General features: G+C 33.1%; 4 protein-coding genes and 1 long non-coding RNA gene across 8 annotated transcripts; 3 read left to right on the top strand and 2 right to left on the bottom strand.

The window, feature by feature from the left end:
- Positions 1 to 414: 414 nt before the first annotated feature.
- LOC128223974 (uncharacterized) lies at positions 415 to 2784 on the top strand. Its single transcript, XR_008259410.1, has 4 exons — positions 415 to 504; positions 763 to 981; positions 1196 to 1330; positions 1554 to 2784. It is a non-coding gene; the product is annotated as an uncharacterized LOC128223974 (long non-coding RNA).
- Positions 2785 to 8472: 5688 nt separating this feature from the next.
- On the top strand, positions 8473 to 14860 carry LOC128223972 (fatty acid-binding protein type 2-like). The gene is made up of 4 exons (XM_052933521.1): positions 8473 to 8852; positions 12580 to 12758; positions 13233 to 13343; positions 14575 to 14860. Exons 1-4 carry the CDS (start codon positions 8774 to 8776, stop codon positions 14623 to 14625), a joined length of 420 nt encoding a protein of 139 aa, XP_052789481.1. The 5' UTR covers positions 8473 to 8773; the 3' UTR covers positions 14626 to 14860.
- Positions 14861 to 35582: 20722 nt separating this feature from the next.
- On the bottom strand, positions 35583 to 42135 carry LOC128223971 (fatty acid-binding protein, brain-like). The gene is made up of 4 exons (XM_052933520.1): positions 41749 to 42135; positions 37245 to 37423; positions 36675 to 36785; positions 35583 to 36015 (listed from the first exon to the last, which is right to left on the bottom strand). Exons 1-4 carry the CDS (start codon positions 41825 to 41827, stop codon positions 35965 to 35967), a joined length of 420 nt encoding a protein of 139 aa, XP_052789480.1. The 5' UTR covers positions 41828 to 42135; the 3' UTR covers positions 35583 to 35964.
- A 30223-nt stretch (positions 42136 to 72358) lies between these two features.
- LOC128223970 (fatty acid-binding protein, brain-like) lies at positions 72359 to 76086 on the bottom strand. Its single transcript, XM_052933519.1, has 4 exons — positions 75695 to 76086; positions 73748 to 73926; positions 73174 to 73284; positions 72359 to 72744 (listed from the first exon to the last, which is right to left on the bottom strand). The coding sequence occupies exons 1-4, from the start codon at positions 75771 to 75773 to the stop codon at positions 72694 to 72696; spliced, it is 420 nt and encodes a 139-aa protein (XP_052789479.1). The 5' UTR covers positions 75774 to 76086; the 3' UTR covers positions 72359 to 72693.
- Positions 76087 to 85652: 9566 nt separating this feature from the next.
- LOC128223969 (fatty acid-binding protein 10-A, liver basic-like) lies at positions 85653 to 143471 on the top strand. Of its 4 annotated transcripts, XM_052933517.1 has the most exons (5): positions 85653 to 85741; positions 103921 to 104050; positions 108067 to 108245; positions 109750 to 109860; positions 111933 to 112321. In XM_052933517.1, the coding sequence occupies exons 2-5, from the start codon at positions 103972 to 103974 to the stop codon at positions 111981 to 111983; spliced, it is 420 nt and encodes a 139-aa protein (XP_052789477.1). In that variant the 5' UTR covers positions 85653 to 85741; positions 103921 to 103971; the 3' UTR covers positions 111984 to 112321. The 4 variants fall into 4 exon arrangements, with proteins under 4 accessions (XP_052789477.1, XP_052789478.1, XP_052789476.1 ...); XM_052933518.1 differs by lacking the exons at positions 85653 to 85741; positions 108067 to 108245; positions 109750 to 109860; positions 111933 to 112321 and adding exons at positions 139214 to 139392; positions 140781 to 140891; positions 143113 to 143471 and having other exon boundaries at positions 103552 to 104050; XM_052933516.1 differs by lacking the exon at positions 85653 to 85741 and having other exon boundaries at positions 103569 to 104050.
- The last annotated feature ends 708 nt before the right edge of the window (positions 143472 to 144179 follow it).

Genomic DNA, 144179 nt, shown 5'->3' with positions numbered 1-144179 from the left:
TAATGTTAAAAATTACTCCTCAGAACGAATTTGTTCGTAGGATTCTTGATGGAACGAGTAATTGGTGACCTTTTGTGAAGAGCCAAGACAAAGAAAAGCCACCAGACCATTTGTAAGAGGCGACAATCTTAACCAGTTGACCAGTCTTATATACAAATGTCTGTTTAAGAGCAACAAGTAACTTTATGAACCATGGCAAGCAATACTGAAAGAAAGGCCCTACTTGTGGCCGCCTTCGACTTCGGCACCACATACAGCGGTTATGCTTTTTCCTTTCGAGACGACCCCATCAAAATCCAGACAAATCAGAATTGGTACGCAGGAGGTGGGGGTTCCAGATTAGTGTCACTGAAAACGCCTACATCCGTCCTCCTCAATTCAGAGGAAGGGTTTGACCAGTTTGGGTTCGAGGCCGAGGACAAGTATGCAAGCCTAGCTGAAGATGATGAGCACCATGGCTGGAGGCTTTTTCGGAGGTTTAAGATGGTTCTGCATAGCAATAAGGTATGTAATTAATAAAAGACATGTTGCTTACATATTAAATATATTCCGAACTAGCAATTGTGTTTGTCAACTCTTATTAAGAGTCGCAAGGTTCCATTCCTAGCAAACAGTCATGAGAGACACACAACGCCACAAAAAACAGAAATTTCAGCGTAATCAATGATAATGTGAGTAAAATTGAAGCCAGCATTATCTTGAAGACAAATCATTATAAAGTAAAACTATTTTTATAATTTTAAAATTGCATGTCGTCTTCAGCACTTGAAAGAAGACGTTACGGTAGAGGACTTTTGTGGAAAACGGATGACGGCTTTTCCATTGTTTGTCATGTCGATTCAATACCTGAGAGAACACCTTCTAAAGGCAGTTACCATGCAAAAGATAGGAATTGAAGAGACGGACGTTTTGTACGTGTTGACCGTCCCGGCAATATGGGATGACAATGCCAAGAAGTTTATAAGGGATGCAGCAGTTGCAGTATGTCATTGATATTGTTTCAGTAGTCTTTCTTTGGTTTGGTGCAAGTGTTATGTAGACCATATTTATTATAGTCATATATTATCTATAGTATAAAAGCTTTGAGTTGGTATTTCAATATAAGACAGTTTTCAAAAATTAAATCCTTAATTATTTTATACTCAAAACTTCTATCACTTATTTTAACCGGTTCAATTTATGCACTTTTGCGAAGGCTGATATCGCCCTGTACGACTCAAGCTGGCCTTGGAGCCGGAATGTGCCTCGGTCTGGTGCGAAACATTAGGTACGGACGTGAAGGGCGCTGTTGCTATTGCAGGATCACAGTACATGGTTGTCGATCTTGGAGGTTAGAGTTGTATATTAATCTGTGAAATTGAATGCACTATTTAAAGTGAAATCAACTTGAAGTACTTTAAATTAGATAATTGTCTAAACATAGAACCACTGGCTACAATTAATAGGTATGATACTCTATATCGAGGTTATAGGCGCTCAACTCAAAAATCAGGTTTTAGTCTAATATATCGTGTTCTTTTAAAACCTTAGCACGTTTTAATGATTTCCTCCAGGAGGAACAGCAGACATATCCGTTCACGAATGAAAATCGGACGGAAACTTGAAGGAAATACACAAAACAAGCGTTGGTCCTTGGGGAGGCATCTTTGTGGATGAAAATTATATGCAAATGTTGGGTCGGTTGTATGGGGAAGAAGCTCTCATTGACCTGCGAAACACAGAAATGAACGATTATTTTGATATCACTCGTGAGTCTGAGCACAAGAAAAGATCTTTTGATACAGAAAATACAAAGCATATTATCGTTCGTTTGTCCGTCTCATTGCGTACCTTGCTGATAAACATTCGAAACAATGTTTAGAGGACAGAATGGCCGCTTTAGGAATTCAGGAAAATGCCATAACACCAAAGGGTAGGGACTAGCTAAGGATTGATGGGACAATTATCAAAGAATTGTTTAAAAATCCAATCGATCTGCTGATTCAGCATATAAAGTCACTTTTAGCAGAACCAAACATGAAACGTGTGCAAACCATTATTCTGGTCGGCGGTTTCGGTGAAAGGTCTTAAGTTCAGGAGAGAATAAGAAATGAAATATCTGGCGTGATCCTGATCGTCCCTGCGGATGCGGGCCTCGCAGTGCTGAAAGGTGCCGTGAGATTTGGACACAATCCCGCCATTATTTCCTCAAGGATTATGAAATTCACTTATGGGACTAGAGCTTATGACGAAGAGAAAAAAAATAGGAGGAATGGAAAGTGTTTGGTGCCTAATTGTTTCAAGGTGTTCGTACGGATGAACGAGGAGGTACGGGAAGACCATCAGGTGATCAGGTATGGTTCTGCTAATGATAGAATATCCCTCACACCGGTCTACAGGATGACTCAGGAGAATCCAATGTATACAACAGACCCCGAATGTGAACTGCTCGGGACTATTGAATTTGAATGTAGAAAGGATATTCCAGTTAAAGAGCAAATGTTCGAAAATACTTTCGCGTTCGGGGATACGGAAATGGTGGTGAAGACAAAAAGCATGGCCACTGGAAAAGAAGTGCTTATGGCATTTGAGTGTTTCAAATAAGTAATTTGTCATTTGCATTAAATTGCTTACGCCTGTAAAATACCTTTGTTCTTATACGGCTCACAAACTATTCGACTCTTTTTGAAGTATATGCATGTACAAACCTCATTTAGGTTCTAATTATTATTCTAATAATTTTTGAAGCAAATTTATACAAAATAGCAACTTATGTTTAGCTTTTTGATGCGTTATCAAAATATAACGTTTGATTTAATCCTGGTTAGCTTACCCATTTAAAACAGGATGTTATTTGAAATTTAATTACGAGTGCTCGAGATAAAAATCGAGGAAGAAATTCTCGGTATGTCGTCATGGTGCTAATTTTCGCGCGAGTTTTTAATTAAATATCGATAAGCTATTTTAGTATTACCATGACAGTGATACAACGTAGACGTACTAACGTGTCGATTTTAAATTACGTAGCAGTGCAGTTTTGTGGGTGCTCAAAACATGTTTTTCTTACATTTCATAATTATTACTTAATATATAGAGTTTGAATTTACTTGTGCTTATCCGTTAAAATGAGAGGAATAATGCAGACGATTCAAGTCGGATGTCGTTTTAGTGATTGAAGGAATATCTTGAGACAAAATAAAGAAACAGTGTATAAAACAAAGGAAAATTATATTTCGAGCGCTATTGCGGATTACAGTGCCCTCTGAACGATTACAATACGTCAAGTAGTGAAAACCTTTCACGACCAAAACAAGGGAGGTAACTCCTGGTTAAACGTTAAGATGATCTGCAGGAGTTGCTAAAAAGTCAACGCTACTTAGACCCCGCGAGCCGATGGTGGTTGTCAAAAACGCCAAAATAGCCGCAAAGTTTCTTCAAGGAGCTTGACGATAGAATGTTTGACCTGCCTAGGGAAACCTCCATAAAGAACCTTCTGAAATTCTGCCACGTTTTCTATACCAGAGTCAATGATCATCGTAAGCGACTTGCAACTAGAACAAAACAACTGCCAAACGATAAAAACGTGAATCGCTTTAACTGAAGCCATCAGAGAAGAGGTAAAACATGCGCAAATGACTGTTCTACTATCCAGGCTTTTATAAATAGTGAACGGACGCGGGACATAGTGGAAGAGTTTTCATCAGTGTCTACCCCCAAATGAAACTGCGGTCATTGTCGATGGTCGGTCCAATGAAATATCTCCGGCCAGAGGTACATATGATTCTTTCGCAACTACAGCCTGGCAGTAAGGAGGTAGTAATCAAGTGACTCCAGCAGTTACAGACTGATATAAACAATATGAGTGTTACCAGAAGATTTAATGGAACGTCTATTAGTACTAAGTTTAAACATATTTTATTTCTTTAGCGTATACACACATATTATAAAGAAAAACAGAAAACACATGTACAATCTAGAAAAGGATTAGAACGAAAGAAAAATATATCTTTAAAAGTTCTTCTCTTAATATTAGTACTTAAGCCGGCCTCATAGGCAAAATACTGATCTACAAACAATACAAGACTGATCGGGCCTCGAATCGAGCATACATGCTATCAACAGGCGTTTTTTGGAACAAAATGTTAAACTGGTAGAACCCGGGTACAGTGCGAGACGATCTACTGAAACCCCCACAAAGATATATAACGAGGTTCTAAGATCCCCGCACAAACACACCAATGTCAATGAAAGCAATGCGGGGTACCATTTAAAAAGACTTACGCAAAAAGGCGGTATTATTACGGATTAAGAGGCGTATAACAGGCAGTCATGCGAACCAGAATCTTAGAATTCAAACCACATGCACTCTGAGCGATTCACCGACGTGAGAAAAAAAATACCATCATATTGGGAATATCCATTCTAGCGTTGTCAAAGACGATATAGTAGACAACCTCACCAACGGTTGCGTACATGCCAAGCAAGTAAGACCTTTTGGTGGAAAGTATGATTCCTCTGCCAAAATAAACATTTATTCAGAGAACATTGTCTTTGACGAAGCGATCACTTCTAGCCGAAATAAGTAGTCTTTCGAAAATGGGTCCGCAAGGCAGAGCCTAAGCAGGAGAGAAAAAAGAAGCAACGTAAGACGGACGTGACCATTTATGAAAACACAAGGGACGACGATGATTACCACCGTTACCATGGCAGCAGTTGTGGTCAGTCTTCAGAAGGCCTTTTCGGCGTTTGATATGACCGTGACTACGACCGTGACGAAAGGTCCCAGTCAGGAACGTGCATTAGGCCAAAAGTGTTCTATAACTGACCGCATAAAGTCCGTTTATTACCTTATTCATGCCATGATCAATGTGAACAAATTTTTATTTACAACTATGATTTTAAAAATTGCATGAAGGAACTGTAAAGGCATTATGTCGTCTCCTTATCCTTTAAGCACTATTCGTATAACGTATAACGTGGAAATATCTCTTTAAAAGGAACACAAACTGCTTTACAAATCCTCTATGATTCTACCAAGTATGTCATTAGTCGTGAATATTGACGATTCTTAACATCACTTTAGTATGATACTCTATATCGAGGTTATAGGCGCTCATCTCAAAAATCAGGTTTTAGGTTTTTTAAAACTGAGCACGTTTTAATGATTTGCGGAAAAGCCTGTACCACGATTATGATAGATAATCACCTGTGCAAATATTTTGCAAAACTAGACAATATTAAGCTTTTACAGTTTTAAGTTATAACCAAATTGACTCCACTAATCGAAGATAAATACATTTGCTAGGCAGATAACAACTTTTATGGCAATTAATGAGAAAAGGCCACTTTATAACAAAATTATCTTTTGGACATGCCAAAACAACTGCTATGGCAATTAATGAGAAAAAAGCCATTTTATAACAAAATTATCTTTTGGACATGCCCAGATTTTATTGTAGTAATCAGTTTTGTTCTGAATAATTCTTTATAAAATTTAGTATATTAATATAGATAATAGTGCATGGTCTATGTAATGATCGAAATATATATTTCGGGGCGTTTTATTTTGGTGTCAGAGTTTCTGTCGTATTAAGGTTTGATTCCATTTCGATACACTTTGATAAATAAGTTTGCAAAGTAAATGGTAGAAGTTCACTAAGTAGTCGTAAGTACAATGAGTTCATAGCATTTGAATGTTTATCGATAGCAAGACATATATTTTACAAAACGAAATATTGTATTTGATGTAATTCTTTTTACACATCTTATTCAAATGTAACTAAAAGGCCGCACATTTTGTTCCGTAGTAAAATCAACTCCTAAGTTCTAAAAACGAAATAAAATATAAATATATATATTTTCGAAAATTCTCGCAGCAAAACGGAATTGAATTTTAACATCCGAGGAACCCATCCAATAATTGAAGTGACACACGACGAGAGGTATTGTGCGGTAACATTGCTTAGGTGATCTATAATTCATTTCTTCAACTATTTCAAATTATTTGTTTGAACCACTTTTACGTGAATCTTTTGAAAGCTGTATTTGTTTTGAATAAAATAATAGGTTTACGTGCATTTGTAAGAACATTTTATTTGTGAAGCTGTGGGAAATATATCGAAACTGGAGTTTTACACATCCAGCCAGCGTGTATTAATTTCAGTGGTGTCTTCAATGACTTTGCTGAACACTTAAATATATCCTTTGAGTGATTTGGTTTTGTGAACGTACTTTATCAAAGTTAACCTATCACTTCAACCTTTATCATACGATATCATATAGTATTCAACTTAAATAGACATAAAAAAGTAATGACGCAGAATTTTATCAAATGCCATATACACGTGCTTGTTGTTGTCTTTTAGCCCGTAACTGTTGGTATATAAATACAATGATTAAATAATTTGCACTTGTTTAGTACTTTGTTTATAGTTCAAGTACAATAACATTATTTACGTTTGATTCTGAACGTCTTTGCCTTTAGAATTAGCAACTCATTGTTGGAATTAGTAAGAGATGAAGTCGCTCCATATATGAACCGGCTAAACCCCATGTGTTGTTTTACGCCGTTGCACTAACGTTTGAATTGTACTTATCGAATCACGTTGTTTCTTTTTAATTTTGTTGGTGTTTTTTTGTGGTTGTGGTTATTTTTTTAGGATGATATTTGGATTGTTATTTGAGGTATGTGCATTCTTTGTGCTGTTCCATCGTGTACTTTTGGCACCCTATGGATTTTGTGCCTTTGCCTCTCATCAACATGATAAACTACCATGTTCTATGTTTAAATTGATTGAAATTGTCAGATGATTTTGGACTATAAGCAATGCAATATAGATAAGTCTACATGAGTGTACTTGGGTACACATGAAGCTCTTAAACAGTGAGATAAGCATTATAACACTTTGTGGAATGTTTCAAGGGCGCACTTGTCTGCATTGTTTCAGCTGTCTAGGTAACACATTTTACCTGCAATGTTCTCTTAATTTACAGACATGTATAACCGAGAGTTTTGTTATTTTAATGGTTACAATAATTTGACACTTGTCATCTTTCACTTACAAGTACACTTATCATAATGGGATGTGTGTCTGTTTGTTTGTTTGTTTGGTATGAGCAGGACAATACACGATACTTTTTTAACGATATGAAAGGAACAAACACATTTTCTGTTTTTGTTTTCGAACAATAAGCCTAGATTCATGCATGAGTACGAGTATCTGCTTTGCATCGCGTAATTGTTTCAAACGCGAACTTCCATAAAATCCTTGCAACATTCGTAATTACATATTGACTAATTTTATGCATGATGGAAAAAAAAGGTACAATCAAACTTGTTGCATGCTTTTTTATTAATTGTAACAGTGTATTATAACTGGCTAAACTCAATATTTCAATCAATAGTTTTTTACGTTGATTGTTTCTGAATGTCCATAACTCAATTATACTTGTGATTTATATTCCTACTGTCCCTGTTGTTTATATTGCGAATTGGTCTGAAGTGGCCTTCTATGATTGGCCTTGTAGTTTCCTACTTCGGAACCTTTGTGTACCCTTTAACATGTAATCCTACTGCTAGGCTGGTCCCATTTTGTGTATTTTTGTGTCTTACTTGTTTACCATTTTCATTTAGATATGATTTTATTTGCGAGAAAAATATTGAAGAAAACCAAGTCGCTTTTTTACGATATGATGCTTTTCACATGTCTCATAATATTAAATCATGAAACGTTAGATATTCATCGGTTTATCATCTTATATAATACTTACTTAATCACCTGTGTCGTGTAAATACTTCGATATTGTTTTTGTAAGTCAAATATTGAGATATGATTTAAAAGTAAAGCATACTAGGTGTGGTCATTAAACTGCAAAACAATTAAATATGCTTTAACGCCACTTTTGTTAATTAAATATCTTTGGGATGGTTGTCAGAGTGTTTACAACTTTTCACCATCGTTGTTACAATAACACAGTTTTCTAATATAATACTCATTTACTTCTGAATGCTAAATTTTTAAGTATATATATGAGGGGTCCATTTTTTAAAAATATATAATTCTATATTATATACATGTTTTATTTATTACAAAACCACATCATTTATCTATACTGTGTAACATTTTGATTATTTCATTAGTGTCATATAACGATAACTGAACCAAGAATGTGAATTCTAAAAGTTATATTCATGTAAATGTTAATTCGTTTTACTGTGTACTTGGTCAAACTGTTGCAATGTATTATCACGAGTGCTTTAAATGTTGGTGTTGTTGTTGGTGCTGTTCTTTTAAACATGTGAAAAACTTTAGTTAATTTATGTATGAATGGCAGCTTGCAAAATAATGCAGTAGGAGACTGTACTGGATGACATAACTTAAAAAATAATAGCGCGTGTTTATTGTCGTCTGCTGTGGTAAATATTTCTTGCTCGCGATCCGCGAAATATCTGATATTACGATTCTCTTGCGTTATAAAAGCAAACCAGCCATTGCTTTGCTTTCCATATGATATTGTAGATGCATCATTGTGTAAGATGAGGTAGCATTAGTCATCTGTGCATATATAATGTATACGGAACTGTCGTGCCTTTAGTTGAACAGATGCGGTTGTGCCTGAGGATATATTTTAGAACTGTAACAGAATATTAATTGAAACAGAATATTAACGCACATATATATACGACGTATTTTATTGTTCGCGAACTGTCGGTGACAGATCTTTAATAATATTTTCAATTTCTACTGAAAATTATTACTTGACGGAAAAAATACCTTAAGGCATCACGAATAAAATGACTGGAGTGGAAGCTTTCATTGGTAGCTGGCGGGAAGAGCAGAAGGAAGGATATGAGGAAATGGCTACGGCCCTAGGTAGGTGCAGGATTAGTTTCACAAATTTTCAATCTATTAAGAATTGTTTACAAGTCTTTTGAATTCTAAGTAATAGGCTTACACCTTTCTGCTTACCAACCAGAGTATATATGTTTTGGATATTCATTAAATGACAAAATTAAATGTCCATACGTCTTAATCAAGGTGGTTCATGACCTTGTTGTAAAACTGTATGCAAATTAAAAAGAAAACAAAAAACGGTACTTTATACTAAAATAGAATTTCATTGATAGGCTTTGCAATTTTAGTCTTAGGTAAAAGTTGGCAAAATAAAACAATGAGACCCCTTTTAAATCCAGCAAATTTGATATTTAAAAATAAAGGGTCAGAACATTGTTTTGATTTTAATTGTATTCATTTCGTTTTTAAATTAATTGTTTTCGAAATAGCATATGGTCAGGACCATATGGCAATCCGAGTCCAATTACATAGAGGCTAGTACATGTGTTGTCAAGCCAGCGTTAAATCGTGCACGTCAATTAAAGAAAGGCGTATATTCTGTATAATCAATGTTTAGGGCATTTTTGTTGATACCAAACCAGTTTCAGTTTTGGTTTCAAAGGTTTCAGCAGTTACGAAACCGGTTTTGATAGTTTAGCTTGAAGTTACAAATGCATGGTTTTGTGTACATTTTCAACAATATGGCTGAGCTACTGTAGCTACTGAGCTACACAATTACTAATGCAACCCGTTTCATTTAGCTCATTTGCCCATTGTAAGGCAATGTTATAACAAAGATTGAGTTTCAACAAAAGTTGATCACTATCCGCCATGTTGTTTTCGAAGTAAACTAGTTTTGGGATGGAACGAACCGATGAAACCGCCTCCGGTAGGGGTTTCGATAGTTTCAAAAACCGGTTTCGGTTTTCGTTAGAAAACGATTGAAACTGATTTTAGTTTTATTTGAAACTGTTACAACAAATACACAGTTCGTGAAACCGATATAAAACGGAAACCAGTTTATAACCAACAAAAACGCCCTAAATGTCAGGTAGTTTTGTTTTGTAATTCATTCATTTAAAATATGCAATTTAATCATTTAAACACAGCGATAAAACACACATACTCTGTAAAGTTGATATATAGAAAACCATTACTCTTTACTCTAAAAACGAGTGTCACAGGTCAGGAATAGCATAGAGAGGGGCAGTCCTAATTGTTATGAAGAAATTGACAAATGACAATACAAGTTTTAACAAATATATTATTTACATAAATTACAATAAATAAAGAGAGATCTTCTGATGTAATAATGGTTGAATGTCACTACTGCCACACTGTTACGCTGTTACCAGTCTACCACTCCACTATCTCAATCTCCCGCTAACGTAAACGTCACACAGACGTCACCCGGATGTCGACAACGGCGTCACACAGACAACACATAGACGCATCGACGTCACACAGACGCCGACCACAGGAAATACAGGCGTCACTTAGACGTCAACACAGACGTCACTCAGATGCCAATCCCAATACACGTCCCGCCTCTCGACGTCCACGATAGGATATATCAACGCCCACCTAGGCGTATCCGTCCTCAGCATCAGCCTGCGTTACCGGTACAAACACGAGGTCCACTGACATTCCGCCCTGTTAGCGTCCGGAAGCCCAACTACGTTGAAAACGTCCTCTGACGTCATGAGCCCCAAAACGTCAATGTAACCGTAACGTGGCAACCATAGCAAACGATGGTCTGCTGTTTACGTATAACCTAACATTCAAAATTACGACATAAGTCATACTATTTACTATATCATTGCTTACCTAAATTATATTTAACAAGCATGATTATACACTTTTACTCTCAACAATTATGCAAAGCAAAACAATAAAATGTCGGTTCATTCCCCGTCAAGGCGAAACTGTGAGAATCTAAAAACCTTACAATTGCAAAGTACATGTACAAGAGACAATATTTAATTGTATTTACAAACCTAAATTGTAATGCAAGAATGTCTATAAAACAATTATAATGTAATGGCACTTACCCTGGTATCAGGTGTTAATAATACTTAGTATTAATGCACATTCATTCCCCAACAGCTTTTCGGCTGCATAACTGCAGACGTGGCAGTTCCGTCCGTCCACCCAGAGAATGTTACCCGTCTGTCTTGGTCAAAAACCTGTGCCCACTAACTAGAGAATTACACACCCAAAACATGTACAAATTATGATGACGTAAAAATGGTCAGAGCAGTGAAAATTGGTCAAGTGTTACCGTATCGTGTCGATACAATACTACCTAATGATTGATTTTAAATCAATGTTTAAACTAGTACAAGCAAATTGTATTAAATAATAATACCATAATATAAATGTAAAATGAGATTTGTGACAACGAGATTTAGGAAAAATGCAGAAAAATATTACAAAATACATAAAATTGGTGTACCACGACTGTGCAGATTTACATTTGATTTGTTTAAATGTAGAGAACGTATATGTTTACGCTTTTCTTTCCAATACCTGTATTGCACAGACATATCCGCACAAAACGGTTTTCATCTTCTATTCAAACCTTATCATATGAAATGTAATGGCAGTAATATCGTAGCACTTTTTTCCTGTTTTTGATAAGTGTTCTGGGCGTCAAATGTTCGCAATCTACAGATCTGAATTTCCCGAAGGTTCTTAAAAGTAAGAAAATTGTATATCGTTAATACAATAACGATTATTTTACCTTTATAGACCAAAACTCTTAAGAATGTAAACACCACAGAAATAAAGCCTGAACAAAAGGTGGGCTAAACTCATCCTGTTATAATGAACAAAACATGTTTCAAATAATTGGAGCCAAAGTAATATTGAAACTTTCTATAAACGCTAGCAAATTTAAATATTGTTCATATTTCTAGTAGATTATAAGTATCTTCTATGGCTTAGAGTGTAAGATAGGTTCATCCCGATCCGAGCGTAGGGTGTTTTGCGGAAACGAGGTTTACCGAGTTTCCGCAAAACACCCTGCACGAGGGTCGGGATGAACCTATCTTACACGAGCGGCTATGGTAGATTCTTATTCTCCCACCTCAGTTAAACAAAGTTAAATAAAAATGATTTTTTTTGCTGGAACTCTTTTGTGCTTAGTGAAAATAATTGGCCAAGTTAAAAAATCATCCAATCATGTTTTGTCACTTACAAAAAAACGCTGGACAGAATATTTACATATGCACATTTTGGGATCTATGACACCGACTCAGATCCAAAATGTTGATTTGTATGAATAGCTGAACATAACTTCTGACTTGTCTTTTAAATAAACTAGTCAAGCAAATACCACAATTTCTACACGGATTTCTACAGAATCATTTAATGCTTTTGTACCGGAAATAAATTTATGTGTTTTACACCAATCAGCAGTATCAGCAAATATCTTCTAAGATGGTGAGGATAATGTGAAATCCGATGCATGTAGCATTAGACTGGCCTTTGATTTTCTGAAGTTAAACAACTAGAGAGCATTCAAAATATAACGGACATTAAGCATTTACAAATGAGAAAATAGATTTTCTTTTAACAAAATATCTTCCAGAAAATGACTATACAAAACAGTCACCATATGCTGTCATGAAACAGACCACGCAAAATGTGATATTTTCTATATAAAATAACAATAAGGCCAATTGAAACTTTGAAAAATGACTTTAAATTAGCTTGTGATATAGCATAACATAGCATTAAACTGTTTTTAAACTTTTCCTTGCAGGTTTACCAGCTGAGAAGAAAGATTTCTTTAAGAACGCGCGGACGGAAATAACATATCGCCGTGCCGGCGACTTCTGGGAGATTGACGTCGGTATGCAGGGCGTCCCGCAAAAGCGAACCTTCAAATTTAAGCCCGGAGAACAGTACGAATCGGCCTCATTGGATGGCTCACCTATGAAGGTTCAGTACTACTATTGTATAAAAATACCATGTTCATTTATGAGTCTGCATTACCAGAGTACTCGCCCCTGATGGTTAGGTTATACTAGTGTATTTAAATAACGGGTGATATATGCTCAATTTAGTCAAAATGAAGCGTTTTTTTTTAACTTAGTTCGGTTTATATTGACAAATGATATATAACAGTATCAAACAATACATACATTTCCACAACTTGAATTGTATTATCTTTTTTTATTTTCAAATTGCCGTGAGCACGAATTTGTTTTTAAAGCGATTTGAATATAAAGAGGTGAAACAGGGAAGTATGTTTTGAATGATGCTTCTGGCAGAAAGTGCTTTTTTATTGTTAATTTTTAAACTGTTAAAACAAACAATTCTTGAAGGAATGTTGATATGAGTATCTAAGATGATACATAAATAATATCTTTAAATATCAATATATTTTAATCTAGAACGTTATATATATTATAGAGTGTTGTAACAGTCGATGGAAATAAACTTATCGAGAAACACATAGACGATAACTTAAATGGGATGGATATGAACATTACCAGATATATAGATGGAGGCAAAATGACAGTGGTAGGAGGTAAGAAACTTAAGGCATTGAGAATGTAGTAGACACTGTCCATTCGATTAGGTGAACCAACCTATTCGAGTCATGCAGAGGTGAAAGCGGATGTTCATTTTAATAAAATATTGTGTATGGTAATATCCAAGTTCTTGTTTCAATTTGGTTTTTGGTAATTTGACTACGCAGGACCAACTTCTGCAGACGACGTCTTATATAATAGTGGACACAGCATGATAATGTGATTAGTAAGTAATGCGGAAAAACAGCGATTGGTAAACAATACTTGACGAAATGAGTGGAGGCAACTGACCATTCAAAGACAGCGCCGAAATGACAGTAATGGGTGCATATAATCCATTGACACCTCAAAGATAACAGTGGTGGGTAGTTAGCATTAATGAACAGCACCAATATGACAGTGTCAGGTAGTGCCATTTCTTGTTCTGTTCTGTTGTTTAGGCCCTTACCTTACCTTGTGCCTCAAAACAGGGTTTATGTTTGATTACTGGGCATGCGCTTCTAGATTTCTATACAGGAGGGCGAAATATGAGCGGCTTATACTTGTTCATGGTCGTTGTAGGAAATTAAATGATTAGATGAGGCATGCTAATTGTAACAGGTTCTTAGCATGGACAAGGTGAGGTTTAGGTCTAAACAGGGGTAATTAAAAAAATGAAAGTAACTCGTAAATGCCAAATATGCACTGCCGATTTTAAATTGATAATGGCAGATACTAAACGAATATCTATCAAAGGGGAAAAAACGATAGGTATGTGCTTTTTATACTCAGGTTATTCCTAGACTAACGGGAAAAGAATAATATAGGTATGTTTTACATTTTCAGTTGAGAGACAGTTGCTGCGCATAACAATATCATGTTATTTATTATTATATAATATTTAATACGACCACAGAATATGCCTGTGGGTGTTGTCAACTGAAGGAAAAACTCATAAAGCTCAATCGATATCACAAACCCGAAGCAAATACACAACGAACTACACTGACATAAGTATTAGTTACATGATTATGTTCACAATTATCTGTAGAAATACACCATATTTAATGGATGTCACGAAAACCTCATAACTGTACATACACTATTATCTTAATCCATGCAACTCTAGCCTCATTGTCGCTGTTTCGCATCGCTAAAATTATAACTAAACGTCAAGTTCAAACACAAAAACATTTAGTTCCAGCTGAAAATAATTTATATGTATTTGTTTTATTTTTCAGGAAACACAAGTGGGCGATTTTCAAATGCGGTCAAAGTACAGGCGAATATAAACATTTTCTTAGTATATTATTCAAACATAGAGATTACAAACGTCTCTATGAGCGGATATATATTTCATGTTTTTTTTAATATAGCATTGTGTCCCTACAGTGTAATTCATTCGACAGCGTAATGGTGATGTATGTTGTCTGATACCAAACAGCATATGATCTACCTTTGGATTTTATCGTTTATTTTTTGCAAAATGTTTTGGCAATTTTAATCGGAATAAAGTGTTCAGATCTATATTTGTTTTCTTCTTCCTAAAACGTTTCTCTCTTCTCTGGATCTTTTTTAACATGAGAGCATTTGAACCACAACTTGTGGCACAAGTAGTTCTAAATTCTTAACAAGGATCAAGCCCAATTGACATGATACTCGAGAACTAAAATAAGATATAAATTACTTGTTTGCTCGAATGCCATAGTTTGCTTAGAGTCACCTTCGTTTCCACTGTTACAACACTGTAGCAAATCAAGAACCAAAGCAGCTCACTTAAAAGTTGATGCTTACTAAGACATGCAACGGACAGTGCAAGGAATAAAAATATGTTCGGAAACTATTGCAAATACCGACATGTACTCTGTATTGGTGAACAAATCACTACAGGTTATCAGTGTTGTACGCAGAAACAATGCGTTAATATCAGTCAATATGATTAGTATATGGCAGTAGTAGCCATCCAAAATGTAACCAAAGTCCAGTCCAAAAGCATGTTGATCGCAGCCATTACAAACACTAAACGAGAGACATACAGAACGCAACAAATCAGATAGTTTTGCATCACTTATTCAACAAGGCATATCAAAATGTATACGTTCCTTATCTTGAGATTTAGTGAAACCGCATATTTCACATACATAAAATTTAACAACCAAATGCGTTATACCGTTGGCATTCTATTTTAGTATTTAATCATGATTTTCAATCATCTGATATTGACGACAATCTTTTTCTAAAAAAAAACTGCGCAATGAAAAACGAATTATTTCATTTCATTATTTTACTCCTTCAATCTTTCAGTAAGTGAAACAGTAAAGTAAAGCATTGTGATGCAATCAAAAATTAATATATTGAATCTTAACATGTATTCTTTAAGTATGTGAATATGAGTTTATCAAAATGGAAATATTTACATTGTTATGAATGTACAGAAGGCTGAGAAGGGAAACACCCTTACATCGGTATTACATTCCTTGTTGGAAGGCGAAGATCGATACAGCATAATGTCTCTAGTGAATAGAGTTCATATATGAGATATTTGATTAAAATAATATGAATCTTAGTTACACTCACCGTTACACAATAAATCGACTTGTAGTGTTGTCTTGTTTCTGTAGATTTTTTTATATAGATATCCATCAAGGTCTTTGTAGCGTGAAATATGGATACAAACACTTATATCTTAGTTCATAAATATTTTGCTTTAGCTTTATTTTGTGAACTTTTCAGAAGCAATACAAGTTTAAATGGCAAAAAAAGTTTATGCCTCATACTGTATTGCACAGTAATGAATCATACTTCTCGATCAAATATAGAGGAACTAATTTCAATGCATAAGCAAAGAAATTTATTAAACCGATCTGAGAATACGACCGGTATTTCCGTATTGATTTTGATTGATTTATATATGGAGGTCCGACACCCCAAGAACATGTACAATTGCTTACTGGCATGTACACGCCTAATGTCTATGAACATTTTACGAATACTTGCATTTTCTGAATGTCATAGTTTATGACTCTCATTTTAAGCAACACTATATAGTTTGTCATCTTCGCCAACTTCGCCGGAAATCCATGCATAACCGAATCTATGTTCGAGCAAACAACAGTTGTTGTGGCTTTGTTTCTTTTCCTGCATCGTCTCCATTCCGCAGGTTTAAAGAAATGATGGTTAGTGTACTTTTGGTTAGGCATGCTAGTCAGTTTTGCAAAATGCAATGGATCATACAAAACGTGCTAAATTCCACACACCCTTAATGTTATACAATTTTGAACATTTTTAGTCAAACATGCTATACATTTACAAAGACTTATATGAACACTCATTATTTTAATTACGACAATTACCCCATATTTCTATATAATAACACATTGAAGAAAACAGTTAAAAACTTTCTTCAAATGGAAATATTTTTCTGCAAAGTAAATTTTATCAGGCGCTGCCTTCGAAGACCCTCATCACCGCCTAGCCCTAAGTGGTAAAAGTCAGCAGCAAAATAAAATTAATCAGATTAAGATGCCCATGAACACATACTTCTTAAATGGAAGCAAAATGCACTTTAAATCAACAAAATTGTTATAGGGATTGACACGAAAATAGCACCAAATTGTTCAATAGGCTCAAAGGCCGCCCTATTAACTCGATTAAAGTGCTGTGTGACGTGATATGGTAAGACAAAACCAAACAGATCACTTAATTAGCAATTCGTTATTCACCATAATATTGGCCTAAATACAAAGAAAAGAGAAAAGTAGAAGTGAGTTAAATTAAAGAACAAAAAATAAATCAAAAGTAAGGTCTCAAAAAAAGAGAAACCAGGTACATTTCAAAATCAAAATGTGGGAAATACTTTAAATACAGTAATGAAGTATTATGGGAGGCTATTCACAAATGGGAGAGCTGTGTTTCGGATAAGAAAAAAAGATATGAAATCAATGTTTTTAACCTATCGGTGGAGGCAGGATGAGCGTATAAGGGTGGTCGTCCTTAGTCTATTTCCGGAATATGCGTAACAAAATCCCTGTCCAAAGTCCCCTATGTACACTTGTTATTATTGTTTTGATATCGTTTTCAGACCTTCTCATTTGATATCGAAACACTATATTAAATAAACACTTTGACGATTTAGAGGCTGACATGAACATGAAATTATTATAATTTCAGCCGTGCTGCTGTGGATGAAGATCACTCGACATCGGCATTGGAAAAGATTATAAAATGTTCGTATTTAGTTGTGAACCTGTTGCCATAGTTTCCGAGATATAACTTTATAAAATGATTAAAATCGCACAACCCTCAAGGAAATTACATAACAAATTGCGGCCTCAGATATACCAGATCATGAATACATATTTAACAAAAGAAGATAAAATATTTTCACTTGAGAGCATTATTAAGACGTTTTGAACACTATATTCAAAATACTTGGGCGATCACATAAAGGTTTGATAATGATAAATCTAACGGATAGCATTATCGCTCTAGTGTACGAAAATGATATATACAAGGCTATAAAATATAACCGGTTTCTGATGTAAGCCGAGATCACTAGCGGATCCAGTCATTGGTTTGTGGCAGTTATTCGTTGACAGCTATATAATCAACGGGATACACCGAGTACTAATCATATGGGTTTTTGTTAGCAGTGCACCTTAAGCGTCTTTGTAAATATTAACAATATATTTTATGGTTAATTATGATTAATGTCAATATTGAAATACATGTATCGAGCAATTCTCATTTTGCTGTCAGATGTTCTGCTATAAAAGGTTCGATTCCATAAAGATACCTTGTGATTGATTTGTTTTCAGACCAAAAGGCAATGCTCGTCAATTAATCATTAATACAAGTTTATCATAGGACATGACATTGTGAAAGTTCATCGATGGATAAACATCTTTTCGTATGCCAATCCTTCAATTTCCAAATGGAAACGGAATATGACAAAAATTGACATGTATTTTTTAACCTACGTTTTTGTTTTATACAACGTAATATATTTAATAACATAATTTAGAACAACCAAATATTTTTCAAACCCTTTCATTGGATGTCATGCGACAGTTTGGATCGATGTTGTTGGGGAAATGAAGTACCGGATGAAATGCACTTGTTGCATTACGTACACCTTAACAGGTTATATATTAAACCTGGGACGCCTAAATGATATGGATATGTGCTTTCAAGGTCACGTCTACGTGCTAACTCAATTAAATTGTTCAATAATTATTGAAACAGTATCATTCGATATCTTAAATATGTTCACTCTATTCCAAGTACATTCTTCCATAACTTGTGTTGATATAACGTTTTGATCAATATTTAAAGGATTATATTTTTAGAATTGTTCTAAGGTAATTACTCAATAGTGAGGAAAACAACATTTCTTTGCTATCAAAAAGTGATTAAGGCAAAAAAAATTCAGAACTGAAAATTGAAGGAACTAATTACATGACTTTAATTTAGTTTAATAATTTAACTTTCTTCAATATGTATCCACCAGATGTATTTCATCCGAATGATATCCCGAAGATATTGTTTAATACTTGAGGTATCCTGTTAGTTGACATAATTTGGTTTCCTTACTTCCTTGATTCCTCACAGTAAATATTGATTGATCTTTTGATTTGTCTCAAACAAATAGTAAAATAGTAAAGTTTTATATTGTTTTATTGTGTGTGATGACTTTTGACGTTTCATATTTTTCTTTTTGTATTGGTTAGTCCTTGACACCGGTGCTTCTAAACAGGATTATGGCTTGTCCCTACAAATTACAAGTGTTTAAAAGCCTCAAGAGCAACATAAATGTTTGTTACTTAAAACATATTTAAGAATTCCGAATCACAACTAAGCTAGTTTGCTGATAGTTCTTTAAACAATAATATTAAATGCTGATGCAAGGTGAGCCCTTAATATTTTTGTATGAATTGAAATACTGATGCATCCTGATAAGTAATATGTTAAATAAATGACCACAATAAATTACGAAATACGTTTTTAAGAGTATATATTTGAATTTTTGACTGAAATTGGACGAAAAGTTATAATTACAGTCTGTGAAGGCCCATAAAAATAATATTACGTGTTATTACATTTATTAAATATTTAAGTATCTTTGTGAAATCATTGATTAGTGTCGCAGCCCATCCTTGTATATCAAGTTGATATAATATCACTGTATAAACATGATGCCTTTATATATCGGTTGATCGATTTATTACTATGTAATTTAAGAATTGATATATTTGTTTCGTAGGTTACATGAGCGCAGGACAGCACACAAGCAAATACAAATAGACACACAACAAAAGCCATTTCCATTTTAAAACATAATTCATCATGATTTAAACCCAGGGTTTACGTCTTCAACTGATCATGCCTTGCAAATGGGGATACGTTTCACTTAATGAGACGTCCTTGCAACAGATAAAAGGCAATGGTGCACTTGCTGGCACTTGATTCCAGACTAGTTTATACTATGCAATGTATTTCAAGAATCAAACCGCGAGCTTATCTTTGTAATGGCTACACATTTTTGTACACTTGTCGTCTATCAGGAACAAGCACTCATCATGATGGGCTGTAGATTCCATTTGTTTGGTTTGATAAGAGAAGAAAACGGTATGTTTGCTATAGTTTGGATCAACATCATTACATTTATTGCAGACGGTTTTATTCGCATGCATAATTATGCCAGTTTTCAGTAATATGAGTCAAAGCACTTTGTTGCAGACAGTATTTTACTAATAATTTTTACTAGACGCGTCGTTATTGGCAAAATAGCGATCGATAGCGGTCTGAAGGAACCTTATATTCTACTATTATCTGAGGCAACACATCTATATAGTTCAAGGCAAGATGAAATAATGAGTGCAATAAATGCTGTTTTAAAATTAATAAAGCGTTCCAATGCATTGAAGATGTTTACACTCCGCCCCAATCCACCAAGTAAATGCCAAAATACAAATGCTGACGTCTTTCGACTGTTTGTTGATCTCGCACATCAAAGTCACCGACTGTATCACCGTCAGCGATTGTTGTATACGCGTACGTATCACATGGTACCGATTACTCAATAGGCTGGAGTACACACCCGCAAAGTATCAATTTATGCGCAGTTGGCATATGTCGCTTCAACCAGCGAAAAACATCGTATATTAAAAAACAGCTTGTTTGGAAGTCGCATTTGCACGTTGAACCGGAATGTTAAAAATGATGAAGATATAGAAAAAAATGAGAATAATTTCAATATATTAAGTTATTTACAAAACAATGATTTCAGAGTCATCATTCTTATAAAAGTCTCAGTCTTATAAAATAAGGTTAAATAAATAGTATCTATTTAGCAAAATTTGAATTAGGATTGAATTTGTATTTTTCTTAGGTATGCAAAGAGTGAGGATGTTTCAACCTCATATATGATACAAATGTTATGCGAATGGCAACTGTCGTTCATGATAAACATTTTTTTTGTTTTCGTTTTAGCATTTTGATTTGTTTACTACTTGGATTAATATGATGGCCGCCTTTAGTTGCCAAGGGACTTAAGCAGGGCCGATGTATATTTATAAATAATTTAGTTAAAGGGGCGGCTGCGTATACATGAACTTTGTTGCTTCAGATGTTTATATCCAAGTTTAATTTATAGACGCTATCTAAGGACGAAAATAAGCGTCATAAATCTTAGGAAAAAAGTGTATTTGGCATGTGAACTTGCATGTTAACCATTTGACAATTTATTGAATTTTCAATGTTTACACCTCAACTTCCATTCCTTAAATGAACTGCATTTCGGCAATTGCGTTTATCAATCGATGAACGTAACACCTTCGGATACGTTTGGATCGCAATTCATCGCATAACAATATACATGAAATGTAAAGATCTTGTTATTGTTTGTATTGTTTCAGCAAGTCCCGTGGAATATAAATCAACATTTTACAAAGTGTTATTTTATTATATTTTAAATGTATTGTTGTCATAAGTGTTTCAATTTTACGTTTAAAGTGATTTCAAGTTGTTGATCTTTTTCCGCGTTATTGTGACGTCATTTGATAAAATGTTTCCAGTTTCAGTCGGGTGGTTCTATTTACAGAATGGGTAAGAAAGGATTACTGAAAAAATTCTTAAATGAAATGAAGTATTCTTTTTACAATTCTTGAATGAAATAGTTAACTTTTGGTATAAATATAAGTAATGAATTGCGGTATTGATGTCATTATCGGGGATATGAACGCAATTGGGCTAGTCAAAGTACGCGGACTCCACACGCTTTGACCAGCCCAATTGCGTTCATACCCCGATAATGACATCAACCACCCCGCAATTCATTCCTTATTTAAGCAAACAATTGATATTGCGCACCGATGGTTAAATTCATAGCATGCTTCTCGGTACATTCAGAAACGAGCCAAACATTTTTGTAGTTTTTGTGTTGACAAAAAATAACCAATAATGAATTATTATTTAATTGATGTCTGACGGGCAGCTGGTGGCGAACAGGAGGCTGTACAAGATAATATCACTTTAGGGATGAAAATAGTGACTCCTGTCATCTGCTGCGGGAAATATTACACGTGTGCATTCCAAAAAAAACATCTGATATTACGATTCTCTTTTATAAATATAACGTCAACAATTGGTTTGTGTTCCATCTGATATGAAGGTATCTAGCTCGCATAGAGTGAAATTCTACCAATAGCAAAAGCATTTTAACACAAACAATATCTTTGGTGTCAATCTATGTTGCTTCTTGCTTATTTACCAATTTAAATACGAAATTGATGTACATACTTACAAAAGTATCATTTTCTTTCGGCAAAAAGTTTCATTTTTTAGATTCGTCTTAAAATATCTATAGAATCTAATACTGTCCTTTTATATTCCGCACTAACGAATCGTGGCTAAACGAATAATGATTTCTATATTTGAATACTTATATGAATGTCTTAACAATAATATTGACAACATTGTCGAAGGGATAGCAATATGCAACCCTGAACGAACATCGTAAATAACTATTAAAGAAATCCCTTATTCGACGAGTTTCGAGAGAGATGTTTTGAACAAATATTTTAACCAATTCTACAACAAATACAACAACAATAAAACACTTAAAAACATTTACTTAACACACTAGTGTCGTGTTTAAATACCATTGATCAGATTTTAATAAACGCAACATTTGTCAACGCGAATACATTAAGTCAGTTATATCTCATGCTATGGTGGTCAAAACAACATTGATTTTGCTGGATATTTGCATGAATAAATATTTTCAATGTGCTAAACTCTGTGCTAATCATGCATTCATGTTCTTCCATATCATTTTAACGGCCTTTTTTGTATCAGTTTTGCCCTCTGATTGGATTAGTGCGAAATTATTATTATTAACCAATGATAAACGATGTAACAAGTATCGGTTATTCTTATATATACACATGTGAATTTTCGGTAACATTTCTGTATCAATAAATAATTATTTTTTAATGAATTTTCTTCATTTGAATCATAATGAATAATAAAGATTTTATCGCATTTGGTTCGTGTGTTAATGTATTTGACTACGTACAGTTAGTACAGCTTGTACACACAAAAAATACGATCCTTAATCAATCCTGTGACAATAGTCATAATTGGTTGCTTAAACAAGGATGTAAAGAAATCAATCCATTATTACATAAACTCACAGGATATTCCAAAGTACTCAAACAGATGCGGACATCATTGGTTAGTACTCTGGGTGGAGCAGCCGCTTGTTTTATCTTCTCTCGAGTGATTCATTGGTGGTAAAAAAATAGTTAGTTATAGTCAACAGTAATCTAGATTTCAACGTGAACGAAATTAAACTTGTTGAAGATCTAATTGTTTGAATTATTAATTTGTACTTATTGCAGGTCAATTCAAACTCCTTAATTAAAAATAAGTCAAATATTGATTAGTCTAATATTGTCGTAAATTGAAGTTATGTAAGTGTCCTATTCTTCCTATTATACTGCATTTTTGTATTTATTCAATATAGACATTTTTAAAGAAAAAAACACAAAGTTGAGGAACAACAGACTTATGTTTGGTTTCATTTGTGTCGTTTGAACAAACTAAAGAGTGTTGAAGTTAAATCCATTATTGAAAAGGTTTTCTGGCCTTTTCTCCCCAAAAAAGTAATAACACAATTGAATACAATATTTAATTCATGCACACAATGTAAACTAAGGAAAGCAATACTATTCTTCTATCTTTATAGCTGAATAAAGTTTGCCTTTATCACTATTTAAGAACAAGAAGTGTTGCTTTTTAAGTACATTTCTTGATCTAAAAATTTAGCTTAAATATTGACATTATATCAACATATGTTATGGTGGAATGTACTTGAAATAGACTGAACACATTCACGATATATAACAATGCAAGAATGTAACGATGCCTAAAAATTAAAGTGAGCTATCGGCCCGAAACACATTTCCGTATCAACAACAAAAACAACAAACAGAGTATTTGTTAAAAGGCCACCAGGCCATGCACACATCACACAATACGTACATTTGAAAACTACTAGTGCAAATTGGTGAACATGGATCAAATAATATTATTTGTCAAAACGTATTGTAATAAGAGTAAAATTTAAAAGAGTGCTCCCCCTGATGGGATTATGTGTGTTTACATCGTGTCAACCTTTTAAGTGTTTTAAAGTAACAAACTAGAGTAAAATGCGAATTTAGTTATAAAAAATGGACAGTGAAACCACAGGTAATCTCAAAAAAGTATATTTACGTCGAGAAAACTCCAGAAAAATGACTTTATAAACGTTTTATATAAACCATTAGATCGTGTAGTCTATGCGGACATGTTATAAACAAGTACTATCGATACAGTATTGAGGTAGATAATACAGTATGGTAACAAACTAGCTGCCTAATACACAGCATGAAAATTTTAAAATCTATACTGCTGAAAAAAAGTATGCAACAACATGAACAAAAAAAAGAACTAGGGAAAGTGATAGTAGTATTAGTGAACTTGATAGTAGTACATCCAGTACAAGTAAACATCGGTCAGAAAAACAACAACGGAAAAAGAAAGGAAAGAAGGAAATGACACAGGCAAAAAGTAAATCGGAAATGCTAGAAGAAAAAGACGAAACAGAAGAGAACGTAGGGAAAGCTATCAGCGGGATACGAAGCGAGCTCAAAGGGCTTAACGAAAAGCTAAACAAAGTAGTTCTTAAAAATGACCAAGCACTGAAAGAAATAATAAAAGAAATAGTTGATCAAGTGAAAGAAGAAATTAGTAAAACGTTTGAAGAAAAAATTGACAAATTGGAGTCACGAGTATTTGATGCAGAAACAGAAAACGACAAACTTAAACAGCAAATTACAGAGCAAAGTAAAAGAAATGAAAAGGATATAGATGACAGAAATCAAGAAGTAAGAGATCTAGAAGAGACGGTACTAATACAAGGGGGAAAAATGAATGAAATGGAACAATACTCCAGGCGAAACAACTTAGTGATAACTGGCATAAACGAATCATCCCCGCAGAAAAATGAAACCCCGACGGATACATTAAAGCTCATTATCCACACATTAAATAACAAAATCGAAGGGCTAAATATATCCGAGAGCAATATTGACATATGTCATCGATTAGGAAAACCGCTTGGAAGGTCAAGACCCATTATAGTGAAATATGTATCGCGGATGAAACGAAATGAACTACTAAAGCGTAGAAAAGAACTGAAAGGTACCCAGATATATATTAATGAAGACCTTACAAAAATGAACAAGATTGTTTTCGGTATCATTAGAAAGGGTCTACAGGAGCCAGACAAATCATCAGAGCGAGTTTGGGTATGGGAAGGAAAGATTTTCCACAAAGGGGACGACCAGAAAATTCGCCAAATACACCAAAGAGACTATAGATACTGGACAGGATTACAGCAGTGGCATACGATTGTGCGACGATCAATGACCGAGTAACGCTTTAATCGGAGTGCAGTATACCAAAACTCGTTTTTCACCTCGTGGACACTATACTATTAAACAATAGGACACTATCCTAAAGCATGTACTTAAACCTTCAGGATTAAATACGGGCAAATATATGTGAACTGAATTTACAAGTAATTTATAAAACTGTATAATTGAAAATACCGTCAAATATTCTTAATTCAAATTTATAAGAAATAAGTGTAATTCAAATACTATTTCGTATCTTAAACATTTTTCATTTGAAGAAAGAAATAACTTGATTTATAAGAGCATACATCTATTATATAAGAAGTAAAAGATATCAAGGTTTAAATTTTTACACTAGTGATATATAAGTTGTTAACTTAAGTATCATCTCATATACTTATCCACACATTTGCATAGTATTTGTAATATTAGTTACGCACTTGTATAATTATGATACGTTATATGACGGTTAAGAGACCATATTTTTACATGCATTATGTCCACATTAAAAAACTTATATATTTTTTATTTTATTTTTTTCATCAATTCAAAATTTGATAATACTCTATTAATCTGTATCAACAAGATAACTTGAAGTATATGTTACATCTGTATATCTTTAATTTTTTTAGAAGTATACTAGTTATTATTGTATTGGCTTCTTTACTTTTAGAACATATTCATTGCTTACATGTCTGCTACTATGCACAAGAGGTAGCAGCATAAAACTTTGTTATATAGGCATCTCATACCTTTTCAACGAGATATCTTTGATTATGAATAAGACATACATAAAACTCTCTAAACTTTGAAAAGGTATGTTTTTATTTTTGTTTTGTTTTTATATTATTATTTTTGTATTTGACTGTGCCTTTTTCCTATTAATGTGACTGCTACTCTAGCTCATGCACAAACAGTAGCCTAGCATTATTTTGTTGTACACTTTTGGAATATGCTTTTGTAACAGTTCCCTTTTATATTCATTGTATTTTATGTTATGATTTACATACTCACTTTATCCCAGTCTCAATACACCAGTGTAACATATCTTGCCTAAAGTGACTATTCTTATGGTTACAAGACCGGTACTACAACGATATATATAACATAAATACTGCACAATCCAAGAACCTTTATAAAATATAATTATACACGTATATTAAAAGAATCACCAATTAATATCCGTTTTAGTCAGTGCATAATATAAATAGTAAATACAACAACTTATCATCACTCCAGAAGAAGTATAATAAATTATTAAATAACATAACCTGAAAACTAACTAAATTTTTAATAATTACGCGATCTAATGGTTTAATCATAATATACACCTATGCTACTCACTAGTATAAATCAAGACCCACCACATATGGTTAATGCGTGCTACGTTATCGTGATTAAACACTTACTATGGAAACCCAAATAGCAACACTTAATGTTCGAGGTCTAGGCAATACTTTGAAACGAAAACAAATATTTGAATGGTTAAATCTGAATAACAACGATATCTATATGCTCCAAGAAGTACACTGCACAAAAAATATATACCAAAGATGGAAATCAGAATGGGGCGGTGAATGTATATTTAGTGGAAATAAGTCTAATTGTGAAGGCGTCGCAATACTGTTCAACACAAAACATAAATTGGAAATTATAAGCCAAACCGAAGTAATAGAAGGAAGAATTTTGGCGATTGAAATAATTTTTAACGATTTTGAAATAACACTAGTAAACGTATACGGCCCAAATAAAGATGACATAGATTTCTTTACAAAACTAGGTGACTATATTTCAAAAAACGATGATAAAACATTAATTATTGGTGGAGATTTCAATACAGTTATAAATGAATGCATTGATAAGAAAAATGGGGCGACAGGTAAACACAAACGCAACAGAGAAATTATTACTAATACTATGACAGCTGTAAACCTTACCGACGCGTGGCGTCTGAAACACCCCGATAAATTACAATATACATGACATTCAAATAGTAAACCCCGCATCCATTGCAGACTAGACTATTTTTTAATTTCCGAAAATCTAATAAACATTTTAATAAAAGCCCAAATAAAAGCAAGCTTTAAAACAGATCATTCACTGGTCATTATAACCTTAAATATGATAAAAACTAAAAAAGGTCCTGGATACTTCAAACTTAACAATTCAATTTTAACCGATGAAAACTATCAGAATAGTATTAAAAGATGTATTGAAGAAACTGTTCAATACAACAAAGAATGCAACCCAGACATACTCTGGGAATTAATCAAAGGCTCTATTAGAAATGAAACTATTAAATATACAACACACCTTAAAAAAAGCAAAAATAAAGAAAAATCTAAACTACAAAACGAAATAGAACAGTTAGAAAAAAACCTAGATACTAACGATAAATATGAAATAGATAAAATAACAGAAGAAATTATTAACAAAAAACAAAACTTAGACGAGATCGTAATGACTGAAATCAACGGAAACATACTAAGAGCAAAAGCATTTCATGTAGAAAATAATGAAAAAAATACAAAATATTTTGCAAACCTTGAAAGAAAACGAGCGGAAAAAAAGTCCATCAATAAACTCTCAGTTAATAATAAAACCATAATTGGAACAGAGAATATTCTAAACGAAGAAGTTAACTTTTTTAAGAAACTTTACTCTAATAATAAACAAATCAATATAGAAGACATGAGAATATTTTTAGAAAACCCTTATAGAAAATTAACAGAAGAAGAAAAAGGTGCAACAGAAGGATTGTTAACCAGTTATGAATGCGAGACAGCTCTAAAAGACATGAAAAATAATAAAAGCCCTGGATCCGACGGACTAACGGCAGATTTTTATAAACTGTTTTGGAACACCATACACCTTTATTTAGTAAATTCACTAAACTATTCTTTTATAAATGGTCAATTAACACAGCTACAAAAACAAGGAATAATAACTCTTATCCCAAAACCAAATAAAAATCTAGAGGAATTAACAAACTGGAGACCAATTACCTTATTGAACGTAGATTACAAAATTGCAACAAAAGCAATTAACAACCGAATTAAAAAACTATTACCTAACATAATAAGCAATGTTCAATCTGGCTTCGTCAAAGGAAGGTATATTGGGGGAAAATGTTAGACTGATACTTGATGTTATAGAATATTTAGAAGAAAATAACAAACCCGGCCTCTTATTCTTTGCAGACTTTGCCAAGGCCTTTGATAGCTTAAACCATAGTTATATCATTGAATGTCTTAAATCACTTAATTTCGGGCCCGATATTATAAACTGGACAAAATTATTTTATAACGATATTCAGAGTCTAATAATAAATAATGGTAACATATCACAACCATTTAGATTAGAAAAAGGCGTTCGACAGGGTTGCCCCTTGTCTGCGACATTGTTTATTATCTGTCTACAGCCTCTCTCCAACCATATAACAAACAATACTCAAATCGAGGGGATTACAATTAATGGGAAAACTATAAAACAGACATTTTTTGCAGATGATTCAACCTTCTTCAATAATGATAGTAAGCAATCGTTTGAAACGCTTGTTATGACACTTGATTTGTTTTTCTGACTGTTCAGGCCTAAGCCTCAACATTAATAAATCTGTAATTCTTAGAGTGGGATCATTGAAAAATACAAAGACACATTTTTGTAACACCAAAAACTTTATATGGACATCTGAAAGTGCAACCACATTGGGAATGACTTTTACAAATAATAAGCAGTTAAACTTACAGAAAAATATAGAAAGCAAAATTAAAGAATTCAAAATCGTCTTAAAACAATGGCAACACAGAAAACTCACCCTTATGGGGAAAGTTACAGTTGTTAAAACGTTTGCTCTTCCAAAACTTATATACCCTTTTGTTGTCCTCCCAAACCCAAGTAAACAAACAATTGATGATATTAAAAAATCGATGTATGAATTTGTATGGGACAATAAACCTGAAAAAATCAAAAGAAAAGTATTACATCAAAACCATGAATACGGTGGTCTGAAACTAACAGATATAGAAAACTTTATTCGCTCACTAAAAACACTATGGATAAAACGATATCTGGACCCATCTAATACAGGGGATTGGAAGATTTTTTTGCACGAAAAACTAAAAAACTATGGAAATAACCTTATTTTTGAATGTGACATAGACCAACGATTCATCAATCGAATCGCTAGTGAGAAAACTTTTCTTAACGATGTTTTAGCGTCATGGTTAAACATAAAAAATAAACATGATGAAAATCTTGACACACCTTTGAGTAAATCAGTCATATGGAATAATAAATCATTAAAACAAAATGAGCATACATTATTTTATAAAGGATGGTTCCAGAAAGGTATAAAATTGTTTGAACATATATATGATTACAGAACTCACTCTTGTTACAAATTCGATGAAATTAGATTTTTATATGATATTCATGAACAGGATTTCTTAAAGTACCTAACACTTGTTAACTCTATACCAGCAGCCTTTAAACTGAAACTTAAAGGTGAAACTATCAACCAGTTAACAACAGCAAAATTAACTGATAAAATACAAGCATCAAAACAAACAAATAAACTTCTTTATTCAATACAGCAAAAACATATTTTCAAACCACCATCTGAAATTAAATGGCAACGCGTTTTTCCAAACTTAAATGACAATATACCATGGGAAACTATTTACAGACAAACTTTTACAACGTCAATAGACTCGTCCCTACGAAGTTTTCAGTATAGGTTTCTGTTAAGAATAATACCAACAAATAAATATCTGTATATGTGTAAATTAAAAGAAACCAATCTATGTGACTTATGTAACATGGAGATAGAAACTGTAGAACACCTATTCTGGGAATGTCTGAAGATACAACCATTATGGAACGAACTAAATAATTTCATTACATCTAAATCAATGAATATTTGCATTACCAAACAGGAGGCGTTTTTAGGAATTCTTGTAAAAGGAAAAAACACCCTTATTTGTAATTTCCTTATTCTGTTAATGAAATTTTTCATATTCTCAGTAAAATATAAAAAAGCAGTACCAACATTTCAAGCGTATAAACAATACTTAATACTGAGAGAACAAATTGAATCGCAAATTGCATTATCAAACAACAAATATGAAACCCACATAAGGAAATGGCAGTGTTTAAAAATCAAATAGTAAAATAAATATCACAGCAATAATAGCACAAACCGTAAGAAGCTGTTTTTTTTCTACTATTTATGATATAATAATACTCATACAAATCCATAGGGGAGAGCAAGAATGTATGCGTGTGTGTGTGTGTGTGTGTGTGTGTGTGTGTGTGTGAGTGTGTGTGTGTGTGTGTGTGTGTGTATGTGTGTGTGTGTGTGAGTGCGCGTGTGTGCACGTGTGCGTATGCGCATATAGAAAATGCATAGAATTTTGTTTTTTGTATGAATCTTGTTCTTGATCTGTTTGTTAAAATGAATGCTATGCAAAAAATAAAAGAGAAAAAAAAGAGTAAAATTTAAATACACTCACATTAATATACTATATATATACAATACAATTCACTTATAGTCATCAATTCGTCACCAGAGCGATGATGCTATCCAAACAACACTGGTTCAATCGCCCCGATTCTGAGTGCAAACAACAAATATTTCAGTCAATAAGAGAAATTTTGCCATTTTCTTTTTACAGAGTTAGTCGGCAAAGCGTGGCGATTACAATTTTGAAATATGTACGTCTTATGTTTATGTTTAAGATGAATATTACGTTTCGCAGCTTTGTTTAATTCTTGATTTGTTCGCATTTGCACTATTACTTCTTTAAGATATTTGTACATTATGAAATAAAGTCCCTGAATGCATTGTTTGTTAATGGGCAATCGCTGCAAAATGATATTTGCTAAAAACATTACTTCATATTAATATCAGAACAGAGTGCCTAAATTTACAAAATTAATTAAAAGTTAATTAGCGGAAAAACAGCGTATCGATGGTCAGTGTTTTGTTAAGTATGTTAAATGTAACAAGCGTTTTGATTGATCGACGATAATATCAAGAAAATGATATATTTATAGTTATGCACTCGATTTTGCAGCGATTTAAACAGAGGTTAGATTTATCATCATCAAACCTCTGATGAATGACAACTGGTATAAATAAAAAGCATTTAAACGCTAAAATCTATACGTGGTTTTAATAAGGTGTTCCTAACTTCTTAACAATACTCTTAAGTGAACATTTTGATCTACTTTCAACAAATATAGTTCATAATTTTCTGCAATATCATTGAGGATTGTGCTATTAAATTCATAATAAAAAGCCATATCTCGGAAACTATGGCAACAACATGTAGTTACGAACATTTTAGAATCTTGTCAAATGCTATCCGTTGTCTTTGTTTTCGTTACATGCGAATCAATCAAGATAGGCCACACCAAATTAATGTATCATTCTTCGGATTTTTTCCCAAAAAACAAATGAGCGAGCGAGCGAAACAAAACGGTGGGGGCAGTGGTTACAATTGACTGGTGTATTATAATCCCGGATAATGCTTCAAAAGAAAACAAAATTTGAAAGGTGATTAACTTAGGCTTACCTATGTTTATCCAACACAGTTTTTATATCGCTATTTGTGAAACAAATATTTGTTGAAAACAGTTGTTTTGTCACAATTTGGTCAAAAATGAGCTTGATACATCGATTTTGACCAAACAATGACTCACGTTCCTGTTAAATTGAGCTGTCATCTTCAGCATCGTCGTAATAAGGTAAAACTTTGGTCACTTGTATAATGACTTGAGTCAAATAATACTAAGTTGATCATTCCGATTTTCATCCAAAACGAGTCACGATCAACTGTATATATTATAGCTACCAGTCTCAGATACACATGCTTTATTGCAATTATAATTGCTTTAATTAATGTTCCTTAAGTGCATAAGACGATGAACAATGACTTCAAGCATGCTCAAAACATATTCATTGTCAAAAATAAGTTTTTATTTCCAAAATTCCAGCCACATTGTTTAAACCAGAAGCCGCCATTTTGATTTAATTTATTGAAACCCATGCTAAACCGATAGATATACAATATAAAAATTTCACGCATCGGTAACTTCCCTTTACAAAATTACGTAAACTAACGTAGAAAAATTATAATTGATTATTTTTCAGCCTTTTGAAAAATGATTACCTGAACAAATCTGGTTGGCGATCAAAATGTAGGTGCGGGTGCACAAAAAAAGAGTATTTTTTAAACATTTTCAAAAAATAGGAGCGGTAAATCCGTGGAACGAAACATCAATTTGGTGTGACCTTATCACCATCTTGAGCTAGGGTAGACTTAAAGAAATTCATGCTAATTTTAGTCCCTGAAGCGGATATAGTGTTCCGGAGACAAATGAGGATTGTATGTATTTATTATTTGGGTAAATCTGTTAAATATTTGTTCGTCGTTAATTGCCAACATTTTCAATTCTCTGATTTGTTTTAACCGGTCCCGCGACAGTAGTTATTGTAGCAAAATGGACACGATTGTCAAATCTAAGATTGATGGCAATTATGCGGGATATATAGGGGACTTTGGAAAGTGATAGGGATTTTGTTAGGCCTGTTCAGACAGCTGTTTAGAAAAAAAGACTTTTCTGTATTTAGCACACTCAACCACCTTCGATTCAGGGTTAAATTACATGCCCAAGGTGTTGGGATTTCGACAATAAAAGTTTAATCCTCTTTGTATGAAGGACAACCTCCCTTATACCGTCATGCTTACCTCCGCCGATAGAAAACATTGATATCATATCTTATTGTTGTCCTTATCCCAAACGCAGCTTTCCCTAAAGTACCTATGGGTTTCTATCATGTTCAATCACGATGTACTAATTAAGTGATGTGTTTGGTTTTGTCTTACCAAATCACGCCATACAGCCCTTTGGTCGAATTACTAAGGAGACCTTTGAGCTTATTTAACAATGTGGTGATATTTTCGCACGTCATATGGGGGGAGGTAAGCTTATTCACCCTCACCATCGGGTTATACCCATTCGGCGAGCAAAATATTACGTCATTATAAGCGTCATATTGCCCTATATGCCCTATAATTGTTAAGGAGACCTTTGAGCATATTTAACAATTCGGTACTATTCAATCATGGGCATCTTACTAATATAATCTGATTTCTATGCAAATGCTGCTGGCTTCCCCAAAGCTAAGAGGTGGTGAGGGTCTTTAAAGGCGGCGTTTTTTATTTTCAGAAAAAAAACGTTTGTTTCTTTTTTGAAGAAGTTCTTTTTACTGTTTAATTTCATTGTGAAGTATCAGATATGTGGAGAAATTGTCATTATTCAAATGATCAGAGTGTTCATATGAGCTTTTGTAATAACAAGATTATAGTTTGTTTGAATAAAAATGTTCAAAATTGTTTCACATTAAGGTTATGCGGGAGCTAAAAACTGTGCCATTCAGAAAATGCAAGGACTGGTAAATTCTTCATCGAAGGCGTCGCCTAAATTATGCATGAATTACTTTTCGTAACTTTTTTGTCATTCTCTGGTAATTGTTTATTGGGCCAGAGTACTATATTTATCATTAGGGACAAAGCTAGCTTTTAGCAAAGCTGACTCAAGACATCTAGGGTCGACATGAAAGGCATTACCTTCTTCCTTTACCTTAATGATGGGTACCTTTCAGGGGGGAACCATTCAACATGAAAACGGGAACAAACAAAGCTTGTCATTCTTTGCTAATATAAGGCGCGTGCATGTCGGTAAGCAAATTGTTCATGTTTTTGGCGGGGTCGGACCTAAACCGATCAACAGCAATACGGAAATACCCAAGGTACATTTTCATTCTTAGATGGTCAAGATTCATAAACATATTACTTTGGTTATGCATTGAAATTAGTTCTTCTATATTTGGTCGGGAAATGTGTTTCATTACTGTACAATACAATATGAGGCCTGAACTTGTTTTTTTATTGAAACTAATTGCTACTGAAAAGTTCACAATATAACGCTGAAACAAAATAGTTATTCACATTTCACTCTACAAAAAGTCGAAGACAAAACTACAAGTCTGTGTATTTCTTGTAACGGTGATTTTAACTGAGATTCATTAATTTATTTCCAATTAATTTTTCCAATTATTATTTTAAATTTGAACCCTTCTTATTAGCGACTTAATGCTGTATCGATCTTCGTCTTACAACTGGGAATATGATAGCGTTGTACGGGGTTTCCCCTTCTCAAGCTTCTGTACATTCATAACAATGTAAATATTTGCATTTGATAAATTCATATTTTTATACTTAAAGAAAACACAATACGATTCAATAATTTGAGTTTTGATTGCATCCGTTAGAATTGTTTAATAATCATTTATAACGTTTGTTTGGAATAATAAGCCGTTAAAATGTTTACTTGATCAGTTGATGCGATGCCGATTTAAATATTATACGATATGCATTATGACTTATAACACACAAAAAACATTACAATTCTTAATCTTTACTCTCTTAATATGAATGTGATTCACAATGATGTACTGTACTGTTTCATTTACTGAAGGATTGAAGGATTACGTGAATGAAATAATATAACTCGATTTTCATTGCGCAGTTGTTTAGATACAGTCTGTTGAGATTGAAATTCATGTTTAAAGACTTGAATAGAATGTCAATTGTCGAACGTATTTAGTCATTAAATTCTATGCAGACGAAATATATGGTTTAACTAACTCTCAAGATGCGGAACGTATACATTTTATTATTTATTTAGACTATGTCTTGTTGAATAAATCATACAAAACTGTCTGTTTTGTTCCATATGTCTCTCATTTCGTATTTGTAATGACTGTGATCCTTATGCTTTTTAACTGGATTTTGGTTACATGTTGGATGGCTACTTCTGCTATCAAATATACTAATCACGTTGACTGATTTGAACGGATTATTTCTGCGTGTAGCACTGAAAACCTTTAAGTGATTTGTTCACCAACACAGAGTACAAGTCGGTATTTGCAATGGATTCTTAATATATTTTTTATTCCTTGCACTGTCCGTTGCATGTCTTAGTTAGAACCAAATAATAAGTCTGTAACTGTTTTGGTTTTTAATTTGCTTAATACAGTGGAAAGAAGTGTAACCCTTAGTAAACAATGGCGTTCATACAAACGGGTTATTTATATCTTATTTCATGTCATCTGGGCTGGATCTTTGTTAAGAATTAAAACTACTCGTAATTCAAATACACTCATGTTTTAAAAGATCCAGAGAAAAGAGAAACGATTTTGCAAAAAGAGAAGTATAAAGAAGATTTGAATACTTTATTCTGATTAATATGGCCGAGCATAAAAAACGACATAAGCAAAAGCTTTATCATATGCTGTTTGGTGTCAGACAACTGAATAATACTTTGTAAGATCGAAGAATACCACTGCAATATTTATGCAAAAAGTTACAGAAACAAGTTCAGTAGCAAAAAGTTTAAACATAAACCCGGTTTAGTGGCACAAAATGAATAAGCTTTTCTAAACAGCATTCCTCAAAAGGTTGGACATCCCAATATATATATATATCACCAATACGCTGTCGATTTACTGACACTGTCGGCACACAAAGTCATATGCTAAGCAATATGAAATATATATCCGTTTGTAACCTTTATGCTCTGAGTAATACGCTAGAGAAATTTCTATATACGCCCGTACTTTGACCGCATTCGAAAATCGCCCACTTGTGTTTCCTGAAAAAGAAGACAAATACATTATTATCAGCTGCTACTAAATGTGTTTAATTAACCTAACTAGACGTGATTTTTGTAACGTTCATTATGTAACTTACTTTTGATTCACAATATCATTTGTTCCCATCGATAGAAACATGGTAATCAATTTGAAATTGGCAGTTTATGCTAAGGAACCTTTACAATTCGTATGCCAAATCTAAACATTTTCATTTCCTTTAACAACTATGAGCATGTTTAGTATGAGCCGCTTTCATCCCCCTATAGAAAATACAATAAAAACTAGAAGCACATGCTCAGTATTCAAAAATAAACCCTTTTTAGAGCACAAGGTAAGGTATGGGCCTAAAACAGTTAACAATAAAGGCCACCACCTACCACTTTCATATTCATGTTGTTCATTAATTCTAACTACCCACCACTGTCATCTTGGCGCTGTTAATGGATGAAATGTACCCACTTATGTGATTTCGGCGCTGTCAATGAATGGTTAGTTGCCTCAACGAACTTGAAATAACTTAGGATTTGAATAATATATTTCAAATCAAACTAGAAATTATTGCCGCTTGTGAGACACAGGACTCGTTATTTAGAAGTATGTATACCCTATATAAATGTACAGGGGACATTTTCAATGCCTTTAACTTCTTAGTACCTACCACTATCATTTTGCCTCCTTCTATATTTCTGGTAATGTTCATATCCATCCCATTTAAGTTATCGTCTGTGTGTTTCTCGACAAGTTTATCTCCATCGACTGTTACAACACTCTGAAGTGTAGAAAAAGAACTTAATCAAAATATGTTGATATCTAATAGTTTTATGTATGAATGATCTAAGATTATCATATCCTTTATGAATTGTTTACAGTTTAATATTAAACAATAAACAAAAAGACTTTATGTCAAGTGCTTCAAACAAAACATACTTCCATGTTGTCTATTTGTATTCAAGTTGCTTCAAAAATCATGCTCAAGGAAATTTGAAAGAATAAAAATAAATTTAAGATTATACAACTTAAGCTGTGGATATATATTTATTTTTTTGAAACTGTTATATGTGAATGGTCAATAACAACCGAATTAAGTTAAGGAACGCTTCATTTAACTAAATTGAAAATATATTACCTGTTATTTAAATACACTAGTATAACCTAACCATCAGGGGCGAGTACTCTGGTAATGCAGACTCATAAATGAACATGTTAATATACAATAGTAGTACTGAACCTTCATAGGTGAGCCATCCAATGAGGCCGATTCGTACTGTTCTCCGGGCTTAAATTTGAAGGTCCGCTTTTGCGGGACGCCCTGCATACCGACGTCAATCTCCCAGAAGTCGCCGGCGCCGCGATACGTTATCTCCGTCCGTGCGTTCTTAAAGAAATCTTTCTTCTCAGCTGGTAAACCTGCCAGGAAAAGTTTAAAAACAGTTTAATGCTATGTTATGCTATATCACAAGCTCATTTAAAAACTGCCATTCTATTACAAATGTTAATTTAAAGTAATTTCTAAACGTTTCAATTGACCTTATTGGAAATGTCACATGAATGCGAGGACAGTTACGGGACAGCATATGGTGACTGTTTTGAAAAGTCATTTTTCCGAAGACATTTTTCTGAAAGTAAATGTATTTTCTCATTTGAAAATGCTTAGAGTGTCCGTTACATTTTGAATCGTCCCTGCTTTGTTTAACTTCGGAAACTTAAATGTCAGTACACTACTACATGCAAAGGATTTTACATTCTCCTCAGCGTCAGATATTTGCTGATACTGCTGATGTTGTAAAACATATAATTCGATTTCCGGTATAAAAGCATTAAATGATTCTGTTGGCCAGTCTGGTTTATTTAAAAAACAGGTCAGAAGTTATGTTCGGCCATTCATACAAACCAACGTTTTCAAATTGAGTTGCTGTGACAGATCTAATAAAAGACCCCAAAATGTGCATTTGTAAATATTCTGTCAGGCGATTTCTTTTATGTGACACAAACATGGTAAGATCAGTTTGTACCTTGACCTGGTATGTATGACTCTCTTGAATGATATTGAGATACATAAAAAAAACCTTTATCATTTTCCGTTACAACTACAATATAAATGTTTTTTTTTATTAAAGCATCCACATTCAATAATGAAGTGCATGTAACTCTGATGAAGGTAGAATACATTTAGTAACACCTTTCTCGTTAATTTGCCTACATAGAAAACATAGCCTATATCCGCCCATTTTTAGTTAAACAAACATTTACTGAAATTAGATTTTTTTCATAATTTAATCATCTACTTTCAATATTAATGTGAATATAAGTGTAATAAGGGTCGAATACATTTAGTTTATTTATTTTTTCGCGTTAATTTGCCACCGAAGAATACGCCAATATTTGATGAAATTTATCATGCTGATTTATTGTTTCTTTATATCATGCTCCAAGTCGAAATCAACCGAATAAAATGTTTTAGCCTTATCTAATTGCAGCGTTAAATCTCGTCTAATCCATGTTTGTTAAACAGAAAATGTAGTCAAAGTTTCTCGAAATCGATATCAATACATGTCAATAAAACAAAAAAACTAGTCTATTAGCTCTAATGTTCCATATTGATCAGAATAGTTCATGTTTTAATTTATTTGAAATTAAAATGCCAGCTGATGACCGTACATAAACGTATCTACTAGAACAATATTTCCTATTGCTAGCATTAAAAGGAAGTATCAATATAACTTTGGGCTCCAATTCATCATCAGACAATTACACGAGATGAGTTTGGACATATAATTTTGTTTAGGCATAATTTCTGTATTGTTTACATTCTTACGAGGTTTGGTCTATAAAGGTAAGAAAATCGTTATGGTATTCACGATATACTATTTTGTATTTGGTGAAATCAAAATATAGTTAGAAATTTGGCTTAATGAAATCTGCTTACGCTTAAGAACCTTCGAGGAATTGAGATCTGTAGATTGCGAACAATTGACGCCCAGAACATTGATTTAAAACAGGAAAAAAGTACTTATAACTGTCAATACATTTCATGTGATAAGGTTGGAATAGAAAATGGTAACTATTTTGTGCGGATACGTCTGTGCAATACAGGTATTAGAAAGAAACACGTAAACATGTTGTTCATATAAAATTGTTCGTCTTCTACATTTAAGCACAATCAAATTAAAATGTGAACAGGCGATGTACATTAATTTTATGTCTTTGTAATATTTTATTATTGCATTTTTCCTAAATGTAATAATTGGAATAAAACAAAGGCGTCCTATATGTGAATTAAAAAGAGTATGCGTAGGGAATTGCTTGAAGGATATAAGTGATTATTTTGCATATTATTTTAATGAATAAATAATCAAACAAAAGTGCTCTATCATTTAATATCAATTATAGGGAGCATGTGTTTTTTACCATGCATGAACAAATGAAAATAAATGATTTCCCAGATGTTGCCATACGTTTTGCTTAATAGTCTAAGATATGCTCTACATTATCAAGCTTAATGCTATTGTAAGCGTAAAATTTGTCATGCTATCAAATACTTTGCGTCTAATCCATGTAAGTTAAAGCTGCACTCTTACTCCGAGAAAAGATTTATCACAATTAATAATATTGTTTTAGTATTCCAAAAAAGATAAATAACTGTCGAAAACAATGGTTGTTATGAAGTATACCGAGTTTAATTAGAAATAAATGAGCAGAAAACATGGTATTTCCACCATTTGAAACTAAAGAAGACCAAAGTAAATCTTTTAGCTTTCACCAATCATTTAATATGTTTGCGTTTTCTGCTATTAAATTCACTGTTAACATCGTGTTAAACAAAATCAATGGTAAATGTGAACAGGCGTGGTACACTTATTTTATGTATTTTGTAATATTTTACTGCATATTCCCTAAATATCGTAATTGGAGTAAAACAAAGGTTTTCAATATATCAATTATACTATGTATGCGTGTTATTTCGCTGGCCTTAGTAGAAAACCGCTTAAAGGATACAAATGGTTTTATTGCATGTTTTATGAATGAATTACTCGTATAATACAAAATTAACCTGTCATTAAATATCAATTATACCGAGTATAAGTGTTTCATTTATCGACGTGAATGATTTTACGCTGGCTTTGGCATACTGATTGATAATGTAGTATTAGCTTAAAAGGTTAAGCAAAACGTATGGCAGCATCTGGGAGGACAATGTGATTTCAAATAACAATTGATATGAATAATATTAGGTAAACTATTCCTGTCAACATCAACACCTTAACAATTCTAAGATTCGTTACTGTTAGAATAAAAGTTTATGTTAATATCATTGGCATGATAAAACATAACATATACAATGTATGAGATATGACACACACACAAAATAAAGCTATTTCGTACCCAGTTTGGGTGTTCACTTTATTGTTGCGTTAGATAACCATGCCTTACCTAATCTACGACCGTATCTTGCTAAAGCGCAAATCGCCATTAAAGGTCACTTAAACTGTGTCTCAAGACAGGAAAAAGTAGTTTATAATTGATATCGGGTTTGTGTACCTTATATTATTTAAAGTGTCGCCAGTATGAATTAACGTCATAAAATATTGTTCATATATTCTATACCAATTGAACTTATGTCTATATATTCTCTATTAAACCAACACATGGAAACCGAAAACAGAGAGTAATACTTATTGTTTTCAGAGACCTATCACACAGTTACCTAGAACGCATGGGCGAATTCATTCCAGCAATTCTACGAGATAGAAATAGGGCGTGTTTTGTCGAAACAATTGTTTTTAAAGCAAGCTATCATTATTTTTCTTTTGAAAATATATTAAAGGTATAAAATACGCAAACAACTGGAATGGATACAACTCTTTTAATCTACCGACCATCATTATATTCCCTATCTTTCACCAGCGTTATAATTTTTTATTTATAAATAACATCAAAAAAATGTTCGACTCTAAAGCGACTTTCATGTTTTTATTTCCCTTCATATTTAAATTTGTAAAAAGAATAAAACACTTGTGGTCATTTGATATAAACTGATTACACATATTTACTGAAATTTATCTTATTTATATATATATATTTTATCTTTATTATAAAAAAATGGTTAAATACATTCCGTTTGAATAGCCTCTATGTAATAGGGCTCGGACAATATTATTATTATGACCATATGTACTTTTAAATGACCACACATTTAATAGCCCTTAAGTGATAGGACTCGAACTCTCATATTATCCTGATCAATGTACTATCATCTTAAAATGACCATATGCAGTTTCGAGAACAATATTTATGACTGTAAAAACGCAATGAATACAATTAAATTCAAAATGATGTTCTGAATTGTTTTTGGAGATCAAGTTTGCAGGATTTATAAAAAAAATCGATAAAACAAATTAACTGAAATTAAAAAGGGTTTTCATTGTTTGCTTTACTAACTTTAACCTAAGGCTATAGTTTCAACGCCCTTTAATGATATTATGTTTTAGTCTAAAGAACCTTTTTATGTGATTGTTTTTAATTTGCATAACGTTTTACTAACAGCTCATGAGCCACATAGATTTAGACGTATGCAAAACTTATTATGGATATCCAAATTTTATTTGCTTTGGTTGGTCAAAGGCACGTTCCCATAATGCATGCCTAATATTTGAAATATCCTTATAATTTAAAACTCTTTTAAACAAGACTTGTAAACACTTAAAAAGTTGTAAAATCAATCCTGCACCTACCTAAGGCCGTGGCCATTTCCTCATATCCTTCCTTCTCCTCTTCCCGCCAGCTACCAATGAAAGCTTCCATTCCGGACATTTTATTCGTGATGCCTTAAGCTTCTGAGTTAACACTCTTCAGTAGAAAATATTAGTTCAGATGTAACGCGAACAATAAAATACGTCGTATTTATATGTGTGTTTTAATTAAGTTCCGATGAATTTTATACAATTCTTAAATATATCCTCAGGCACAACTGCATATGTTCAACTAAAGGCACGACAGTTCCGTATACATTATATATCCACAGATGACTAATGCTACCTCATCTTACACAATGATGCATCTACAATATCAGATGGAAAGCAAAGCAATTGTTGGTATGCTGTTTTAATGCAAGAGAATCGTAATATCAGATATTTCCCGGATCGCGCGCAAGAAATATTTACCGCAGCAGACGACGAAAGGCACGCGATTATATTCATTATGTGATGTCACCCAGTACAGTTTCCTTTTGCAATTGCCGCCTGTTACAGGCCAATATTAAATTAGATTATATGATATTTTAGTTTAATTTTCGTGAAACCTAAATGTTAGCTTTCATTAGCTTATTTTGTTATTTACTAAGCAAGTTGCAATTCCAGAGCTCAATTTTCAGGGCTTACTGGGATACAAGTGAACTCATTATTTTAGGACAAATTGTCATTAAGTTTTTCAAATGCTTAAAAAATAACATCATCAACAATGACAGGCACTGGCAATAATACATTGCAACATCACGACAGAGTACGCAGAAAAAGTATTAATATTCACATGAATACACTCTTCAACTAGAGTAACTAGTAAAGTTCTCATAGTATGACACCAATGTAATAATCAAATTATTACACAGTGTACTAGATAAATGGAGTGGTTTTGTTATGATCAACACATATAGATAATAACATAGGTTCAACGCACTAATGGAACGATCATAAATATACTGGTTATTTGGACCTCCAAAAGGTAAAAGTAGTACATAAGAAAGCTGTGTTATTTTGAGTGCGATGCTGAAAAGTCCCAGAAGATGCTTAAATAAATGCTTAAATAAAGTGGCGTTTAAGAAAAATAACTGTAAAAAACTGTCATGTTGTTCAAGTACCACAACTAGTTTCACTTACTATTTGATAATATTCAAATAATTAACAAACCATTTCGAATAATTCACACGAACACTGTTTTCAGTAAGCATTATTTTAGATAATGAACAGATTAATAATTAACTTATTAAGATTCAATAATGTGAGACGTGTGTATAACATTAAAGAGTACAAACAGTTAAAGACTTGGTTTTCGTACATTTTTTCTCGTAAATATGTAAAAATCTGAATCAGATAAAAAACATGTAAGACATGCCCAGTATTAAAACAATATGCAAAACGAGACAAGCCAACAAGGAAAGCACACAACGGTTCCGAAGTTTATAGACAATCGATGCATGAAATTGAAATATTGAGTTTAGCAAGTTTAATTATACATTTGTTTTCCAGCATGCATTAAATGAGTCAATATGTAAAAACGAATGTTGCAAGGAATTTGTGAAGTTTTGCCCACTTATTAATGTAGCAAAACGCAATTTTACACATATAAGCGATGCAAAGCAGACAATCTCACCTATTTAAAAATGTCTGAATCTTATTGTTCGAAAACAAACAATACTCAAGTTATACTGTAATACAATAGTTTGTTCCTGTCATACCATTAAACAATTATCGTGTGTTGCCATGCTTATACCAAACAAACAAACATACGATCATGATAAGTGAACTTGTTATTGATGGATGACAAGTGTCAAATTATTAATAACAAAACTCTCGAGGGTAATTGTTGTCTAGAAATTGAGACAACATTGCAGGTAAAGCGTGTTACCTAGACAGCTGAAACACTGCAGACAAGTGCGCCCTTGAAACATTCCACAAAGTGTTATAATGCTTATCTCACTGTGTAAGAGCTTCATCTGTACCCATTCATGTAGACTAGAATGATCTATATTGCATTGCTCAAAGTCCAAAATTATCTGATAATTTCAATCAATTTAAAAATACAACATGGTAGTTTATCATGTTGATGGGAGGCAATGATATATTTGTTTACGACAGTACAATGAAAATGGTTTGGACAAGCCCAGATGACAAACACTTAACGTTGATGATATTTAGAGGCGCCGAAAGTACACGGTGGAGCAGCACAAAGAATGCACATACATCAATTAACAATCCATATATCCTCCTAAATAATAACCACAACCACAAAAATAAACACCAAAAGAAATAAAAAGAAACAATGCGGTTCGTTAAGTGCAATAAAGACCACAGTGCAACGACGTAAAACAACAAATGGGGTTAAGCCGGTTCATATATGGAGGTACTTCATCTCTTAATAATCCCACCAAAATCCTTCTTTGATACAGACTAAATTGACCTATCATTGTTATGCATGGATATAAAGCAGTCCGCAATAATTTAATTAGTCCCATCCAAACTATAGCAAACTCATTGTTTTCTCCTTACCAAACCCGGCAATCGAATCAACAGCCATTGCACTTGTTACTGAACCATGACAAGTGAACAAACGTTTTGTAGCCATTAACATATTAAATATTAAAACTCGCTAGGGAAGTATGCGTCTGGATTCTGGATTCTGGAAGAACATTACACAAATGATTACCTAGTCAGGAATGGAGTGCAATCATTTGCGCAATAGCCTTTTATCTGTTGCAAAAAAGCAACAACTTTAAAATTTGTGAATGTTTGTTAACATTAAAGCTTTCTACTCAAGCGGAAAACCACATTAATAAAATCCACCCAAACTACAGTAGAAAGTTAATATAAGTTCTCACGAAAACATAACATTATAATGATCAGTTATACAATCGACAGAATCGGTAACATTTCTATAGCAAGACATGATCCGCACGAGGTATATGTTATCAATTTTTAAATAATATTATTGCTCTTTCATGCTTTCACTTTCACTTTTCTATATCTGATTTATTGATTTGATAGTATCCAATACACACATATGTGCACTTTGGTTGCCTATGCTGGTAGTATTTGAAATGGTGTTATGTGAGGTAAACAAATATACAAAAACTAATGCCTATAATAATATAACACAACAGTTATTTTGGCCTTTTAAAGCTGCGAATATGCACACTGCAAAATATAAATTATTAAGAATTTGTTAGTGGAGGATTGTGCTGTTATTCCATGTTTCTTTTTGTGATTGTTTTCATTTTGTGTTCTATGTTTTTGGTGTTTATCTTGTGCCATTAAATGGGTTTTTTGTTTAAACCTTTGGCTACTGAGCTTGTTCCTGTAGTTTTGCACACAAATATTGTGGTGTGTTTTGTTTGCTTATTTATTAGTACTTATCAGGATGCATCTGCCTTTAATTGATACTAAAACTTGAAAGGCTCACCAAGCATTATAAAACTAGCCTAGGTTTGTTTCGGATATCGGACCAATGCAATAACACAATCATGTAAGCCAAATGTATATGTTAAGATATACACATGAAGAAAGGCAAACAGAAATTTTGAATTAAATGAACAACATTTATTTCAGTGTTTCGCAAATTAGAAGTGGCAATGATTTATACAGAGTCAAGCTATTAACCAACGAGTGCGATGTATCAATTAAGAACCTGTTAATGGGTATAAATGCAAATCCTTTTAGACAAAATGCAAACATGCAAAATGCGTATATGAATCAAAAGCAACTTTAAAAATAATAATAATTACATGATTTCGTGTTTGCGACATCATACATGTGATAATGCAACAATTAGAGATGAGAATCAAGTAACCGTAAGACAGTTTTGTCATCTTTTAATGGCGATTTGCTTCAGTTAGATACTGGTGTAGATAAAATGAAAGAATGAAAATAACATTGGTACGGAACATAATCATTTTTGTTTGACATATTGCATGCATACTATTTATCACGTTTTCAGCAACGGTATTTACATAAATTTGTATTCTAACAAATTATGAATCATAAACATGTTAAGCTGATGATGTTGAAAATAATGGCATACTTATAGAATTTATATTAAGAGTTCACGTATTTTATTACCATATATTCTTGCCAGATGTTGCCATTAATGCCAAGGCAAGCGTAAATCGTGCACGCTAGGTAAAAACACATAGTTGCATACTCTGTATAATTGATATAAAATGATAGGGATCCTTTGTTTTATATTCATTACTGTTTTGATCTTTATAAATTATGCAATATAATAATAAATATCCTATTAACACCTCCCTGCTAAAGCCAGCGAAATAAACATGCACATTCTGTATAATTGATATATGAAAGTGAACCTTAGTTTTTAATACAGTTATGATATTTATGAAACATTCAATATTATATAACAAAAGACATATAGATAACGCACATTACCTGTTCACAATAATAAATATCATTTCGTTTCTTGAAATTATATTGAAATGGAAGGTGGGTACTATTTTATGTAGCAATGTCTATGCTATATAGGTTCTGGACAGAAACGCGTAATCATATCATGTATTGTTCGCCCTCTGTATTTCAATACTTATGTAAACAACTAAAATCCATTAAAAGTTAAATGTGACTCCAACATAAATGACGCAACGCCATTTTCCATATTGGGTCATCAGATTTATATCGTCCCATAATGGCGTCTATTTTCCGATTCCGATGAATATATGAAACACTTACACATGTAAACAAGTTGTCGACGTGATTTATGCGTTGCGGGGCTAGTAGGACACCCGATATGGGATATACTGGACGCAGGAAACCATATTGAGGTTTGAGCTTCTCTCTCACCCGATATGGTTTCGTTTGCCACGTATATCCCATACCGGATCACCTACTAAGCTCGTTACTTAAAATAACAAATGATCTGAGTGTCAAAGAATCGTAATCTGCAAGTCCCAATACCTAGAAACGTATAAGGCATGACAAGCTGAAGTAGCTTCTACAAAATAAGCCAAAATTTGTTTGTATTCTTGATTTGACTAAATACAAATACATAAATAAATACATTTGTATGTAGCGCAAAAAAATATTGTTGAGTATTCGATCGGCCTCAAACAGTCTATGAGCTATTTACAGCAGAACTCTTCAATCTGAAAATATTCTGAACAAATATGATTCTAGTTTCTTTTTGAAAGTAATTTCACTTTTTATATAGTTTATGTCTTTAGGAAAAGCATTTCATCATTTTGGCCAAACCACAGCTATTGATCTGTCAGCAAATCTATCTCTGGTTCTCTGAACAAAACACTTTATATCATCAGACGTTCTTAGTCTTTTTTTCGTCAACAAAAACCTCAAATAGGATGGAGCTGTTTCCTGAACAATTCGAAATACAGTGACTTATGATCAGATAAGAAATGATATCCGTGAATAATCCATTGCAAAGTTTTTATGAGAATAAATAAGCCCTAGTATCTTTATCTCTGTTGATTGTTGTAAAAGATATCATGAATGTCTTCCGGATTTTTAAGCCGAGCATTCTCAATCTGACATTCATTTTTGATATGCATATCACAATATAGAGAACATTTTAAATATTTATCCAGATCTCTCAAACGATCAAGTCAATTAACAACAGCTCCACTTACACTCACGCTTGAGATTAAAAGTTTTGCTAGCTGATATTTGTGCCATAACAAATAACTTTAGTTTTTGAGCTGTTCATTATAACTTTAAATTTGTCATCGACAAGATAACATTATTGAGACAATTATTTAGCTATTGAAGAACATTCGTCTAATTTTGTGCTTGGATTCTGAAATCAATTGTATGATCTGCAGCATACCCATAACTTAAGGTGGGTATTTCTGTATAACTCTATAATATATGGTAAAATAACTGGACCTGTTTTTTTCAAAATTGACTATCGTTGTAATTTCAGTAAAATTGAATTTTATCCAGTTCACAGTCGTCATAAGAAATGCGTAGTACAATTGGAATATCTACCTATCATGAGCTGCACTGATGCCAATCATAACAATGATAGTAACTTTATTCTAATCACAAGTATCTAATGAATCACTGTACATTTTAATCATTGCTTTGTCTTCAACATTGCATATTTTGAATGCGCTTTGATACGATGTAAGAACTACAGGCAATTTTGTTTCAATATGTTGAGTTATTTCTTCTAAGACAGAATTTTCAATCTTTGATAAAAACAACAAGTTTGACAAAGACCAATAATGACCAAACGGCAATTGGTCTTCACCTTTGGTGTCGGAATAACATCTAGTTCCAAAGATGGCGGCCAATTTTTTAATGAGTTCTTAAACATCATTACAAGAAAGTGATTTACCCTCGTTGACTTAAGGCTCATTTTAACAAATAAAAATCAGTTTATCGGGATTATCATGTAGGTAATTTTCACCACCTCTTAATAATGTAAACATGACACACCTAAATGAAAAGGTGGTTTTAGCTTAATCCTGTTATAATGAAGATGTTTTAAGAGAATAGAGTCCGAAGTTACTTTCTAGTAATGCTAACAAAATAAGACAAAACATATTATTAAATACATTTATAATATATAATGCATGTTCATTGTGAATTTCAGAATAAATTGAAGCTGATGTTTTCTGATTAAAATGATACAATAAAGCTATAAGACCGTTCTTTCTTACTTACATGCTGGAATATTATCGATTTCAACAGCCGTTGGGTACGTTAAATAGTTTACAGACCTGGGCGATTTCACACTTCAGTTATATCTTACCACACCATTTCATTGGTCTGCCGTGGACTTTGAACAAGCTATAATATATCATAAATTTTCATGATGAATTTCATAATTTATTGCTTTACTTCGAAGGGAAATTAATGAGAAAAGATTCGACCCATCAAATATACTCACTACAATATTGAATGTTGATGCTTATATTCAAATTAAAACTTGGTAGATATATATAGGTCGGATTCCTCAATATTATATTGTACTTAAACAACAATTACGAAATACACGAAAGCTGGTGAAATCATCTCACTAATAAATCTTGTGTTGCAAACCTATGTAGTAAACACCTTTTTCGATTTAACGACCGTTCAAGATTTAATATAAATGAGCATGTGGTGTAGCTATAAACTTTCTTGGAACGTTTTCCTTGCACGGTTACCAACGGGGAAGAAAGAGGTTTTTTTAAGAACGCTCGAACGGAGATAACTTACCGCCGTGACGGCGACTTTTGGAAGATTGACGTCGGTATGCAGGGCGTTCCGAAAATGCGGACGTTCAGATTTAAGCCCGGAGAACAATACGATTCGGCCTCATTGGATGGCTCACCAATGAAGGTAAGTTTATAATGTAATTATATAACACGCAATATATTACATGGCCATGTATAAAGCCGGTCATGCTGGATGGTACACCAGTGAATGTTATTATTTCATAATTAGATAACATGGCCACGAATTAGTAGGACTCGCTTGATAACACTCCAGTGAATGTTATTATAAGTCGTCGATCAGAAGGCGGCGTCTCTACTTGTATTCACTTTTCATTTTTTGCTGGAAGGAGGCATTCAAGCGTTTACAATAATCTTCTTTTAATTGTCTCGATAATAAACGGTTGTCTTTGTTTTAAAAATATGTTTTGATGCTACATATTGTAATGTTATAATTATATCGGGTAATGCTATGGTGTCTGTCATATTGGTTATTTTTGATAGTTTATGTTGTCTCAAGTCAGAATTTTACAAATGTAATTTCGATGTTAATTAAAGACCTATATATTGTAACACATGCATAGTTTCGGCGACATTGATTTCCATGCATCAACTTTTTCCAGGTGCTCACTGGACAATCTATGCATGAAGATTAGGTTATACTATCAATGACGCATTCACGTTCAGTCCCTCGTTGATATGTTATCGTTTACCAGTGAATCCATCTTCAATCTTTAAAAGTATTAATCAGTTGCCTGATGCCAAACAGAATTTGATCTAGCATTGTACTGTATCGTTAAGGATGAAACATTCAGTTCTTTATATTTCTCTTCATGCTTAAATATTTCCGTGTTTGCTCTTTTTCTTTGAGTACATTTGAATCATAAAAAGTTCTGATTTTCTAACCATCAGCCAACAAAGCTGACTAGGTGGTAAAGTTGAAAATAACATAAATGACATGTAAACACGAAAGTCGTAGTTTTCATAAATACAATTGTTTCCAATACCTTAAGTAAATAAACAACCAGAATAGCTCGTTAATTAGCTTATGCTAACTAAAACATGCAGCAGACAGTGCATGCAATACAACTATATTTTAGAACTCAATCCAAATACCGACAATTAGTCTGCTTGGCTGAGCAAACCACTGCAATTAACCAGCGTTGCATGCAGAAACAATGATTGACATTTATTTAGTCACCGTGATTATCGTATTGGAAAATTGCCTTTGTTAAGTTCTCGCAGAACAAACATTTGGCTACTATGTTAGGAGTGATATCAGATATGAACAATTCGATGATTCATCGGCCGGACGGTGCAAACATAATAAGAACTGTACGGGGGTTTGATCAGTTGTCTCAACATTTATCAGCAAGTGGTAATACAAAAAAATCATAAAGGCACAAATCATGAAGTATGTAACCAGAAACTCTTTAAACAAAATGTAATGAAAATAATACAACCTCTTTTGGAAACAAAAACAGAACAGAACAGACATTCTGTTATGACTTTTACAATAGTACAAAGACTAAATACATTTTCAAAGGTATACGAAGAATGGAAATTATATTTAAGGCGTAAGGTCGTATATTTGGCGTTTATAAAATGCTGTTTTGAATTTTTAAATTTCATTTAGCGATTTGCTTAAAATTGCTATATCATTTGCAAATATAAAATAATACAATATGATCAATAACGCAACTTGAGCTGCTGAAAATTGTATTCTTACTATACTTCGAACAAGAAAAAAAAATATTATGGACACTCACTCCCAGTACAAGTTATATGATTAAAGATTGATTAATTCACGCTATGCACGAAATAATATTAACTTGTAAAATAACCTCAAAGGATTCCGAAATAATTCGAAGAGATGAGAAGTTCGATGTGATTTGGTAAGACCAATAACAAAGCCTTCTCTTAATGAACATACCTTTATTGACAAGAATGATAACACAAATAGACACTACAAAGACAGCTGCGCTAAGGAAACAGTAAAATATAAAATCATGGGCTTATGGCTGGACAATACCCGTGCATAAATAGAAGACAGATCATGCACAAATCATTTTTGTACCGCCACGGGGAAATGTGGGGAGGGCGTCATTTAGATAAGCTTCATTTCCTATTCCTGGGAAATCTGACATATTTGTACATGTTCATGGCAGCGAAAATCCGAAAACATAATCTTAGTATGTCGGTTTCATAAATGGCAGTCTCATCAGCCTGGCAAATCAAAATCGCTGTCTTAAGTTTTTTATATACCCGTCGAAATATGTATGTATGCGACAAATGACGGGACGATCGGCTTGGAACATCAGTGAAACTCGAGTGCACTGGAACACGAGTCGACTTTTGAATTAATCTAGTTTATATGACCGTGTGTAGAGGGTGATGGTGGTCTTATGCTATAGATGTCCACCTCTCACCACACAGCTTATGGATTCGATCCCAGTAACCCCTTCTGACCATGTGGTCATAAATACACACTTGTCATCATTAAAAATACAAGCCTCGTCATGGCTGCATCAAGTCAAAAACAATGAGTAATGAAGTAGAACTAACATTTAAACTGATAACGTAATGTAAAGTTCTATACGCCCGGCTATAAACATCACCTTAATTCGAATAAATCAACCCAAAGATAAAGGGCTAACCCTTAGAAAGTCATGTGACATAGCTGGCCTAAGCAAATTCAAGGCTTCACTTCATGACTTCATGCCGTCTAATAAATTAACGCATCATTGTACACCTCTTAATTCATGAATTGGTGGCAATGATATTCTTGACAGCTACTTGTATTACTAGTATATATTGACATATATTAGTTTCTTCGTTTGTTGTTTATTAACAGCGCATTGAATGCGGTTTTGCCAATATCCAAAACTATATATAATTATGAATAATGTGAATATTGAAAGATATATGTCGAGCAATTAATCATATCATCGATTTCTTGTTCTGCTGTCAGGTTTCCTGCAATTTTAAGGTCGATTAAATGAAAGATACATTATGATTGATATGTGTGAATACAAAATGGCAATGTTTGCCAATGAATCGTAAATACAATTAATGCATGAGGCAAGAGCTGGTGAAAGCTTAGCGATAGATTAGCATCCTGACATATTACGTCCTTTTAACTTATTCCCTAGGAAACTGAAAGGACACACGTATGCCATTTGTGTAGGCTGCCAATCTAGGTATTTGCTTAATGCAATTGGGACATAAGATATTATAACCTAATAAAATAATATCATTCATTTATTCAATGGATATTATGTGAGAATGTTGTTGTTTTTTCTGCGGAAAAAAAACGAGCACCAAAGACAACGCACTTGTCCAGCTTTGTATATACATATTTTGAGGGTTTTTACCTCATATACCTGTACTGAACGATTAAGCTTAATATTAAATCACTAAATCATTAAACTACTTTTGATGATATTGTACCTTAATATTTTTTTCGTCCGTTTGGCATGATTTGTGTGTGCTTTTAAGCTTGGATATAGTTTCATTAAGTTGAAAAGCAATATTTTAAAAACACCATTTTTGACAAGTTTCCCTTCGGTTCTCCAGACATAAAGTATCCAAGTTAAAGGTAATGATGATGATGATCCAAAGACTCATTACAAAAAACTACCAGCAGAATTATTATTTGTTTTACAAGTTATTCTCGATCAAATCACATTAGTCAAATAATAAGTAGCATAATAAGTGGTCCAGTTTGACAAAGTGGTTGTGTTCAGAGATTCATGCAAATATTATTTAATATTTCTATCATGTTATGACCTACACTGGAGCATAAATATTATGTACCAATCTGTTAAAATATTTGTTACTTAAAGTAAAAAGAGTTATTTGTTTTCAGAAATATCAAAATATTTGTTTACTTTCGATAAACAGATAGTAAAAACGTTTGATAGCTATTAAACCAATAACAATTTAACTTGACAAAACATGGTAGTGTATGTTTTATATATATCATAGATTTGAGATTCTTTTTTTATTTCCCCTTTATAATCCCAAAGACTAGTGTGTAAATGCTTAGAGGTAATATGTACTACTTTATATCACAATTGTCACTGAATAAATATTTATTACATGCTTTATAGAGAATTATATTGATATATCGTTTCAAACATTGAGATAACATTTGATATTCTTCACAGTTTTGACATTTAAGCTCGCTCTCACACCAAATCAAACGTCATAACGAACGGGGCTGGGACACAATTTCAACGACGTCATTTCTAAAAAACGTTACGTTCGCATACATTTAGGCGCCCTTTTATGCAAAACGATGACTAAATGTTATTTTATATTATTTTAAGCATACAATAAAAACACACCAAACATGAATATTTTACTCGTGGCTATGACACTCGAGATATATACGTTTTTGTGCTCACTTAGTGAAATATATCGCGATCTGAATAAATTTTAGGTAACATCTGACGTAAATGTCTTTTAAATGCAAAGTCAAACTTAAAATACTAAGAAATGGATTAGAAAACATGAATATTAAAACTAATGTCAGGGTCTTTGTACATATTTCTGTAGCTTTAAGTCTCTTTTGTATGGCATTTCCAGTGTATATTGGTAAATACTGTTCTGTCACAGTCTACCTAACCACATTGGAACATTTGGGGTGAGTATCTTAAAGACTGATCGAGAACATAAGCCTTGGATTAAAACATACAATATCATGTAAAATACAGCACATATCTAAACAACAATAAATTGATGACAAGTATTTTAAATAGTTTCTCTCTGAGTAAAACATAAATTACATCCCCCTTTCTTCAACTGGAATAGTTGGCATATTTTATGAAAACTATTTTGCATTAAATTTTTTTTAAAACATTCTGGTCTCTAATGACCTTTAGGTTCATACCAATTTATATAACAAATATCATAAACCAGTAAATTCAAACTAGGATGCTCAACATGGTATGAATATTATATTAAACGTTTTATACTTAGTCAAATACTTAAATTTAGTTTTATATCATATAGAATTTCCTACCAACTTTTAACCTTCCCGTTTGAACTTGAAGCATTCCTGATAGTTTCCCTCACCAGCCTGAAATAATCAAACAAAGTAAATATTTAACAAGCAAAAGCTCTAGAAAAAACTCAAGGAAATGGAATATCAATTCCAATCTAAAAGCAGTCTGTGCATTAACTGCAGATATATACTATGGTTTAATACTTAGATTTATCTTTTACGTTTTTAGTTTATTCAGGACTGTTGGGATAAGAGTGGGGAAAGTGCACGTAAACTGGTTTAACCTACAGTTAATTTACATTTTACTGACTGTTCCAAGGCGGTACCTATCAACCATTGATAAACAAACCTAGTTTTTTATATGAAGTGTATAATTTATGCACTGAGTTGTTGGTGGGTTTGTGCTGTTGTTAAATGTTTTTTTGTTTGTGATTGTTTGTTTTTGTCTTCTATGTATTGGCGTTTACCCTGTGTCATTAAACGGGGTAGACGTTTTAACGTTTGGCTACTAGCCCTGTTTTCGTAGTTTTTTTACATAAATATTAACATATAAATACTACAATAGTCCTTATGGCAATGTGTTCATATGTTAATACGTCTGTTATCATTTATAAAATAAACGATTAATTTTTATTTCCTTTTACATACTATAAGAAGACCAATGGCAAATTTAAAATGATAACATTTTGACCCGTGCATGGTATTAAACTAGCCAATAATCCAATTGTTGTTGTAACAGTGTTGTTAACACTTAATATTTACATATTTGGCATCAGTGGTCGGTTTTAAAAGTATAATAATCAGCCAAATAATTCAAAGTTTTTCACAATATAATTTGATTGTTCCATTGTTTAATAATGCACTAATATATTTACCAAATAATTGCACTTTATTGTTCAGCTTGAACAGATTAATAATGAAAATCGTGAAGAAGGGAAAGGCGAACGCAGTTTGGGAAAATATGCTGGTGTTCGGTAACCTGTGAATACTACTAGGCTGAAGACATTTATTCAGCGTTGACCTCCGTAATTAAAACAAACGAAGAAGTAGTATTGTATTTACTTAAAATACAGCAATTTTTTACATACATGTTGACATCAACAATACCAGGTTTTTGTTTACTTAAGTACAAAAAGTTGTTTCCCTTGCTACAAAGGCATTTCTATTACACTGAATTGTGACATTCAAGACATAAAAGGAGTATATCATTGATCCGTACACAACATTTTCGGATAGATATGTTGCTGAAAAATTGAAATTGATGGGAATATTAATATTCGAAACAGTTCAGTAAATGCTCATAATATATAAGCAAAGAAGTGCACGCAAATACATGAACACATGAAACAAAAGCGATTAATTCGTATATTTACATTTTAAACAAATACTCATTATTCACTCATTCACTCTTAAAGTGGCTATTGTTATGTTAAATAAGTGTGTACGAAAATATACGTTTGCATAAAAGAACAGACGTCTACAATGTTAATCATTGGCAGCAAGATGATTGCAAGACTGCGCTTATCCAATCAGATTCATACTGATGTCATAACCAGCTGTGATATACATGTACATAATTTGAACGTCAGGTGTCAGCATACAATTGACTAGCGAAATGTTGATATTTTTTGTCAATGCACTAGTAATTGTTGAGATAAATATGGCACTCGATACCGGAATACCGATTTAACCAATAGCGTTACTGTACGTGTTTGTGTGTGTGGGCTTGTTTAACATTTACACTGAACACTTTGAGACTTAAGACAATACTCAGTAGATAGTAAACTGTCTGTTAATATGATTGTCAGCTTAACTATAAAGAATTAATGTTCAGTAAGACTTGTAAATTTGTGAGGTGTTTATGTCACTGATAAAAGGTAAAGGTGCACTTGCTTGCGCTCTTTCTCCTGACTAGGAATTATTTTGCAATGTTCTGCAAGATTCCAGACCATGCTTCCCTAGCGAGTTATATTATTTTAATAGCTGCAAAACGTTTGTACACGTGCCATCTATCAGTAACAAGTGCACTCATTATAATAGGCTGATTCGTTTGTCGGGTTGGAAAAGAAAAAAAACAAACATTATAAGTGTGCTATAGTTTGGATGGAAATTATTAAATTTATTGCAGTCTTTTTATTCTTATAGGGTTATTAAGTCCGAACTGACGATAAAAACGTTTTGATGCAAACATGTTTCTGTAAAGATTTTTTTATTGGTGAATTATCGTTCAACAGCTAGCTGAAAGTAACATGTATTGAGCTATAGTTTTAGGTGAGTAAGCTTTTAAGTCCATTTTCTTAACAAAATATTCACAGAGGGACCGTTCCCCAATGGTATGTATCAATGTCCGTACCCATGTGCAAGAAGGGTAGAGCGCATATCCACAGACATGTCCAGGCATGAAGGTATGTCATTCCTTAACGTGTCAGAGAAATTCAATACGAGTATCATATATGGAAGATATACTTTTTGCTAATAGTTTGTTTAAAAGAGCTCCAAGCTGGTTTTAGTGGTTTAAGAGGGGCGTACAGAACAATTCATAACACGTTTATTTTTCAAGGTTTCATTGACAAACAAATATACAAAAGGGTGGGAAAATATAATTATGTAGCATATGTCGATTTTCTGAAGGCGTGTGGCTTAGTCAGTAGACCTAAACTGTTCGAAATCCTTTCACTAAATCGTGTATAGGGTAGATATATAAATCCCTTACAGCAATATATACCTCTGTACGAGTTAGTGTCCAATCTAATAATGACATTGTTTAAAAGATATTCGATTGTCCATCCAGTTTTAAACAAGTTTTTATATGACCCCCCCCCCCCCCCGATATAGTTTGTATCCTTTAATAATGAGTTTGTTAAGCAAACAGGAAATAGCGAACTGAAAGAAATGCAGCCTTTCCTTGATTGGCAAGAAATACTTTGCGAACTGTTTGCAGTATTTTTTGGCAGTGGACACTGTAGTAGGCCTTCAAATATTACTTAACAATCTATCAGATTTGTCACAGGCTTTTAACCTTACGGTCAATATAAAGAAGTAGTCATGGTTTAAACAAAATGGCTGTTATCGCTCGAAGACTGAGAAATTGTATTTGTAAAATGAAGAATTGAACGGTTTCCAATATATTGGTGTATTACTTTTATAACAACTATCATTTCCAAGAAAAACAAATGAACAGGCAACTACTGGGAGCGAGTACTTATTTAACTTTACAAATTTGGTCAACTTAATCTGAAGTCCTTTAAAATATTTGATACAAAAACAATTTCACGCACCAATGTAAGCATATGTTCAGAATAATGGGGTACTGAACACGTTGTACAATTGAATATATTTACGCATGTAAATGTAAAGCGTATATATGTGTCCCACAGACAACAACAAACATAGTTCAGTTTTGTAAATCAAAATTTAGATAAGTAATGAATGTGTATTAGTGTTAGATTTGCAAAGCCCGAGGGTTTTTCAACCTAATAAATTATATGAAATAGTTGTTTAAGTTCATCAGTTCCAAGTCTAACATAAAACTTCATGTTCACGCCGTTGTGTTTTGATGTTAGGAATTTGAGTTTGATCTTGAATGATTTCAAATTGATAGCATAGCTTTTGTTAGTCTTCTACTACAGCTCGTGATTACATTTGAATTTGTTAAAGTTCATCGGAGTTTCGATATTCAAGCATTCTCTTTATATAAAAAAAACAAATAGTCAAACGTTGTCAAAGGACAAAAATAAACGTCTATTGTTGGCGCTTTTGTCGCCTATTCTGAGAGCATTATGTCGCCAATAGTTGACGCTTTATATCACATATTTATGACGCCTTATGTCGCATATGGTTTGCACTTATGTCACCAATTGAAGGCGCTTTCCTCGGAATCAGTTCTAATTTCGGCATATGCCTTGACATAATTTTTCTCTCATACGATCGTTTGTATTAATCAAGTCTTTTATATCATGGCATCGGCGTGTGTTTTATACTCAACTTAGTTTTAAAACGTTTGATTGAATTGCAAAATATTGCCTACTGTTGTCTGCTGCGGAAAACATGATACGCGCGTGTTCTGATAAATATCTGATATTTTCATAAGATATCAAATTTTATTACGAACAATTGCTTTCTGTTCCATCCAATATTGAATTTATTTTTGTGTAAGTTGAAAAAAATATCACCTGTGCTCATGTAACTGATACTTAACTGTTTTGCCTTTTATTGAGGAAATACGAATTCGTCTGGGGATATGTACTTAGACAAAGTTGTGATGTTGCACAGGCAGACAGACATTTGAGAAGGTGAAGTGGTTTTGTTAAATAATAACCCGATATTAATGGATCAAAATTGAGTTTTCCCGGTTATGCATCTGAAAACTCTTATTTTATCATTATAAACCCTATAATACCGAAATTGCAGAAAAATATGCAATGGAAGTATAAATACTATTTTGACTTTAGTGCGGTGCAAACTCACGCCGGTGAGCGTGTCTCTTTAATAAGCAAACCATACTAGAACAAATAAACAATATGTTTGTTTGCAAACAACATCGTTTTTCCAGATGTTGCCATTTGTTTTGCGTAACCCTTTAAGCCATTCTCTACATAATAAAGCAACATACTTAAGCAAGCGTGAACGCACTCACATTAGAACCACATAAGGTCAAATAATCCTACTTTGGAAAATTGATGAATTATAAGTGACCTGTGTTTTGTAATATAGTAGAATTTTGATCTAATTTGGCTCCATACGCAATATGAAATACTATAAAAGATATCATGGAATAAATAGTTAAACAAAGGAGACGTACCAAACTGTTTTTGTAAGTCTATGTATAAAAGTCTGTGTTGTAGAATATAGTCAATGGCTTTAGAGCTGTAGTAAATCAAAGTAATATGTTTAGAATAAAAATATATACTTTACCTATTAAACCACGTTTATAAACATTCATTCTGATTCATTCATTTTATTGGTCGACTGTGCACTCGGAAACACATATACTTCTGCAATAAATTCAAATTATGAGTTTCGTAATTTGTTTCATTACTTTTGGGGCAAGTTAACTAGACAATGGTTTATTTAAAATATTTAACCTTTTGCCACCATATGGTTTCATTCGTGCGAAATATAAAAAATATGCATATAAAATATTCAAAGGTGGATTCCTTGGTTGTATTTTAACTGAACATAAATTTAAAAAAATCATTTTTAATACATCTTTAGCTTAATTTGGTAAAAAAGAAATATTTTCAAATAAATGTTTTAACATTGATCTAATAACATATCGACATATGGGCAAAATAATTAATCTTTTGTTTTTAAAGCCGCACAACTGTGCTTAAAGCCACACACTACGTGATTAAGTTACATTTATTTTATATTAAAAATCAATAGATGAGTGCCTATAAACTCATTGAAGTCATTAGACATTGGGAAAATAGCAGGTTAAGTACAATTTCTCTTTACTTTATTACCATTGAAGTTAGGAATCTTGTATGTGGTTGTTTTACAGTTTACACATGTTGTTAATAAAAGCAGGATTGCCCGTGGTAAAACAAGAGTTTTGCAAGAACGCGGGAATGGAGATTTTGGAACATGCTATACATTTATAAAAACTTACATGAACACTTTCATTCTTTGAATTACGACAATTACCCCATATTTCTGATGAATAACACAATGAAGTGAAACAGTAAAAAGCTTTCTTCAAATGGAAATAACCAAATCTTTTCTGCAAAGCAAAATTATACGACGCTGCCTTCGAAGACCCTCACCACCGCTAAGCCCTGAGTGATGAAAGCCAGCAGGAAAACAAAAGTAATAAAATTAAGATGCCCAAGATTTATCATGAACACATGCTTCTAAAATGGAAGCAAAATGCACCATATTTCAACAAATGGTTATAGGGATTGACACGAAAATAGCACCAAATTGTTCAATAAGCTCAAAGGTCTCCCTATTTACTCGATGAAAGTGCTGTGTGACATGATTTGGTAAGACAAAACCAAACACAACACTTAATTAGCACATCGTTGTTCACCATAATAGTATACATAGACACTTCAGGGAGAGCTGTGTTTCGGATAAGAAAAAAAACAACAAGATATAAAATCAATGTTTTTGCCTTTATCGGTGTAGGCTGGGATGAGGGTATATGGGTGGTCGTCCTGAGTCTATTTCAAGAATAGCGATCAGAACAGGAGTAAACAAATCCCTATCGCTGTCCAAAGTCCCCTGTTTACCCGGCGTACTTGAAAAAAAACCCACTTACTTTTGATATCGTGACCAGACATTTTCATTTGTCATCGAAACACTATATTAAACATTATGACGATTCAAGGCCTGAAATGAACATGGATTTATCATAATTCCAGCGGTGCTGTTGTAGATGAAGATAACTCGACAACAGCATTGGACAATATAAATGCAAAAAGCTACAGAAACATACTCAGTAGCAAAAAGTTTAAACTTAAACCCGGTTTAGTGGCAATGGGCCAACGCCCAAGACATGACATGTTCGTATTTAGTTGTGCACTTGTTGCAATACTTTCCGAGATATTACTTTAAATGATTAAAATCGCATAGCACTCAAGGAAATTGCAGAAAAAATGCGGCCTCAGATATATCACACCATGTATACATATTTGATAAAATAAGTTAAAATATTTTCATTTGAGAGCATTATTAAGACGTTAGAAACACTATAATCAAGATATTTAGGGCGATCACATATATGTTTGATAATTATGAATCGAACGGGTAGCATTATCGCTCTGGTGTACGAGAATGATATATACAAGTCTATAAAATAAAACCGGTTTCTGATGTAAGCCGAGATCACTAGCGGATCCAGTCATTGGTTTGTGGCAGTAATTTGTCGACAGCTATATTATCAACGGGATACACCGAGTACCAATCATATGGGTTTTTTTGTTTGTATTAGCAGTGCAACTAAAGCGACTTTGTCAAAATTTAAAATTATGGTTAATTATGATTAATGTCAATATTGAAATGTATGTATCGAGCAATTCATTATGTTTTCGACTTTTCATTTTGCTGTCAGATGTTCTGCTATAATAGGTTCGATTCCATAAAGATACATTTTGATTGATTTGTGTTCAGACCAAAAGGGCCTGTTCGTCTATTAATCGTTAATATAAGTTAATCATATGACATGAGATTTCGAAAGTTCATCGAGGGATCAACATCTTGGTGAATGCCAATCCTTCAATTTCCAAATGAAACCGTGAAAAGACACACGTGGGCCATGTAATTTGTTAACCTACGTCTTTGTTTTATACGACGTAATATATTTAAAAACATCAATTAGAACATTAATACATGTGACAGTTTTGATCGATTTTGTGGGGGAAAGGAAGCACCGGAGGAAACGCACTTGTCCGGCTTCCTTGCTTACGTGCTCCTTAACAGATCATATATTAAACCAGGGACGCCTAAATGATATTGATAGGTGCTTTCAAGGCCACGTCTACGTGCTAATTCAATTAAATTAATCAACAATTATTGAAACAATCTAGCATGGTTCGATATCTTAAATGTGCTTACTATATTCCAAGTACATTCTTTCATAACTTGTGTTGATATAACGTTTTGATCAATATTTAAAGGATTATATTTTTTTAATTGTTCTGAGGTAATTACTCAATATTGAGAAAACAATATTTCTTTGCTATCAAATAGTGACTGGGGCAAAATAAAATTCAGAACTAAAAATTGAAAACACTAATAACATGACTTTAGTTTAGTTTAATAACCGACTTATTCGCCAGTGTAAAGTTCTCACACATTCATGATTGATTTTATAGTTTATATAATGTTCGATGTATAATGACGTTGTATGTTTTATGCTTGTTACCCATATGGCGACGATAGCCATGCCAATTGATGGCCTCTTTTGAATGATCTTTTTTCAGTTTAATGACTAACACCTGTACTTTTTATGTTACTTTTCTAATGGATAGACTTGCAATTTCATCTCTAAGAAGGAATGGCTACAATAGCCAAGACAAAATATGTTATCATTTGTCAATTCCTGTATGTATTACCATCACCTGAATCTAAGTTCCTATTCTGGTTAATGCATTGGCAGTTTAACCTTGGAAAAGGAATGGTTTCACGCGTATGGCTACGATAATCATTCATAAAGAGTATAAATTGAATTTATATAACCCTATGGAGTTTCATCAATATGCGTTCACCAGGTGTTCTTCATCCGAAAGATATTCAGAAGATATTGCTGAATATTGGGGATACCCTCTTAGTTGACAAAGTTTGGGTTTTTTACTGCCTTGTTTTCTCGCAGTTGATATTGATTCAGATAATAGGTTTTCTCAAACTGGTAAGTTTATGTTACTAGTTATTAACAACAAATCGCCTGTTTTTTCTTCTCAATTTAATTGTATCACTGCAACATACTGGGTTTGTTCAATAATTAATATTTTATATTTTGCTATGTGTGTTATGTCTCTTGACGTTTCATGTTTGTCGAATGGTGTTTGTCCTTGACTCCGGTGCTATTAAACAGGAGTATGGCTTAAGTTTATTCTACTAGGCTTGTCCTTGCAAATCTCATTGCTTCTTTGAAAAGCAAACATTTTCAAATTAATTCAAAAACCTCAAAATCAACATGAATGTTTGTTACTTAACACACATTTAAGAATTGCGAACCGCAAATAAGCTAGTTTGCTGATAGTTCCTTTACTTATAATGTTAAATGTTGTTCCATGTGAGCCCTTAATATTTGAATACAGTCCTGATAAGTAATATATATTATGTAAAATGAACGACCACAATGAATTACGAACGAAGTTTTTAAGTGTGGATTTTTGTTGGTTATTTTGTCTGAAATTGGACGCAGTCTTTGAAAGCCAAAGATATTACGTGTTATATTAATAAATATTTTAGTATATTTGTGAAATCATTGGTTTTTGTGGCAGACCTTCATCTTATATCAAGTTGATATAATGTCAATATATCAACATGATGTATATATCTATCGGTATATTACTATTCTGAACGATGTTATTTAAGAATTGATCTATTTCGAATTTCATGTTGTATGAACGCAAAAAGGTACAGTAGCAAATACATGTACACACACAAAAAGCCATTTACATTTCAAATTATTATTCATCATGATTTAAACCCAGGGAAAACGTCATCAGCTGACCATGTCTTGTTAATGAGAACACGTTTGTATGCAACAAGAGAAGATAACTGTTAAATCGTTTCGCTGTAATCCTTGGTGATTATAGGCTATACCCTATAGATACGTACAATATATGTAAATGTGATTTTCAATTTAATGTTCATGTACATTACACTTAGTTAGACGTTTTGGCAACGGATAAAAAGCAATGGCGCACTTGTTGGCACTCGTTTCCAGACTAGGTTATACTTTGCAATGTTTTTCAAGAAACCGCTACCTTTATTTTTTAATGGCTACACAATTTATATACTTGTCGTCTATCAGGAACAAGAGCACTCATCATGGTTGGCTATCTATTTGTTTGTCGGGATTTATAAGAGAAGAAACAGGTGTGTTTGCTATAGTTTGTATGAACATAATTAATTTTATTGCAGACGGATTTATTCGCATGCATTATTATGACAGTTTTATGTAATCGGAGTCAAATCTCTTTGCTGCAGACAGTAATATTATACTAGGCAACACACCTATACATATATTTCAAGGCCAGATGACAGAATGAGTGCAATTTATACTGTTTTAAAATAAATAAAGCGTTTCAATGTGTTGAAGATGTTTACACTCCGCCCCAACTCACCAAGTAAATACCAAATACAAATTCTAACGCCTTTCGACTGTTGATTGATCTCACACATCAAAGTCACCGACATTATCACCGTCTGCGATTGCTGTATACTTGTACGTATCACATGGAACCGATTACTCAATAAACGGAGTATGCACCCGCAACGTATCAATTTATGTGCAGTTGGCATTGATGTCGCTTCAACCAGCCAAGAACATAGTCGATTAAAAAAACAGCTTGTTCGGAAGGCTCATTTGCATGCTGAAACGGACTATTTAAACTTCTAATATACTTTCTTCTAGTAAGTCTATTACATTGTGATCATGTTTTGTTAAACTGATTGACAAAGCTGTTCGCGTACACACAATAGTATTTTAGAAACTAGTGTTTGCTTTCAAATGCATTTAATATTTCCCAAGAAAAAGAACAATGAGAATAATTATTTAGTCTAAAGTTATTGATTTTCGTCACTTCGATTACTTTGATGGCCGCTTAAAGTTGCAATGGACCTGAGCAGGGCAGATGTATATTTATAAATAATACAGTTAAAGGGGTGACTTTGTATACATGAACTTCGTTGTTTCAGATGTTTATATTCAAATATAATTTATAGACGCTGTCTAAGGACAAAATGAGCGTCATAAATCTTAGGAAAAATGTGTATTTGGCATGTGAATTTGCATGTTAACCATTTGACAATTTATTAAATTTTTATTAAACACAGTAATCAATTGATATTGCGCGCCGATGGTTAAATTTATAGCATGTTTCTCGGTACATTCCGAAACGAGCCAAACATTTTTGTAGTTTTTGTGTTGACAAACAATGATCGATGATGAAATATGATTTAATTGATGTTTGACAGGCGGCTGGCTGCGAACGCCGTAGGAGGCTGTACTTAACAACATCAGTTTAGGAATAAAGAGACGTGCCTCCTGTCATCTGCTGCGGGAAATATTACACGCGTGCATTCCAAAAAACATCTTATATTACGATTCTCTTTTATAAATATAACATTAACAATTAGTTTGCTGCCCATTCAATATGGAAGGTGTAAAAATGTTTAAGCTTATGAACTATTAATAAACTGTGGATATGTTACTTATACTTTATTGCAGTGCCTCTCATATAGAAAATACAAACTCCGTGTTTAATATTAGAGAACAGTAAACAGACAGACTGACAGACATTTATATCCAACTTGTGCATTTGATAGGGTGTTATATTACGTTCTGATATTTATAATGTTTTATCATTCTTAAAAAGACCCTTGATGATACAAACATTTATTTTTCAGTTCCACACTATTTTTATAGCGTTGAAATAAGGACTAGCACGGATAAAGTGAAATTCGTCTACCAATAGCAATATAATTTCAACACAAACAATATCTTTGGTGTCAACCTATGTTGCTTCTTGCTTATTTACCAATTTTAATAAGAAATTGATGAACATACTTACAAAAGTATCATTTTCTTTCGGTAAAAAAAATAAATCATTTTTTAGATTGGTCTTAAATTATCTATAGCATCTAATACTGTGCTGTTATATTCCGCACTAACGAATCATGGCTAAACGAATAATGAACTCTATATTTGAATAATTATATGAATGTCTTAACACCAATATTGACAACATTTTCGAAGGCATAGCAAAATGCAATCCTGAACCAACATCGTTATTAAACTATTAAAGAAGCCCTTAAAGGGGTTTAGCCGAAATGCGAAAAAAAGATTTTTTGAACAAATATTTTAACCATTTCTATTTCCTGAAACTTTCAAAACCCCTCTCTCTTTCTAAAGCGCAATATATACCCCTCCCACACCAATACATTAGAATAAAAACAACAACAAAACACTTCAAACCATTTACTTAACAGACTAGTTTTGTGTTTTAATACCATTGATCAGATTTTAATAAACGCTACATTTGTTAACATAAATACATTAAGTCAATCACTATCTCATGCTATGGTGGTCAAAACAACATTTATTTTGCTGGATATAGACAATACTAGGTTAGTGCCGTGGATGGAGGAAGTTTATTTGGCAAGGCGGAGGAATTTATCGGGTGAGCCGTGTTACTTTGTTTAATCAAACACTATAAAACCTTAAAATTAATAAGAATCTTTAAAAGTAAGGGGGACAACTGTTTTTTTCCTGTTGACGTCATCACACTCGGTATCCATGTTTAAATCGTCCCCAATATAGTTCTCAAAACTGTTCAACTTTTTTAGTATGTTTATATTCAAAGTCATTGCATTTTAATACGTCAATATCAATTCAAAACATAAAAATACTTTTAAACGTGCATAAGCATGGATCAGTCTCCAAACATTATCTGATGATGTAACAATTATTCCGCAAGTCACAGAGTACAGTACACAGGTCAAAAAGATCACGAGTGTTTACAAACAATCGCAACATATGAAATGGATTTAAATGATGTTGATAGTGGTGAATGATCATAACTGCACAGGCAAAGATATCATTCATTTCTGTTGTAAGTGAGATTTTGTCATTCACCACAGAAATGGAATAAACTATCGACGAGTATCGTTGAATGCTGTTTCACAGTTTCCAGCATTTGCGGGTGGGGTAAGATTTTCACATCACATGTAGATTTCAGGTCGATTGTTCTGCCAGTGTCATTATTTTGCATAATGATGGGACTTTATGGGCGAATGATTGTTGAGGTCGGCTGTTAGTGGTCCATTGATAAGATACTAAAACAGCATTTCTGCTGTTTTTCTGACATTGCAGAATATATAAAAGAAGTTCGTTTTCGCGGTCACATGACCACCTGACTGTAGATAAACATCACGTGGTCTACTATCCTAATAAACTTAAGTTTACACGGCACCTTGTTATTTAACCAATTTGTATGCAGGTGACAGGATAAATTTGCATGAATAAATATTTTCAATGTCCTAAACTCTGTGCTAATCATGCATTCATGTATTCCATATTATGTTAACCGCATTTGCTAATATCAGTTTTGCCCTATGATTGGATTAGTGCGACATTATTATTATTAACTAATGATAAACGATGTAACAAGTATCGGTTATTCTTATATACACATGTGAATTTTCGGTAACATTTCTTTATCAATAAATAATCATATTTTAATGAATTTTCTTCATTTGAATCATAATGAATAATAAAGATTTTATCGCATTTGGTTCGTGTGTTAATGTTTTTGACTACGTGCAGTTAGTACAGCTTGTACACACAAAAAATACGATCCTTAATCAATCCTGTGACAAAAGTTTTAACTGGTTGCTTAAACAAGGAAGTAAAGAAACCAATCCATTATTATATAAACTCACAGGATATCCAAATGTACTCAAAAAGATGCAGACATCATTGGTAAGTACTCTGGGTGGAGCAGCCGCTTGTTCAATCTAATCGAAACTTCTCACGAGTGATTCTTTGGTGGTAAATAGATATTTAGTTATATTCGACTGTGATCTAGATTCCAACGTAAATGAAATGAAACCTAGTTTTACCTAAACATACCTAGTTTTTTTAATATCGTATGTGTGCACTGTGCTGTTTGTGGAGTATTGTGCTGCTCTTCCATATTTCTTGTTTGTGATTTTATATTCGATGTCTTTGGCGTTTACCCATTGCCATTAAACTGGGTTTATGTTTAAAAAATTTGCTACTGAGCTTGTTTCTGTAGTTTTTTGCATAAATATAGATTAAAATACACTAACGTTAATATACTATGTATACAATACAATACAGTTATATTCATCAATTCGTCGTAAATAACCCAGGTTTGTCCTTTTCTATTTCATGGAAACCAAAGGAGTGGCATACAAATCTATGTTTATCCATCGATCAGCTTTAATCTCATGCCCTAGGAAGTACTGGCGTAAACGAGTGATTGACAAACATTGCCAGTTGGTCTGCAAACATATCAATCATAATTATGTATCTTAATGGAATCGAACCTAAGAATAGCAATCATTAACAAAATGAATTGCTCGAAATATAAATTTCAATATTCTCATTAATCATAATAATGACCAATATTAGCAAAGACGCTTTAGGTGCACTGCTAATACAAACAAAACATCATATGATTAGTAATCGAAGTATCCCGCTAATAATGTAGCTGTCATAGAATAACTGCCACAATCTCATGACTGCATCCGCTGTTGATCTCGGCTAATATCAAAAACCGCTTTGATATTTTTTTATATCCTTGTATAAACATTTGTTTGTACACCAGAGCGATGATGCTATCCGAACAACACTGGTTCAATCGCCCCGATTCTGAGTGCAAACAACAAATATTTCAGTCAATAAGAGAAGTTTTGCAATTTTCTTTTTACAGAGTTAGTCGGCAAAGCGTGACGATTACGATTGTGAAATATGTACATCATATGTTTATGTTTAAGATGAATATTACGTTTCGCAGCTTTGTTTAATTCTTGATTTGTTCGCATTTGCACTATTACTTCTTTAAGATATTTGTACATTATGAAATAAAGTCCCTGAATGCATTGTTTGTTAATGGACAATCGCTACAAAATGAATTTGCTAATTAGCTAATTTAGGAAATTAGCGGAAAAACAGCGTATCGATGGTCAGTGTTTTGTTAGAGTTAAGTATGTTTAATGTAACACGTGTTTTTATTGATCGACGATAATATCAGAAAAATGATATATTTATAGTTTTGCTCTCGTTTTGCAGCGATTGAAACAGGTTTATCATCATTAAACCTCTGATGAATGAGAATTGGTATATATAAGAAAGCATTAAAACGCTAGAATATGTATGTAATCAGACTCTCGTGTTTCAAAAGGTGTTCCTAACGTCTTAAAAAAAATCTAAAGTGAAAATTTTGATCTACTTTCAACAAATATATTTCATAATTTTCTGCAATATCATTGAGAATTGTGCGATTAAAGTCATAATAAAAAGTCATATCTCGGAAACTATGGTAACAACAAGTAGTTACGAACATTTTAGGATCTTGTCGAATGCTATCCGTTTTTTTTTCGTTGCATGCGAATCAATCGAGTAAGGCCACAGCAAATTAATGTTTCGTTCTTCGGATTTTTGCCAAAAAAAATGGAGCGAGCGAGGGAGCGAAAAAAAAAACAATTTTGTCAGTTTTCATTAAACCCGAATAGATCGAAGAGCGAAAAATATTTGTTTCCTTATAATCAATATAAAAAGGAAAGATTGTTTAATATAGTTGCCCTTAAACCCATTTAAATGCAATCTTTAAATGAACCTCCAATGGACATTGGGAAAATGTCGGAATACAAAATATTTATTCATTCGTGTTTAGTACATACACTATATGGATAAATAAAAAATTTAATATAATTTAAACGTATTTTAATATAACGATCATTCAGAATAAAAAATAACCCTGCTTTTAGGAAAAAGTTTGAAACGACTTATATAAATCTGCCCGAATCACTTTAACATCATTTTCAACTGTATTTAGACATACTTAGGATTGATTTTGGATGTGTAAATAATGATGTTTTACACAGGCATCATTAAACATCAGACTTCATATACATTTAAATTTCTAGATTAAATTTTGTTTTTATTATCACAAGAAATGCAATGTGCTTATCAAAACAAAAAGAACAAGGGTTTGTGCAGAGAACTGTTATGGTCAATGCATTTAAGCACCAACCAATTGTATAAGGCCCCCTCTGAGTCTGGAATAGCGGGGACTTTAACTTCCGTCCATCAAGTCCTGGGTAAAATACCCGACCTGCATGGACAAACTGCTGGTAAAATCCCTGCCAAATGCACCCGCACCCCGGAGTACCTAAGTAAGGCCTATTCCCCGCTATTTTCGGATTGAAAACAAAACGACTGCATTCACTAGGCACTGCGGGGCCAACCTGCAAGGTAAGAACACGGCCCCTGTTTTGTCAAAATTTGGTCGAAAATGAGCTTTATACATCGATTGTGACCAAACAACGACTCATGTTCCTCTTAAGTTGAGCTGTCACCTTCACCATCGTCGTGATAAGGTAAAATTTTGGTCATTTGTATTATGACTTGATTCAAAGAATACTTAGTTGACTATTCCGATTTTCATCCAGAACGAGTCACTATCAACTATATATATTATAGCTACCAGTCTCAGATACACATGCTTTATTGCATAACTATTGCTTTAATTAATGATCCTTTAATGCATGAGACGATGAACAATGACTTCGAGCTTGCTCAATACATATTTATTGTCAAAAATAAGATTTAATTTCCAAAATTCCAGCCACATTGTTTATACCGGAAGCCGCCATTTTGATTGAATTTATTGAAACCCATGCTAACCCGATTGATATATAATATAAAAACACCACGCATCGGTAACTTCCCTTTACAAAAATACATAAACAAGCGTAGAAAAAATATAATTGATTACTTTTAAGCCTTTTGAAAAAATATTAATAAAACCTGGTTTTCGATCAAAATGTTCCGGAGACAAATGAGGTCTGTATGTATTTATTATGTGGGTAAATGTGTTAAACATTTGTTCGTCGTTAATTTCCAATATTTGCACTTCTCTGATTTGTTTTAACCGGTCCAGCGACAGTAATTATTATAGCGAAATGTCAAATCTAAGATTGATGGCAATTATGCGGGATATATAGGGGACTTTGGAAAGTGATAGGGATTTTGTTAGGCCTGTTCAGACCGCTATTTAGAAAAAAAGACTATTCTGTATTGAGCACACTCAACCACCTCCGATTCAGGACCAAATTACAAGGTGTTGGGATTTCTTCAATAAAAGTTTGTCTTAATCCTCTTTGTGTGAAGGGCCTTATACCGTCATCCTTACCTCCGCCGATAGGGAAAACATTGATTTCATATCTTATTGTTGTCCTTTCCCTAAAGTACCTATGGGTTTCTATCATGTTCAATCACGATGTACTAATAAAGTGATGTGTTTGGTTTTGTCTTAACAAAGCACGTCATATTGATTGGGGGGGGGGGGGGAGGTGAGCTTATATAAAAATATTACGTCATAATAAAGCGTCATATTGCCCTTTAATCGAATTATTAAGGAGACCTTTTAGCTTATTGAACAATTTGGTACTAATAAATCATGGGCATCTTATTAATATAATCTGATTACTTTTGAATTGCTGCTGGCTTTCTTGATGTTTAGGGGTGGTGAGGGTCTTTGAAGGCGGCGTCTTGTATGTTCAGAAAAAATCTCTTTTTTTATTTGAAGACGGCTTTTAAACTGTTTAACTTCATTGTGAATTATCAGATATTTTGGAAAATTGTCATAATTTAAATGTTCAGAGTGTTCATATGAGCTTTTATAATTACAAGATTATAGTTTGTTTGAATGAAAATGTTCTAAATTGTTTCACATTAAGGTTAAGCTAAAAACTGTGCCATTCAGAAAATGCAAGGATTAGAAAATTCTTCATCGAAGGCGTCGCCTTAGTTAAACATGAATACATTTTCATAACTCGGTTTTCATTATCTGGTAATTATATATTGGGCCAGTACTACATTTATAATTAGGGAAAAGGCTAGCTTTAGCAAAGCTGACTCAAGTCATCTAGGGTTGACATGAAAGGGATTCCCATCTTTCGTTGCTTTAGTGATGGGTAGCTTTGAGGGGGGAACCATTCAACAGGAAAAAGGGAACACACAAAGCGTTCAATGTTCTTGGCGGGGCCGGCTTCCGGAGATAAACCGATCAACATCAGTATGGAAATACCCAAGGTACATTTACATACTTAGATGGTCAAGTTTCATAAATATATTCCTTTACTTATGGATTGAAATTAGTTCATCTATATTTGATCGGGAAGTATGTTTCATCACTGTACAATACAATATGAGACATGAACTTGTTTTTTTTTTTGTAAATTATACTTTTTTTGTTACTGAAGATGCTCACAAAATAACGCTGAAACATAATATTTATCAAATAAAATTGAAATGTATTATATTCACATTTCACTCTACACAGAGTCGATGAAGACAAAACTACAAGTTGGAGTATTTCTTGTAACGGTGATTTTAACTGAGATTCATCAGTTTATTTCCAATTAATGCTGTACTGTTCTGTTTCATTTACTGAGCGATTGAAGGATTACGTGAATAAAATAACATAAATCGATTTTCATTGCGCAGTATTAATGATAGAGTCTGGCATCAATATCATATTATATTAAATCATGTTTAAAGACTAAAATAGAATCTCAAATGTCCAACGCATTTGTTTATTAAATTATATGAATACGAAATAAGTGGTTTTTCTTAATCTCAACGTATAAATTTTAATTATTTATTTAGACTTGTCTTATAAATCATAAAGCGTATAAATCATACAAAACTATCTGTTTTCTTCCATATATGTGTCACATTTTTTTTTGTAATTACTGTCATCTTCATCATCTCATGAAGTGGAAACAGAGGTAACTCTAAGGAACATATGGCGTTTGTGCAAACAGGTTATTTATATCTTATTTTAAATTTGGACAATGATGTCAACTGGGCTGGATCCTTGTGAAGAATTAAAACAACTTGTTATTCAAATGCACTCATGTTTAAAAAGATCCAGAGAAAAGAGAAACGTTTTAGCACGAAGAGATGTATGAAGAAGATTTGAACACTTTATTCCGATTAATTTGGCCAAGCATAAAAAACGACATAAGCCAAAGCTAGCTCATATGCTGTTTGGTATCAGAAAACTTATTAATACTTTTTAATATCGAATAATATCACTACAAAATGAATAAGCGTTTCCTAACAGCCTAGAAAATGAATAAGCGTTTCTTAACAGCATTCCTCCAAATGTGGGACATCCCTTTATATATCACCAATTCCGCTGTCGATTTACTGACACTGTCGGCACACAAAATCATATGCAAAACAATATGAAATATATATCCGTCAGTAACCTCTATGTTCTAAGTTATAGCCTAAAGAAATTTCTATATTCGCCCGTACTTTGACCGCATTCGAAAATCGCCCACTTGTGTTTCCTGAAAAAGAAGACAAACACATTATTTTCAGATATGTGTTTTATTGACCTAACTTGACGTTTATATATAATTGTAATATGCTGGTGTTGTATAAATTTAGATGATAATGTCTTTACAATTACGAGATTTTTGTGACGTTTATTATGTAACTTATTTATGATTCACAATATCGCTAGTCCCAATCGAAAGAAGCATGTTAATCAATTTGAAACGGCAGTCTATGCTAAGGAAAAGTTACAATGCTTTGAATTTGAATTTGAATAATATATTTTAATCAAACTAGAAATTATTGCCTGCTTGTGAGACACAATGTTTCACAAGAAGGAACAAGTCGCTTGAACCTCTGCAGTACTCGTTATTTAGTAGTCTGTATACCCTATACAAATGTACAGGGGACATTTTCAATGCCTTTAACTTCTTAGTACCTACCACTATCATTTTGCCTCCTTCTATATATCTGGTAATGTTCATATCCATCCCATTTAAGTTATCGTCTGTGTGTTTCTCGACAAGTTTATCTCCATCGACTGTTACAACACTCTTAAGTGTAGAAAAAAAACTTAATCAAAATATGTTGATAGCTAATAGGTTTATGTATGACTGTTCTAAGATTATTATATCCTTTATGAATTGTTTACAGTTTAATATTAAACAATAAACGAAAAGACTCTCTGTCAAGTGCTTCAAACAAAACATACTTCCCTGTTATCTATTTGTATTCAAGTTGCTTCAAAAATCATGCTCAAGGAAATTTGAAAAAACAAAAATAAATTAAAGATTATACAACTCAAGTTGTAGATATATATTTATTTTTTGAAACTGTTATATGTGAATGGTAAATAAAAACCGAATTTGGTTAAGAAACGCTTCATTTTTAACTAAATTGAGTATATATTACCTGTTATTTAAATACACTAGTATAACCTAACCATCAGGGGCGAGTAATCTGGTAATGCAGACTCATAAATGAACATTTTATATTTATACAATAGTAGTATTTAACCTTCATAGGTGAGCCATCCAATGAGGCCGATTCGTACTGCTCTCCGGGCTTAAATTTGAAGGTCCGCTTTTGCGGGACGCCCTGCATACCGACGTCAATCTCCCAGAAGTCACCGGCACGGCGATATGTTATCTCCGTCCGTGCATTCTTAAAGAAATCTTTCTTCTCAGCTGATAAACCTGCCAGGAAAAGTTAAAAAACAGTTTAATGCTATGTTATGCTATATCACAAGCTCATTTAAACACTACCATTATATTACAAATGTTAATTTAAAGTAATTTTTCAAAGTTTCAATTGACCCTTTTTGTTTATTTACATATGACACATGAATGCAAGGACTGTTACAGGACAGCATATGGTTACTGTTTTGAATAGTCATTTTTCCGAAGACATTTTGCTAAAGGTAAATGTGTTTTCTCATTTGTAAATGCTTAGCGTGTCCGTTATACTTTTAACGGTCTCTAGTTTTCTAGGCCAGTCTACTACTTCATGCAATGGATTTAACATTCTCCTCGGCATCTTAGAATATATCAACTGTTACTGCTGATCGGTGGAAAACCCATAATTTTGGCCAGACCTAGTACACATAGACAAATTTATTTTAGCAATACTACGCAAAAGAAAGAGGACGTGTTATGTCTAAAGAATTGTTTTGTAAAGAAAACTACTATCATTTTTCTTTTGAAAATATATTAAAGGTATAAAATAAGATAAAAACTGTTTTAGTTATTGTACGTCCCACTTTCCGTTCCTTGCGTCACTCGGTCTCGTGCGATATGACACGCAAGCAAATTAAAGGGATACAATTACATTGTTCTACCGACCATCATTATCTCCCCTTTCTTACACTAGCGTTATAATTTTGGATATATAAATCACATTAAAAATGTTCGACCTCTAAAGAGACTTTTATGTTGTTATTTCCCTTTATGTTTTAATTTGTATAAAAAATAAAACAATCGTGGTCATTTGATATAAACTCATTAAACATATTTACTAAAATTGATCTTATTTTGTCAGAAAATTTGTTAAATACATTTCGTTTTGAAGGAAAACACATTTAAAAGCCTCTATGTAATAGGACTCGGACTATCATATTATTATGACCATATGTACTTTTATATGAACACACATTTAATGGCCTGAATGTAATAGGACTCGGACAATGATATTATTATGACCATATGTTGTTTCGAATGACGACACATATAATAGCCTCTATGTTATATGACTCCGACTATCATACTTTTATTACAATACGTACTTTTGATTGACCACATATATAATAACCTCTATGTAATAGGATTCGGACTATGATATTATTATAACCATACGTACTTTTGGATGACCACACATATCTTAGCCTATATGTTATATGACTCGGACTCTCATATTATCCTGATCAATTTAATTTTAAATCACCACTCATGTAATAGCCTTTATGTAATACAACTCGGACTATCATCTTAAAATGACCATATGCAGTTTCGAAAACAATATTTATGACTGTAAAAACGCAATAAATACAATTAAATTCCAAATGATGTTCTGACATTTATTTTAGATATCAAATTTGCAGAATTTATAAAAATATTCGACTTAACAAATCAACTGAAATTAAAAAGGGGTTTCATTGTTTACTTTTACTACATTTAACCTAAGGCTAAAGTTTCAAAGCCCATCAATGATATTCTGTTTTAGTCTAAAGAACCTTTTTGATGATTGTTTTGTTTTGCATAACGTTTTACTAACAGCTCATGAGCCACCTAGATTTAGACGTATGAAAAAACTTATAATGGATATTCAAAATTTTCAATTTTCTTTGGTTGGTCAACGGTACGTGCCAATAATGTATGCCTAATATCTAAAATATTCTTAAAATTAAAAAGTATTTTAAAAAAGACTTGTTAACACTTTAAAAGTTTGTAAAACTAATCGTGCACCTACCTAGGGCCGTGGCCATTTCCTCATATCCTTCCTTCTCCTCCTCCCGCCAGCTACCAATGAAAGCTTCCACTCCGGACATTTTATTCGTGATGCCTTAAGCTTCTAAGTTAACACTCTTCAGTAGAAAATATTACTTCAAATGTCACTCCGACAGTTCGCGAACAATAAAATACGTCGTATTTATATGTGTGTTTTAATTTAGTTCCGATGAATTTTATACAGTTCTAAAATATATCCTCAGGCACAACTGCATCTGTTCAACTAAAGGCACGACAGTTCCGTATACATTATATATCCACAGATGACTAATGCTACCTCATCTTACACAATGATGCATCTACAATATCAGATGGAAAGCAAAGTAATTGTTGGTATGCTGTTTTAATGCAAGAGAATCGTAATATCAGATATTTCCCGGATCGCGCGCAAGAAATATTTACCGCAGCAGACGACGAAAGGCACGCGATTATATTCATTATGTGATGTCACCCAGTACAGTTTCCTTTTGCAATTGCCGCCTGTTACAGGTCAATATTAAATTAACTCATTTTATTTTTTAACTTTATTTTCGTGAAACGTAAATGTTAGCTTTCATTAGCTTCTTTTGTTAATTACTAAGCAAGTTGCAATTCCAGAGCTCAATTTTCAGCACTGACTGGGATACTCAAGTTTTTCAAATGCTTAAAAAATAATATCATCAACAACGACAGGCACTGGCGGTAATACATCGTAACATCACGACAAAGTACGCAGTAAACGGTATTAACATTCACATGAATACACTTTTAAACTCCACCTTCTTGGTATAGTTCTCGTAGTATGACACCAATGTAATAATCAAAATATTACACAGTGTAATAGATAAATGGAGTGGTTTTGTTATAATAAAAAATATATAGATAATAACATAGGTAAAAAGCACAAATAGATCGATCATAAATTAACATTCACATGAATACACTTTTAAACTCCACTTTCTTGGTATAGTTCTCGTAGTATGACACCAATGTAATAATCAAAATATTACACAGTGTAATAGATAAATGGAGTGGTTTTGTTATAATAAAAAATATATAGATAATAACATAGGTAAAAAGCACAAATATATCGATCATAAATATACTGGTTATTTTAACCTCCAAAAGTTAAAAGTATTACATAAGTACCACAACTAGTTTCACTTACTATTTGATTATATTTAAATATTTAACAAACCATTTCGAATTATTCACACGAACTCTGTTTTCAGTAAGCATTATTTTAGATGATGAACAGATTAATAATTAACGTTTTAAGATTCAATAATGTGAGACATGTGGATAACATCAAAGCGTACAGGCGGTTAAAGATCTGAATCAGATAAAAAACATGTAAGACATGCCCAGTATTAAAACAATATGCAAAACGAGACAAGCCAACAAGGAAAGCACACAACGGTTCCGAAGCATGAAACTACAAGGGCAATCATAGAAGATAACTTCGGACACGATCGCATTGTGAAACCACAGGGAAAGTAGGAGTATTTAATCACAAGCATAACCGGAGTATGGACATTTATAGACAATCGATGCATGAAATTAAAAATTATAATATTGAGTTTAGCAAGTTTAATTAGACATTTGTTGTCCATCATGCATTAAATGAAAAAATAAAAAATATAAAAAATATATGTAAAAACGAATGTTGCAAGGAATTTGTGAAGTTTTGCCCACCTTTTATTGTAGCAAAACGTAATATTACACATATAAGCGATGCAAAGCAAACACTCTGACCTAATTAAAATGTCTAAATCTAGGCGCTTATTGCTCGAAAACAAACAATACTCAAGTTATACTGTACTACAATAGTTTGTTCCTTTCATACCATTAAACAATTATCGTGTGTTGCCATGCTTATACCAAACAAACAAACAAACACACGATCATGATAAGTGAACTTGTTATTGATGGATGACAAGTGTCAAATTATTAATAACAAAACTCTTGAGGGTAATTGTTGTCTAGAAATTGAGAGAACATTGCAGGTAAAACGTGTTACCTAGACAGCTGAAACACTGCAGACAAGTGCGCCCTTGAAACATTCCACAAAGTTTTATAATGCTTATCTCACTGTGTAAGAGCTTCATGTGTACCCAAGTACATTCATGTAGACAATAATTATCTATATTGCATTGCTCATAGTCCACAATTATCTGACAATTTCAATCAATTTAAAATTACAACATGGTAGTTTATCATGTTGATGGAAGGCAAAGATATATTTGTTTACGACAGTACAATAAAAATGGTTGGGACAAGCCCAGATGACAAACACGTAACGTTGATGATATTTAGAGGCGCCGAACGTACACGGTGGATCAGCACAAAGAATGCACATACATCAAATAACAATCCGTATATCATCCTAAATAATAACCACAGCCATAAAAATTAACACCGAATTTAAAAAAGGAAACAATGCGGTTCGTTAAGTGCAATGAAGACGCTAGTGCAACGACGTAAAATGACATATGGGGTTAAGCCGGTTCATATATGGAGGTACTTCATCTCTTTATAATCCCACCATTGAGTAGAAACTCCTTCTTTGATACAGACTAAATTGACCTATCATTGTTATGCATGGATATAAAACAGTCCGCAATAATTTAATAAGACCCATCCAAATTATAACAAACTCATTGTTTTCTCCTTTTCAAACCCGGCAATCGAATCAACAGCCAATTATTATAATTGCACTTGTTACTGAACCATGACAAGTGAACAAACGTTTTGAAGCCATTAACATTTTAAAACTCGCTAGGGAAGTATGCGTCTGGATTCTGGAAGAACATTACAAATGATTACCTAGTCAGAAATGGAGTGCAATCAATTGCGCAATAGCCTTTTATCTGTTGCAAAAAACAACAACTTTAAATTTTGTGAATGTTTGTTAACATTAAAGCTTTCTACTCAATCTGAAACCACATTAATAAAATCTACCCAAAATACAGTAGAAAGTTAATATAAGTTCTCACAAAAACATAACATTATAATGATCAGTTATACTAACGACAGAATCGGTAACATTTCTATAGCAAGACATAATCTGCACGAGGTATATGTTATCGATTCTTTAATAAAATTATTGTTCTTTTATGCTTTCACTTTCACTTTTCGATATCTGATTAATTGATTTGATAGTATCCAATACACACATATGTGCACTTTGGTTGCCTTTGCTGGTAGTATTTGAAATGGTGTCATGTGAGGTATACAAATATACAAAAACTAATGCCTATAATAATATAACACAAAAGTTATTTTGGCCCTTTAAAGCTGCGAATATACACACTGGAAAATATAATTTATTAAGAAGTTGTTAGTGGAGGATTGTGCTGTTGTTCCATGTTTCTTTTTTGTGATTGGTTTGTTTTTGTGTTCTATGTTTTTGGTGTTTACCTTGTGCCATTAAACGGGGTTTATGTTTAAACCTTTGGCTACTGAGCTTGTTTCTGTAGTTTTTCACCGGGGTTTAAGGTCAAACAAACACAGACAGTCAAAATAAATTACACACATTGTATAAATATAGATTTTTATACCCGCCCAGCTAAGAGTGTGTTACAACTAAAGTGATTTCATTAAACTGGCAGATTAATTATAGAGGTTATTAATAATTACTCAACTAAGCTTCCAGTTTGAGAAAAACTATTATCTTATTCAAAATTGAAAGGAGAGTGGTAGCATGTCAATACAAATCATGTGACAACACTTCCAATGAGCAAGAGTCACAGCCATTACCCATCAAACGATCGTCCAAGGTTGACTGTGACAGGTTGATGCACCAAAGCCATACTGTGTAAAGTGACTATAACATTGGAACAATGTCAGTACGCTACGATGGTGCTTATTATGAATTCCAATGGGATTTGCTAAACATGGATATGAATAATTTGTTTCAAAGGCGTATTGCGATGCCAATACGATATTCATGGACCAATGCGATAACACAAGCATATAAGCTAAACGTTTATGTTAAGATATACACCTGAACATAGGCACACCGACATTTTGCATTAAAAAATAACCAAACATGTCAATGCATGACACTTCATATTGAGGTGTTTCGCAAATTAGAACTGGCAATGATTTATACAGAGTCAAGCTATTAACCAACGAGGTCCGATGTATTAAATCAAAACCTGTGCATGTGTATAAATGCAAATTAAAGTTAGAAACCTTGTCCTTTTATGAATCAACATCAACTCAACTTTTAGAGAATGGAATGATGTTATAAATACAAATAAATATATGTTCTGTTCTGCTCATACCACCAACAATGAACATGTCAAAATAAAAATAGCAATTTTTCCTGTATTTGATAAAATAAACATATATACCGAAGGGAAAAGACAAAAATGGATCACTTGAGATGTATAACATTGTAAAATATGAAGCAATGAAGTGCCATTTATGTGTAAGAATACTATTGACATCAAAGGCATAAACTTCTATCACATGGCATGACACAAGTCATTTGAGTTTAAATCCGTGATAAATGTTGTCAAACTTGTAATGAATGAGTGATGTTGACTGATAACAGAAGGCTGGAACACATTGTTTATACAACATAATCATCATCGAATAATTGAAATTCAAATAACAAATTAAACAGGTCCATAAGTTTTGAGAAAACAAAACAGACGTACAGAGGCAATGCATGATTCTGAAACTGATGCGAATGCATAAGTTTCTGTGAGTAGTTTTACAGACAAATGTACTATCGCTACTTATAAGTGCTACCAATGAGGTTTGTTCTAGGAACCAATGCAAACCACTTTATATTATGTTTACGTTATTATTTAAGAAGTTACTATGGAAGAGCGCATAAAAAAGAATATAGGTTTTGGCGACATACTGGTTGCATCCACCATTTCAAAATTGAAAGAGAAAGTCCACCCACCATGCAAAGATTGTTACCAGAATCGTTACTTGTCCTTACAAACCCGTCATTTTGTTTGCATTGAAACATTTCTCTCACTTATTGTTTTCATGTAATGTTCATGTACGTCCTGGATTTGCTGTTACCTTGCGGCTTACATCAGAACTCGGTTAGTTTAATTTGGATATCGTTGAGTAATAAGAAAGCACGCTAGCATCTATATGTGATCCGCTTCCTGTATTTTAAACTTTTTTTGTGTTTCTTACGTCTTAAGTATGTTTTTGGCATACGAACTAATCGAGTATGCAAAAACAACAGCAAGGAGCACGGTAAGAACTATGATAAAGTCTTGTTTATTTTAAGCTTTGATACATTTCGGTATATCAATTCGAAGAAGTCTGTGTTTCTTTCGTATGTAAATTATATAATCGTACTATACTGACGACATATTTACATAAAGTTATATTTGAAAAGATTACAAAACATAAACATGTTAAGCTGATGATGTTGGAAAGAATGGCATACTTATAGACCTTATATTCAAAGTTCACGTATTTTGTTACCATATTGTCTTGCCAGATGTTGCCATTCGTTTTGCTTAACCTTTTAAGCCAGTCTTTACATTATCAAGCCTAATGTCAAATCCAGCGTTAAATCATTCACGCTAGGTAAAAAACACATAGTTGCATACTCTGTATAATTGATATCAAATGACAGGGAACCTTTGGTTTATATTCATTACAATTTTGATCTTTATAAATTATGCAATATAATAATAAATATCGTATAAACACCTCCCTACTAAAGCCAGCCAAACAAGTATGCATATTCTGTATAATGATATATGAAAGGGAACCTTAGTTTTTAATACAGTTATGATATTTATGAAACATGCAATATTGTATAAAAATGCATATAGGAAACGCACATTGCCTGTTCACATTTAATTGTTGATGGAATTGAAATAAAGATGACGAACAATACATGAAATGATTGCGCGTGTCTGTCCAACAACTATAAAGCATGGACATATCTACATAAAATGGTACCCATCTTCAATTGCAATATAATAACAAGAAAGGCCCAGTTTCTCGAAAGTTATTAAGCTCGGCAATCTAAAGCAGCTTTTTGTGTATAAGCCAGAGTGTTTACGTAACCTTGATTTTACCAAAAACAAATACAAACACAAATACATTTGTATAGCGCAAAAAGTATTGTTTGATATTCGATCGGCCTGAATCAGTTAATGGGGAATTTACAAAACAAATATGTTTTCAGTTTCTTTTTGAAAATAATTTCACTTTTAATATGTTTTATGTCTTTAGGGAAAGCATTCCACCATTTTGGCACAACCACAGCTATTGATCTGTCAGCAATTCTGTCTCTGGCTCTCTGAACAAAACACTTAATATCATCAGACGTTCTTAGTCTTTTTTCTCTCAACAAAAACCTCAAATAGGATGGATCTGTTTTCTGCACAATTCGAAATACAGTGACTAGAATTGTAATCATTATTCTTGCCGACATAAGACATTAAAATATTTGATGACTTCAGTACTAGGATGACTGTTTGGTGAATTGGGAACTAATTTGGCTGCACTCGCTTGAGCTTTCTAAAGACTTAGTCTGCTGATCAGATATGAGGGGATATCCGTGAAAAATCCGTTGCAAAGTTAATATGAGAATAAATAAACCCTAGTATCATTATCTCTGATGATTTTTTGAAAGATATTATGAATGTCTTTCGGATTTCTAAGCTGAGCATTCTCAATCTGGCATTCATTTTTAATATGCATATCACAATATAGAGCACATTTTAAATATTTATCCAGATCTCTCAAACAATCGAGTCATTTAACAACAGCTCAACTCACACTCACGCTTGAGATTTAAAGTTTTGCTAGCTGATGTTTGTGCCATAACGAGTAACTTTAGTTTTTGAGTTGTTCATTTCAATTTTAAATTTGTCATCGACCAAATAACATCATTGAAACAATTATTTAGCTATTGAAGAACATTTGTCTAATTTTGTGCATTTCCAGCCTGAATTCTGAAATCAATTGCATGATCTGCAGCAAACCCATAACTTAAGGTGGGTATTCCTGTATATCTCTGTAATACATGGTGAACATAACTGGACCTGCACCGGAACCCTTGTATATACCGATTTGCAGTTTGTCTGTGTTGGAATATGCTTTTTTCAACAATGACTAACAATGACTATCGTTGTAATTTTAGTGAAATAGAATTTTACCCAGTTCACAGTCATCATAAAGAATTCGTAGTACAATTGGAATATCTACCTTCTTTAAATAAAGTTATTATTATTATTATTATTATTATTATTATTATTATTATTTTAACACCGTTCTTTCATACTTACATGCTGGAATGTTATCGATTTCAACAGCCGTTGAGTACGTTTAATAATTTACAGACCTGGGCGATTTCACACTTCAGTTATATTTTGCCACACCATTTTATTGGTCTGCCGTGGACTTTGAACAATCTATAATATATCATACATTTTCATGAATAAATAACCTCTTGAATGAAAAGAATGTTTCTGAACACGGTCTTTGTTTTACAGTACGTTTTAGATACCTTTGATTTTTTTTTGATTTTTTATTCTCATTTTTTCTACCTATAAATTACTTATAATTACTTATGTATGTTCTTTACTTACCTTATAACGTAAGAAAAAAAATTGTAATGGCATATCGATCAACCTTACAGTGATACCAAATAACCCATCATAAGCTGCACTGATGTCAATCATAACAATGATAGTCTTTATTCTAACCACTAGTATCTAATGGATCACTATATATTTGTAGCATTGCTTTGTCTTCATTATTGCATCTTTTGAATGCGCTTTGATACGATGTAAGAACTTAAGGCTATTTGCTTCAATATGTTGAATTATTTCTTCTAAGACAGAATTTTCAATCTTTGCTTAAACAACAAGTTTGACACAGACCAATAGTGACGAAATGGAGACTGGACTTGATCTTTGGTGTCGGAATAACATCTAGTTCCAAAGATGGTGGCCATTCTATGACATAATTACAAGAAAGTGATGTACCCTCGTTGACTTAAGGCTCATTTTAACAATACAAATCAGTGTATCGAGATTATCATGTAGGTAATTTTCACCACCTCTTGATAATGTAAACATGACAGACCTAAGTTAAAATGTGGTTTTAGCTTAATCCTGTTATAATGAAGATGTTTTAAGAGAATGGAGTCCGAGGTTAATTCCTAGTAAAGCTAACAAAATAAGACAAAACATATTAGTAAATACGTTTATAATATATAATTTATGTTCATTGTGAATTTCAGAATAAATTGAAGCTGATGTTTTCTGATTAATATGTAACAATAAAGCTATAAAACCTTTCTTTCTTACTAACATGCTGGAATGTTATCGATTTCAACAGCCGTTGAGCATGTTTAATAATTTACACACCTGGGCGATTTCACACTTCAGTTATATTTTGCAACACCATTTTATTGGTATACCGTGGACTTGGAACAAGCTATAATACATCATAAATTTTAATGATGAATTTCACAATTTGTTGCTTTACAACGGAGGGAAATTAATGAGAAAAGATTCGACTTATCAAATAAGTTCACTACAATATTGAATGTTGATGCTTATATTCGAATTAAAACCAGGTAGATATTTGTGGTGTAGTTTTGAACTGAAAAGAAACCGTAAATAGCGTCTTGAATGAAAATATAAATTCTGAACCACGGTCTTTGGTTTTAAAGTATGTTTTGGATACCTTTGATAAAATACATATGCATGATTTTCAATAACCTTATAGCGTCAGAAATACTCAGATTTTGTAATGGCATATCGATTAACTTTACATGAATATCAAATAACCCTGTTTTGTGGGAATCTTAATGATACAATATGTGATATGAAATATATTGTGTGTGTGTGTTTCATACACTGTTTGTCATGTGGTTACCATAATGAACTGACATGGCAAAACAATTATCGATCGATTGCGAGGGTTTTTGAATGCTTAAAATACCATTGTTGATACGGAATTTAGCATTGTATATCCAGTCCCATTTTTTAATGATAAAAAAGAGACTTTCTTTAATTTCCAATTTGTTGGTGTGAAACCTGTTACATACATACTGGCATTTCCTTAACCTAAATTTAATAAAAGACTAAGCATAGACTAGGCATAGTCTGGTTCTGGGTGTAATAACTTATGAAACAAACCATACCTCGGAAACTAAATCTCTTGCTTTTTGTCGGATGCCTCAATATGTTCTACTGTACTTACTTTTGGTGCATGGACGTATGAACTTTACTCCTTATCTGAACTAAGACCGGATGTTGGTGTAGGAATTTGTCCTCCTCCTCTTCCTCCTCCATTACATCACGGAGCAATACGTTTGGGCACTCAGTGAAAATATTTTTTTCACAGAATACCATTTGGCATAGCTCTTCTGCGCATACGTTCAATATTTAATTGCCTTTTTCATGGCTGAATTTCACAATTATATCAACTAAAATATTAATTCAAGAACTCAAGTACAGGTTCTTATTACAAAAAGAAAAAAAAACAGATTTAAGAAAAACAAAGATAAAGCTATGATAAGCTCATCTAAAATTGTGACTGAAAAATACATATGGTCGTTGGTCAGTGGCACTTCCTTTGTACCTCTTATTACCTCACCCACGTGTTTACTTATGAAACACACCATACCACCCAAATAAATCATATGCTGTAAGTCGGATTCCTCAATATTATATTGTACTTAAACAACAATTACCAGACACGAAAGCTGTGGGAATCATCTCACTTATAAAACCTGTGTTGAAAACCTGTGTAGTAAACATCTGTTTTAAAATTTAACGACCGTTCAAGATTTGGATATTAAATGAGCATGCGGTGAAGTTATTAACTGTCTTAGAACATACTATTTGCAGGTTTACCAGCGGGGAAGAGTTTTTCAAGAACGCTTGATATAACATACCGCAGTGACGGCGACTTCTTGGAGATTGACGTCGGTAAAAAGGTCGTTCAGAATATGCGGACTTTCTGATTTAACCCCGGATAACAGTACGTGCCAGCCTCATTGGATGGCTCGCCAATGAAGGTAGGTCATAATGTATTAAGATAACACGCAATATATAACACGGCCATGAATAAAGCCGGTTATGATGGCACGCCAGCGAATGTTATTATATTATAATTAGATAACATGGTCACGTATTAATTCGCCTCGCTTGAAAACACTCTAGTGAATGTGAAGTTATTGTAAGTCGTCGATCAGAAGGCGGCGTCTCTATTTGTATTCAATTTTCATTTTGCTTATGGAAGGAGACGTATGCATTCAGGCGTTTACAATAATCTTCTTTTAATTGCCTCGATAATAAACGGTCTTTTTTGTTTAAAAGAAATATTTGTTGATGCTACATATTGTAATGCTATTTATCGGGTAATGCTCATCTGTCTGTCATATTGGTTATTTTTGATAGTTTAAGTTGTCTCAAGACAGAATTTTACAAATGTAATTTCAATGTTAATGAAAGACCTATACATTGTAACACAAGCATAGTTTCGGCGACATTGATTTCCATGCATCAACCTTTTCTTGTTAGAAAGCATAGTCATTGCTCACTGACAAGCTTTGCATGAAGATTAGGTTATACTATAACTGACGCATTCACGTCCAGTCCCTCGTTGATATGTTATCGTTTACCAGTAAATCCATCAAACTGCTAATTTGAGTTTCATTTGATTGCATGAATTGGAAAAAGATAAAAAAATTCATTTGAAGATATGAAGATAAGTTAAGAAATAGATCATTGCTGAGTATAGTTGTAAGACATATGAATTTATCTATTCTTCACTGCGAGATCATAAAATGCACATTCCACGAAAGTTTTAATGCTTGTTATTTTTAATTAAGATATAACTGATGAATAGTTTGCGAATTTATACTGACCCCTCTGTTTTGTATCAAACGGTCGATAAACATAATTTCCAAAAAGGTTTTTGCATAATTTGTTGTTTTGTTTAACAAATAGCCTTTAGTATGAATCTGTACTTAAAACATTTTCAATTCGACAAAAGAGAGAAGTTTTGTTCGAAAAACTAAGTATTCAAGATTTAAAACCAATAATTTATACAGATATATATTTTAATCATTATATTCGAATCTAGTAATACAATTAATAATATTGTTTTAATATTCCATAAAAGATGAATACATGTCAAAAAGAATGGTTCTTATGAAGGAAACCGAGTCTAATTTGAATGAAATGAGCATTAAACACGGTATTCCTACCTCAGGAGACTAGAATAGATCACAGTAAATTTTTATGCATTCAACAATCATTTAATATTTTGCGCTTTCTGCTATTAAATACACGGTAACAATCTAATTTTTACCATTGATTTTTTCCATAATTGCATTATTTACTAAGAAGTAAAGGTTTATAGGTCGAAATTGAATTTTGTTATACACGTGTATGTATTGATTTTGAATTAGAGTGTCACATTAAGTGAGATGGAATTATAGCTTTGTGTACTGAACTTTACTAGACGAAGAAGAAACAGACGTGTTAGGTTCTGAACATGTAAAGACAGCGCCAACATGACAGAGGTAGGTACATGTACATTAGATTAATAGTATCTCGTTCAGTGTCGTAAGGGCTTCAACCTTATGCCTCTAAAACAGGGTTTTAATATTCAACAACTGGGCTTATAAATATGCAATAACGATCGCAAAATGATATTTGTATGAACTAAACGTGCATCTACTTATATCTTCAGTTGAGGGACAGGTGCTGAAAATGACAAAATTAAGTTATTTCAATGTTTGCCCATTACCACATTTATGACAGGCATAGATTATGTAACGAAAAATAAAACAACCTCTCTTGGAATCAAAAACAGAACAGAACAGACATTTTGTTCTGACTTTTACAATAGTCACATTGATACCGCAATCTTAAGTCATATACCACCGTCTACATACATCACCTAAACTCGAGTAAATCCACTCAAAGATAAAGGGCTAATCCTTAAAAGGTAGCTGGCCTAAGCAAATTCAAGGCTTCACTTCATGACATCATGCAGTCTAATAAATGAACGCTTCATTGTTCACGTCTTAATTTATAAATTGGTCGCAATGATATTCTTGACAGCTACTTGTATTACCGGGATTTATTAGTTCATTATCAACAGCGCATTTAATGCGGTTTTGACAATATTCAAACTATACATAATTATGAATAATGTGAATATTGAAATATATATTTCGACCAATTTATCATATCATCGATTTCTTGTTTTGCTGTCAGGTTTTCTGCCATTTAAGGTCTATTAAATGACCGATATATTATGATTGATATGTGTGCATACAAAATGGCAATGTTTGCCAATGAATCGTTACATAAATTAATGCATGAAGCAAGAGCTGGTGAAAGCTTATCGATAGATAAACATCCTGACATATTACATTCTTTTAACTTATTTCCAAAGAGACTGAAAGCACAAATGTATGCCATTTGTATAGACTGTTAATCTAGATATCTGTTAAATGCAATTAAAAACATCAGCTAGTATAACATAATAACATAATATTGTTTCATTTTTTTCACTGGATATTACGTAAACATATATTCATACTGCGGGAAACGAGCGCCAAAGCGACGCACTTGCTTCGCTTTGTATATACAAGTGTTAATTATATCTTTTCATATTATATAACAGTAAATATAACATCTTTATAAGCTCATGTCGATCAAATCACATTAAAAAACTTATAAGTTGCTGAATAAGTGGTGCAGTTTGTCATAGTGGTTATGTGTTCAGAGTCTCATGCAAATAGTATTTAATATTTCTATCATGTTATGACCTACACTGAAGTATAAACTTTATTTGCCAATCTGTTATCATATGTGTCAGTCAAAGTAAAACACGTTATTTGTATTCAGAAACATCAAAATATTTATTTACTTTCTATAGACATAAAGTATGAATATTTGATACCAATTGCAATATAAGGCCACACCAAATTGATATTTCGTTCCTCGGATTTACCGCTCCTATTTTTTTGAAAATGTAAAAAAAAAAAAAATATTTGTTTGTGCGCCCGCACCTCCATTTTGATCGCCAAACATTTTTTTTCAGGTAATAATTTATTAAAAGGCTAAAAATAATCAAATATAATTTTTTACGCTAGTTTTCGTGTTTTTTTAAAGGGAAGTTACCGATGCGTAGTGTTTTTATACTGTATCTCGATCGGTTTAGCATGGGTTTCAATAAATTCAATCAAAATGGCGGCTTCCGGTATAAATAATGTGGCTCGAAGTTTGGAAATTAAATCTTATTTAATCAATGTATCAAGCTCATTTTTGATCAAATTCTGACAAAACAACAGTTTTGAACATATATCTTTTCACAAATAGCGATATAAACACTGGACTGGATATACCTCAACATAAGTAAGCCTAAGTTTATCACCTTATATTTTGTTTTTATTTGCAGCATAATCTGGGATTGTAATGCACTTATCAATTGTAACCACTTCCCCGCCCACCCCTTGCCCTTGTTCCAGGGGTATACCGGGGACAGCAGAGGAAATGGGCTGTGTTTTTACCTTTCAGGTGACCCGGCAGAGCCTAGTGAATGTGGTTTTGTCTTCATATTTAAAATAGTCGGGAATGGGCCTCACATAGTTATTCGGGGTTGCGGGGCCATTTGGCATGGATTTTAACAGCAGTGTGTCCCTGCAGGTCGGGTATTTAACCCGGGTTTTGAGACACCGGAAGTCAAAGTACCCGCTATTTCGGACTTGGGGGGGGGCATAAACAATTGGCTGGTGCATAAAAACATCTAAATAACCAAAAAAAGTACAAAAAGTACTCTGAAAAATACCCTTGTTCTTTTTGTTGTAATAAGCACATGTCATTGCATTTCCTGTGATAATAAAAACAAAATATAGTCTATGTTATAAGGAGTCTGATGTTTGATGATGTCTGTGTAAGTGATCATTTTTTACAAATCCAAAATCAATCCTAAATTATGTCTAAATACAGTTGCATATGATGTTAAACTGATTCAGGTAGATTTATATAAGTCGTTTCAAACTTTTTACTAAAAGCAGGGTTATTTATTATTATGAATGCTCGTCATATTTAAGTACGTTTTAATTATATAAGAAATTTGATCCAACCATATAATGTTTGTACTAAACGGATGAATAAATAGTATGTATTCCGACATTTTCCCAATGTCCATTAGAGGTTCAGTTCAAAATGGCATTAAAATGGGTTTAAGGGCAATTATTTTGAATAATCTTTCTTATTTTTATTGAATATAAGGAAAAATATATTTTTCGCTCTTCGCTCGCTTCGGTTTTTATGAAAAATGACAATTCTTTTTTTTTTTCGCTCGCTCGCTCCAATTTTTTTTGGCAAAAATCCGAGGAACTAAACATTAATTTGGTGTGGCCTAACATCACAAAACATGTTAGTGTATGTTTTATATATATCATAGACTTGAGATTTATTTTAATTTACCCATTATAATTCATTATTTACCACTCAACTTCCATTCCTTAAATGAACTGCTTTTCGGCAATTGCGTTTATCATCCGATGAACGCAACATCTTCGGATAATTTTCGTATCGCAATTCATCGCATAACAATATACATGAAAATTGTTCATCTTGTTATTGTTTGTATTGTCTCAGCAAGTCCCATAAAATATAAATCAACACTTTAGAAAGTGTTAATTTATGTTATGTTAAATGTATTGTTTTCATAAGTGTATCAATTTTACGTTTCAACGTGATTTCAAATGGTTGATCTTTTCCCGCGTTATTGTGACGTCATTTGATAAAATGTTTCCGGTTACAGTCGGGTCGTTCCATTTATAAGAAAAGATTACTGAAAGGTTTTCTTAAATGAAATGAAGTATTGTTTTAACATTTCTTAAATGAAATGATGAACTATTAAATATAAGTTCATTCCTAAAACGACTAGTGTGTAAATGCTTAGAGGTAATATGTACTACTTTATATCACAATTGACACTGTATAAATATTTATTACATGCTTAATGGACATTTATATTGATATTTTGTTTCAAACATTGAGATAACATTTCGATATTTTGCACAGTTTTGACATTTAAGCTCGCTCTCACACCAAATCAAACGTCATAACGAAAAGGGCTGGGACACAATTTCAACAACGTCATTTCTAAAAAAACTTTACGTTCGCATACACATTGGCGCACTGTTCTTTTAAACAATGACTAAAAGTCATTTTATATTAATTTAGGCATACAATATAAACACACCAAACGTGATTATTTCACTCGTGGCTATGACAATCGTGATGATCCAAAATAAACAGGACTGGCGTACTCATAACAACATAGAGTTGTCAAGTGTAACAATATATATACCGTTTTAACCCGCTAAGTATAAATTTTTGTGCTCACTAAGTGAAATATATTGTGATATCTATATTTTATAGAAAGAATTTGACGTTTATGGCTTTTAAAAGCAAAGTACAACTTTTCAAAGGTCAAAATGTCAGGGTCTTTGTCCATACTTCAGTAGCTTTGAGTCTGCTTGGTATGGTATTTCCATTGTATGTTGGTAAGTTCTGTTCTGTCACATTCTCCTTAACAACATTGGAACATTTGGGGTGATTATCTTAAAGCCTGACTATGAACATAAACCTTGGATTGAAAAACAAAAAATACAATTTAATGTATATCTTAACAACAATAAATTGATGAAAAGTATTTTAATAGTTTCTATTTAAGTAAAACATGAATTACATCTCCCGTTCTTCCACTGAAATAGTTGGCATATTTTGTGAAAGCTATTTTGCCTTAAAATGTTTTTTTGAACATTTTGGTCTTAATTTACTTCTAGTTTGATGTTCATACCTATTTATATAACAAATATGATATACCAGTAAATTTAAACTAGGATGCTCAACATGGTATCAATATAATTTATATCCTATATATTATTGAATTTCATCATTTCCTACCAACCTTTAACCTTCCCATTTCAGCTTGAAGCATTCCTGATAATTTCCCTCAACAGCCTGAAATAATCAACAAGCAAATATTTAACAAGCAAAAGCTCTAGAAAAAATCTCAAGGAAATGGAATATCAATTCCAATCTAAAAGCAGTCAGTGCATTAACTGCAGATAGAAACTATGGTTTAATGCTTGGATTTATCTTTTACGTTTTTACTTTATTTAGGATTGTTGGGATAAGAGTGAGGATTGTGCACGTAATCTGGTTTAACCTATAGTAAATATACATTTTACTGACCGTTCCAAGGCGGTACCGTGATAAACAAACCTAGTTTTTAAGTAGTATGAAGTGTATAATTTCTGCACTGAGTTGTTTGTGAGTTTGTGTTGTTTTTCAATGGTTCTGGTTGGTGATGGTTTATTTTTATGATCTGTCTTTGGCGTTACCCCATGTCATTAAACAGGGTTTACGTTTAAACGTTTTGCTACTGAGCTTGTTTCTGTAGTTTTTTACATACATATTAACAGTTAAATACTACAATAATCCTTTTCCATACCATACGAATACCAATGGCCAATGTAAAATGATAACATTGTGACCCATGCATGGTATTAAACTAGCCAATAATCCAACTTTTTCTTGTGACAGTGTTTTTTGCAATGAATATTTTCATATTAAGCATCATTGCTCGCCTTTAAAAGTATGATAATAAGACAAATAATTCAATGTTTTTCACAACATAATAATGCACAGACTACATGCCACAATGGCAGGTTAAATTACATTAATACATATGGTACTAAATTACTAACACATTTGTGCAAGGTTTTCACGATTATTTGCATGACTCGGACATTATCAGTTTTGCGGCACAGGACGATAATCGATTATCATTTTGCGGCCGAAGAACGGCGACTTAAAAATAATATCATAACCAAATAATTGCAATTTATTGATTAGCTTGAATAGAATTACTTATGAAAATCGTAAAGGGAGGCAAATGCGAAACCAGTTTAGGAAAAGATGCTGGTGTTCGATAACCAGTGAATACTACTAGAGCAGAGTCATTTATTCAGCGTTTACATTCGTAATTAAACCAAACGAAGAAGCAATATTGTATTCACTAATAAAGACAGCAGTTTTGTACATACATGAATACGAGGCATTTGTCTTCTTAAGTACAGAAAGTTGTTCTACTTGCTACAAGTTCGTTTTTTATTAAATTGAATTGTGAAATTCAAGACATGAAAGAAATATATCATTGATTCGTACAAAACGAATTCGGATGGACATGTTGCTGAAAAATTGAAATTGATGTTAAATATAATATATTTACATTTATAGAGCCCTGCTTTTCAGCAATGCTAATGTTCGAAATTGGTCACTACAGCATATTTAAATTATAAAAAAACCTTGGTCGTCACCAACATTAATGTTCGAAACAGTTCGGTAAATGCTCAGAATATATAAGTGAAGAAGTCACGCTCGCAAATACATGAAACAATAGCGATTAATACTTATATTTACATTTTAAACAAAAAATTACCATTCACTCTTAAAGTGGCTAATGTTATGTTAAATAAATGGATACATAAATACGTTTGCATAAAAGAACAGACGTCTACAATGTAAATCATTGGCAAGACAGCGCTAATCCAATCAGAATGCAGTACTGATGTCAAAACCAGCTGTGATATACATAATTTGAACGCCAGGTGTCAGCATACAATTGACTAGAGAAATGTTGATATTTTTTGTCAATGCACTAGTAATTGTTGAGATATATATGACATTCGATACCGGAATACCGATTTAACCAAAAGCGTTACTGTACGTGTTTGTGTGTGTGGGCTTGTTTAACATTTACACTGAACACTTTGAGACTTAAGACAATACTCAGTAGATAGTAAACTGTATGTTAATATGATTGTCAGCTTGACTATAAAGATTTAATGTTCAGTAAGACTTGTAAATGTGTGAGGTGTTTATGTCACTGATAAAAGGTAAAGGTGCACTTGCTTGCGCTCTTTCTCCTGACTAGGAATTATTTTGCAATGTTCTGCAAGATTCCAGACGCATGCTTCCCTAGCGAGTAATATTATTTTAATAGCTGCAAAACGTTTGTACACGTGCCATCTATCAGTAACAAGTGCACTCATTATAATAGGCTGATTCGTTTGTCGGGTTGGAAAAGAAAAAAACAACATTATAAGTGTGCTATATTTTGGATGGAAATTATTCAATTTATTGCAGTCTTTTTATTCTTAGGCATTATTTTTATAGGGTTATTAAGTCCAAGCTGAAAATAGAAACGTTTTGATGAAAACATGTTTCAGTACAGGTTTTTTCATTGGTACGTTCAACAACTAGCTGAAAGTAACATGTATTAAACTATAGTTTTAGGCGAGTAAGCTTTTAAGTCCAATTTCTTAACAAAATATTCACAAAGGGACCCCGATCAATGGTATGAATCAATGTCCGTACCTATGTGCATGAAAGGTGGAGCGCATTTCCATAGACATGTCCAAGCATAAAGGTATGTCATTCCTTAACGTGTAAGGAAAATTTAATAGGCGTACAGAACAATTCATAACACGTTTATTTTACAGGATTTCATTGACAAAATGTATACAAAAGGGGTAAAGAAATATAATTATGTAATATATGTCGATTTTCTCAAGGCGTGTGACCTAGTCAGTAGACCTTATCCGAAATCCGTTCATTTAATCGTGTATAGGGTAGATATATAAATCCATTAGAGCAATGATAACATCATTTCAAATAATGATTGTCCAACCAGTATTAAACAAGTTTTTCTATGCTCCCTGGTATAGTTTGTTTTTTTTGTAAATTAGTTAGTTAAGCAAATAGAAAACAGCGAACTGAAAGAAATTTAGCTTTTCCCTGATTGGAGTGAAATACTTTGCCAACTGTTTGCAGACGATTTGGCTTTACTAGGGGACACTGTAGTAGACCTTCAAAGATTACTTAACAAACAATCAGAATTTTCACAGGCTTTAACCTTACGGTCAATATTAAAAAAATCTCGAACACTGAAAAGTTGTATTTTAAAAATGAAGGATTGAAAGTTGTGAACGGTTTACAATATGTTTGTGTATTCCTTTTATAACAACTATCATTTCCAAGAAAGACAAAAGGACAGGCAACTACTGGGGAGCGAGTACTTATTTCGTTGTTATCAAAATTTTACAAATTTGGTCAGCTTAATCTGAAGTCCTTGAAAACATTTGATACATAAAAAATGCACCAATATAAGCATATGGTTCAGAATAATGGGGTACTGAACACGTTGTACAATTGAATATATCCAAATGTACGCGTTTAAATGTAAAGCAAATATACGTGTCCCACAGACAACAGCATACATAGCAGTTCAGTTTTGTTAATCAAAATTTCAACCTTATAAATTATATGATTCAGTTGTTGTACAATTTGCAACAAAATTTCCGTATGAGGACGCAATATTAAGACGTGTTCATCAGTTCCAAATCAAACAGTAAATGTCATGATCACGCAGTTGTGTTATATGTTAGGAATTTGAGGTTGATCTTGAATGATTTCAAATTGATAGCATAGCTTATGTTAGACCTCTACTACAGCTCGGTATTATATTTGAATTAATTACTGTTCATCGGAATTTCGATGTTCAAGCATCCTGTTTTATATCGAAGAATAAATAGTCAAACGTTGTCAAAGAACAAATATAAACGTAATAAAATGTGTTGCATATTGTTGGCGTTTTATGCCGCCTATCGTTTGCGCCTTATGTCGCCAATGGTTGACGCCTCATATCGCATATTGATGGCGCCTTATGTCGCCAATTGAATTGGAATCAGTTCTAATTTCAGCATATGTCTTGACATATTGAGCTCTCAAACGATCGTTTGTATTACTCAAGTATTTTATATCATGGCGTTGGCGCTTCTTTAAACTCAACTTAGTTTCCAAACGTTTGAATTTATTGCAAAATATTTGTTCTCATATGCGTTGTTTATGTTTTGATCAGTCATTTGATGATTAAATGACGTGTTCAGTTTTAACACTTGCTTTGGTTTAATGTTTTACCATGAAACGAAATGGATGCATAAATATACATTTTATGTTACTTAGTAATTCCAAAATAAGTAGAATTTAGGTTTTACGAAATACGATTTATAATGAAATATGACTTAATTGATGTCTGAAAGGCAGCTGGTGGCAGAACGCCGTAGGAGGCTGTACCGGGTGACATCAATTTAAGAATCAAGAGGCATGCCTACTGTCGTCTGCTGCGGCGAAACATGACACGCGCGCGTTCTAATAATTATATCATAATTTCATAAGATATCATATTTTATTACGAACAATTGCTTTCCTTTCCATCCTATGTTGGATTTATTAGTGTGTAAGTTGATAAATATCAATCACCTGTGGTCATGTAACTGATACTTAACTGTTGTGCCTTTTATTGAGGAAATACGAATTCGTCTGGGGATATATACTTAACAGAAAGACAGGCATTTTAGAAGGTGAGGTAGTTCTGCTAAATAATGTCACGATAATGGTATTATTCGATCTTAAAAGAGACCCCTTAACAAAACAAATCTTTGTCAGTTCTACTCCTTTTTACTGAACCAAATAAAATTAACTAATCTATGTACTTTTTCAATATCGTCAAACTAAGGACTAATACATAATTGATATTCGTCTCCAATAAAAATGGAATTGCAACACAGAAAATAACGGGCTTTTCGAGCTATGTATTGTATTGCTTTATCTACCAGTGTTAATACGAATTTGATGTACGAAAGTAGAAATCCACTGTTTTTCAGTGGTACTTGTTAAGTGTCTGTTTGGGCCTTCGAACAAACTCATAGTTAAATTTGAACTGCTGATCGCATATTGTTTATTTTGTTATTTTATGAATATGAAACAAGCCTTTGGAGTTACATGCAGACATTGTATCGATTTCAAGCCGCTGAATTTTATGATAAACAAACATGAACTACTTGCGATTTTATGCTGTATTCAATAGGTTGCGGGAACATTTTATTGGTCGACTGTGCACGCGGAAACACATATACTACTGCAAAATACTCACGTTATGAGTTTCGTAATTAGTTATATTGCTATTCGGCAAGTTAACTAGAAATAGTTTATTTAAAGTATTTGAACTATTGCTATCATATGGTTTTATTTGTGCGAAACATAAAGGTATGCAGGTAAAATGTTAAGAGGTGGATTCCTTGGTTGTATTATAACTGAACATGAGCTAAATTAATCATTTTCAATTTATTTTAGCTTAATGTCGTCAACATATTTACCTTTTTATTTTTCAAATAACTGTTTTAACATCGTTCCAATAACATATGTACATACTGGGCGAAATAATTTATCTTTTTAGTGTAAAATACATCAAAATACAACTGTGTTTAAAGCTTCCACATGTTGTTAATACTAGCAGGTTTGCCCGCGGTTAAAAAATGAGTTTTGCAAAAACGTGAGAATGGATATAAAATACAGCCGGAGATGTCCGGCGAAGTCTTGAAAATTGAAGTCGGTATGCAGGGCATTCAACACACACTGACCTTCATATTCAACCCCGAGGATGAGTACGAGTTGATCTCTCTGGATATCTCTCCAAGATAGAAATTCGTCAAGTCGTGATGGTTTTTATGTTGGTTATTTCATAAGATATAGTTCCATGGAATATTTTTACACTAGCTAATGGTTAAAAGGTGGCAACTCGCTTAACATTTACCAATTTCAAACAAACAATGAATGATTGTCACAATAATTAGCCAAAGACATTTGATTATCTTGGAAAAAACATCAGTTACTTCACGCATATACAAAATAGACCAAACACACTTATACCGATACAACATTCATATTCATGAAGACACAAATGAATCACATTTACAGTCAGCCAAACAATGGAGAAGTTTCCCTGGGGTTAAACGATGTTTCAGTTTCTCAACGAACTATCATCAACGCATAATCAATCTATATGAAGAGCTATATACATCAACAATGCCGCGATATTTCAACAATAATAAATAGGACAACATTGTCTACTACAGATTATGCGGGATGCTGCATGGAAAAACGGGTATATAAAAATTGTTTTAAAGCTTTCAGTCCTTTGATTGTATGAATTTTGCAGATTCATGTTTTCTTTTAACCGTCTTTGGCTGGCTCGGAATGTTTTTGCAAGTCACGTCATTTTCTTCAAATATTTTACATAGGTAATCATTTGGAAGAAAATATTAGCTAATAGATGTCGCTTTCATTTTTTATAATGTTTTCTTTATTTGTTCCCAGTTTTAGTACAATGATAATAATTTAAAATGGAACTCTATGATCACACATAGGTGAAACCTTTTATATTTTATTTTATACAGTATATATGCAAAGTGCTGTTTGCGGAGTTTTGTGCTGTTGTTCCATGTTTCTTGTTTGTGATGTTTTGTTTTTGAGTGCTATGTCCTACCCTGTGCCATTAAACGGGGTTTTCACATTAGTATTGTAACGAAACTTATGTTGTTGTTATTACTTATAAAAGAGTATCCATTGTTTATAGCCTCAAACTTTTTAACAATGGAAAAGTGACAAGATTGTTGTACAATATGAAGACACTATTAAATGAATAATGTTTAGTCGAAATCGTGATTAATTTGTACTTTCGTTTATTTTTAAGTATTGTTCTTGTTATCAAAAATATATCGGGGTATTTTTTCTCCCATAACAAAAAAGCTGTGCTCCAATCTGCTTTAAAAACATGGCTGGATACACCTTTGCAAAGCAGAAAAGAGAGCTAATTTCAAAGCACTTCGCGGAAAGTTTTTTCTGATTGCAGAACGTTCTATTTTCAATTAACACGAAGTACCACTTCGGACGTTTAAAGTGTTTCCAACTTATTTTAGATAGTAAATTCATTAAATGATTGAAGTGCATTTCATTTTAAGAGTCATTATTCGATAATAATATTATAACTCCTAATCATGTTGTTGCAAAATTTGTGAACAGTTTGATGAACGATAAAACAACATGAAGCACATGTGTTTTGAAAGGATTTTTTATAATTATTTCCTAACAGTTTTCGCACTTTTTAAATTCGTTTTTCGGTAATTGGTAAATTGTTGTTCGTCTATCCCTACCACGTTAAGCTGATAAACAATATATAAAGGGTTAATGAAAGTTTTTCTGTTTGGTAAAGTACGTGTCTTTTGTATTGGGAAAGTTGAAGGCGACACAATGATAGCTGTAGGCGCTAAATATTAATACCTCGAGACAACATGATAATGTGAGGAACAAAATATTGATGTACTGAGACAAAATCACAGTTGAAGGTACAAAAGAGAAACGCTTTGAAGAGAAACGAACTTAGTGGAGTTCTAGATACGAGGTGAGACAATGTAGCTATGGATGACAATAAACAGAGTGGTTTATATCAAATTTGTAGTGCGAGGGTGAGCAAATCTGATCATCCGTAGAATTGTGAGGTGTAATTTCTATACAGTCTGGAACAAAATGCAGGAGCCTTTCTCGTTTGTATTTTGAGTTGAGGGACAGGTGTTCCAAATGACTAAATTATGTTTCTTTAATCATGTGATTTTTCTTTGCCGCAGGCCTCAATAATTTTCATTATACTGAAAAAACAGAAGAAACAGAATATGCAAAGTGTGTTTTCGCTAAAAGAGAACTGGATGATTTAGGGGAAAACATGCGTCATCTTTGACGATAAAAACACAGTGAAACACACATATTCGTTCAAGTCCAAGAAGTGTGAATACCAGTACTGCTGTTTAAGCACATGATATTGCAGAAAATCAGAATTGAATGAGTACCATATACAGTATGTACTGCAATATTAGATACGCAAACCATTTTAGTTATCTTTATCATCGCAGTATAAACCCGTTTGTTAATGGTTTCAAATTGTGGAAAACACATTCATATTTAGATTATAATGCAAATAAAAGTAGATAAAACTATGTATACATTGTGCTGTATGTAATATTGGTGTGATTTTCTTTCCTATTCCTGGAAACATATTTAGGTATATACGTACGCGGTCGATCTAGCAGCTAATATAAACCGTGAAATTTCTAGATTGTTACTAAATGTTGAAAGCTTACAAATGCGTTTTATCTTTGAAACGGAATAAGATATCATTTACATATCCTGTTGTTTTTTTAAAGTCCATTAAAATATTTGCTAAAAACCTAAGTTGTCATGTTTTGTCATTTTGCTTAATTTCTAAACATCGGTTTCGAACGCTAAAATATACAATAATGCAATCCATGTGCATAAAGGTAACTTGTTTTTAAGTAATAGAATAGTGATATAATAGATAGATTTATTTACAAAACAAGCAGCCGCCGTTTTAATTTATTAAGTGTAACCATCGTTTAAAACATATGACCTTTTATTATCATGAACATTTCACAGCCATCCAGCATCGTGCACGACAAAAATGACCTGGTTGCCTACGTTTCGAATGCGATATTCATACGATAGCAGATAATTGGTATAGTCTTATTTTGAAAGTAGACGTACTCAAGTTGTATTTTATTACAGTTGATGACATTTTTAGAAATTATTACAGGCAGAAATATTAAGAGCGGATCACATGTAAAAGTAAGCGTTTTTATATTTTCTTATCATATACGAGGTTATTCAACTAAATTGATTTTGATGTAAAGGTTAGCCTGAAAGCCTTTAATATCATTATGCACCATTTTGCCTCATTTTGTGATTCGGACGGCGCGTGTTAAACAATATTTTTTACTAATGGCGAGTGAACAAACACACGTAGTTTAAATAGTGCCGTCAAATGTAAAGCGGCGCCATCTTGAATAATTATTATTTTTTTCAAACAAGATGCTTGGATAAAGACTTGATATTTTGGCGACATTTTATTGCAGCAATTGTTATTAACATCAGAATCGAAATAGCACTCAAGAAAAAAACAAACGTGGATGAAAGTAATAAATAATACCTGGTACGGTGTTATTTTCTAGGATGTCTTTCGCGCGCTGAAAGTTTCTTAAAATGCAAATAAACATAATATGAGTTCTCATCACATAATTCGGAGTTAACCAATATCCGGACTGAATTATTTGGACAGTACACACGACAAGTTCAATACCTATCTAACGAGGAAATGTAGAATTAGATTCCGAACATTAACCAGGAAAGTAAATTTACCAGAACTGTATTCATGATGATGAGAAACGTTTCCGTTGTCGATTTGATAATGAATCGTTCCTTAGTGGCAAGGCTTAAGTGCACGCATTAAGTAAGGTAATGTACAAATCCACCGAAAAAATGTAACATATATATTCCATGCATCTTAATAAATTAACATGTATGACAACAACAACGTAAATAAAAACCGACGCATACTTTAACGTTGATAATGGGTTGCTGTTTGCTATTATGTGACAATCACTTTTAAGCCTTCAGGTCGCATGAACATCTTCTGAAGATTATCGCATAACGGGAAGCAATCTTCAGTTTTCCATATGCAGCTGAGCCAAAAATGCGAGTTATATTAATGATAAATAAAAATATTGAAATATGTTGTTCGAGCATTTCATTATGTCAATGATTTCCTGTTTTGATTTCCGATTTCCTGCAGAATTGGGCTCGATTCCATTAAGATACAACATGATTGATATGTTTGCATACGAATGGCAATGTTCGTCGATTAATCGTTTATACAATTATTACATAGAGCATGAGATTGTGAACGCTTATCGATATATAAACATTTTTTTCATACTCTTTAACACTTTTATGTAAAGGCAGATGAAACAACGCTGAGCCCGTATTTAAAGTGTGCAAATTAATACTTAAGGACACATTTGCCCTTCAGTATTTAAAAACAATCTCAAAATCCCTTAAAAGGATATCCGCTGCAGTTTTATGTTATCAAATATAAAATATGTCTAGAAACTATTTATATCATATAATGTGATACATTGTCTTTGTCTTCATTGAGCATGAGCATGAATTTATTTCATAATTTTAACAAGAAGTGTTCAAGATTTACATTCAACATTATTTCATTTCTTGTAAATATAAAAAGAATCTCAAAACAGACTATGTGCCTTGAAGATCACTAACTAATAATGGTATGTTTAAGTGTGTGGTACATTAAAACTAAAATCCAAAATAAAAGGATGTGGTCAAAGATGCCATCTCTACATTTAAGATTGGGCATGCTACTTCAGATCGTTTTTCGTTTATGTCTGAGTTGACATAATTTATAGTTGTTACACTTTACATTCAGTCCAAAACCTGCACTCAGAGAGCCCAGAATAATAAATATCTCAGGTATTGAATATTACTTGCTGTTTTTCCGCCTGATGCAAAAATAATTCCCTCAAACATTTATGGTGCAACACTTCAATGAAAGTGAATATTCTTAGGGGAAACAGTACATACCCTTTTATTGTTTAAATCATTTGGTTTTTAGCTGAATTAAGGAAATGTATAATTGTCATTTACAAGAAACGCTAGACATGGCATTTTTATCCTAATTGTTGTCTGATAGCATTGAATGTATTGGAAATAAATTAGTAGGGTGTACCCTTTGGCATACCGTAGCGAACAAATTAGGGATAATACAAACTTCTCTATAAAAAGGACAATGCTGCACTGATTTGCCGTCTACCGTATACCGAGGTAATCGTTTTCACGTGCAATGTTCTCCAGGAATTCAGGAGCGTGCTTCCCTTGAGTGTTGTATTATTTTAATGGCTACAAAAAAATGAACACTTGTCGTCTATCAGTAACATCATAATGGTCTGTTTATTCGCTCGGGAAGAAAAAGACAAATGTTCCACTGTATGGAATGAAAAAGTAAATTCTATGGCAAACTGTAGTGTTCGTAATTAAGACCTCACACGTTATAATATTCATCGGACACAAAGCACTTTCTGAAGGGCAGTAATATCAACGTGTTTGTACTGATTTATTACAGTAGGTCCATTTTTGTTGGCGAAATATAGCGGACAGGAGGGCTGGCGGGCCTGCGGGCAAGCTAACGGACGGACGGACAGCTAGACACACAGGCAGGCAGACGGACAGACAGACACCAAGATAGACACCCAGACAGACAATAATTTCTTCCAAATATCAGTATGAGGGCAAATACCATGTGAATGCGGATGCCTTTAAAGTAAAGCATTGGAACGTTTTTTTACGTTAACAATCTCAGATTTCAAAACCGAAAGACAGACAGACAGATAGATAAGAATTTCTACCATATATCAGTATGAGTGGAATTACCGTGTGAATGAGGATGCCTCTCAACTAAAGTGTTGGAACGTTTTCAAATGTTAACAATCTCATATTTTGAAAACGCTTTTATTGATATGAATAACGAATATGAGTTTGGTTTTGAATTATTTCAGAAGAATATATGCTCGCAAAACAATTTCTATATACCAGTTGCATTTCTTCAGCTGTGTTCATTTATAATTAGTTTGTAACGTTATAGATATAAATGAAATACCACATTGTATATGCATTTCTTTATTTTGACTATAATTTTTGCATAGAACCATAACCGATCATTTGATATGTAAAGGAATTAATTATGATTTGAACCATTCGGAATACTAGATTCAGAATCATAGCTGGTGAATTTTAGTGTTTTATTTAGCATGTGAAAACAATTTGCCAAGTTATTTAATTTGCATTAATCACAGTAATTAATTAACATTGCGATTCGATAATAAAAGCGTTTATATGTTATTCAGTACATTGCGATACGAGCCAAGAAGGAAAGTTTTTATGTTTTACGGAAAATGATTTATAATGAAATATGACTTAATTGATGTCTGACAGGCAACTGGCGGCAGAAAGCGATAGGAGGCTGTACTGGATGACATCATTTCAGGAATAAAGGCGCATGCCTCCTGTCGTCTGCTTCGGGAAATATTTCACGCGCGCATTCCGAGAAATATCTGATAATACGATTCTCTTTCATTAAAATATCATACCAACAATTGCGTAGCGTTCAATTCGTTATGGTGGATGCATTATTGTGTAAATTTATGAAATATTGATCATCTTGGGATAGACACCTTATGCTGGTGTGCCTTTGATTGAGGACGTATATATAATTATCTTCCATAAAACCAGGACGTATTTGATGTTTAAAATCTGTCAGATGAGTTTATGAAATACACAGTCTTCTTTGAAACACTCATATCTTAAACAACAATATTATTATATTATTCAGCTACGAAGAAATAATTAGTAGGTTTTGGAAAGCGTAAAGCAAGCGAATAAAATGTCAGGAGCGGAAGCGTTCATGGGTAGCTGGCGGGAAGAGGAGAAGGAAGGATATGAGGAGATGGTCACGGCCCTAGGTAGGTTCAGCGTTGAATGCAATTTAAAACATTGTTAAAAAATGTTTGAAAAAGTGCATTGGCAAATTCATCCCAAACATTTGTGACGAGTATTTGGAGGTGTAGTTGTTCATACACCTAATGAATGTATGAAATATAGGTGAATTAATTTGTGAGCATTTTAGGAATTTTATTTGCTTTCCAGTTTGAAATAATTCGTTATCATCCTAATATATGCACTTCGTTAAAACCGGCAGCACACTTTCTGTATACCAGTAAATTAACTATTAATTTTTATATATTACACCATTTTTTTACAACTGAAATAAAATCGCTCAATTTCATTCACTATTGTCCAATATTGCGTTTCCATAATTCAATAAATTTACCATACAAGTATCACAGCTGGAAAAATATGTATCTTTTTTATTATATTTTCCTTAATAAAAACATTAAATTGATATTTCAAAGTTAAGCGATTTTCTATAATATACTCCTGATTTTTGCATAGCTACCATAAGAAAAAAATATTTGAGAATTATTACTCTTTATTACATCGATTTTTTTTATCATTTATTATTTATATGATTGGCAATAATAGTTAGATGACATGAAGTAACATTTTAATGATTAAGAATGGGCGCAGTGGGTGAAGCGAACGAGCTTTTCTAAATCATTTAACAGTTGCTTCATGTCATTTAACTGTCTTAGAATACTACCTCATTGGCTGAAACATTGTCAACGCAAACTCTGAATCAGGGGGTCTGTATTGAATGAGTGGCAGTCGGCGGACCTTTAAACACCCGCGAAAGTTAAAATTCTTAGTGATTAAGCCTAGTACTAAATTATTGCCAGTTTTATTGGCTGAAAATGTAGGTTGTATTCTTATTTGATTACATACCTTTAACCATAACACTCATTTGCTTTTAGAATGGACGAATACCGCCGGAACAAATGATTACCTGTGCTTGTCAATCAATTTCTTAAGTAGCGTTAGTTTTTGTTTCCCTTCGTAAGAAAGTGTTGTTGTCGTTTTTTCCAGTGCAGTAGACTGATATTTTTAAACTAGTGAACGCGCGTTTCACTGACCGTTCTTAGGAAGCTCTTTTGATGCATGTGTAGTATGTCTGTTTGTGGTGTTTTAAATGGGTATATGGTGTTTATTTTATGTTTCTTGGTCTTTGTCCTTTTGTCTTTGCCTTGTGCCTCTAAAGGGAATTAGTTTGGATTGTTAGACGACCAGCCTTGACCACGCAGTATGTAATATTGAGTCCGGGATCCAATATCACAACAATACTGAAGTCAAATCTCAATCTCAATCTCAACTCATTTAATTACGTAAAAACATAGTATGAATAAAAATCTTGATAGTTTTTTTACATTTTGAAAAGGTTTTTTTTTAAATATATTGTTTCAAAGGTTTCAACAATATTTTATCACATCATACTATATGTGAGCGGTAGTACATTATACTATATATAGGCACTAGCATAGACGGTATTACTCTATTTGGCCGGTATCACATCATACTACATATAGGCAGTAGCTGGACGGTATCACATCATAACATATGTGGTCGGTATCACATCATGATATACATATAGGCAGTAGCTGGCCGGTATCACATCATACAACATATAGGCAGTAGCTGGACGGTATCACGTCATAATATATGTTGGCGGTATCACATCATACTACATATAGGCAGTAGCTGGACGGTATAACATCATACTACATATAGGCAGTAGCTAGACGGTATCACATCATAATATATGTCGGCGTTATCACATCATACTCCATATACGCAGTAGCTGAAAGGTAACAAATCATACTACATATAGGCAGTTTTAGAGGCGTTATCAAATCATAATACATATAGGCAGTCTCATAGGCGGTATCACATGATACTGCATGGGCGGTATCACACCATACTACATATAGGCAGTATCATGGACGGTATCACATTATACTAAATGTGGGCGGTATCAATCATACTGCATATATGCAGTAGCTGGACGGTATTACATTATACTATATGTGTGCGGTATCACATAATACTAGATATAGGCAGTAGCATGAAGTTAACACATCAAACTACATATAGGCAGTATCATGTGTGGTAACACATCATACTACATATAGAGAGTATTATTGCCGGTAACACATCATGCTACATATAGAGAGTATCATTGCCGGTAACACATCATGCTACATATAGAGAGTATCATTGCCGGTAACACATCATACTACATATAAGCAGTGTCATGGGCGTTATACATCATACTACATATAGGCAGTATCATAGGCGGTATTACATCATAATACATATAGGCAGTCTCATAGGCGATATCATATTATACTATATATAGGAAGTAACATAGGCAGTATCACATCATACTACATATAGGTATTATCATTGCCGTTACCACATCATACTACATATAGGTAGTATCATAGGCGGTATCACATCATACTACATATACCCAATATCATAGGTGGTATATCATCATACTACATATAGGGAGTATTCTGGGTGATGTCACATGATACTAGATACATGCAGTATTCTGAGCCGTATCACTACATACTTTTGGTATTCAGCCTTATATAGGTTATCGGTATCAAATAAACTACATATATTAGTTATTTTACCCTATATGTGCAAATTCACATCATACTACATATGGACGATAACACAGAATATTATATATGTGCGAAATCACATCATACATTATATGGGAGGTACCATATCATACTACATTTTTTCAGTATCATATGATACTACTACTTTGCATTACCACATCATTCTATGTATGCATGACTACTACTTTGCATTACCACATCATTCTATGTATGCATGTTATCCCAACCTACTACATTAATACTGTAACACATTTATACTGTAATACATCATACCAAATATGTGCAGTATCATATGATACTGATTACTGGCGATTTGACATCAAACTACATAAACTTTGGTTTATTTATATCACAGCATGTTAATTGTTTTGGTTGTTTCTCATAAAACTACATGATTGCGTATTACATGATACTACAAACTGGCGGTATCCGACCATCTAACCTACTACATATGATCACATAATACTACATACAGGTGCTTACACATTACACTACATATGAACAGTATCACAACATGCTTTATAGATGCGATATCACATCATTCTACATACCGTACTACATAGCTAAAAGGTCATTTTTTGAAAGTTCGGAGTTGCTTCCGTTTAAACTCAGTTCATCGGGAATATTTACTTGGCAATATGCTACAGAAAATGCAACAGTCGTTTAAATATTTTCAATTTCAAGCCATGCCCGTTGATATCTTTACGATTAACAAACATGGACTTACTACGATTTTATGCTCCATTCATATTATATGAGTAACAAACGTGGACAAAGTTCGATTTTATGCTCCATTTATACTTTACCAGAACATTTTATTGCCCTACTGTGTACTTGGAACCAAACATAATACTGCACTTACATCACTTTATGACTTTCTTGATTTATTAGAATGCATTGGAGGCAAATTTTATGAAACGTAAACATATTTCTGCTCGTCTGGTTCCATTAACTAAAATATTGAATTTCAATACAGAAAACAAATTCAGTAGATAAAGAATTCGAGGTAGGTAATTGTATTTTGTTCTGAACTGAAATTGAGCTTAATGAGTCATTTCTTATCCACCAAATTCAATGAAGTTATATGTGAATTTAATGTTGCAATTGATCCACTTTGTCGATATTTTGTTATTCAATACTTCATAAATGTTCGGATATTACATAGCAATATAATTAAGTTGCTGTGTGTCGAAGGCCTCGCTTTCTTTATGGTAAATTCAGTAATTAACTCAATGCATATCATAAACAAAACACAATTGCCTGTAATTTAATCAATCATCACAAATGTCGGAAAATAGCAGGTGAAATAGATTTATAATTTACGACAATTCTAGCTATAAAACATAATAAGTTTGTCCTTGAAATATAAATGTCTATGAAACCTTTTTATGCAGGTTTACCCGAGGAAAATAAAGAGTTCTTTAAGAACGCGCGAACGAAAATAACGTGCCGACGTGACGGCGACGTCTGGGAGATTGACGTCGGTATGCATGGCGTCCCACATACGCGGACATTCCGATTCAAACCCGGGGAGCAATATGAGTTAGCCTCGCTCGATGGCTCGCCTATGAAGGTTAGGTTATACTAAGAGGGGACTCTAGATTGAGGTTACCTAGCAAGCATGCAATCCTATGAATATTAGGTTATACATTTGTATTAATTCAATTATCATGGTCACGTTTGCGTCGGCCTCCTTAAATGGCTCGACTATGACAGTTATAGTTTAACTTGTCCATTATAATATATGCTTATGTATAAGTCGGCCTCATAATGGCTCAACAAAAGGGCTTGATTTTATAGTGTTAATTTAAACGGGCACAATATAGGTTGATTTGAAATGCATTATTTTTAATCATGTATAGATTGAGGCAACTGTTTTACTCCATGTTTAGCTCATACGACTTAAATTATTAAATTATCAACACAGAAAGAGACATATAATTTTCGTACAGACGTATTAACCATTATAAATTGGGATCCGTGGCGTAGCTACATATAGGCCTTGTAGGCCTGGGCCTACAACTTATTTGGAAAATGACAAAATTAAATAACCCCAGAAGCAATAAAAACTATCAGCTACTCAAACACTTAGAACAACTCAAAAGTCTGTTTTATTATGACCAATGCAAGTTTGGTGCTTATTTAAACTACGTACAAGGTGCAATGCTTGATTTTATTTTAATCATTGCATATATAATTAAGTTTGTGTAATTTGCATATAAAATGGATGTTATTGTTCTTTTTGTTTTTCTCCTGAAATGCATCCAAATTTTGCTATTTTCCTTCCTATTTAGAAAGAAACTTTGGGGTGGAGAGGAGGGTTTATCCCAAAACCAACATAGATCCATCGGGCCTGCAAGTTTTAAAGGCCTAGCTACGACCCTGGGGATATTATTTTATAGTTTATTGCCACAAGTTCACCGGTTTAAATGCGCCAAAATATCGCAAGATTTTTATACCTTTACACAATTTATTTTCAATCATTATGTCCAATGACTATGTGATTTAAGTCGAAATTGAATTTTTTTTGTCGTTAAGTTTGTAGTTTACTTTTGGTTTTGTTGTCAAACAAAATTTTGCAAGATATTTTTGATTGAAACTTAAAATGAACAATCTCATAATTCTTTGACAAAACAACTTGCGTAAGAATCAGTTTAAAGCAAATACTTGAAAACAAATTTGCAAAACTGGGGATTAAGTTATTTTTGCAAAGCACTTCACGAAGGGTTTCCTTGTATCATGATATGTGTTTTATTAATTTAAAGTACCACAACGACAGTTTTATGTGTTTCCAGCATATTTCAGATGGCAAAATAAACTTAATTATAAACGAAGTGCAATTCTTTTCAAGGGTCAATATGCTCGTGCAGTAAGAAAGTTATGAACATTTTCATAAAAGATAAAACAACGCAGAGCTTTTCTTTTCAAAGGGTTTTTATGATAACTTTTATAACTTTGCAAATCCGTGTTTCGCTGATTGATAATGAAATGTTTTCCTACCCTTAACACATGGAAGCGAACAATCTTACTTTACATTGATGAAATGAAGTAAAGCAGGTGCGTTTCGTACATTTCAGAGTGTTGTAACAGTGGACGGTGACAAACTGCAAGAGAAACACATAGACGATAACCTACATGGAATGGATATGAACATTACCAGATATATAGATGGAGAAAAAATGATCGTGGTAGGTGGTAAAACTTTGTATACGGAGGAACTCAGTAGTCATTTTTCAATTATAGATGATTCACAGGGGAATATGCAGGTACTGACTTCCGATAGAAGGATCCATCTATAGTGACATATACTACATCATGATACACGGAGAAACAATGGTACTTGTAGGCACTGGGTATTGATATGGGGATAAAGAATGAGTGTGGTAGGAGCTGATGATTAATAAACGGAGACAGATTTGAGGTTGTAATAGGCATTTGCAATTGAAACACGGATAGAAAATGATTGTGGCAGGTACTAATTATTGATAGAATGACACCAATAAATGTAGGTAGTAAATAGTGATAGACGGATAAAGAACGAAATCGGTAGGCAGGAAAGGTTGATAAACGGACAATATGGAAGTGAAATATATTAAATAAGGATAGACAGAGACAAGAAGATACTCGTAAGGACTATATTAGATAGTCGGAGACAAAATCATAGCAGAAGGTGCTAAATGCTGATAAACATATCGACAGCAGGATAGTGATAGACACTAAATTAATACTAGAAGGAGACAATATAATAGAAGTAGGTACTAAATATTGATAGAAGGAGATACAACGATAAAAGAAGGTACTAAAATAGATAGTTTGAGACAAAATGATAGCAGAAGGTACTAATTACTGATATATATAGACAACAGGATAGATAGTAAATATTGATTGGAGGAGATAAAATGATAGTCATAGGTACTAAATATCGATATGTTTTGTAAGTACTTATAATAGATGGTTGGAGATATATATGTACAGACAACAGGCTAGTGGTAGGTACTAAATATCAATATAAGGAGAACAATATAGAAGAAGGTACAAAATATCGATAGATATAGACAACAGGAAAGAAGAAAGTACTAAATATTGAAAAAAAAAGACAACATGATAAAAGAAAGTACTTAATATCGATATATATAGATAACAGGATATGAGAAAGTACTATGTATCGATATATATGGACAACAGGGTAGAAGAAAGTACTAAATATCGATATATATATATATAGATAACAGGATATAAGAAAGTTCTTAATATCGAAAGATATAGACAACAGGATAGAATAAAGTACTTAATATCAATAGATATAGACAACATGATGGAAGAAAGTACTAAACATCGATGGAAGGAGACACAATGATAATAGCAGGTTCTATTTATCTATAAAAGGAGTTTAAATTATAGTGAAAGGTACATGTACCAAAATTAGATAGATAGAGACAAAATGATTGTAGCAGATACTACATAATAATGTATGTAGTCAACAGGATAGTCATAAGTACTAAATATCGATAGAAGGAGATAAATGTACGTATTAACTACTATAACATAATGGTACACACTTTATATTGTCTGATAAATTGATCGTGGTAGTCACTTACTATTGTTAGACAGAGAGATATTGATAGTCGTAGTATTTACTAGACATTGTTAGACAGAGGTAGATAACACATATTGCTAGATAGAGATACAGAAATAGATGTAGGCGTTAAATATCGATAGAAGGAGACACATTTATTATATACTAAATATTGATTGACAGACACAATATAAAAGTGAGTGATCGGAATGAAGCATGTTTGAAGGGATAAGCGGTGCTAGATAGGTGCTGGGTAGATTAAGGAGAACAGTTATGATAGTCGTTGATGCATGTATTGGGATTACATATATGTTAGTGAGCGCATTATTTGTGATAGCGACAGGAACTATTTTTATACAGACAGGAATACAGTGCTTAAGCCATTCTGATTGACATTTTAGCAGAGGAACTAAATAAATAAATCATGGTTCTTTTAACATATGATTTTGGATTGGTGTAGGCTTTGATGCAACGTATTTACTCATATTGAAAAAACAACAACAGAATATGCAGTTATGGTTATCTTGAAAGGGATCCACATGCTGAAATTGAAAAAAAAACACGAAAAAAACTCAAGTTTTAAAGTATGAAACAAAGACATGTGTTGTAGATTATTATATTTACAATACATTTCGAAGAGTAAGATAAAAACATTTGTGGTATTCTTTTTGTTTTCTTTTTCAGGAAACACAAGTGGGTGAATTACGTATGCGATCGATCTACGCGCGTATATAGAACATTTGCTTACTGGAACTTTACTAGATGTCTTGTGTCTACGAGTGTATATCATTCATATGGTAATCAATGTATATAAAATGGTCTTAACATACGCTTGGCAACCTGATATGTGATAAGAAATTTAAACTATTACAGGTATGCCAATATAGGGTATGTGCTCTGATAAAAATGATAAATAAGTCTAGAAGTTGGTCGAAATAGATCATGATGTAGCATTTTGCGTTATAAAAGCTTTTCCAGAATACTTTTTCCGGAATAAAACCAAAACAAACTTAAACGGCATATGCTTTCTGCTTGAGATGTACAGTAGCTTAATTAAATATGAACAAAATGTATTGGTATTTGTTATTATCCAATTGCCAACTTTGGTGTTTATCAGGCTAACGGCGATCTCAATCGATTTTTCTCTCCGTGCATGATGTGACTGGTCAATCGACTGGTCTCTCAGCAGTACTGTACGCCTACAGTGACCAGTTAGCGTTGCTTCTGAGTTATTAAGGTATCCCTGAACCATTTGGCTGTACTATGGCTTGTCCCGTCGTGTGCCATCACGACTTAAGATAAGTGGCATGTGTTAAGAATGACCGAAATTTCCAGTCACATCTAAATATTGGCAGAGTTTTGTTTTAAATGAACGAGCGAGATACTAGAAGTTGTAGGTGTGATACTCGAGTCCTTTTCAAATGCACTCTTAGTTCATTGACGTGCAACGGTAAAGCACGATACGTTTGAGATAAATGTCCAGAGTTTTAAACTAAAAGTAAATACAACAATTGTCCCAGTACTACCTCTTATGTATTCCGCTTTTGTTTAAAAAATGATATTTTCTTCGCTTCCATAATTTTGATGGTCGCCAATAGTTTTCAAAAAACATCAGCACTGCATGTGTACGTTTTAAATATATATCAAAATGAGGCGTTATGATATTCATGAACTTCATTGTTTAAGATATTAAGCATCCTGATAGAAAAATGTGATTACATGTCTGTGTGCGTCTGTGTGCGTTAAAGTAAGACAGGAACTACAACATTTAAAATGCATTTGTATATTTTGACTATAGATTGTTATATGTAAGCTGATTGATGAAAGTACAGTTTATAAAATAATGCTATAAAGATGTCGGATGTTTTTAATGTCGTGTCTAGCATGTAAACCTGCATGTAAACCATTTATTAAATTATTGAATTCTCATGAACAGCAACACTTAATGAATATTGCGCTCCTATGGTTAAATGTGTTGCATGTTGCTAGGTACATTCCAAAATTAGCCAAATTTAGTTTTAAGAAAGACGTTACATAATGTAATACGACCTACCACTATCAACATATCGCCGTAGGAGGCTGAACTTAATGACATCACTTTAAGAATCTAGAGGCGTGCCTCCTGTCGTCTACTGCGGAAAACATGACACGCGCGAACTCCGAGAAATATTTTACAATTAATACGATTCTCATTCATGGAAATGACATGGTTAAGTACGAACACTTCTTACCGCTGCATTCACTATGTTGAAATATTTTTTGTGAAGGCTTAAAAACTATCATCAATCAATTATCTTTGGTTCTGCAACTCAAACTTTACTGTTGTGCCTTTAATTGAGGAAGTACGAATTCGTCTGGGGATATACACTTCAAAGAAACTTTCAAAACAGAATTCCACCTTACATATATCAAATACGCATTTAATGCTTGAAAACAGACGGACAGACACTAATAAGTGATACTGTTTCATATCAATGGAACTACAACATAGACAATAACTTTGGTTTCGAGTTATGTTATTTCTGGCTTATTTACCAGTTTAAATACAAAGTTGATGTACAACCAGTAATATCTACGCAAGTAAAAATTCCTTTTTCCAAAAGATATCGAAATGAATTTCCTTTACCATATTGTGCGTAACATCTAGCCAAAAAAACCTAAATGAAATGCGATACATCTAGCCCCCAAAACAGGTATGTTAGGTAAGATTATTTTTAGGTTTCTAATTGTATTTTATTTTTTACCGACGGACTATGAAAACGGAAAATACGGCGCCTATTTCGTAAGTAAGGCCGGGTAGCCCGAGCCAGAATTATTGTTTTCGGCCTTGGTGTAACCTTTTGGCTACTGAGCTTGTTTCCGTAGCTTTTCACCTAAGTATTGAAGTCACTGTAAATATCCAATACTGTGCCTTCCCCCTTCGCACCATACCAATCATTTTAAAAAAGTGAGTCATGTATTCTACATTTAAATTCTTCTATGCACAAAATTTGACGACCAAAATTTAGTTTTCTCGGTTATGCGTCTGAAAAATCTTATTTAATTAATATTTACCCTATGATACCGAAATTGCAGAAAAATATGCAATGAAAGAATATATAATGTATTGGTTTTAGTGTGGTGTAAACTCACGCCGGTAAAGTCAGGAATAAAAGCAAAATAGAAAACAGACACTTTAACCACTTGAACACAAGGACTTGGATTTACGTTTTACATATTTTCTTTATTTAGGATTGTTGGGATAAGAGTGAGGTTTGTGCATGTAAACTGGTTTAAACTCCCAGTAAACCACATTTTACTGACCGTTCCAAGGCGGTACATAACAATCCTTGATAAACATTCCTTGTTTTTTTTATATAGTATATATAAATGTTTAAACTTTTGGCTGCTGAGCTTGTTTCTGTAGTTTTTCACGTAAGTACTGAAATTGGATATTTCAACATTTTAAGAAAACATAGATGGCATCACATGTTAATGTCAATCCACAAATATCACTACAACGAATTACTGAATCCTGTTAGTATTGGTATTTAAAATTGTGGTATTCAAAAACGATATTTGAGCAAATATCATTATTCAAAATCCAGCTCTCGGTGTATTAGATTTAACACTCCTAATGAGTTACTCTTTTTCTTCCAAAAGAGTACATTTTACAAAACATGAGCGTGTTCCTTAAAGAACAGCAAAACATTCCAGAACAAATAAAAACTATATAAATTGTCTGTGTATTTTGTAAACAACATCGTTTCGCCAGATGTTGCCATTTGTTTTGTTTAAGCCATTCTCTACATTAGCAAATAAGCAAACAAAATACATAAGCAAGCGTAAACACATTCGCATAAGAACCACATAAGGTCAAATTGTTTTGCGTAACCCTTCAAGCCATTCTCTACATAATAAAGCAAAATACTTAAGCAAGTGTAAACGCACTCACATTTGAACCACATAAGGTCAAATAATCCTACTTTGGACGACAGTTGAATTACAAGAAACCTTTGCTTTGTAATTAAGTACAATTTGGTTCCAATTTAGCTCCATATGCAATATTAAATACTATAAACAAAGGAGAGTCCTTACCAAACTGTTTTATTAGACTATGTATAAAAATCAGTGTTGCAGAATATATTCAATGACTTTATAGCAGTAGCAAAATCAAAATAACGTATTTAGAATGAAATTGTATAGTAAACCTATCATATCACGTTTATACGAATTCAACCATTCTACTTGAACGCTTTTAGAACGAAAAAAGTACTCTTGGAAAATTCGATAAGTTGTGTCTGTCAAGCATTTCTTCAATATCTTTGTTATATTCTCAAATAAGTTAAGCCACACAGCCGTGATAGAAGTCACTTGGATCTTCCGTTATTAGATTAACAGAATTCTGCAAACGTAGCGACAATGCAAATACCCATTTATATGATACGAGGTGAGACATTTATATACTTATTGATAACACTATTTTATATGTATGCTGTTTGTGTCTGTTGTCTGTTTTTCAGTGCGATTCGTTGAGTGTTTGTGCCTTCGAACAAACTCATAGTTAAATTTTGACTGCTGATCGCTTATTGTTTATTTGGTTATTGTATGACTATGAAACAATCTATGTAACAATCTTTTGGAGTTATATGCAGACATTGTATCGTTTTCAAGCCGCGTTAAATCAATGTTATCATTAACAATAATGGACTACCTAGGATTCTATGCTGTACTCATTGTGCTGCAAGCGCATTTCATTGGTTGACTGTGCACACGGAAACAAATAGACTACTGCACTTATTTCACATTATGAGCTTCTTAATTTGTTTGATTACTTTTGGTACAATTTAACGAGAAAATAGTTTATTTAAAGTATTTAACATATTGCCGTCATATGGTTTCATTCTTGCGAAACATAAAAAGGTATGTAGATCAAAATTTCTTGGTGGATGCATTTGTTTTATTCTAACTTAACATCAGCTGAATGAATCATGTTCTATGGTTTTATTCATGGCTATTTCCTAAAATGTAGTTACATGTCATATTTCTTACACTAGCTTATGATTCAAAGGTGACAACTCGCTTAACATTTTCTAACAAACAATAAATGATAAGCATGGACACAATAATAAGCCAAAGATATCTTATTATCTTGAAACAAACAACAGTTACTTTACGCATATAAAAAATAAATCAAACACATTCATACCGATACAACATTCATATCCATGAAGACACAAGTGTATTTCATTTTACAGTCAGCAAGACAATGGAGAAATTTTCCTTGGGTTAAACGATGTTTCAGTTTCTCAAGGAAGTATCATCGATATATTAACAATATATATGTAGAGCTATATACATCGACAAGGCAGCGATATTTCCACAATAATAAACAGGACAACAAATTACGGTCAATATTTCTTACATTGTCTACTAAAGATTTTGCGGGATGCTGCATGGATAAATGAGTATAAAAGTTTTACATAGGTAATCATTTGGAAGAAAAGATTAGCTAATATATGTCACTTTCAAGTTTAAAAATGTTTTCTTTAATTGTTCCCAGTTTTAGAACAATGATACTTCTTATATTAAAACTCTATGATCACACCGTTTTAAACCTTTTATTTTTCTAAGGCAGACTGTTTGTGATGCTCAAAGTTTCAAACAATGACTGCATCGTATCTTTGAAGGGTTTTCCCTTTAGGTATTCTGAATTGAATACCTCCGTCTGCAGATAGAGTTGTGATCCCTAAACATTGAAGTACTTGGGGTTTTCCTATTAGTTTATTATTATTTGTTTTATTATTAAGTTTCCTCAAGTTAATGCAAACTTTGATAAGATTCACCATTTACGTTTATTATTCAGGATTGTTGGGATAAGAGTGAGTTTCGTGTACGTAAATTTATTAAGCCCCCAATAAATTTACATTTTACTGACCGTTCCAAGGCGGCATCTAATAATCCTTGATAAACATACTTAGTTTTTTATATAGTATGTATGCATTGTGTTGTTTGCGGAGTTTTGTGCCGTTGTTTCATGTTTCTTGTTTGTATTTTTTTTTTGTGCTCTATATCTTTGGCGTATACCCTGTGCCATTAAACGAGGTTTATGTTTTAGAGTTTGGCTACTGAGCTTTTTTCTGTAGATTTTCACATAAGTACTGTAAAGAAACTTATTGTGTTGTTATTTCTTTTAGAAGAGTATCCATTGTTTACAGCCTTAAACTTTTTAACAGTGGAGAAGTGACAATATTGTTCTACAATTTGCGAACACAAAAGAATGAATAATGTTTAGTCGAAATCGTGATTAATTTGTACTTTCGTTTATTTTTAAGTTTTGTTCTTGTTGTCAAAAATATATCGGGTGATTTTTTCTCCCAAAACAAAAAAGTTGTGATCCAATCTGTTTTAAAAATATGATTGGATACACATTTGCAAAGCAGAGAAGAAATCTAATTTCAAAGCACTTCACAGAAAGCTTTTTCTGATTGCAGAATGTTCTATTTTCATAAAGTACCACTTAGGCGGTTTAATATATTTCCAACATAATTTAGATAGTAAATACATTAATTGATCGAAGTGCAATTCATTTTAAGAGTCATAATTTGATGATGATATTATAACTCCTTATCATTATGTTGCAATAACAAAATTGTGAACAATTTGATGGCAATAAAACAACGCGAAACGCATGTCTTTTGAAAAGGATTTTTATGATAATTTCATAACAGTTTTGCACTTTGCAAAACTGTTTTTCGGTAATTGTGTTTTGTACATTTTTCAGTATTGGGAAAGTTGAAGGCGACACACGTCTGGAGAAACACAAAGACAGTAAGGTAAATTGAATGGATATGAACATTACCAGACATAAATGGAGGCAAAATGAAAGTTGTAGGTTTGAAGTGTTTATATATGGAAAAACTAAGTATGCATTTCTCAATTATAGATGATAAGATAATACCTGGAGACAAAATGATAATGCTAGGAACAAAATATTGATGCACTGAGACAAAATCATAGTTGAAGGTACAAAAGAGAAACGCTCTGAAATGAAACGAGTCATTGATACGAGTAGAGACCATGTAGTTATGGAGGACAATAAACAGAGTGGTTTATATCAAATTTGTAATGAGAGGGTGAGCATGACTGATGTACATCCGTAGAATTGTGAGTATGCCAGGTCTAATTTACATAAAGTCGAGAACAAAATGGCTGGAGCCCTTCTCGTTTATATTTTGATATGTACATTGTATATGAAAAGCTACAGAATCAAGCTCAGTAGTCGAAATTAAAAACCCGTTTAATGGCACAGGGTAAACGCAAAGACATAACACACAATAACAAACAACAACCAACCAGAAACATAAAATAACAGCGCAAAACTCCACAAACAACAAATTACATATATACTATTTAAAAAATTAGTGGTGTTTATCAAGGATCGTAAGAACCGCCTTGAAACGGTCAGTAAAATGTTAATTTTCGTAGGGTTGAAACCAGTTTGTGTGCACAACCTAACTCTAATCCCAACAATCCGGAATAATGTAAAAACGTAAATGGTTAATCTTATTAAAGTATGAATTAACTTGAGGTAATAATAAAACAAATAATAATGAACTCATAGGTAAACCCCAAGTACTTCTATGATAAGGGATCCCGACTCTATCTGCAGACAAAGGAATACAGTTCAGAGTACCTAATGCAAAAACCTTTCAAATGTTAATGTTTCAAACTATTAAAATCCAAAACAGTCTGCCTTAGCAATTGAAAGGTTTAAAACTGTGTGATCACAGACCTTCATTCAGAAAACATAATCAAAACTATTATTAGTTCATGTACAAGAAGTGTGAATACCAGTACTGCTGTTTAAGTACATGATATTGCAGAAAATCGTATTGAATATACAGTATGTACTGCTATATTCGATACGCAAACCATGATTAGCTATCTTTATCTTCGCAGTATATAAACCCGTTTGTTAATGGTTTCAAATTGTGGAAAACACATTTATATTCAGATTATGATGTGCATAAAATTAGAAAAAAACATGTTTATAATTGTGCTGTATGTAATATAGGTGTGATTTTCTTTTTGTTTCCTGGAAACACATGTTGGCATGTACATACGCGGTCGATCTATCAGCGAATTTTTACTGTGAGATTTCTAGATATTTCCTAAATGCTGAAATCTTACAAACATGTGTTATCTTTGATACGGAATAAGATACACTTGCATATCAACTGGTCAAGTAATACGCTTGGCCTCAATGTAATCGAAACGTAATGTAAAGTATAAAATGTATGCCCCTAAAGAATTATTTTACAGACTAAAATGGAAACTAGTAGTTGGCAATAATCTGATTAAGTATTGCCACTTATTACAATTGTTTTTTTAAGAAGTCCATTAAAATAATTGCTAAAAACCTAAGTTTTCTTGTTTTGTCGTTTTGCTAAATTTCTAATCATCAGTTTCGAACGCTAAAACATACAATAATGCAATACATGTACATAAAGGGAACTTTATACACTTCCTCAATTATTTTAAGTCGAGCAAATGCTTTATAATTATGAGGGTTTTATATATATATAAGAGTTCTTGCCATGCTGGAATTAAAGGATAGGGGCTAGATTTATTTTCAAAAGAGCATTAGCCGTTTTAATTCATAAAGTGTAACCAGAGTTACAAACATATGACTTTTTGTAATCATGAAAATTACACAGACATCCAGGATCGTACACGACAAAACTGACTTGGTAACCGCCATTTCGAATGCGATATTCATACACGATAACAGATCATTGATATAGTCTTATTTCAAAAGCAGATGTACATGAGTCGTATAAAATTACAGTTGAGGACATTTTTTTTTAGAAATGATTACAGTCAGAAATATAAAGAACAGATCAAATGTAAATGTAAGCGTTTATATATTTTCTTATCATATACGAGGTTATTCAACTAGATTGATTCTGACGTAAAGGTAAGATTGAAAGCCTATTATAGTATAATTCGACATTTTGCCTCATTTTGTGATTTTTGACTACGTGTGTTTGACATTATGTCCAATAATGGCGAGTGGACAAACATACGTAGTGTAAAGAGTGCATTCAAATGTAAATCGCCGCCATCTTGGTTGTTTCATTATTTGTTTAAAACATATACTCCAATATATACATGATATTTTAGCGAAATGTTTGTGTGGTAATTGTTATTGACTTCAGAATCGAAATAACTTTCAAGAAAAACAACCGTGGATGAAAGTTGGCACGGTGTAGTTTTCTGTGATGTTTACAATTTAAAGTAACGGGGCGCCAGAAGTTCCGAAAATAAAACAATAAACATGACATGAGATTTCAACATATAATTCCAATAACGTGAAAAATAACATTTACAATGATAAATTAATTTCATGTATTCAACGACCGGATACTAGTGTCACCTGTATACAAAACGTTAATAATTGGTTGTTGCTCGCTATTTGATTCTGAGTCCTCACATCATTATAGACAGCTTGGGAGATTATCGCATAACGGCGAGTATGCTTCATTGTTTTTTCCAAATGCAGCTGTGCCAAACTTTCGAAACATATCAATGATTTATGATTTTATTAAAATATCTAGTTCGAGAAATTCATTATGTAGTCGATGTTTTGTTTTTCTCTCAGATTTCCTGCAGATTTCATCTCGATTCAGTTAAGATACAGTATGATTAATATGTTTGCATACAAAATGCATATGTTCGTCCATTATTCGTTTATGAATTTATGAATAGAGCATGAGATTGTGTTACCTTATCAATATATGAAATTCTTAGCATACTCTGTATGATGTTAGTTTTAGTCAAATGCAACTTAACGAACAACGTGTGTTAACAATCATTACATATGTCTGGAAACCATTTTTATCAATGTGATATATTGTCCACGTCTTTATTGTTTACATCGTTTCTATTTGATTAAGATTTCCTTATCTAATAATGGTAATTGTTTGGTACCTAACTAAATAACAGGATGTGGTCTAGGATGCTCGCTCTATATCAAAGTTTCAGAGCTCTTCTTTAGATTGATATTTTGTAAATAGTTTCATAAATATTTCAGAGATTAAATAGTTTTATTTCTTAGAATTAGAACTTTCCGTCTCCCGGCAACATAAATTCCTTGAAAAAAACAACGGTTCAAACCTTCAAAGAAAGCGAATTTTCGTAGGACACACGCGACATACATTTTTTATTGTCTAAATCAATTGGATTTGAACTGTATTTATAAGAAATTTTTGTTGTCATATACGCGAAACGCTAGATATGGCTTTTTAATCCCCCGCCACGGAGTGAAGAGGGGATTATAGGAATGCACTTCGTCCGCCTATCATTCTGTCCGTGTGTCCGTCCGTACCATTTCGTGTCCGAATTATAACTTACTTATGCACTGATGGAAAACCATATTACTTGGTACAAATATTGTCCTCATTTAGACGATGTGCATTGACCTTGACCCTGGTCCATACATCAAAGGTCAAGGTCGCACGATACAATTTAAGGTCTAAGTACACATGCTCGTGTCCGCGCTATAACTTACTTATGTATTGATGGAATACCATATACATAGTTACAACTGTTGTCTTTATTGAGAAGATGTGCAGTGCCCATTACTCGTGTCCCTACCTCTATGTTCAAGGTCACACGAGACATTTAAAGGTCAAGTACACATACTCTTGTGTCGAGGTTTCAAAGTCACTAAACCGCGGGATCTGCTTTTTCACATAATAAACCGGAACTCGTTGTAATACTCTTGTTCACATTTATTCCATACAGTCAATCTTTCCGTTATATATTGTAGATTAACTTCATTTATAAAAAAACACAAATGTTACAAAATATAACTTACTAAACATTGGTACGTATTCCGATTTATTTAACAAAGCCCAAACATTCATTCATGTCTCGTCTCTTACTTACCTCGTTAACCAGTCCAAGAGGCCAACATCCACGTGGTAGTGACTCATCACACACAAGAACAAGATCATTTACCTCGATATTTCGTTGAACATCCTGCCATTTTTGCCTCTCAAGAAGATTTGGTACATACTCTTTTACCCAACGTCACCAGAATACGTCTGCAAGATACTGAGCTTGACGCGTCCAACGCTTACAATAATTATCATTTTTGCTAAAGACACCAAGTGGTATACACCTATTTGGGCGCAAAAGCAACAGTTGGCTCGGCGATAGTGCTTCTGGATCTCTGCTATCATCACTTACCTTTGTAATCGGTCTTTCATTTACAATCTTTTCTGTCTCCGTCATGAGAGTATTTAGTGCTTCGTCATTCAAAGGCTGCTCTTTGACTACCGATTTTAAGGCTCTCTTTACTGACTGAACAAGTCTTTCCCACACTCCACCCATATGACTCGCATATGGAGGAATGAACTGCTATTCTATGTCTTTCTGCACCAATTCATTCATGATACGACTCTGGTTCCATTCGGCAATTTCTGCTCTTAATTCCCTTTCTCCGGAAGTAAGATTGGTACCATTATCGCTGAAAATCTTTTCTGGTTTTCCCCTTCAACTCATGAAACGTTGCAATGCACATACAAACGAGTCTGTTCCCAAGCTATGTGCGATTTCAATATATACTGCTCGTGTCGTCAAGCAGGTAAACTGGCACCCGTATCGTTTATGTTAGCTACGACCGACCTTGACATACATAGGCCCGAAATAGTCCACACAAACATACGTAAACGGAGGTTTGTCTGGAGTAAGCCTCTCAACGGTGCAATATGTTGTCGTTGTGTTTTTTTAATCAGGATTGTTGGGATAAGAGTGAGTTTTGTGTACGTAAATTGATTAAGCCCCCAATAAATTTACATTTTACTGACCGTTCCAAGGCGGCATCTAATAATCCTTGATAAACATACCTAGTTTTTTATATAGTATGTATGCATTGTGCTGTTTGCGGAATTTTGTGCCGTTGTTCCATGTTTCTTGTTTGTGATTGTTTTATTTCTGTGCTCTATATCTTTGGCGTATACCCTGTGCCATTAAACGAGGTTTTGGCTACTGAACTTTCTTCTGTAGATTTTCACAAAAGTATTGTAACGAAACTTATGGTGTTGTTATTTCTTTTAAAACAGCATCCATTGTTTACAGCCTTAAGCTTTTTAACAATGGAGAAGTGAAAAGATTGTTCTACAATTTGCGAACACAAAAGAATGAATAATGTTTAGTCGAAATCGTGATTAATTTGTACTTTCGTTTATTTTTAAGTTGTGTTCTTGTTGTCAAAAATATATCGGGTGATTTTTTCTCCCAAAACAAAAAAGTTGTGATCCAATATGTTTTAAAAACATGATTGGATACACATTTGCAAAGCAGGGAAGAAAGCTAATTTCAAAGCACTTCACGGAAAGCTTTTTCTGATTGCAGAATGTTCTATTTTCAATTAACATGAAGTACCACTTCGGCGGTCTAATGTGTTTCCAACATAATTTAGATAGTAAATACATTCATTAATTGATCGAAGTGCAATTCACTTTAAGAGTAATAATTTGATGATAATATTATAACTCCTTATCATAATGTTGCAATAACAAAATTGTGAACAGTTTGGTGAACGATAAAACAACGCGAAACGCATGTCTTTTGAAAAGGATTGTTATGATAATTTCATAACAGGTTTGCACTTTGCAAAACTGTTTTTCGGTAATTGATAAAATGTTGTTCGTCTTTCTCAAACACGTTCAGCTGACAAACAATATATAAAACGATTAATGAAAGTATTTCTGTTTGGTAAAGTAAGTGTGTTTGGTACATTTTTCAGTATTGTGAAATTTGAGGGCGACACACTTCCGGAGAAACACATAGACAGTAAGTTAAATGGAATGGATATGAACATTACTAGATATAAATGGAGGCAGAATGAAAGTGGTAGTTATGAAGTATTTCCATACGAATAAAACTAAGTATGCATTTCTCATTTATAGATGATACAAAATGATGAAATGATAGCGGTGGGCATTAAATATTAATACCTGGAGACAAAATCATAATGGTAAGAACAAAATGTTGTTTATCGAGACGAAATGATAGTTGAAGGTACAAAACCTGCTTTGAAGAGAAACGAACTTAGTGGAGTCCTTGATACGAGTTGAGACAATGTATATATGGAGGACAATTAACAGAGTGGTTTATATCAAACTTGTATTGAGAGAGTTAGCATAACTGATGTGCATCCGTAGAATTGTGAGTATGCCAGGTCTAATTTACATATAGTCGAGAACAAAATGGCTGGAGCCCTTCTCGTTTATATTTTGATATGTACATTGTATATGAAAAGCTACAGAATCAAGCTCAGTAGTCGAAATTAAAAACCCGTTTAATGGCACAGGGTAAACGCAAATACATAACACACAAAAACAAACAACCACCAACCAGAAACATAAAATAACAGCACAAAACTCTACAAACAACAAATTACATATATACTATTTAAAAAATTAGTGGTGTTTATCAAGGATCGTAAGAACCGCCTTGAAACGGTCAGTAAAATGTTAATTTTCGTGGGGTTTAAACCAGTTTGTGTGCACAACCTCACTCTAATCCCAACAATCCGGAATAATGTAAAAACGTAAATGGTTAATCTTATTAAAGTATGAATTAACTTGAGGTAATAATAAAACAAATAATAATGAACTCATGGGTAAACCCCAAGTACTTCTATGATAAGGGATCCCGGCTCATTCTGCAGACGAAGGAATACAGTTCAGAGTACCTAATGCAAAAACCTTTCAAAGAAATTTTAATGTTTCAAACTATTAAAATCCAAAACAGTCTGCCTTAGCAATTGAAAGGTTTAAAACTGTGTGATCACAGAGCTTCATAATGAAAAAACATTATTGTATTTAAACTGGGTACAAACAAAAAAAACATAATCAAACTAAAAATACAACATATATTTGCTACAATCTTCTTCCAAATAGGGTACCATTTTGAAAGAAGGTGACGTCACAGGCTGAAACATTCCTAGCGAACCAAACACGGTTTTAAACGAATCTGCAAACTTTTCACTGAAAGTTTAGTTATGTAAGGACGCCATATTTAACCTTATATTTTGTATGAGAAATTCATCATCAAAACAAGAAGGCAAGTACCCTTCAAAGTATTGACGTTATAACCACGATTTAAATACGACCCAAGCCATTCCTTGAATCTATCTGCCCAACTAGTATAGTGCACAGACAAAATGTTACCCTGGTTAAGGCTACCCTGGTTCTTTAACGTGCACCAGTGTATAGCACTGTCACACGAGACCCCCATTTAACATCCCTCCCGGAAGACTATTGGTATTTATTAGTGGTGCGACGGGAAATCGAACCTGCGACCCCTGGATTGATAGTCAAGTGTTTTACCACTAGACCACGGAGTCGCTACTAAGGCAAATAAACAAACGCGCGTAATTTAAATACTGTCAAAAGTGAATCGCCGCCATCTTGATTTTTCATTATTTGTTTTAAACATATACTCGGAAATATATTTGATATTTTGTTGAAAAGTGTGTATGGTAATTGTTATTTACTTCAGAATCGAAATAACTATTAAGAAAAACAAACGTGGATGAAAGCAATATGTTTTTTATGCCTGGCACGGTGTAGTTCATTGTGATGTTTACAAACTAAAGTAACGGGGCGCCAGAATTAATGAAAATATAAAAATAAAACATGACACGAGTTTTCAACATATAGTTCCAATATCCGGACTGAAGTATTCGGACCATGAACAAAGATATATCGTACAGATCCACCGAAAGATGTAAGAAATGGTTATATATTTGATGCATTTTCATAAAATAACATGAATAAAAACAACAACGTATATACAAACTGCACGCATTAACCCTGTTGAGGGACACAAGGCAAGGGCCCAAACGTCAATGAACTATAGACACAAACGTATTTTCATCAAATACACAAATACAAACACCAAAAATAAATTTAAACCACATACACAAATACAAACACCACAAACAAACCCAACCCTCATCAAAACTGCTTTACCGTTAAATGATGGGATTACCGCCTTGGAACGGTCAGCGAACCAGTGGTCACTGGAATTTGAGTCATCTGGGGTCTTAAACTGGTTAGCATGGCCATAATCTCACACTTGTCCCCATTATGTATCAATAATTACTAAATTAGAACACCCATCAACTTGAAGACAATGAAACATAACGCAAAGAAATGAATATTAACTGATAAATTAATATCAAGTACTCAACGACCGCATACCAACATCACCTCTATACGTTAATAACTGGTTGCTGCTCGCTATACACCTTTGAGCCCTCAGATCATTATGTACATCTTTGGGCGTTTATCGCATAATGGCGAATAAGGTTTATTTTTCAATGCAGCTGTGCCAAAATTGCGAATCATATCCATGATTTATGAGATTATTGAAATATGTAGTTCGAGAAATTCATCATGTAATCGATGTTTTGTTTTGCTCTCAGATTTCCTGCAGTTTTAGGCTCGATTCCAATAAGATACAGTATGATCGATATGTTTGCATAAGTAATGGCAATGCTTGTCAATTAATCGTTTATACACATAATTCTTAGGGTATGAGATGTGATAGCTTATCGATATACAAACATCTTACCATACTCTAAGTTAAGTCCAAATGAAACTCAAAGGACAACGTTTAGCCCGTATTCAAAATGCACAAATGAATACGTACGGACACATTTGCCCTTCAGCATGAAAATGTTGTGTTAGCAAATATGTAATATGTCTTTAAACCATTCCTATCAATGAGATATATTGTCCTTGTCTTTATAGTTTTCATCGTTTTGATTCAATTAAAATTTCCTTATCTAATACATTCGACACTAACGGGTTTCGACTGTAATGGTATTTTTAAGTTTTTTTGTTCTTAACGAAATCCAAAATAAAAACAGGATGTGGTCTATGGATGCCCGCTCTATATCAAAGTTTCAGAGCTCTTCTTTAGATTGATATTTTTTAAATACTTTCATAAACATTTCAGAGAATATTTTTTGCTGGAAGTAGAACTTTCTGTCTTCTGGTCCGATGCAACATAAACTCCCTGAAAAATAAACGGTTCAAAACTTCAAAGTGAGTGAATTTTCTTAGGAAAAACGCGACATACCTTTATATTGTTTGAATTGAATTTTAACGAAAGTACTGTTGTCATATACGTGAGACGCTAGATGTGGCTATCTGATGTGTTATCTGTTTGCATTTAACGTATAGGGAAAATTGATAAGTAGTGTATAACCTTTTATATACTTGAGCGAACAAATAAGGGATAAATTAGGGGAACAGGATATAACTGTAGCGAAGTACAAAAATGAAAGGGTCATAATCAGTACTAAACCAAACCTAACCACGTTTGTAAATTTGTACATAACTTCTTTGTCTGTACGTGCGACATGAATTGTAAAAGCGCGTGGTACTTGGTTCAAATACTTTTTTCATAAGTATTAAACTTTGTAAGGTGTTTTTGCCACATAAAAAGGGTAATGCCGCACTGGCTGGCCGTCTACCTCATACCTAGGTAACCGTTTTCACGTGCAATGTTCTCCAGGAATTCAGGGGCGTGCTTCCCTTGAGTGTTGTATTATATCAATTGCTAAAATAATTGAACACTTGTCGTCTATCAGTAACAAATGGATTTATCATAATGGGCAGTTTCTTCGTTCCCAGAGTTTTAGCAGAGAAGTCAGCGACGAGTGTTGCATTTTACGACCCGAAACAGTGCATTCTATTGCAGTTTGTTCGTAATTAAGACCTCACACAAAACTACGATATAATATTCTTCGGACCCATAGAATTTTTCTGAGAGGCAGTAATGTCAACCTGTATTTTTTATAGTAGGTCCACTTCATATTTGTTTGAAAAAATCACAAATTTGACAAATTTATGGGTAGTTTAAGCCCAAACAGTATATGGAGTCCATTTAATACTTTAAGCAAACGAACTTAACGTTTGATGGTTTTGGAGTTGTTTTAAATTTGCCCATATTCAGTAAGTTTATGTGTGAAAACAACGTCTTTCGCCTGTTTATCGACTTCACATATCACAGTCTCCAACTACTTGTACATATCACACGGAACTGACAGCGGAATAGGCGGTTTTACGCATCCGCAAAGCATCCGGCAAATTCAATTCGATATAAAAACGCTTCTTCGAACGGCTGTCTGACAAATGCGACAGATTGAAGTGTTCACCTTCTTTTCAATGTAAAATGTCATTGCGATTAAAGACAGATAGACAGACAACCAGTCAGACAGACAGAGGGAGAGACGTCCGGACGGATTGACGGACAGGCAGACATACAGATATACAGACATATTATACAGACAGACCGATCGACAGATAAGAATTACTACCAAATATCAGTGTGCGGGCAATTGCCTTGTGAATGAGGATGCCTCTCCAGTAAAGCCTTGGAACGTTTTAATATGTTAACAATCTAACACCTTGGAAACGCAATTATAGATTGATATAACGAATATAAGTTTGGTTTTCAATTATTGCAGAAGAATATATGATCGCTTAATATTTTTATATACCAATTGCATTACTTAAGCTTTGTTCATTGATGAATAGCTTGTCACGTTATAGATATAAATGAAATACAACATTGTAAATGCATTTCTTTATTTTGACTATTGTTTTTGTTTAGTACCAGAACCAATAAAGTGATATGTAAATGGACTAATGATGATGTGAACCGTTCGGAACACTCGATCCAGAATCACATCTGGTGAATTTTATTGATGTATTTAGAACGTGAAAATCATTTGCAGAGTCATTGAATGGATAAAGCGTTTATATGTTATTCAGTACATTGTGAAACGGGCCAAGAAGTAGAGATTTTAAGTTTTACGAAAAATGATTTATAATGAAATATGACTAAATTGATGTCTGACAGGCAACTGGCGGCAGAAAGCGATAAGAGGCTGTACTGGATGACATCATTTCAGGAATATAGGCGCATGCCTCCTGTCGTCTGCTTCAGGAAATATTTCGGAGAAATTTCTGATAATACTATTCTCTTTCATTAAAATATCATACCAACAATTGCATAGCGTTCAATCCAATACGGTGGGTGGATGCATTATTGTGTAAATTTATGAAATATAAATCATCTTGGGATAAACACCTTATACTTATGTGCCTTTGATTGAGGACGTATATATACTTATCTTCCATATAACCAGGACGTATTTAATGTTTAAGATCTGTGAGATGAGTGTATGAAATACAAAGACAACTTTTTTAACACTCGCATCTTAAACAACAATTTGAATATTCGGATACGAAGAAATAATAAGTTTGGGTTAAAAAGCGTAAAGCAGACGAACAAAATGTCAGGAGCGGAAGCGTTCATGGGCAGCTGGCGGGAAGAGGAAAAGGAAGGATATGAGGCGATGGTCACGGCCCTAGGTAGGTGCAGTGTTGATTCTTCATTTTTAAACACTGTTTAAACATATGTTGAAAATTGTATGCAAAAGTGCATTGACAAATTTATCCCAAACATTAGTGACGAGTATTTGGAACTTCAGTGTTCATACATTAACACTTTATTAATGCATAAGATGTAGGTGATTTTTCATTTTTTGTTTGCGCATTTTACGCACATTTTCGAAACAAAAAAGACGGAATGCAGTTCATCACTCTAAGTGGATCAACAACTTAAGTTTTCTAAGTTGAATTTTAAGTTGGTACAATACAAGTTTGAAACACCTTTACGTGTTCAGTTATATTTTTGTTGAATAGGATTATGATAATCCAATCACTTGTTAATCACATAAGAATACCCTTTTGTCAAGTTTTATTGGAAAAGCGGCTTCTTACAAATGGTATAAAGTGTTATCAGCAACTCACTAATAATAATGTAAACATAATAAATACTAATAATAGAGTGTTTAATTAATATGCAAACACAGTTATGAGCATTTTACTTTTTAATATGATACATATAAACACATTATATAATATAGCTAAAAGAACCAAGATTAGGAAGCATCAAATGTTCAGGGTATTCCTATCGTAATTGCAAATCATCTTAAATAAGTAAAACCGATATTTCCTACGTGAAATATTCTACATACAGTTGTTGTGTCAGATAAAATAAATCCAGGGCATCAATTGAATAATTATCAAAACTATTGCCGCTTTTGAATATCTACTGTTTCTATAAGCAGTTTGTGAATGATAAAGAACGTTACTTATGCTTTCAAGTTTCAAATAATTCTTGATCATCCTTACATATGTACTTTGCTACAACTGGCAGCACATTCTCTGACACTTAACTGTTTGTTATATAAGTGATTTCCTATAATATAACCTTTTTTGTGCATAGCTACCGTAATAAAAAATGCTATTTGAGAATTGATGCAATATAACGTATGTGTTGATTATATCTCGATGTAATAGTTAGATGACATGAAGTAACATTTACCTGATTAACAAAGGGCAGAGTAAGTGAAGCGAATGACCCTCTCTTAATCATTAATATGATATTTCAGGTGGTCGAGCTGTCTTAGAATACTGCCTCATTGGCTGAAACAATGTCAACGCAAACTCTGAATCAGGGAGTGTGGTATTGGATAAGTGTCATACGCGGACCTTTAAACACCCGCAAATGTTAAACTTCTTTGTGATTAATCCTAGAACTGAATGATTGCAATTCTGCAATTTCATTGGCTGAAATTTGTTTGTTTTCTGATTGATTACATACCTTCAACCATAATACTCAACTGCTTTTAGAACGAGAGAAGAACGATGGAACAAATGATTGCCTGTGCTTGTCCATCAATTTTTTAAGTAGCGTTAGTTTTTGTTTCCCTTCATTAAGTTAAGCCACGAAGCGATGATAGACGTCACTTTGATCTCCTTTAATTAGATTTACAGAAACCTGCATTGTAGCAATGATGGAAATACCAACATGTATTGGAAACACTATTATTTATGTTACCTGTGTCTGTTATCTTGTAGTGTGGTTTGTCTCGTTGCGTATCTTTTGTACTATAAACAAGCTCACAGTTAATTTCGACTGTATGTGGACAAGACCCAAGATCCCAAATGCATACAAAGTCATTACTGAATCTCTATCTCAACTCATTTTACCAAATAACAGCATTAAACGATGCAAAGTGTTGTTGTTGTTGTTTTTTTCTCTTTTGAAAATTGTAATCTCTGAAATATTAGTAAATATAATTAAAATATTTCGAGAACAAAAACAGTGCATTAGACTGATATTCTAGTGAACGCGCGGTTCACTGACCGTTCTAAGGAAGCTCTTTTGATGCGTGTGTGGTTTGTCTGTTTGTGGTGTTTCAAATGTGTATGTGGTGTTTATTTTATGTTTCTTGGTCTTTGTCCTTTTGTCTTTGCCTAGTGCCCTCTAAAGGGACTTAGTTTCGATTGTTAGACGACCAGCCTTGACCATGCAGTATCGATGTAATATTGAGTCCAGGCTCCTATATCACAAGAATAGTTTGATTCAAAATCTTGATAAGTGTGTCTACATTTTGAAAATATATTATCTTAAAGTATGTAAAAAGGTTTCGACAATATTGTTATCACATCATACTATATGTGAGCGGTAGTACATCATACTAAGTATATATAAGCAGAAGCATAGACAGTATTACTCTATGTGGGCGGTATCACATCATACTACATAAAATAGTTCTAGAACAAAAACAGTGCAGCAGACTGATATTCTAATGAACGCGTGTTTCACTGACTGTTCTAAGGAAGCTCTTTTGATGCGTGTGTGGTACGTCTGCTTGTGGTGTTTTAAATGTGTACATGGTTTATATTTTGTGCATCTTGCTCAGTGTCCTTTGTCTTTGCCTTGTGCCTCTAAAGGGAATTAGTTTTGATTGTTAGACGACCAGGCTTGACCATGTAGTATCGATGTAATATTGAGTCCAGGCTCCTATATCACATAAATACTCAAGTCAAATCTCAATCTCAATCTCAACGCATTTAACCACATAAAAGCATAGTATGATTCAAAATCTTGATAGGTGTTTTTACATTTTGAAAACGTACTTTCTTAAAGAATGTATTGAAAAAAAGGTTTCGACACTATTGTATCACATCATACTATATGTGAGCGATAGTACATCATACAAAACATAGGCCGTAGCATAGACGGTATTACCCTATGTGGGCGGTATCACATCATACTACATCTAGTCAGTAGCTGGACCGTATCACATCATATTAAATGTTGGCGGTATCACATCATACTACATATAGGCAGTATCATGGGCGGTATCACATCATACTACATATAGGCAGTATCATAGGCGGTATCAAATCACACTACATATAGGAAGTATCATTCCCGGTAACACATCATACTACATATAGGCAGTCTCATAGGCGGTAACAAATCATACTCCATATATGCAGTATCATTGGCGGTATCACATCATCCTACATATAGGCAGTATCATTGCTGGTATCACATCATACTGCATATAGGTAGTATCATTGCCGGTATCACATCATACTACATATCAATCTCATTAAAATCATATCGTGACGTTCACTTCATTTCATTACGTTATGTACGATCTGAGAACATGACGTTAGAGGTCAACTCAAGTTAACCTTTATAACTTGCATATTCATAAGCATGTGCACGAAATCATGTCCAATGATAACGTTCGTAACGTAGCAGGTTTGTTTGAAACTTTAAATGGCGTCGTTGGTGACGATGCTGACCCGGGATCTCCCTGCCCGCTTTAACAATTTCTTTCCGAAAATCAGTGTCTGTTAGCCTTTGATAAATTAACAAAGCGTGAAATAAATAACAAGGTCAAGGATGACAGTTCAGTTGAATCGGAAAACGACAATATAAACGACAATATAAACTTAACTGGATTATAGAAAGTTATATAATGCTTTTAAACGAGAGCATATCGTGTAAATGGATAAATAACATTATTAATTACACCCATAGATGATACACCACTACAAACCTGATGTGATATTTTGAATTTGACAATGTAATACAAATTCGCGAGCACGAGCAACATCATTGTCTAGATTCCTGGACCTGAACTTCGTTCTTAGACGTTAATCACGGTGATTGACCAGTTAAATGCTGAGAGTTAGTCATTATTTGCACATATCTATGCTTACAAGTGTTCATATTGATACATTGTTAATGTTATATGTAAACACCTAAGTATAGCATGTGTAAACTATCATCTATGCTAATCATGTTGCACAGTAAACGTTACTGTAAGCCAGGTAAGTTTTAACTTGACGTGTATTTAATTGTGTAAGGCTCAGTCGGGTTTTTTCGTTATTTTTACGAGGGAAACCCCTGTGGTATAAACTGTTTTTACTGCATTGCAGCTGCAATATTTTGGAACTTAGAAGAGTGAGGTTCATTTAATAAATAATAAGATTTTTTTATATTATCTTTTATTAGGAGAAGGATGTATCATCAAACAGGTTTTAAGATAATATGAAAAACCCAGGAGGCTGGGAGCCTCTGCATTGGAGTAAAAAATTCTTCTATTTTTCAGAGAATGCCCAAAAAATATTTTGATTTAAGAGTAAAGACTGAATCAGGTGAATAATATGAATATTTTGTGGGGTATTTCATTTAAGTTATACTTAGAAATGTGAATTAGGGTGTTATTGTTTATGATTATCATTCTAAATATTAATCATTATATTGGACATAATTGGTTTCACCTTTGCCAACCCGACATTAGGTTTTGATATTTGGGAAGTGTTTCGGCTGATAAAATGGAAGATTTTAAAATCTACTTCATCATCATATTCACATCATTCGAACGGAGTATTCTCGCGATATTGATAAAATACTGAGCGCACATAGCAGTGGGAAAAGTTTTTTACAAAAAAAAAACAACCTTCTTTTGTTACAAAAAACAACAACCTTCTTTTGTACACATCTGATAAACTGGTTAAAAGCAGTCAACAGTTGGGTGTTTAGATGCTTTCAACACCTAAACTTTTTTTACTAAATTAATTGAGGCGTTGTATTTCACTTAAGAGAAACTTCTATCATATTTCGATTTCTTTTATAGTTTATACATGTAATGGAACAATCTGTAAAGAAAACATAGATTCTCTTTCAGCCAAATTAGAGGGAGGATGAAGTGACTTAATTATTCTCAAACGTCTGTATCTAACTCGGTGATTTGATTAATTATACTTCAAATATACAGGAAAAATAAATGAGATCATCGTATTCTGGAAGCAGTTTATTAAATAAAATAGAAACCCGATATATGTAGCCTTAGTGTTCAAAACTAAATTTTGTCCATTGGGATGGCAGTGCTTTTCAAATTTGGTATAAATTTATTAAGGTAAATCAGCATTAAGTAGTTATTGATTTAATGAAGTGAATCAGTAGGTTTGAACAGAAGCTGGGTCAGTTGACAAAATATCATCTCAAACACTAAGCTGCTAAATGGTGTGTCTGTCACATTAAGACATATTATTTTGGTAAATTCAAAGTAATAAACTTTAACCATAACATAAACATAACATAAAGAGACACATTTAATACAACAATTAACAAATAAAATAGTTAATGATTGGTGACAAACTGTATTCATCTGCAGTATATATAGCTAATGAAGTGAATGTCACTGATCTGTATAAATGATCAAATTCATCATAGCTGATCATGTTTAATGTGAACTTCAAATATTTTGACTCCTGTTTTCTTTTTTCTTAACATGTTGGTTTACATAATGGTTGCTGTTATCAGGCAGCCAGAGTCCCAGTTGTTCTGCACTTCCATAGTGTACCTTAAAAATGAACTGAAAGAATAGTTGAATAAATAAATTCTTGATAAATGCTTAGCTACAACAGTGTTGTGTTTTGGATTCTAAGTAATAATGTCATCTAATATGATTTACTTTAAATCTCTTCACTGATTTCCCTCTTTGATAAAGTGAAAGAATAATACTTAATAAGTATATTTCCAGACTTGAAATGTAATATCATTCAAATTTTTACAAAAAAGCTTTTTTATCTTTACACAAATATTGCAAACACATGGAATCCAAAGATGCTTTAATCAGTAACTTCAAGTAGTATCATATCTACCTATTTACTATTCCTTAAATAAAATTAAAAAAAAGTTTGATGAAAATTTTAATTGAATATGTACTCACCTGTTCTGTTTGTGTGGATATGGTAAATACAGGAACACCTTCTTCTCAGACTTTTAGACAGCTGGACTTCCTAAATTGTTCAACTAAAAGCAATAAGTTGTCAAAAAACACACACATTCATTTCACTTCATGTCAATGTAACATTAGTTAGTAACTTATTCTGCACACAAGAACCTGTACATAAAAAATGTAGTCTTTAAATAAGCAGTGAAACTATAATTACTTGTTTTAATATAAGTGTAGGTCTACTTTTTAAGAATGTATTATTGTGGACAAGTACATCAGTAACATTCATCAATGGGACAATATTAAATACACTTGGAGAGTACTGTTTTGCATTTATTAAAGTACAAATACAATGAACAGTTACACACAGGTTAAGCAGCACTTACCATCCATGATACCTGATACAGTAACTGCTAAGATATACGTCTGTTCTGTCTGGTTCTGTATGTTGTAACCCACAGTTTTTCTCTAGCCAGCCAATCAGGGCACTGCTTGCATTGCCCTCTCATTCTGTGATCACGTGGTAGTCATGTGATCACAACAACTGTTAAAATAATCTAAACATTATAAAAATATTCAAATGTTAACTCAACCAGGGAAGATAGCTCAGATCATATTTGTTTCAAACTCTATGAAATGACAGTGTACAAGCTTCAATCTAAGGAATTTTTAAATTAATCTACAACTGCTAGTACATACCAATAAACTCTGCTTGTATCCTGGATGGGGTCATCTGGTTTCAAATCCTTTATGATATCTGTATTGTAGGATATCCGGTTGGGGAAGAGAACTCAAAGACTCATATTTAAACTGTAAAAAAATAAAACTACATGGTTATTAATAAAATTCAGCTCATTTATTCAATTGTATTCATCTATGACTGTCATAAATTATTATCATTTACATTATTATTACAATATATTGGCGAAATAAACACTTGGTCTCCGCCAGGGCCTGGTTCACACATCAACTATGATGATCTACAATAATTTGCAATATTAAAGTAACCTGCGAGGTTAAGTATGCCGGGGTGAGGCTCGAACCCACGACCGCCGGAACGCTAGCATGACGCTCTACACAACTGAGCTTACCGGGCGGCTGGTTCTTACCCACACACAATACGATTTTGTCTTTACGTTTCATAATCCGGTGTTTTTATCAAACTTTTCATTCCAATAATTCTTTCCAAGCAGGCCTTACAGAGTATCGAATGCTGCAGCAGAGTCATAACATTTGTACATACGAAATGAATAAATAATGTATTTTTTTTGGTGAAAATGAAAGTGTCAGTCAACTGGATAAACAGCAAGTTCATAACTTTTCATGGACATCAGCATAACCCGTTAATATTATGGTATTAAACTATTCATATTTAATATTTTACTCACGCTTATGTATCCGCATCGTTTAAAATAGGTAAATAGTTCGTAATATTATGATCATATTGGAATTGTTTTACTAACAAACAAGTTCAATTTTCTAAGACGCCATTTTGTTTTTTTGGTAGTGTTAATTACGGGTATACTTCAGTAATCAATGACACGTAAAAAAAACAGTTAAAAGAAAATACAGGATGGAAAGGAATATTTATTATAAACTTAATGCAGTAGCAATCGGTTAACATCTACAAGTGATGGATGCCGGTGTTTACTTCGTAAATAAACGGATATTGCAGCATCTTAAAATGGTGTCCTTTTAATGCCATTTGGTATTCAGAGAGAAAAGTAGTTTCGGAAGAAACCCTGAAAGTTTCATCAAAACGACTCCATTCTGAGCAGACGAATTTGCTATTTTTTGTAAAATTGCCATATACTCACAGCTTAATTCGGCCATGACGTTTGGAGAAAACGTCAGCTTCGTGTCTGCCTTCGACGTAACGAGCAATTTCATTGGCTAGTGGAGAGGTCAATCTGAGGTGACCCCTTACGTGAAGTCCTCAGATCCACAAAGCGTAACGTCGTGAAGCGTGTATTGGGGATCTGATTTTAATGAGATTGACTACATATAGGCAGTATCATGGGCGGTATCACATCATACTACATATTGTTAGTATCATTGGCGGTATCACATAATACTACATATAGGTAGAATCATTGCCGGTATTTCAACATACTTCATATAGGAAGTATCATTGCCGGTATCTCACCATACTACATATAGGAATTATTCTGGGTGATATCACATCATACTGCATATAAGTAGTATCATTGCCGGTTTCACATCTAACTACATATAGGGAGTATTCTGGGTGATACAACATCATACTACATATAGGCAGTATCATTGCCGGTATCATATCATAATAATCATACTACATTTAGGCAGTATCATGGCCGGTATCACATCATATTACATATAGATAGTATCATTGCCGGCATCACATCATACTACATATAGGGAGTATTCTGGACTATGTATGGACGGTATCACTGTATGCTACATATTGGTGATATTCAGCCTAATATATATGGTCGGTATCAAATAAACTACATATCATACTGTGTGCAAAATTGCATTATACTACATATGGACGATATCACAGGTTATTATATATATGCGAAAACACATCATACTACATATGGGCGGTATAACATCATACTACTACATTTGTTCAGTATCACTAGATACTACTGGTTTGCATTACCACATCATTCTATGTATGTTATCGCAAATTAATACATTTATACTGTAACACATTTATACTTAAACACATCATACCGTATATGTGCAATATCACATGATACTAATTACTGGCGATTTGACATCAAACTCTATAGAATTAGGTTCAATATCACATTATACTATATGTATTGGTTGTGTCTCATAAAACTACATATTTGCGGTACTACATGATACTACAAACTGACGGTATCCGACCATCTAACCTACTACATATGATCACATAATTATACATACAGTTGTTAACACATTACACTACATATGAACGGTATCACAATATGCTTTATAGACGCATCATACTACATACCATACTACATAGCTGAAAGGTCAATAATTGAAAGTTCGGAGATGCTTCAGTTTAAACTCAATTTATCGGGGATATTTACTTGGCAATATGCTACTGTAAATGCATCAGTCGTTTAAATGTTTACAATTTCAAGCCAGGTCAGTTGACTTATTTTATGATTAACAAACAAGGGCTTGCTACAGTTTAATGCTCCATTCATATTTTACCAGAACATTTTATTTCCCTACTGTGTACTTGGAACCAAATATGATACTGCACTCACGTCATTTTATGAGTTTCTTGATTTATTAGGTTACTTTGGAGGCATATTTTATGAAACATAAACATGCTTGTGCTCGTATGCTTCCATTCACAAAGATAATGAATTTGAGAAAACAAATTAGGTAGATAAAGATTTCGAGGTTCTACTAGATAAAAGTGTTCTATTCTGAACTAAAAATGAGATTAATGAGTCATTTCTTATCCACCAAATTCAATGAAGTTATTTCTGAATTTAATGTTGTCAATGGATCTACTTTGTCGATATTTTGTTATTCAATTCATCATAAATGTTCGGATATTACATAGCAATATAATTAAGTTGCTGTGAGTCGAAGGCTTCGCTTTCTTTATGGTAAATTCAGTAATTAACTCAATGCATATCATAAACAAAACACAATTGCTTGTAATTTAATCAATCATCACAAATGTCGGAGAATAGCAGGTGAAATATATTTATAATTTACGACCATTCTAGCTATTAGACATTTGTCCTTGAACCATAAATGTTTGTGAAACCTTTTTATGCAGGTTTACCCGAGGAAAAGAAAGAGTTCTTTAAGAACGCGCGAACGGAAATAACGTACCGACGTGACGGCGACGTCTGGGAGATTAACGTCGGTATGCAAGGTGCCCCACAAACGCGGACATTCCGATTCAAACCCGGGGAGCAATATGAGTTAGCCTCGCTCGATTGTTCGCCTATGAAGGTTAGGTTATACTATGAGGTGACCTTAGATTGAGGTTACCTCGCAAGCTGGTAATCCTATGAATATTAGGTTATACATTTGTAAGTCAAATATCATGGTCTCGTTTGCGTAGGCCTTCTTGGATGGCTCGATTATGAAAGTTATGTTTGACCATTGTCTATTACAATATATGATCATGTATAAGTCAGCCTCATGAATTTGATGGCTCATCAAAAGGGCTTGATTTTATAGTGTTTAGACGGGCACAATATAGGTTGATTTGAAATGCATGTTTTTCAATCATGTATAGATTGGGGCAACTGTTTTACTGTAGCCTGGTTCTACAAATGATTTGCAAAATGACAAAATTAAATAACCCCAAAACGCAATAAAAACAAATAGCTACTCAAACACTAGAATAACTCAAAAGTTTGTTTTAATTATAACCAATGCAAGTTTGGTGCTTATTTAAACTTCGTGCAAGGTGCATTGCTTGATTTTACTTTGATCATTGCATATATAATTAAGTTTGTGTAATTTGAATATAAATTGGATGTTATTGTGCCTTTTGCTTTTTTCCTGAAATACATCTAAATTTCACCATTCTTATTTAGAAAGAAACTTTGGGGTGGAGAGGGGGGCTTATCCCAAAAACCCCATAGATCCATCGGGCCTGCAAGTTTTTAAGGCCTAGCAACCCCCTCTGGGGATATTATTTTATAGTTTATTGCCACAAATTCACCGGTTTAAATGCGCCGAAATATCGCAAGATTTTTATACCTTTACACAATTTATTTTTAATCATTATGTCCAATGACTATGTGATTTAAGTCAAAATTGAAATTATTTTGTCGTTAGGTTTGTAGTTTACTTTTGGTTTTGTTGTCGAACAAGATTTTGCAAGATATTTTTGTTTGAAACTTAAAATGAACAATCTCATAATTCATTGACAAAACACCTTGCGTAATAATCAGTTTAAAGCAAATACTTTGATACAAATTTGCAAAACAGGGGATCAAGTTATTTTCAAAGCACTTCACGGAAGGGTTTCCTTGCATCATGATATGGGTTTTATTAATTTAAAGTACCACTACGACAGTTTTATGTGTTTCCAGCATATTTCAGATAGAAAAATAAACCTAATAATAAACGAAGTGCAATTCTTTTTAAAAGCCAATATGCTGGTGCAATAAGAAATTTATGAACATTTTCATAAAAGATAAAACAACGCAGAGCTTTTCTTTTCAAAGGGTTTTTATGATAACTTTTATAACTTTGCAAATCCGTGTTTCGCTGATTGATAATGAAATGCTTTCCTACCCTTAACACATGGAAGCGAACAATCTTACTTTACATTGATGAATTGAAGTCCCTTTTGCGGTAAAGCAGGTGTGTTTCGTACATTTCAGAGTGTTGTAACAGTGGACGGTGACAAACTGCAAGAGAAACACATAGACGATAACTTACATGGAATGGATATGAACATTACCAGATATATAGATGGAGGCAAAATGATCGTGGTAGGTGATAAAACTTATACGGAGGAGCTCAGTAGGCATTTCACAATTATAGATGATACATATGGGAATATGCAGGTACTTCCGATAGAAGGATCCATCTATAGTGACATATACTACATCATGATACACGGAGAAACAATGGTACTTGTAGGCACTGGGTATTGATATAGGGATAAAGAATGAGTGTGGTAGGAGCTGATGATTAATAAACGGAGACAGATCTGAGGTTGTACTAGGCATTTTCAATTGATACACGGATAAAAAATGATTGTGGTAGGTACTTAGTATTGATAGAATGACACCGATATAGGTCGGTACTAAACAGTAATAGACGGATAAAGAACGATATCGGTAGGTTGCTAAACGGACAATATGGAAGTGAAATATATTAAATAAGGACAGACAGAGAAAGAAGATACTCGTAGGGACTAAATAAGATAGTCGGAGACAAAATATTAGCAGAAGGTGCTAAATGCTGATAAACATTTGGACAGCAGGATAGTGATAGACACTAAATATAACTAGAAGAAGACAATATAATAGAAGTAGGTACTCAATATTGATTGAACGAGATGCAATGATGGAGGAAGGTACTAAAATAGAGAGTTTGAGACAAAATGATAGCAGAAGGTACTAAATACTGATTTATATAGACAACAGGATAGTCATAGATACTAAATATTGATTGAAGGAGATGCAATGATGGAAGAAGGTACTAAAATAGAGAGTTTGAGACAAAATGATAGCAGAAGGTACTAAATACTGATTTATATAGACAACAGGATAGTCATAGATACTAAATATTGATTGAAGGAGATGCAATGATGGAAGAAGGTACTAAAATAGAGAGTTTGAGACAAAATGATAGCAGAAGGTACTAAATACTGATATATATAGACAACAGGATAGTCATAGATACTAAATATTGATTGAAGGAGATAAATGATAGTCATAAGTACTAAATATCGATATGTTTTGTAAGTACTAATAAAAGATGGTTGGAGATATATATGTACAGACAACAGGCTAGTGGTACGTACTAAATATCAATATAAGGAGGAAAAATATAGAAGAAGGTACAAAATATCGATAGATATAGACAACAGAAGAAAGTACTCAATATCGATAAAAATAGACAACACGATAAAAGAAAGTACTTAATATCGATATATATAGATAACAGGATATGGACAACAGGGTAAAAGAAAGTAATAAATATCGATATATCTCGAAAACAGGATATAAGAAAGTTCTTAATATCGATAGATATAGACAACAGGATAGAAAAAAGTTTCAAACATCGATGGACGGAGACACAATGTTTGTAGCAGGTTCTAATTATCTATAAAAGGAGTTTAAATTATAGTGAAAGGTACATGTACCAAAAATAGATAGAGACAAAATGATTGTAGCAGATACTACATAATAATGTATGTAGTCAACAGGATAGTCATAAGTACTAAATATCGATAAAAGGAGATAAATGTACGTATTAACTACTATAACATAACGGTACACACTTTATATTGTCTGATAAATTGATTGTGGTAGTCACTTACTATTGTTAGACAGAGACATATTGATAGTCGTAGTATTTACTAGACATTGTTAGACAGAGGTAGATAACACATATTGCTAGATAGAGATACAGAAATAGTTGTAGGCGTTAAATATCGATAGAAGGAGACCCATTTATAATATACTAAATATTGATTGACAGAGACAATATAAAAGTGAGTGATCGGAATGAAGCATGTTTGAAGGGATAAGCGGTGCTAGATAGGTGCTGGGTAGATTAAGGAGAACAGTTATGATAGTCGTTGATGCATGTATTGGGATTACATATATGTTAGTGAGCGCATTATTTGTGATAGCGACAGGAACTATTTTTATACAGACAGGAATACAGTGCTTAAGCCATTCTGATTGACATTTTAGCAGAGGAACTAAATAACTAAATCATGGTTCTTTTAACATATGATTTTGGATTGGTGTAGGCTTTGATGCAACGAATTTACTCATATTGAAAAAACAACAACAGAATATGCAGTTATGGTTATCTTGAAAGGGATCCACATGCTGGAATTGAAAAAAAAAAACGAAAAAAACTCAAGTTTCAAAGTATGAAACAAAGACATGTGTTGTAGATTATTATATTTACAATACATTTCGAAGAGTAAGATAAAAACATTTGTTGTATTCTTTTTGTTTTCTTTTTCAGGAAACACACGTGGGTGAATTACGTATGCGATCGATCTACGCGCGTATATAGAACATCTGCTTACTGGAACTTTACTAGATGTCTTGTGTCTACGAGTGTATATCATTCATATGGTAATCAATGTATATAAAATGGTCTTAACATACGCTTGGCAACTTGATATGTGATAAGAAATTTAAACTATTACAGGTATGCCAATATAGGGTATGTGCTCTGATAAAAATGATAAATAAGTCTAGATCTTGATGTAGCATTTTGCGTTATAAAAGCTTTTCCAGAATACTTTTTCCGGAATAAAACCAAAACAAACTTAAACGGCATATGCTTTCTGCTTGAGATGTACAGTAGCTTAATTAAATATGAACAAAATGTATTGGTATTTGTTATTATCCAATTGCCAACTTCGGTGCTTATCAGGCTAACGGCGATCTCAATCGATTTTCCTCTCCTGCATGATGTGACTGGTCAATTGACTGGTCTCTCAGCAGTACTGTACGCCTACAGTGACCAGTTAGCGTTGCTTCTGGGTTATTAAGGTATCCCTGAGCCATTTGGCTGTACTATGGCTTGTCCCGTCGTGTGCTATCACGATTTAAGATAAGTGGCATGTGTTAAGAATGACCGAAAATTCTAGTCACATCTAAATATTGGCAGAGTTTTGTTTTAAATGAACGAGCGAGATACTAGAAGTTGTAGGTGTGATACTCGAGTCCTTTTCAAATGCACTCTTAGTTCATTGACGTGCAACGGTAAAGCATGAGCACGTTTGAGATAAATGTCCAGAGTTTTAAACTAAAAGTAAATACAACAATTGTCCCAGTACTACCTCTTATGTATTCCTTATGTATTCCGCTTTTGTTTAAAAAATGATATTTTCTTCGCTTCCATAATTTTGATGGTCGCCAATAGTTTTCAAAAACATCAGCACTGCATGTGTACGTTTTAAATATATTTCAAAATGAGGCGTTATGATATTCATGAACTTCATCGATTAAGATATTAAGCATCCTGTTAGAAAAATGTGATAACATGTCTGTGTGCGTCTGTGTGCGTTAAAGTAAGACAGG

This window comes from Mya arenaria, chromosome 17 (assembly GCF_026914265.1).
Source record: "Mya arenaria isolate MELC-2E11 chromosome 17, ASM2691426v1".
NCBI classification, from domain to species: Eukaryota; Metazoa; Mollusca; class Bivalvia; order Myida; family Myidae; genus Mya; species Mya arenaria.
The sequence above is the reverse complement of the archived record's forward strand: the minus strand, read 5'-3'. Positions and strand labels throughout refer to the sequence as shown.

What these genes read in the sequence shown, in the direction of transcription:
- LOC128223970 (XM_052933519.1), bottom strand. Translation starts at nt 75,773, where the DNA reads ATGTCCGGAGTGGAAGCTTTCATTGGTAGCTGGCGGGAGGAGGAGAAG. An exon ending in TGGATGGCTCACCTATGAAG is followed by an intron (nt 73,285 to 73,747) that starts GTTAAATACTAC and finishes TCTACACTTAAG; the next exon opens with AGTGTTGTAACAGTCGATGG. An exon ending in AAGGAGGCAAAATGATAGTG is followed by an intron (nt 72,745 to 73,173) that starts GTAGGTACTAAG and finishes CTTCTTTTTCAG; the next exon opens with GAAACACAAGTGGGCGATTT.
- LOC128223971 (XM_052933520.1), bottom strand. Translation starts at nt 41,827, where the DNA reads ATGTCCGGAATGGAAGCTTTCATTGGTAGCTGGCGGGAAGAGGAGAAG. An exon ending in GGAAATGGCCACGGCCTTAG is followed by an intron (nt 37,424 to 41,748) that starts GTAGGTGCAGGA and finishes TTTTCCTGGCAG; the next exon opens with GTTTACCAGCTGAGAAGAAA. An exon ending in AAGGAGGCAAAATGATAGTG is followed by an intron (nt 36,016 to 36,674) that starts GTAGGTACTAAG and finishes CTTCTTTTTCAG; the next exon opens with GAAACACAAGTGGGCGATTT.
- LOC128223969 (XM_052933515.1), top strand. Translation starts at nt 129,505, where the DNA reads ATGAAATACAAAGACAACTTTTTTAACACTCGCATCTTAAACAACAAT. An exon ending in GGCGATGGTCACGGCCCTAG is followed by an intron (nt 129,695 to 139,213) that starts GTAGGTGCAGTG and finishes CTTTTTATGCAG; the next exon opens with GTTTACCCGAGGAAAAGAAA. An exon ending in TCGATTGTTCGCCTATGAAG is followed by an intron (nt 139,393 to 140,780) that starts GTTAGGTTATAC and finishes CGTACATTTCAG; the next exon opens with AGTGTTGTAACAGTGGACGG.
- LOC128223972 (XM_052933521.1), top strand. Translation starts at nt 8,774, where the DNA reads ATGACTGGAGTGGAAGCTTTCATTGGTAGCTGGCGGGAAGAGCAGAAG. An exon ending in TGGATGGCTCACCTATGAAG is followed by an intron (nt 12,759 to 13,232) that starts GTTCAGTACTAC and finishes TATATATTATAG; the next exon opens with AGTGTTGTAACAGTCGATGG. An exon ending in ATGGAGGCAAAATGACAGTG is followed by an intron (nt 13,344 to 14,574) that starts GTAGGAGGTAAG and finishes TTTATTTTTCAG; the next exon opens with GAAACACAAGTGGGCGATTT.